Source organism: Corvus hawaiiensis, chromosome 4, assembly GCF_020740725.1.
Source record: "Corvus hawaiiensis isolate bCorHaw1 chromosome 4, bCorHaw1.pri.cur, whole genome shotgun sequence".
In the NCBI taxonomy this organism is placed as follows: domain Eukaryota; kingdom Metazoa; phylum Chordata; class Aves; order Passeriformes; family Corvidae; genus Corvus; species Corvus hawaiiensis.
Genome location: NC_063216.1, coordinates 36,920,745 through 37,064,923, shown reverse-complemented (window position 1 = coordinate 37,064,923; position 144,179 = coordinate 36,920,745). Strand labels below are relative to the sequence as shown.

General features: G+C 38.3%; 1 protein-coding gene across 2 annotated transcripts; it reads right to left on the bottom strand.

Moving 5' to 3' along the window:
* Positions 1-79,952: 79,952 nt before the first annotated feature.
* KITLG (KIT ligand) lies at positions 79,953-136,637 on the bottom strand. Of its 2 annotated transcripts, XM_048301540.1 has the most exons (10): positions 136,328-136,634; positions 110,667-110,780; positions 101,275-101,337; positions 96,887-97,066; positions 94,820-94,982; positions 93,850-93,945; positions 87,238-87,347; positions 86,667-86,743; positions 85,118-85,201; positions 79,953-83,924 (listed from the first exon to the last, which is right to left on the bottom strand). In XM_048301540.1, exons 1-9 carry the CDS (start codon positions 136,340-136,342, stop codon positions 85,162-85,164), a joined length of 858 nt encoding a protein of 285 aa, XP_048157497.1. In that variant the 5' UTR covers positions 136,343-136,634; the 3' UTR covers positions 79,953-83,924; positions 85,118-85,161. The 2 variants fall into 2 exon arrangements, with proteins under 2 accessions (XP_048157497.1, XP_048157498.1); XM_048301541.1 differs by lacking the exon at positions 93,850-93,945 and having other exon boundaries at positions 136,328-136,637.
* Between the last annotated feature and the right edge of the window lie 7,542 nt (positions 136,638-144,179).

Below are 144,179 nucleotides of genomic sequence, written 5' to 3'. Positions count from 1 at the left end.
ATGCAAGATATGGCTTTGATTAAGTGGAACTTTGTATAATGAATGTGGATTTTTCACTGTATTCCCCATTCAAATAGTATTTCCAAAAAGATTTCTTAAGTCGTGATCACAGCTATTCTCACAGATTTTTTTTACTTTGTAAACACATCGAAAACATTCAAAACGGAAATTGTGCTTCTACTTACACTTTGGTTGCTCTTTTATTCCTCTTGAGTAATTACAGTTAGAAATAATGCTATTCAAATAGAAGAACTCCTTTAATAATAGAAATTTTTACTTACATTTTCAGGTAACCTGTGTAAGTATATCACACAGAGAGATAAGTGAAATCAGATGAGGAAGAAAACTGTGTGGGATCTAGAGCAAGAAGACTTGAAAGGAAAGGAGGTCCTGGGGTTAAATCTCTTTCATACCTCTCATGTGCATATAAACTGCTCTTAAATCATAGTGTTTGGATTTTTTAATCTCTAAGGAATTATAAACTTGAAAAAACACATTAACTCCAAAGAAATTAATGTGGGTTTATTACACTCTGACTGTGCAGGTACCTGAGAGTTAGAGTCAACAATGAATTCATTTAACTTTGATCTAAAATCATGCTTAAAGATTAAATTTGTCATGAGATTTTAAAAACATAGGTAATGTGATGGAGGGAATATAATTTTGATAAGGCTAATCACAAATTCTATAGACCTGTACTTCAGGGTGTGGGATCTTGATGACAGCAATATTTTAAAAGGAGAATATTTGTAAAGCCTTTAATAATAATATATATACTTTTCTGTGTATTGGAAGGTACATATCAGAAATCAAAAATAACAGACTGAGAATCTGAGGAATAGTTTCCAAAGCGACCTGAAAGATGAATCCTGAAAATCTGTTGGTTCATAATTTTTTGCAGTTAGACTGTTAATAATTAATGCTGCTAATAGTAGATATTTAACAGTATGCAAAATGTTAAACTTCTTAGAGTATCTTGATAATCCCCATGTTTATTTGACCTTACTGGAGATTCAGCTTTTATTTTGCATTTGTTGAGGTCAGCACTTCTGATTGTGTAACAGACCATTTTTCTTGTAGGTCTGTAAGAACTCAAGTTGTTAGAATAAGCTCTAGAATTTTTTGTAATGATCAGAAGAAAACACTGAAGATATGACCTTTGGTTTTCTTTCTTTTTGCATTTTATATGACTAAAAATTCTTACCTTTCAAGGTCAAATATGTTAAAAAATTATTATGAAATACTGCCTTCCATGAAAGCTTTGGGGGAATTTTTGCAGCAGACCTCTCCTTGAAATGCTGGCTAGTGAACTGAATGAAGTCCAAATTGTCTTTATATTCTGAGCAGAACTGAATTCCATGTGCATATTGTGTCTGTAACTTGCATTGAACACTTTAAAACTTATACAAAAAATGATGTTGTTGTGACTTTTCTTCAATGAATTTTCAGAGACAGAATTTTTCTACTCACAATGGAACTAAGGACCAAAGAATGAAATTCCAAAGGAATTTCTGCTTTGTCTCTATTGGTGTCAATAACCACTGGTCTTTCTTTCTTGGTGGTAGTGTTGCATGTTTCTATCTCAGAGAACAGGCACTATGCGTGTATTCTAACGGCAGGTTGTAAAATACTGTTTCGAACCCAAGACACCAACACCGTTACTGGACTACTGCCACCATACAAGAAGTGGCAGATAATCTTAGGAGAGAATCATTTAGGAAAATCAGTGAATAAAAATAAATAATCTCAATTGTAACAAATATTCCCATTTAAAAGATGTATTTGTATATAGATTGTTCAAAAATTACTCCCGTGCTTCAGGAAATTCATGATTAAAATGAGAGTTAATTATATCAAGGATCATAGGAAAATCATTTATGGTATTCCTAAGAGTCATATTTGTGTGATTTCACAGTAGAATGGATAATAAATATTCTTAAGTAAAGCATTGTTTAAAAAGCCAATTTATAGAGCTTTATTGTGTATTGTTCAAATGAACTTTTGAAGGTTCAATTAATTCTGGCCAATGTCAACACAGCAGTCTCTTGGGTAGGGAAAATCTGCCAGGATGTTTGGTGGGTGAGCAGCAGGTTGAGAAAAGCTGCATTGCTGGAAGCAGTGTGGCCACTTGTCTTGTGATGACCTGGTAATTGACCTTGTGAATAATCTTGTAAATGACCTTGTAAATCAGATCTTCTTAGGAGATTTGCTAATTCTCTTAGCAGTGAAGTAGCCAAGAACATAGGAGGAGAGCCAGGGCCAAAATCTTCCAGTTTACTGGAAAGTACTTTCAAAAAGTAAACAAATTCTGTCAAAGCAGAATCCTAGTTTTCAGGGGCGTTGTATGTTTATTAGCAATACCATGTGTGAATATTTTTTGCCTTCACTGAAGGATAGCCTTTAGTTATAAATCTGAATTCTAAAGGTACTTTGACTTGAAGTGTAGTTTGAAGGCACAGGTGCTTCTCAGTGCACACAGGTTCTCACAGGTTCTCAGTGAAGGCACACAGGTTCTCAGTGCTGTTCAGTAAAACATTTATGATTGAAGTATTTTATATGATATCTTGGTAAGGTCCAGCCCACCTTCTGCTTGCAGATGAAAATACTTATTGTCTTTGTAATAGGTTCATTAGTTTGGGTTACATTCTCCTTCCTTATTCTAAAGCCAATTAGTCTGAAAAAGCCCAAAAGCAGTAAATTGGAGTTTTGAAGTTACACTGAATTGGGCCATTTGCAAGATTCACCTAGTATTCAATGTTAAGTATGCTATTAATACATATATTTTCATAAAAATACAGTGATTCATTGTGACCCAAATCTGGAAAAAAAAATAACAAATAAAAGAAGAAGAAAAAAAGCATAAATTGTGTAGCCGTAAGGGTTAAGAAATATTTGGGAACTATTTCCATTTCAGCAACTAGGGTTAAATGAATAAACAAGTCTGTGAATATAGGTAACAGACTGATGCATCACTTCTCTTGTTCTGTTCATGTTATTTTGATTTTGGTAGTCACAAGAAATCATGGCCCAGTTTCTTCTCAAATAAACCCATAGTATCCTGCAATACTAACTACTGAGTCAGAGACAAAGATCATGGCATTTACCAGTATTTGATTATCCCTCTCTTCAAAATGGTGTTATTATGTTCATTTACAAATATTTAAATGTAAAACTTTGTGTAATCGAAGACTGATACGTTTTTTACATAAAAATTAGTGGTTGATGTGCAAATATAGGAAGATACTAAGGTACTCTCATTAATTACCACTAAGAAAAAGATAAAGAAAGACTTTTAAATATTTTTACTTTAAAATACATTTATTTTTTGGTCCAAAGAAAGTTTTAATTAGTATTACCTCCCAAAAGAATTACAAGAACACCAATGAAACAAAAATATCTACAACATTACATTAAGGATAATTTATTAAATCCCACTGCAAAACAAAATGAAACCAAAAAAAAAGTAGTGTTTTCCAAAGTAGAGGATTTTTTATTAAGAAAACTGAAGTCAAGAATACACTAAAGCTAATTCTGATTACAGTTTTGAAAACTGAAAAACATTGAAGGCTATACAACTAAGTTGAGAAACCTCTTCCATCTTTAGTGAGACCTTGGAGAAAGATGAATAACAAATCTGGTTTTGCTTCCTGATTTCCAGTTTTCTGTACTGCACAATTTTTGCTCATGCACTTTCCACACTGAGATCAGTCTTTTCTAGCAAGCTATAAGCAGTAGCAAACAACAGAATGGAAGAAAGAAGCCATGGTACCGTACCAAAACCCAATGTTTAGTTTAATGGAGCATCTGGAACATACTAAATTTAGTGGGTCTTACTTACTAGTGATACAAAGTTCAAATTAGTGCTGTTAAGGAGGTACTAACTTTAATTTTTCTATCAATAATTGTTAAACAAGACCGAGGCTGGCTTTTATTGCTCCAACATTTTAATTGCTGCACTTAGGCATGACCTGCTGTAAGTTCTGGAGAAATAAACTTTGGTCTTCTCTTTTTTTGTAGGAGATTAGATTAATTCTTGTTCTAACATCCTGAAACTTTAATGTCTGTAGGAAGACCTCTGTGAGTTGGAACATAGAAGTGATAACTAAGATTTTGGGAGGTTTTTTCCCTATGTTCCAATTTTATTGCATTTATTTATATTGTTTCATTTTTAAATTATTTTTATTAGTAAGGTAGCTATGTTTAAGAGGTATGTGTAGCTTACTTGTCTTTGTGCTGCATCTCTTAAAGCTGTGTAGGTGAGGAGTGAAAACTCCCTGATCTGCTCCCAGTAGTTCCACTTCCCAAACTATTTTCAGGAGATACTTTTAGTAGACCAGCTGGCACTGCCTTTTTTTTTTTTTTTTTTTTTTTTTTTTCTCTAGGCTGTGTATTAGTATTGATTTGGGGGACAAAATTACCTGGTGCTTATCAGCAAGATGTCTCTTTCTACAGCACTTTCTGATAAGTGACAGCAGACCTGAGAGGAAGCTGTAGTCATACAAAGCACATATAGATGATATTTGTAAGAGAAAACCCAGCTCATACTGCGCTTTTACAGGAAACACTCACTGCAAGACAGGATTTGTTTTGATTCGTCTCCCAACAGATGTGGAATTCCAAGTTTTGCAGATGAGGCTCTTCTCTTTTCTGATAAATATTTATCTTTAAAGTCACTTTAGGCCATGTTTTTCTATCCTCTCTCAGTAGAAATTCAGAAATTATAGAACTTCTGTTTCATTCTTCAAAAGATTTTGTTACATGAATTTGAAAAATGTCCATTTCTTCAGCTGTTCTTCTCCTATCTCAGCTTCTGGATGGAGCAACCTTTCTTTTAAATTAACCATAATTTAATACATTTTTTGTGAGTGAATCCTATGCCTTAGTTGAGCAAATACATGATTTTGTTTTCAAACCTTGCTTTTTCTAAAAATTCTGCGTGGGGTATATTTAACTTAATTCTGCTTCTGTCTTAAATGCTCTGGTCTGTTTTAATTTCCAGAAGTACTTTTCAGTATCTTTGAACTTTTATTTATTTTAATGTATTTGGTTGTTCGGCACCAAACAAACTGAGTATACCAAACATTAGAAGTCATCCATCTGGATTTCTACTCTGTTCTCTATATTCTGTATGGTTTTAATTCTGTGCAGTTTTAAAAATTTTGCATCATATCCAAGGCCTTTTGATTATTATTGACTGAAGCTAATAATTTCTATTTCAAATAGACGGTGAGTTTGAGAGATTTTTGAGATAAGGTGACCTTCCTGCACAGGCCATTAAATCAACCAATGTAATTGATATTGATGCTAAACAGAATCAGAATACAGTATTTACATTTATTACAAAGCGTTTCCTAATATTCTGTTAATGGAGTCTGTGCTCTGACTGAAATATTGATCAGAAGTTCTAACTGAAAACCCTTAAGTTAATACCAAAAGCAGTAATTATGTATTTCAACCACTTATTTTTTTGTGGTTTGTACATATGTCAGATCTGTCTTACTGATCTAAAAAGTTCAGATAGAGTTTAGACAACTTTCTCAATGCCATGTCCTATATACCTAACCTTGCTAGAAATCTAAATTGCCTGATTTGTCCTGGCAGTGTTTCATTGTGCTTTTAACCATGACAAGTATTTTTTGAAAGACGATTATATTTTTAGGGAAACAAAATACTTTCTCTGTAAAATCTAAATTAATGATGTGAGTCCAGCAGGCGTAATTTTCTGATATCAGGACATAATGTTCAAAACAAAAAAAATGTTGAAATAAGTTGACGAATTCAGTGTTCCAGTCATCTAGTATGAAGGATACAATAAAAAATTCTCATTCAAGTACCAAACAATATTAAATATTGTGCAGATACTAGTTCAAGATCCTTTGAGGTCATGTTCCAAGGATTGTGTCTGTGTACAAGGAATAAAGAGGAGCAAATATCTAATTTTCTCCAGTCTCAGAGGCAGTACAGAGCCACGTTCTTTTGATGGCTTGCTCTGCTCCAGTGCCATGGCCAACATGTGAACGTCCTCACTCCAGCTAGACTTTAACCTGTCATGGCCTCTTCCCCTTTCACCAGCAAACTTAAATTTCAGCCCGGGAATATTTAAAACATTCGGGCCTTCAAACTGAGGGAACAGGAGGAATATGAAAAAAAGTCTTTCTTTCTTGCATTGCTTGTCCTGTGTGAAAGTATTAGTTGAATCATGGTGATTCAACTGGTCAGGACATTCTCTCACCATGAACTAGACCAATGCTTGTTTCTAAGGATTGCTTCAATTTCATAGTAAACAATTAGTGGAACCGGGATTAGAAATCACATTTCACTATCAGCTGTCAATAAGGAGCCCATTAATGCAGCACATTATTACCAAATTGTGTTAAGAATGTTAAGTTAGTTTCTAGGAAATTTTAAAGAAAAGCAGTATTACAAAACTAACCAATTTCTCTGAATTTTATACTCTAAAGAAATCAGAAATTTATCTGATTCTTAGAAAGGTCATTGAAGAGTGCTTATTTTAATGAATGATTAATTAGGCCTGCAAAAAAAAAAAAAAAAAATCTGCTATGTAGGTCTAATGAGAGCTACTTCCTGTAGGCCACAATTTCAGAAGGTGTATAAAAACCCTCATTAACTACGAGTAAACTGGGCCAAAGGCTGGCACTGTGACTGCATAACGAACAATACTTCGGATTTATAATTTTTTTACTACGAAAATGCGGGGATTTCAGTACTTCCAGTATGTTGAGACTAAATTCTTACAGCAGACTGTAGTGGGTTTGCACACAACAACCTTCCAGAGATGAGCAGATTGACAACAGAGCTGAGACTGTTTTGTATTACATGTTAATTATGCAGTTGATGGTCATTTCTTATTTTTAGAAAATGAAAGATAAATTTTGTATTTCCATGCTTTGAAATAAAAATGGGATTTTTATTTCTGGTCTTAAACACTGTACTTTAATAAATACAGGTACAAAATTTCTTATTTTAGGGTCCCAGGATTTTATTTTTCTTTTTATTTTGTATGTATTTTACCTTATTCTTACCTGCTGCTCCTCTGCAAACATTGAGAATTGGATGTGTTGGAAAAAGAAGTAATCATGTGAAATATAATGGATTTAATCAGAATTTGTATCTGATGATCTCATTAAAAAATCCTGCGCTGTAAATTAGTAATACATTTTAAAAACAGAATGTTTTTCTGAACTGTATTTTAAATTCATTTAAAATGCTAGGACTGCTTATCACATAAGCTCCATTCTCTTGAACACAGATAAGATATATGATGTTTTTCAGAGAAAGCTGCACTCTGACATAGTTATTTATTGGCACAAAAAAAAATCATAGATAGCTGTGCAGATGAGAGGAAGCACAAGACTTTGAATTATCTTTTCACATTCAAATGCTGGCTTAATGAATGTTAGGAGAACAGAAAAAATGGAAATAAGATGGAAGAGATGAGAAAAAAAAATCTTTTCAGGATTTTCACTAATTATTACCAAAAGGAAATCACTTAAAAATGCTTTAAAGACCCATACCCACTTTGCTTACTATTGGTTAATTTTGTAAGGAAGGACAATGATGACAATAATTAGTGTTATTGACACTGCTAGATTCTTATCTCTTGCACTCAGAGGACTTTATTAAGCTTTTTAACAAAACATGCACTGTACTTTATAATAATAAATGTTTCTGCAGGAAGACACATTACAGTTCTTTTGTTTGTTTGTATGTTTTCCAGGAAAAGAAAAATTAATTAGGAATTTAAAAAAAAAAAAACAAGACTTGAGGGTAATTGAAGGCCAAAAGCAATATGATTGTACGAAATTAAGAATTTGTAAACTTAGAGATTCATCACTGTTTTTCATGTAGATATTACTGTGAAAGATTTTACAGAGGATTAGATGAATGAACATAGACAGCCATGACTGAGTCAAAGGCAGTGTATTAGCTCTGCTAATGAAAGCTTTATCTTTTCTCCTTCAAAATATTTGATTTTCAAATTACCTTTGCCTAAGAATTACAATTTGAGCCTCTTCTTAGAAAACCTTAATTAAATTAAATTAATATTTAATAAATGACAATTTCATACTTCTATTAACCTGTAGTTATTTGTTGTACTGGTTTACAATTTGGTTACTGGGTCAGAGTTTAAATGAAAGTAAGGCTCTGTTCACTCAGAAAAAGAACCCCAACAAACAAAACAAAACTTAATGTGGCAGCCATGTTTTTAGTATAGTGTTAGCAGTAAGTAGTAGAACTAGTACTAGTGATCAGTAGGTCGAGGGAGGTAATTTTCCCCCTCTTCTCTGCTATTATGAGTCCCTACCTGGAATACTGTGTCCAGGTCATTGGCCTCCAGCATAAGGAAGACATGGACCTGTTCGAGCAAGTACAGAGGGCCATGAAGATGATCAGAGGGCTGGAGCACCTCTCCCATGAAGACAGGCTGAGAGAGTTGGTGTTCTTCAGTCTGGAGAAGCCATGGATGCCCCATCCTTGGCAGTGTTCATGTCCGATTGGATGGGGCTTTGAGTAACCTTGTCTAGTGGAAGATGTCCTTACCCATGGCAGAGGGGTTGGAAGTAGATGATATTTAAGGTCTTTTTCAACCCAAGCCATTCTAGGATTCTGTGAACCTCTGCATGTTACTGATGTTCTGGATTTTTTTAAATGGCATGCTGGTATGACAAGTGGATGGTAGATCTGATATGTTCTGAGCATGAGAAGCAATGTGCAGGTGAGGTATGTCAAAGCAATTAAATCTTCTAGTCTAAGTGTATCAGACAGGTGTCATTTGAGAAGTGATCAAAGCCTGCAGTTCATCTGAATGAGGCAAAATTTGGTGGCTAAACATTATTGTCCAGCGTCTCTGAGTTTTAGAGCCAGCAGTTGTCTAAACTCCATTTCAAGGAAAGTATTTTTTCCCCTCAACGTTCTGTGCTAAGAACATACATCTACAAATATAGCTGCCACGCTTGTAACCTGTCAAGCAATCAAGGTCCCTTCAACACAGACCATTCTATGATTCTATCATTCTTTGATTATGTCAAATATAACACTAACTTTCTTTCACAAAGTTGTCTAGAAGCTGTGTTAGCATGACCCCATTACTGTCAACATGAAAGGACATATTTTTAGGGAATGGAGAATAGAGTAATTGCAGAAATTGAATCATTTCTAATGGTTTCCCCTTTAAAGAACAAATTTCTGCTTACGGGACAACTGAAATGCAAGTATAGCTCTCATGTGAAAATTAATCCAAGTAATTGAGATGGTAGGACTTACATTTTGAAAACACATGCAGATATGCCATGGCTACATTACTTATGCAGAAGAACTTACACAGGCAAGTGTATATATGTGAATATATTTGTTAGGTGTAATATCAGACCAAAAGGCAAAATAAAAATATCTAAATTAAATGCAGGCTTCATTATTTGCAGAAGTTAATTAAAAACTTGGCAAGATTTTTTTCTTTGATGTTCTATATATAATCATTCTTTAAAAATAGGTACTTTTGATAAACTTCCTAGAATTGTGTCTGGCAGTTTTAAAGATGCAATTATTGTAGTCAGTACCTTGTTCTCTGTTCTAAAAGTTAACATTGCCTTTGTTCTTTAAACACAAAACATGTCCCTATTGTCACTTCCAATTTAAATTTTAGCCAGTCTGAGAATTGAAACAGTTTGAATTCTTGGACAAGTAGGTCTTTCATGTCTAACTCCATCAAAGGATCATCTTTACCTCATATTTTGTCCACCTATTAGCAGCTCTGCTCATATGTCATTATTAGGTTGCAAAGGGATGCTCTTAAAATTTAGGAAACACCAGATATAAAATTGCTTTTGTAATATTATGTCAGCACCCTTTTGTACCTTTCAGTTTTAAGTATATTTTTAGCCTTTAATCCAAAGATGTGCTTATGACTAACTTTGCAATACTTCTTTACATTTTTCATAATCATTCACTCAGATATAAAAAGATGGAGCTGAAACAGAAGGTGCAATACAAGGTAATTGACTGAGTCAGAATTCGTCTGGGATATTCAACTTAACTCACACTTATTTCACACTTTAAACAAATACTTAACTATTCTTTTGAAATATGTTCAATTTCTAAAGAGCTTAAGGCTAAGAAACAACTAATTCGGGAAAGAAAACTTTAGCATATATATATCTAACTCTCTTGAATAAAAGCTTTTCTCCTAGTGAAGCATAATGTGGTCATATAAAAATATATATGTGTATATATTTATGTGTGTATATAAGTGTGAACTGTGAAAACAGATACAGAAACTTTTTTTAAGAAAGAAGAAGGGAGTAATTTATACGCATCGTGGCATACTAAGACTTAAACATCAACACTGATTTTTTTGGAAGTTGTAAGGGATGTCCAACAGATCATAGCTGGCCAAGTGTAAGAGGCAGGTTTATTTTTGACTGTCATGTAACACTGACTGAGTTCACAAAGTTTCAGTTAACGCAGTCGAAGACACTAATGATTTGAGTATGATAGATTTGGCAAAGCCAAGGAGTACTTGCCAAGGCTTATGGAAGACAAAATTATGACTTGGATCTGACCAAGTACAAATACTTTCTAGGTAGGATCCTCTGTGAATTAACAGGGCGTACACCAGCTGAAGTCTGAAGTGACTAGACGTTCAGGCTCTGGATTGTGCCAAAATGTATTGGGTTTATGTGACAAGGTTTTGAATGTGGGGGAGCTGCAAAGGGTGGCATCTGTCAGAAGATATCAGAAGCTGCTCCCATATTGGACAGAGCCAGATGCAGCCATCTGTCCAAAGCTGATCCAGTCAGTCATGTTGGGAACATCTTTGTGATAGCAATTCAAAGAGGGGGTTAAAACACGCTGCATGACAGCAGATGAAAGAAATAAGTGAAAATATTTGAAAGAAACAGCCCTGCAGACAGCAAGGTCACTGAGGATGGAGGAAGAGGAGGTGCTCCAGGCACTGGAGCAGAAATTCCCCTGCAGCCCATGGTGAAGGCCATGGTGAGGCAGGTTGTTCCCCCACAGCCCATGGAGGTCCACTGTGGAGTAGGTATTCACCCACCTTTATATAGACAATCTCTCCCAGAGAGGCTTAGTTTCTCCTTAGTTTTGTTTTTCTTGGCATCTGGCACTGTAGACAAATTTAGAGAGGGGAGGGTTGCCACAAGACTTGGAATTAATCCCTAAAATAAAAAAAAGTTTTCAAACCCTGAAAATCATGATGAGTGAATGAATACAGCAGCTTAAGTTATTGGTATATTCAAAGATTAAAACAATAGAAGCTGAAATAAGCACATTCCTCCCAAAGGAGCATGTGAAATATGTACATTGGTGAATAACACATTTGAAGAGATATATTGAAGTGCAAAGGAAAAGAGCTGCTGTTACTGGATTGGCCATGCACCAAGGTTTGTGCTATTGTCGGAAGGATATGCTCGCTGAGAGTTCAGAGGTCCAGGACAATTAAGTAGCTTAAAACTGTCTCCCAGAGAATAGAGAAACCCTTAATAAAGACAAAAGGGATCTGAAAGTAATTAACACAGAACATGTATACATAGATCACAGCACAGCTGAGATCACCACCAATGTGTCTGCCCTTACTGGTAAGGAGAGTGTCCATGAGACAGATTATTCTCGAAAATTTTTATTCCGTTTTGTTACTTAACCCAGTATCTTACAAATACTGTTGGACAATGTTTCTCCACAGACATGTAGTGAAGATAAAGACTGAGAAAATGAAAACTTACAAAGGTTCCAATTCCCAGTCAGACAGAAGTACAAAATTTAGTTCTCCATAGGTACTTCCATGGAAAGATATAGTTCTCTTTTAAAGAATTAGGAGCAAATTTAGAGATTTAGGGATTTAGGTCTAATGAAAAATTAATGTATAATTCATCCAAAGGTATTTATTATTGTGCTTTGAAACCTCCACTGAAAATGTTTCTATCTGTGTTGAACAACATGGCCTTTGAGAAAACGGAAAAGAACAGGCTGGATTCATCTTCCTTATTTTTTGTTTATTAGGATTTGGTCATATTATTCCTACTTTGAGTACCTCCAAATACATATAGATATATATAGAGATATATATATATATATATAAAATTGGTTTGAACAGATAACTCAAAGCATATGAGAAAGTTTCATGTCTTTAGCTAAGTCTGCATGAATCAGATTATAAACCAATGCTTCTCTCATTTAAAACTGGGGAGAAAATAAATGAGCGTTGCAGGCACAATCTCTAAAAAACTTGAAAAAATGCAATTAAGCAAGTACAAAGGTAATTTTCACAGCAGCATGTTTTAAAATGGAGGTGGACACTCCACAACCTGTGGGAATGGTGCCTACAGCCATGTGATATGCAGTGAGCTTTGTGGTGATAGGATTCCCACGGACATGGTGGCATGCTGAGGGGCTGAGAGGTTATCAGGGGGAGAATGGACAGCCCTTGTGATGCAATCAGCCAGCAGGGAGAGGCAGTGACACTAAGATGTCAGTTCTGTTCCTCCCTTGCACAAGACCCACAGCCTTTGTAATTGTTCTTTTTCTAATCTTTCCACCGTTTATGATGGCTGTAACAGAATATTTGACTACAGTCTCACCTTCACTCTCCCAAAAGTATAAATAGGCATTTGAAACCCTCAGTGGCAGACGATGAGAATATGACCCCCTCACAGGCAAACTGATGGGCTTTCTCCTCTCTCCTCTCTAAATCAAGGACACATCTTTGGTAAGATTTACACCTCCAACCACACCAGAGTACACTCAGGAACACTTGTACGCAGTGCTGCACATTTATATTTTGCAGGTCTAGTGAATTTCTCCCCAGCAATCTAAAAGAATCTATAATCTGTTGCTCCAATAAACCTAGTATTTGTGCATCTGTGTTCATGAAAGTTTCTGTTAAACTCAATCAGACTTAAAGTGTTGAATTGGTAAACCACACTACATGTGAATCTGTGATCATGAATGGGAACAGACTTATATGTAGTATAACCCACACCACTGGGTACATCTGGGATCTTATTGAATGTGATAGGATTTATAGTGTTGAATGGGTTATAATATGATCTCTAAGGACAAACTGGAAAGCAAGGAGGATTTACTTCCATCATGCTTCTAGACAGGGATTGAGGTGAGACTGACCAGCCTACAGATCTGAGTCCCCGTTGTTGCCCTTCCTGAAGAAACATTTGGTTTTTTCTAGTCTTCAGGAATCTCTCCCAGTTGCCATGACCTTTCAAAGATAATGCAGAATAGCCTCGCAGTGACATCTGCCAGTTCTCACAGGATTCATGTGTGCATCCCATCAGGCTCCATGGACTTCAGTATGTGCTGTTTATTTAAGTGCCCCCTAAAACTGTTGTTACTCCACCAAGGGTAAGTGGTCTTTGCTCCTGATTTTCTCGCTTGTCTCAGGAAATTGGGATTGCTGAAGGTTGGTCTAACTAGTAAAGACCAAGCCAAAGAGAACATTGCATACCTCAGCCTTCAGCCTTCTCCTGGTGTTCTTTGTCACCACGTGTCACACCTATGTCAGCTGTAGGTCTGTTTTCCCTTGTCTTACTTTACTGCTCATCTATCTGTAGAAGCCTTTCATGTTACCCTTCATGGCCCTTACCAGATTCAGCTCTGGCTGGGCACTTCCTAACACCATTCCCGCACAACTGGACAGTGCTTTTTCTGTGATGTGTTCCTGCTTCCATTTCTTGTGAGTCTGCTTTTCAAGTTCGGATTTTTAAAGGTTACTTGGGTATATATGAAGGCCTCCTGCCACCCTTGCCTGATTTTTTACACATCAGGATTGATCTTTCTTGGTCTTGTAGGAGGTGATCCCTGAAAATCACCAGCTCTTCTGGAACCCTCTTCTCTACAGGACAGTTTTCCAGAAGAGCCTTTCAAACAGACCCCTGTGCAGGCCAGAAGAAGGCAAATGTTCACTGGAGTTGTTTGCTTGACAGCTTCAAGATAACAAGTCCTTAGTAATTTTTAGAAAATCTGGCCTTCCCTGCACCCCAGTTAATATACAGCACTAAGCATTCTTGGTTGGTGGTGAAGAGAGGTTGCAAACTTGTATAGTCTCTCTGCATGCCAAGTTCCTTTTTTTGTTCCTTTTGTTATCCCATCCTTCATTACTGTATTCATCCCTAAAACCAGAAATGTTAAGGGAGCTTTGCCCTTTATATATACACCTAACTGTGAGTAAATAAAGCAAATATGTGTAAACAGGTTTGAATTAACCAGACAAATTATTCATTTATTTTAGATTATTTTCCTTCTATCAGATAAGCAGTAGGTAATGTTTTTCAGTTTCTGGGTTTTTCCAGCCATGCTATATTCACAGGGGTCTATTTGTTGAGAGATGTGGACATGATTTAGGCAGTTTACAATGAAATATGGATTTAGATTTGTAACTGTTAGTTCTTATAAGCCAGTGTCAAAGGTTGGTAGAAAGGAAATATTGAAACTAATAAAATACATACTGAAAAAGAATGCAGTCAGACACTGATCCATATTTAGCATGGTTGCTATGGAATAGCACAGATTAACATGCTATTAGCCACTGACATAATACGCAAGAAGAACTGGAAATTAAAAAAATATAAGAAATGGACAGATAAGACTTCAAAATAACTTACATAATATTGTGCTTCAGAAGAAAAGTGCAGGTGGTAGAGGTGGTAGGAGTCAATGATTGCCAGACATAGAAACATTAAGGGTGATGTTATACGTCCACCCTAGTTAGACTTATAATGGAAAGGAGTTACTGATATGTTTTCTATGTTCAGTTGGTGAGGATAAAGAACATTTATTCTGCACTTTTTCCTGGAAAGAAACATCAATTTAAGACACATAAATAGGAGGACATGGTACTGTTATAAGAAATTACTTTTTCCATCTCTCAGCAATACTTAGAACAAGGAGTTTTTCAAGTCCAAAAGGCAGAATAAGGTATGGCAGAGACTAACTGAACAATTTCAGAAGCCCTTGAAGTTCTGTATTACATAAGAGCTATTGTTGCTGCTATGCTGGTATGGCAAGTGAAGATTTGCTGTTACAAACAATCTTTACAGCAACTTAACATTGAAGACAGGATGTCTGGGACAGAGAGTATTGCAGACATTGGTGTTTTATTAAAACAGCTCTCAGGAGATAAATGAAATGGAACTGTGTCAAACAATTAAGCCATATGCTAGACCTTTGGTTACAGGTGTGCTACAGTGGGCCAGCCCTGCTTTCAAGCAGCATTTGCTGGTACAAGTACTGAGAAAGTTTCTCAGCAATATGTTTTTTTTGATAAATATGCACTTCTGTATTGTCTGTGTTAAACTGAGTTCCTGGTACAGAAGAAATAAGGGCATAAATTGTATTATTCATTAGGAAAAAGATTTTCCTGACAATTGGTTCTTTTTAAGTAGATGATCCATAATGTAAAGAAAATATCATAAGAATATAGTGACTGCATAATCTGAGCCTATAATGTTGGTCACTTGGTCCTGTTGGTTGTTTTTTGTTCATATATTGTCTATTTCTTGCAAAATTCAAATAACTATGTTTCAGTTCATTACTTGGAGAGAAGAGGCCAGCTTTTATACTGTTAGATCTTTGTATGATATTCTTTTCTCTTTTGCCTTAAATTATGGATGTATATAATGCATAAACCAGAAACACTGAAACTCCTTGGACATCTCAGCCACCTCACTAGACATTACACATTAGAAACGTCATGTGTCATCCCTCCCCCCTCCCCCCCAACTGTTACATGGTCGCCTGAATTTGTCACTCATTAATTTGTAGGGAAAAAATCATTGTAGAAAAAAAGACTGTAATTACATAATTTTTCAAAGGAGAGTAAAGAGGAATGATTTTATAAGTGCTTATTCAAGCTGGTTTTGGTATGATGCTGCTCCTCTTACATCTTCACTTAACAGAGAAGCAGGAAAAGACTCCTGTTGCCTTCATGTCAGGAAACAATGAATAGAGGAAGTCTTCAATGACAGAGGTTTATTTTAGCTCAGAAGAAAAGTCAGCCATAACAGCAAGATATGCACAAATATGACACTCCGGAAGATATTTCTTACTACATAATACTTTTCTTTCAGTGTATACCCTCAGGGATCATATGTCAGAGTGACCACTCACTTTGGCTAACTTTCTAGTCAGAATTAGCTATTTTCAATTCCCATAATAACATCTTCTGTCCACATGAGATTTTCTCCTGCTTTGTTAGGGGTCTTAGGGATAAATTGTAGCCTGTGAACCTGAAATCATCAATATGACCAGGTAGCTACTTTGAAGCAATGGATGCTGAAATTTAGTTAACAAGATTTGCAGAAAAGATTTTAAAGTAGTTAATAGAGAAAAACATTCCAAAGACAGAGGACATAGTAATCATGATAGCCAAAATAGTTCATTGCTTCTATTTAAGTTTATGGGCTTGTTATTCCCTTTGAATTTGTTTGGATTTCTTTGAAATATTTGTAATTTTTGTTGGGTAAACAAACACTCTTGTTGACAGATTATGTAAGGATAAATGTTGTATTGACAACACAGTTTTCAGTCAATCTAGATTTCTGAGTGGTACCTAGGTGACCTCTTGTCAAAGCTGGAATCTCATAGTGGTTTCAAAGGACTTTAATAGTGTAAGGTTTAGACAACATTAGCAGTAATGAGCTTTTCCATACTAATTCTAGTTTACGCAAGGAGTTTACTGCCTTCCCAAGTTGTTTTGGAATTAAACTAACAAATCCAAAAGTTATAAACATTTATTTCTGGCAGGAAAACACTTCAGTGCTAAATAAATGCTTCTAGTCTTTTATTTAGCTTCAATTTTGGAGACAAGCTAGATCTTCAGATAGAAATTGTAGTACTTTTCAATAAATCAGGGGAACCCCATGGCAGAAAGTTTTGATTATTTTATTTGCAAGATTCCTGGCAAAGTGCAAAAGGAAAAAGTCAACACACTATAGACTATGTATATAAAATATATATTTATCTAATATGTACATAGTACTATTACGCACACAAATATATATATGCTCACATAAATATATTTATGTGCAACACCCATAATGTATTGACTGTATTGACTATGTATTTGCACATATATATTTAAAAATATTATATATTATACATATATACCTATATACCTACATACCTATATACATATATATATACACATATATATAATGTGTAATGGTTTTTTATGAAAATAAATAAATGAAAGGCATGAACTGCAATCTTGCTTTAATTAAACTTGTTAATTTCTCCTTTTGACTAAAAATGAAGATGTAATTTAAAACAATTGGATGTGTGCAGAGCCCCAGATATTCAGTAAGCTGCAGTTCATTAGGAGGCCTGGCTGGTAGGGGAAATGAAAGCAATGGGTGCTTCGCCAGTGCAGCAGTTCCACAATTAATGCCAGATTATGGGCTTCCTTCCCCTCTCGGTCTTAGGTCATTTATTTCTGCGCCTGCAGGACAGTTCCATTCCTCTATCACCTCCTGAGACACTAATCTGCTTTGTACTCAACTGAGAGAAAGCCGTAGTACAAGATATGAGCCAAACATATCAATGTGCTACTTGTGCCTGGTTGCCTTCTTGTGTGTCTTAGGGAGATCTACTGTCTCCAGAAATCCCATAGTTCCGTATTACCACAGAGCCCAGGCCATTCTTGCTTAATACAAGCAAGAATAAAGATTAATGAAAGCAGAGCTATTGTCTGTCTTTCAGACTACTGGAAAAGTGCGCTGTTATTTGCAGTAATATTTATTGTACTCTTGTAATCTGCAGCCCAACACTGTATTTCAGCATATCCCTCCGAGTGTAAATGGCAGGAGCTGAGTGCCTTGTACAGCCTGTGGCAGTATGTTTGGATCTGTACCGTGCTGGCACCTACCTGACAGAATACTCTGCTTGCTTTTTCTGCAAATCTTTTCTCTCCTGTCCATATTACGGAAAGGAGTGTCTTTGGAAAGGAGTAACTGAAGCATCTCTAACTGTCCCAACATACTGAATGTTTCTTGACCCTGGAGAGTGGAAATAAGAGAAAGGCAAGATAATATATTTAGAGGGGTACCAGATTACTTCATAGACCTGACTGAAGAGTAGGAAAATATACTGGCAAACTGTTTTAACTGCCAAGGTTTCTGTCTTGTGAGCGATCCTGAAAGGAAGAAGTCAGATCCCTTGGAGATTCCAAAACAATAAACAAAAGTGACAAACTGCTTCAAAAACTTTCTATGTCTGCATGTAATTAGTGGTTATGGATAGTCATTATTTTGTTTCATCAAAGCCCTGAACCATGGCAGCACAGCAGATGTAGAAAGAACTTAAATCCAGAGTTCTCATTAGGCAGGTACAACATCTGTGCTCCCACCAAATGCAATTGGTGATGTGCTCAAAACTGGATCATGAAGGACGAGAGATGAGGTAGAGCACATGAAGTTGAAAGGCTGATGTGCTACAGGGCTTTATAGTAGGTGGGTTGGAAGCTAAGGATCAGTGTCTTTGGAGCCAGTAATAGATTTTAGGGAAGAGAAACTGAGGGTCAGAACTGGCAGTGCATATGTACTTTTTTACAGTACACATGGTACTTTCTATTTGTTATTTGAGAAACAGTGCCTTTGATTATGAGACACATTGCATTCACATTCAAAACTTGGACACACCAAGATACCATAACTCAAGTGAAACTAAGAAAAGGCCTGATTGCAGCACTTAGATATGGTAACTGATAACTATTGTTTTCTGATATGTTTGATTTTAGATTGTCACACTTTCTTCCACTGAATTTTCACATTTTTCCAGTATATCTGATTAATCAAGTAAACTACTGACAGGAGATAGGAATTTTAGATTATAATACTCATAGGCCTACATATTTGTTAAGGAATTAAAAATTTCCACATAGTAGATGTAAATGTTCACAGTTGCACTTGAATGTATGTATACTTTAGAAAAGTTTGGTGAGGGTAAACAGTGAAAAAGCACTGGAAAATAACAACCTTTTCCCTCTCTCTGCCCTTGGCTGCATGCTCCCACTTCCCGTCTTGCATTGGCTCAAGTTGCTGTGCAGCCGCGTGGTATTCCCCTTCCATGGTGATTGGTGATGGAGCTTACTGGTGCGGAAGTTTTCTGAGTGAATAGAGAAGAGAGAGCTATTATTAATGCATGAACTTGGAAAGTGCATGCACGTTGCAATGCCCCAAATCTTATTGCCAGAATGAAACTCATTACATATTTATATGGAGGTATGAGTTTTTGGTAGGTCTCGTTTGATAGTCCAATCAAAATAAAGCAAAGAGTTATAATACTAACACAGTGCTACCATTCACAGTCCAAACTGATATGGGAAAGTCTCTGTAGCACAGCTACTTACACACACACACACACACACACACAAAAATCATAGTCTCCCTCAAGGTTCTTAAGGTTGTGGGACAGTCTTTCTCAGGCAGAGGAGATAAGAAAGAGTGCTAGCACGTTGTCTATGTCCCCACTTTGACACCTGCTAGAGATTGATGCTTCTGGGACAAGTAGCAGGAGTTCTTTCTTCCTTCTTTTGGGGGTCCACTTGTATTTTTGTGTATTCATTTTCTCAGTGTGTTTGCAAGCATTCCCTTAACTTGTTCTGTTATTTTCATGATTCCACATGCTTATTTTTCTGTACTCTTTTTATGTCTAAACTGGTTTAACAAGATTTTATGTCTGTGGTGACCAATGACTGACCATTGCAATTTCTGTTTAGTTCAGTGTCCCTGGTACCATGTGTTTACACTCCTGTATGCCATATCTTATTTTATGATTCTAGACAGCTCAATCTACAAATAATATTTACTTTTTGTCGCTATAAATCAAAGCTAATGTACCCAACCTGTCTGCTAGGTAATAGACATTGCAGCTAAAATAAGCTAAAATCAGCTTATGCCATAGGCTTGTCCAGGCAGGTTTGGAGCTCCTACACTGCCAGGTTAAACCAAGCCAAAGTGGACTTTTGATCACAGTGGTGAAATGCCATATGTATTGGACTAAAACAGCTCTACCTCACTCACAGCTTCTCCACCCAGGCCTGTCCAAGTCAGGAAACTCCTGATGATTCTGGACTGTGCACAGCGTAGCATGTTGTCTTCCCCCATCCATGAGAAAACATTGTTCTTGACCTCATGGGAACTTGAAGATAAGACCCTGGGACTTATCTCCCAAAGCACCAGTAGCAATTGGCTGTGTCAGTGCTCTGAGAGCATCAACAGAAGCCATGTCAGGACTCTGATGAGTACGGCAGGGCTGAAATATCCATAACCAAGTGCCATACCGACAAGTTATTTTCTGCCTGAAACCTCTTGAGCTTAATCTCTGCCAGAGCAACCTGTCAGGTGCTTTTGCAATTAGAGATGTCCATGTTCTCCCACAGTAGTGGGTGTTACTGATCCTTTTAACCAGGTGTTGGAACCTGAATTCTTCATTCATGGGGATAAATAGGGTTGCGAATTCTGCTATGGATATAGGAAACAGAAACTCCTTTCTAATGCTTTTTTAACACTTTTTCTTTCCCAAGGTACTTCTTTTTTTTCTGTAAAAAGTTAGTCATCTGAGAGGTCTTGGCCCAGTGCTTTCTTGCTTCTTTCCCTCTTCTTTGTAGATACATATCAGCACAACTCCATCCAGCCATACCTTATGTCCACAGCAGTCACATTCCCATGATTCTACAGCTCCTTTGTTTGGAAGAACATGTGACAGGGATTTCTATTCAAGTTAGGAATGATCAACCTAGAGAGTACTCATAAAACACAGCAAAAACTTGAACACTTCTGTTTCTCCTGTGGTACTTACCCAACACAGAAAGAAATATCTTTTCAAATATGTTTTAAAATGGTGTTTTGCACCCACAGCTTGTAGTCAGCTCTGTTAGGGACAGCAACCCATGTAAAAATCTAGTGATTTCAAGGGATTGACATATGGCTTCTGCACATCAAAAATAAACTCATTTTCATTGACTATTCAATATTGTAACTGTTTGCATTTCAGTTTAGGAAAATTAAGAAGAAAAACAGAGAAAATCCTGTTGAGCTTTGAGGACACACTAAGTTCACATAAAGCTCAGAACCTGCCATTGCTGAGAACTTAGAATGGCCTCTCTATTTCATCTTGGGTAGTTAAAAATACATTTTATGAGGAAAGAAAATGACTAATAGAGGAAGCAGCAGTTTGAGTGATAAGTGGAAAGTGATTATTTACAATGCAGTAATTTGATACATCTTGTTCAGGTTGTAGGTGAAAGGTACTTTATTGTGAGCAAGGTAAGACAATATTTGCCAGCAGTTACTCATATGACTACTCCTCCCTTTACTGGAAGACTGAAAGTGCAAGTTACAATGAATCTTCTCTATACTTCCTTTCTTGCTGGATCTGCAAAAAACCCCTGTGAAAATCAGTATAATGCATGACTTGTAGACATGGCCCATGACATTTAAGGTAGTAATTCGATTTTGAGAAACATGTCAAGAAATAAAACTCAAAGAAAGTTTTGCCTTTTCTCTCTGTAATGTCACCAGTATTCAGAATTTCTCAGAGGAATTCAGATAGCCAGAGAGCGGAAAAGGATACTATCATTTCTATCAGGGTGGCATCTTGGGGACATCCAAGAACAGAGCTCCATTGTGCTAAGTGGTATAGAAATGCAGTAGCTGACATCATGTGCCCTGACAAGATGCCAGGAATTACTGATCAGACCTAAATGTTGCTCAACAACATTTGTTGAGGTGTGTCCTCCTCATAAAGGGAGGCAGTAGGCAGAACTACTAGCTCAAGTCCCAGAAGTGACAGTGCATCTATGGAAAGCAGGATTATGCATGGGAAAACTCTGCACTTTGAGCTATGTCTCATTAAATATTTCAATATTGTTAGAGCAGGGTTAAGGGCCAAAAATGGTACCAAGCTGTATGGTTTTGAGAACAGAACATGAAGTAGGCAATCTTGGTTCATGAAATAACTAAGTATTTAAAAGGAGATGCAGGAAAAACTACTATAAACACTACTAAAAGTTTTTTCATAAGAAAGTGAGAGAACAAAGTCAATCCATGACAATAGACTTCCCTGAGCTAAGGAGACAATTCCATTTTCTCAGGAGCCTTTCTGTGATGTCCAATTTTTCTGAATTACAATACCATGTTTTTGTCAAGTTTTGCCCCTTGTGCTCTTCATTTCTAGGATATAGTTAAGAGCCATTTCAGCTATGTTAGAGTAAGAAACATCTGCTGTAAGTGTGTGCCAGCATTACCAGGATTGGCTCTCCAACTGAATTTTTATTAGACATTATCTTAGCAAACATACTGTGCTTGTCAGCATTATGTAAAAAGGGAATCATCTCAGGTCTTTCTGTAAGAGATCAATCCTTAGGCTTGAGAAAAATTTAAAAAAAATTCCTAAGTGAATATTCTTGCAAAAGCGACCATATGCTTTCTATAAACATTTTTAATAATGGGTAATAAATAGAAAAAGGTGTGCTGCCTGTTACTTATTCTATGAGAAGCCTACTTGATCTTTCATCTCTCTTTTAAAATCTTGCTAATATTGATTAATCAATTATGTTTCCTGCTACAAATTTTTAAAAACTGATTTATTGATTTTTTTCCTAACATAGCATTTTTTTTCCCAGTGCATTTGACTTGGCAGATATAATTTCAGTTATATGATGGAGATGGCATATTTATCTCTTGCTAATAGTTTCTCAATAGCTTTTGAACTTACTGTCTAATTGCAACCAAATTTATTAGAGCAGTAGAGATATCAAAATTACCAGACTCCTATATGCTTTGTAAAAAAAATTGAAGTTGGGTAGAGGAGAGATTTATTTTTCTTTCCTTTTTAGGAAAGGTTTCTAAAGGAGAGCCAAGCAGGGGTTTTACTGTGCTCTGATTTTCTCTGGCATACAAGGCAAAAAGAAATCAGTGCAGCACACCAGTGTTCTTACAGCAACAGTCTAATGGGATGTGTGTGGACAGTGGTCACATCCCATAATCCACAGCTAAGAGGGAGACATAGTGGAGGAGTTGGGGGTCCTGCAGAGTGGCTCATGTGCAGAGCTGGTTACTTGTACATGCCATAAATCATAAAGGAATAAGGCTTTGTAGGTCATTGATAGACCCACTGGAGCAGGGTTCAGTTTACAAATCCTTGTCTCCTACTTCAGCCCCTCATTTCTATATTTGTTAATGTATGATATTTACTGCAATTGCTACTACTGCTACTGTAAAAATAAGTGAGTAAATAAATAAAACCCATAGACTTTCCACTGGAAGCAGTATGAGCAATCTATCAGCACTTTATTTCTGACTGGTAATACCAGTTAACTGCAATATGATCTAAAGCTCTGCTGTTGCTCTAACAGGTAGATCCCACTCATTGAATTGTAGCATTCACTATGCTGCTATGCACTTAAAAGTGCAGGATCAATCCATATTGGAACTAACAGTGAGTTATCATCTGTAACTGCCAAATCCTTATGTTTAAAGTAGAAATCTTATGTATCAATGATATCCACTTTACTTTTTTAAATTTAAGTCAAAATCAGTAACTTTTAACAATGACAGCAAGCAAAAAAATCTAGTAATCTTGACTCAGGATAAGAATTGACCCCTAACTTTTATATTTTAATTGGCTTTGGTTTTGGCTGCACAGGACTGAACCAAAAATGTTATGATCTCAGTTGTTTTTAACAAAGGGGATTTATGCAGAACTTGATATAAATCATTTATTTTTACTAGCAAGCAATTTTGAGTAAATTTCTTCTCTGAAAATTTCTCACTATGTGTTTCATAGCATATATGTCTTTCTCTGTAATTAACTTCCATTTTTATTTCTGACTTGTAATCTGTTTCAATAAATCCAGAGATGCACCACTTGGTTCTGTGATTTTTGGATGCATTATTTTCAGTAAAGGTTCTACATATTGATCCTAATTTTTTTCTTGTGCAGTAAAAATATGTTGTCTGTACTGTACAAATATTTGCTTCAAGTTAAAAGATGCAGTTTTCTCAGATGATCACTGTTGTTTCCATGCAGTTTTAAAACTAACTCACCCCATGAAAGACCAGAAAGTTTTAACCAAGCAAACTCTTTTTTATTTAGATAAATAAAACAAAATACTCTTGAAGTCTCTGGGAAAAAAAAAAAAAAAGACTGAATTTAGAGCAGGGTCAGAAGTCAGTACAGCTCTTTTTCTGTTTTCAAGATCAGGTAGGAGAAATCCTATTCTTTAGTTTAAAGTCATCCTCTATAAACATTGATAACAAGGTTTTCAAAAATAATTTGTTTGCATAGCCTATTTCATAAAAAATCTCTGCTGATCTCAGCCACAATAAGATTGCACAAAGTAAATGGAAATTGTACCCCAGATTTTTCTTTTTCTTACAATGGCTGTGGTTTATCTTTGTGCATTTTTAGTTGCTACTTTATATAGGGCTTTCCTTATGATATTATAGGGTTTGCATTATTAGTTGTAGCCAGCATTTCTCAACAGCCGCTTTTTACAAACAGGCTTTTATATATATATCACAGGCACTTCTCTTTCTAATTAGAGCATCTACTAGTTCTCCAAACTCAAAGATAACATTTAGATTTAATTTCTATTATATAATGATCTATTGTATCCACCTGGAGCATAATGAAGAAGTGATGGCTTTCATAAATGTTGCATTTGGGACGGAACAATTTAACCACATGGAGTCTCCTTCTGTGACATTTGCATAAAATGATGGCATTAAGCTCCCAGTGGTGCTCTTCCCATCATACACAAGACCAAAGAGCTATTATGCTCTGAGCCTGTCTGCAGCTGTTAAATGCTTTCAAGGACTGTTTTCAGTCTCTCAATTTTTCAAGAGTATTTGCCATAGGGGACTATCAGCATTTCCACTGTACTCAAGCTGTAATTTTCCCAAAACAATATTATGTTCAGGCGACTGATGTTCAATTTCTTAGGATTCATCTATGGAGTCATGTAGCACATAGCATACCATGGAGGTGAAACATGTGGTCTCTTTTTCTCAGGAACCAGAGCTCTCTCGGGAGCTTCCTCCTGCTGACTCACTGAGAGAGCAGTAGCTGGTAACACCTTCCTCAATGTGCTGCATGTGGAAATAATGACTTAGGCAGCCACAATAGTGAGGAAACAGGATGCAAAGACGTGCATGAGTGCATGTGAATGTAAGGGAGGGGCACAAAGATGAAGAGGCACATGGATGAGACTTAAATTTAAATGTTTTTCGTTCTTTTTGTTATGGTACCAGAAACCTAACTCTCAGTGCAAGGATAGCTGTGCACTGAAATGTTGCATTTATGTTGTAATAAACAATGTTATATTTTTATCCCCCAGTTTTGTGTAAAGACAATTGTTCATCTTACAGGCACCAGACATTAAGTTCAGAATTTTCATAACTCATCTCACAATATTAGGCTGCTTAAATCCACATATTACAATCTTCCGTAAAATCCATCACTTTACAGATAGGTGATTATATGAGAGACAGATGAATTATCAAACAAGCAATTCACTTTTGAATGATGCAAGTAGTTACTAGAAGAAAGTACCTTGAGTGATGCAAAATCTTGCTTGGTATTTCAGGGTGTGTTTAGTACTGCAGCCTTTAGTGTAAATACCAAGAATTCTCAGAGGGCTTGTCATGGACCATTCTTGAAGCAGATGATTATTATACAAAGAAAAGCTTTGTCTGGGCAGATCTGCAAATGATACATGGTACAGTTATATAAGTTAGCACTGTTTGTTCATTCCCACACTTGGATTTTAAGCTTATTTTTTACCCAGCTCTCAGACAAACAAACTTATGCTTCTTTAGAGACCTGTAATAGAAACAATGAGCACAAAAATCACCTGTTAAAAGTTTTAGTCAAACATAGTGGCAGTGGCTGAGAACATATGCTCATATGCACGGCAAGCTCTAGATGATGCCTCTGCACTAGAGTATTTCTTCCCACTCTCCTCCTTGTGCTTATGCCATGGAAGTATTGTCTTAAATGTGACTATAGAAATACAGCAGGTGTACCAGCCCCTTGCAGCATTGAGAGTCAAAACCAGCCTGCTAGGGGAGGACTGGATGTCAAGACTTGACATTGGCCAGATCCATCAGAAATGTCATGAGCTCCTTTTTTAAATCAGAACAGATTGACAAAAGTCCTCACAAAACCTCTGTGTCAAAGAAAAACCCCAAACCCAAATCAAACCCAAGACACTGAACCCAGCTTTGAAAATTTCCTATGGAAACCTGTAAACTCTGGGTCCGTATCTGGTTTGATGGCACTGACAGAAGAACTGCCCAAGGGTCCCTCCTTGGCAAATGCTTCCTTGAGGAACTGCTCTGAGCACCAGCACTGGAACGGGGGTCTGACAGCATGTCAGCACAGGCACTGCATATCTAAATTCACACTGGCAAATAAAATATGCCTGGGCCATCAGGCCAGCTGCTCCCTCTGGGATGAGGGCTGGGAACAGCAAGGGTTCATGTGGAGCAGCAAGGGAACAGATCTGACTCATGAATGGCAGCCAGGACCAACCACCAATCCAGATCAGTAGCACAGTGAGGAAGTAGGTCTAAAGTCAAGCCTGGAATTCAATCTGTGAGTCAGGATCAGGTCCAGAAAACATCTGGTGGGCACACAGTGATGAGACAAGGCTCAGTAAAAACAGGGAGTCAGCCTTCAAGCTGGTACTGGATCAACACAATTCCCACCAGCCATACCTTGGCTAAACCACCCACCAGCACACAAGCTCAGGCCCAGGTCTGAGCTTAAAGAGAATTTCTGGGCCCATGGCTGTGGGTGCTGCCCCAGGTGAGGCAGCTTCATCACTCTGGATTGTTTGAGCACAACAGAGGCCAGAAAGAGAAAGCTCCAGAAAGAGAAAACCAGCTTTCTGGGAGTAGTGAGGAGAAGAACCATAGGACAGGCATCACTTTTCCTAAAACCTCATAAATTCAGGCTATTGAAAAGTTAGTTTGTTTTCTAACCAGCCATGCCTTCACTTATTGTTTTATTCTGGGGTTTTTTTGCTGGAGACTAATAAGTTTCCTTATGCCTTGGTACCAGCTGAACTCATGGCAAGTAAATAGAGATGTGAAGGCTGAGGTGTATTCGGTAGTTCTAGTCCTCCCCTGTGTCTGGCAGGGTGAGAGTCAAGTGTGATTACCAGGGCCCCCTCAAATCAGTACAAAGGGTGCACCAAGAGACACAGCAGCCCACAATGCAGGCAGTCTTCATAAACCTGAAGGCTGAGAACACTCTTTGTACTCTCTGGAACCTACCTCCACATAACACTCGTTGCCTTGTTGGTGTATAGCACATCTTACGACACTCTGTAAGATGGCAGATTAGTTAAAAATATCACCTGTCCTTCACAGTTAGGGTGACCAAGTGCAAATGGATCAGTCTGCCTGGACGCTGTAGTCAGTGTCTTTGCCTCATCTTGTAATTTCTCTGGGTGATGGTAAATAATTATGGTCATAGCATCCTGTACCTTACGGGCTGTTGCCCCGCAAAGATCAGTATGGGCTCTGAGAGAAGGAATGCTTCTGATCTGAATCATTCCTATATGGGGTGTTTGTGTTAAGCTGTCTGCTTTCCTTTAAAGGATACTAGAAATACAGTTTTCACACCTACACTTTTAGAATACATCTGTTGCACGAAGCAGTTTGTAGGGACTTCGGCTGTTGAAAGATTTAGTGCTTGTTCCCAGCTCCATCTCATCTAACTGCATTTCAGGACAAGAATTAGTCTTTTTATTTAGTTGTGTTATACTTAAACCCTGAAGCCCAGTGTACCTCTGTGTAGCCTATCTGTGGGCATGCCCAGAAAAAATTATTGCATTTACCAAACTAATAGTAATGAAGTTAATTTGATATAAACTGGACATTTTTTTTTTCTTCTTTTCTCGGTGTGGAGGAACTTCTGAAAGCTACTGTTAGATGGTAGTGTTAGATGCTAATGATGCGTCTGTTGGCAGCTAAGTACAACAAAAGGTACCCACAGATGGAGTTGGCAATGGATATTACGTGCCTGAGGACCCCTATAAAATCTACTAAATAGTTCTCTGCATTGAACACATGAAAATATTTCCACAAAATAGATTCTAAATTACTACTGGCATTGAAAATATATTTTTTTAATTCAGCAGAACAAGCTTAGTTCTACATGAATGCTCAGAAGTTACAAGTTTTAGGTTTACAGAGAGAATTTGCCCCAAGCTAGTCAAGTATAATGATAACTGCCTTATTCCTCTTTATTTTATAGTTGAAATATGAAAAATTAAAATTATTAACATTGTGAATTCTTGGTATATATTTCCCTTTTGTTCTGTCTTTATCAGAAGTAAAAATATTGGATAAGTCCAGTTTACTTTTCACATGAACTGAAGTAATTTTCTCCTAAAGCTTTAGTCTGGTCTTTTCATATTTCAGTACATTTTAATGGACTCCATCATTATTTGAGAAATTCAGTCTCTAGAGGGAAGTCTTGGTCACATGATGAATACTAAACTAGTTTTGATTCCTTGGCACGACAAAATCATTTGAACTCCTAGAATCCACCCAAAATTCTAGCCTTTCAATGTCAGTTCTGTAAAATATTGTATTTAATTCTCATGTAGATGACAGCTTCGCGCAATTTGCAGGTAGAGCTGGTAGATGAAAGCAAAACTGTTACAAATTATGGTATACATTGTGCTGTGCAGTTTCTACTTTTGAAGAACTGCTATAAAATATTTTTATCCCCTTCCCTTTAGAGTACACAATAATGCAGTATATTTTGGACTTTCAGTAGTGCCTTTCTACAACTGTTACTAAAAATGTTCTTCAAGAAAAACAAAATATCCTCTCCCTTCTCTGTTATTCTGCTGTGTCTGAATTCAGTCTTGTTCCTGGAGATATCTCAAGTCATGTGAACATTTTGTTTTGCAGTAATGGCTGCTCTTACACCCGGATCTTATCTTTCTCTGTTCTTAGAGCATTGAATTACTAACTATGAGAAAAAGAATAGTAAGCATTTGTTTCTTTGGATTGTAACTGAAAAGTATAAAATTGTAGACCAAAACTAGATTATCTAAAATAAAAATAGAAGTCTGGTATTTCAGTGTACTTCCTTATCATATCTCAAACAATTTAAGTTATGTTGCCAAAGTTTAAGAATTACAGATAAGGGGAAAAGTCATCCCAAGTTTTTATAAGATTTAAAAAAATTTCTTTTGATATTAAATTTAAAAACTAGAACTTTGATAGATAAAATTATAGAGTAATTAATTGGATGTGTTGTATTAACTAATATCTTATTAAGATGATGTGCAGTTGACTTAGAACTTCTATGGAGCAATAATAATACACTGATATTCCTAAATCGGTTTAGGAACAAAATAATTTCTACAAAATCATAGGTGAGTTCAGGTTGGAAGGGACCTCAAGAGGTCCTTCTTAAAGCAGGATCAGACCGCATTGTTGAGGGCTTTATTCAGTCTAGGTTGAAAATCTCGAAGAATGAGACTACACAAGCTTCTCTGGGAAACCTGCTTGACTGTCCTGTGGTGAAAAAATTTGCCCTTATACCTATTTGGAGCCTTTTTTTGTTTCAAGAATTGATAGAAAACTGATTTTAGCCTTTGGATGGATGGCAGCATTACACATAAACTATCTGTTATTTAACACACTCTTATTTATTCATATGAAAGGACTTAAGTTACTACCTCAACATAAGTAATCAAGATGTGACAGATGTCATCAAGTTTTATTATAAAATGTGGGTTTCCACTTCTAAACTGAATAACTTAGCAGAAACAGCAGTTTCCAAAAATCTGTAAGTAGCTATAAGCATACCCTACAGTTCTACTGAGCACATCTGCCATAACAAACCTGCCAAAAAAATTTTAAAAATCAATGGATCTGTCAAGAATGGAGACCTGCTTTTTCAATCCTTTATTTATAACCATTTGACTGTAGCCTCCTCCCTGCTGAGTTCTTCTTCTGTCACTATAAAAAATCTGCAGCAGACCTTTAAGCCTCTGTCTGATGAAAAGACTGTATTATGCCTTACTGATATACTAACAGAGCAGGCCAGTGAAAAACACTTGAGCTGAAGGACATCTATGCTTTTTGAGAGCTATCACAGAGCAGAATGAGGAATTTTCATCTGAGATACAGATTTCTTATGCCATTCAATCAAACACTCCTTTCCCACTTAACAATATGGATAGATAAAGTCAAATACAGAATATTTTGCAGAACTATTGAATACAACTTCCCTAAATCATTATGCAGCCTGATTGAAACACAAAAACAGAAACTTGAAGACTGAGAAGTTTTCCCATATTCTGAAATACAGCATTTTGGAATATGTACAATTAAAGGACAAACTATTGTATTTGATCCAAGTACAAATGTTACTTGCAGCAAAGATCAGCATTGCTAATCCCTACTTATTTTTGTCAATTCATTTAGCCTGAGAAAAGCTGTGGAAGCATCTGTGAAAACTTGCTCTTTTTATTCTATCAAAGTAAGGATAGGGTACAGAGCACCCTTCAGCTATCCATAAAGAAAGATGAAATCTCTTAGTAATAGCAATTTTAATTTTTTTTAAATAAAGTAATCATAAGAGATCTAGCTGAAGATGAAGTGAGGACATAGTCAAATAGTAAGTCTAAATGAATAACATAAAAATAAAATAAAATGAAAGGGCAGTCATCCAGATGTTTCACAAGTTTCTTATGTGACTAGGAAGTTTGGGAAAAAAAACAAAGACATGTTCATATTCCCTGTTGGTTGTTTTGTTCTCTGTAAAAATTACTGTATAAACACATTATCGACATCCTTGCAAAATATTTTTGTGTGTTGTTTTCTGAAGCTTGCGTCCAAAGCAGAAAATGTCTGGCTTATGAAGCAGCATTTAGATCCAGAAAAGTTTGTAAAAACAAGTATTTATTATTCATGCCTTGTATAAGAACTCCAAATCATATAAGGCTAAAATAAGTTTAACTGGCTTCACCTGAAGACAGGGCTTAGATAGAATTGCATAGTAGGAACAAATCTTTTTTATTTGTAGCCTACAGACCCTACAAGAAGCAGTATATATATATATACATTTTGAGGTAATGAATGCTTTGCGCTATTGCAACAACACGTGGAGAACTTGAAGAACAGCAGGTAAAACAAACAAGTTACACCTAAAGCCATGCAATGGCAAAAGTTGTTTCTGACATCTAAAATACTGGAGCATTTTCTTGCCATTTTTTTCCTAGCTCAAAGGACAAATTCTGAGAATTCAAATCAGTCAGTAAAATACTACATAGAAGAATAATTTAATCTAGCAATCTTAGCAAAAAAACTTAGGAATAATCAGTTAAACTTCTGAATAGTGTAAAAAAATGAATCTGTTTTAGTTTGATGTGAAATGTTTGCTTTTGAAATTTGCATATTGAAAAAAAAAAAACTATTAAGAAGCCCATTGTTTTCACATTGAAATATTTTGAAAGGCTACTACATGTTATCCATATATTAGGTATGACTAATGAGAAGAAAATATTCCACATTTACCATAACAGGACGTAAGGTGAATTAAATCAGAGCAGAAAAAGAAAACTTCAGTTTCAGAACTCATGAGTCAGATGGGGCAGATTTTGAAGTGAAGACATGCAGGGAATAATACCTAATATGCCAGAGGTTAGGGAACATGTGGTAGCTGTGGTTTGATGATGGCTGATGGATGTGGTAGCACATATTTTACCAGTCAGTGCAACTCCTACTAAATATGCAGTAAGGTTTGCAGCATGAGGTTTCCTTGACTTGTATTTACTGTCAGTTGGCATGTTATTCCAGAGTAGTTTTGCAGTACAATGCAAACGTTTAGTAGTTTAGACAGTTTAAGTAATGCAATGTAAGTATCTTTTGGTTTATACATATATCTGTATCTATATTTATATGCACACTGCTTTGTAATGAGATGCTATGTGTTCAGCAGCATTTTCATTTGTTTTCTGTGACAGGTCATGTGTCTTTTCCACAAACTTGAAATATGACCAACCTCTTAAGAAATTCATCATAAATCTGCCTTTTGTTTTTGTTCAGGCAGATGGAACTTTCCTAAAACCATATTAGAAAAAGTAACATTAGTTATACTGTTGCCTGTGTAACTGGTCCAGCTTCAGGTTGGTCAGCTTAGGTGGACAAACTTGTTTAAATGTTGTCTGCATGAGTTAAACACCACAGACATTGTTGGGGTCCCTCCCCTGCCATGTAGCCCTGGGAGAGGGGCCCTGAGGGCACAGACACGGGGCTTCCCTGTCCCTGCTCAGCCTCGTTCCCATTGGTTGGTTTGTGTTCCCTGCGCGGGCAGAAGGACCCTTGGGCCCGTGACTGGAACAGTTCCTCAGCAGAGCTCCGGCCATGCGGCTGGAGAAATAAACATCTCTGAAACAGCTATCAAGAATCTGTCTGTCCATATATATTTCCTTTCCACGGGACTCCTGGTTTGATATATGCGTGTTGCAGGATCCCCACCGCAACAAATGGTGGAGATTTGAGAGCAGAACGATCCCCGATCCCTAAGCGACTGATTTGTGTGAGTAAACCCTGGAAACTTTGGATTCCTCTTCTTGGTTTTGCTTTGCTATTCCATATCTAAACTATGGAGGAACCGTGGGAAGACTCTTGGCTCTCAGAGCCGCATATGGACATTTATCTTAAACTTAAAATGATTCTTGAACAACGATTTGTAAATTTTAGCTTGATTCAAGCTCAAAAAGAACTGAAACACTTCCTGGCATGGTTGTTTAAGAACTTTTTCTATGTTTCTTGGGATTTAATTCTTACCAAGGGCTTTTGGAAAACCGTTTGGACACAGTTAATACTGGAGTCAAAATATATGCCGATGGAAGAATATTTTCGTGAATATTATTTAGTTACCGAGACTGTTGAGCAATGTCAGCTGTGTCCTGGCGAAGGGAAGCCTGGCGCAGGGACCGTGCGGCCCAGGCCACGTGCACCGAGCGCCCTGCGAGCAGCAGCGAGGCAGTTCCCGCGCGCGGGCGGAGCCACGCGAGCCGCAGTGTCGGTGGCGGAGCGGGGAGCGGCGGGACCCGGCGGTGCCCGCCCGGTCCTGTGCAGCGCGTGGTGGAGCGAGCCCCGGGAACGCCCGGCCGAGAGGGGCGGCGCGCGGGCGGCGGCTGGCGGCGGTGGCGATGGAACGGAGCCGTGCCCAGCCGAGACGCGCGCTGGAGCGGGGCGCGGGGGGGTCGTCGCTCGGGGGCCCGGCCGAGACGTGGGTGCAGCGTCCGGCAGCGGCAGCAAAGCTGCGACCAGAGGAGGCGACGCACGGAGAACTGAGCGGCACGGCCCGGCCCGGCCCGCACAGCCCCGAACGCGACCCCGGGAAGAGCGCGCAGGCACGAGCAGCCCCGACAATTCCAACACGGGAGCGACCGAAAGAGAGAGCAAAGACGCAGCGAGACAGAAAACAGCAGCCACTCGGAAAAAGGAAAAGATCATAGCAACTAAGACCTTAGGGATAGTAAAATGGTATAATGTTAAGCAAAATTATGGTTTTATAACAAGGTGTGACAACCAGCAAGACATATTCGTGCATAGAACTGCTATTAAAAAGAATAACCCTGAAAAATGCATCCCAAGCTTGGGAGATGGAGAGGTGGTGGAATTTAATATTGTACTAGGGAGAAAAGGGTTACAAGCATCGCAGGTCACTGGGCCTGATGGTGTTCCTGTAAAAGGCAGTATATATGCAAAAAATCGTAGTCATGTTAGACAGTATCTCCATTGTAAGCCCCCCCTACAGTTTCCCTTTCCTAATCCCACCTTTCCCTTTTACCCTATGTCCTATTACCCCCAGTGTATTCCCAATCCGTTTTTTCACCCATGGTTTCCCTCACAAAACCATGCTTTTGCCAATTGTGTCCCCAAAAATCCCTTTCCAATGCCGAGTGGGGGATGAAAAGGGGGAGGGAAGAAGTTAAACCCTCTCCTGCCTCAGTTTCCCCACAAAGCATGCTCAGAGTTCTGTCTCCCTTCTGTCAGCCCTAAGATGTTCCAGAGAATCTGTTTGGACATTTAAAGACTCAGGAGGGTGGCTTGTTTTGTTTTGAAACTGTTCTTGTTATGTTTATCCAGTTGTTTTCATTCTCCTTTTATTAAAATAAAACGGGTGAGGTGTTGGGGTCCCTCCCCTGCCGTGTAGCCCTGGGAGAGGGGCCCTGAGGGCACAGACACGGGGCTTCCCTGTCCCTGCTCAGCCTCGTTCCCATTGGTTGGTTTGTGTTCCCTGCGCGGGCAGAAGGACCCTTGGGCTCGTGACTGGAACAGTTCCTCAGCAGAGCTCCGGCCATGCGGCTGGAGAAATAAACATCTCTGAAACAGCTAGCAAGAATCTGTCTGTCCGTATATATTTCCTTTCCACGGGACTCCTGGTTTGATATATGCATGTTGCAGGATCCCCACTGCAACAAGACATGGCATGCATTTGATTAAATGGGCTTTATACACTAATACACTCCACAGTTTGAAAAACTTGTGATTTTATTTTGCTAGAATTGCCAGCAAGACCAGGACACATGTCTTTTACCTCAGCCCTTTTCAGAATTATGGAAGAGATTAATTCATTGTTATCTAGTCCCCCAATAGGATTAATATTTCGGACCCTGATTTCAGCTGTCAGGACTAAAGGAAATGCTCTTATTTTAGGGATTACAAAGTCCTCCTGAGGATTGGATTTTAAGTTGGCAATAGAAGTTGTCACACCTCCATCACTTCACATCTGAGAAAATTTTTGATGTCTCAAAGCCTTAAAAAAACTTCTGCTGAAATAGTAGCTGAAATAAAATTTGCCTAATCTGGGGAAGAAGGAGCTGGTGTTTTGCTTAAAGTGATACTACGCTGCATTTTTCATTCTGTGCATTTGAATGTGGTTGCAGACACGTGTTTGTTTTCAGGTATGGAAAGTAGTTTCACAGTCCTTTAAAGAAATCATAGATCTGTTGCAAAACCAGTAAATTTGAACCACGTCAGAGTTGTGTTTACATTCAGACAAGCAACATTCAAATCAACATATCTCAGAGTTAGGACCACCCTGCATCCTCCAATAGAAGCCAGTGACATGTCACTTCATTCAGTTTTAAAGATTTATGACTAAAATAGCCTTCTGGAAACAAATTTTGAATTTTCTTCAAATTCTGAAGGACTGCACTGATTCAGGCTGGGTGGAGTTACTTTTCCCTGTGGCAGCCTTCATTGTGCCATGCTGAGTATTGGTGCTGGAAAGGTGTTGATAACACACCAGCGTTTAGCTACTGCTGAGCAGTGTTGACACAGCGCCAAGGCTGTCTATCCAAACTGTCCCCCCTTCAAAGGACATAGGCTGAGGCATGGGCAAGAGTTTAGGAAGGAGCACAGCCAAAACAGCTGATCCAAGCTGAGCAAAGGGATATTCCATACCATATGGCACCTGTTCAGCAATAAAAGCTGCATGTGTCTTCTGGAGTACTAAAGCCCTACTTCCCAGGAAGTGGCTGGTCATCACCTGCTAATGGGAAGTAGTGACTAAAGTCACTGTTAACTTTTGTTTCCATGCATGACCTTTGCTGTTTCTTTATTAAACTGCTTTTATCTTGACCCACAAGGTCTTTTTTCATCTTATTTTCTCCCCCCCCCATGCTGCTGAGAACGGGAGTGATAAATCTGCTTGGTGAGTACCTGGTGGTCAGCCAAGGTCAACCACCACAAGGGATAAAGGGGGATCTAATATGTGGCAGCTGGAAAGATCTCGTCACAGTCAGGATATTAGGGAAAGTGAACTTTTTCTTTCTTTCTTTGCCCCCCCCAAATTCTCCTTTTGGAAATCACAGAAAGCAGAATCTTTTCATTTTCAAGTTACCTACTAGACAAAACTACTTCCCAAAACATAACCTCTTCCCCTCCCACCCCCACATCACAATCCCAGTTCAAAACACATTTTCTCTTTTAGCACCTCGGTTAGATAGGATAAACTAACTCCTCCCTAGTCCTAGATTTTCTTGGGGGATCCTCTTTATCCACACCTTCATGCAAGTCTGTGTCAAACCACCTGTGTAGTTAGGCAGGGATGATGTACTGACTAAAATTGTCTCTGTATTATAAAATATAGACACCTGTGGGGTTAGACATATGGAGAAAATGCTGTAGTAAGAATTTCACAAGGAGAAAAAGCCTGAACACTTTTCTTGATATTCTTGTGATTGTCAGTTATTTCTTTGGAAATAGTACCTTTAGTACTACCAGTACTAGTAATTTTGCTGAAAAGTAGAACCCTGAATTCACCCTGTCACTTTGAAAATACAGGAACTCTTGGCATCATGGACTGTATATTTAGGAAACAAGAAAAAAAGTACAGCTATCAGTATCAAAATGGTATGAAAGAAAACAAATTTTCTTCTACTTCATTGTATACTACATAAAGAAAGTTAAAACATCTTACTAGTTTTGTTTCTGACATGTCCTTTTCCTCTGAACTCTGAATACTGCTTCAGCTTTACATTTTCAGAGGGCTTGCTCTGAAGGTACAATTTTGTCATCAGCAGTGCTCTCTGCATTCATCCTAATAACAAAGAAATGCTTTGATCCACAGAGATGACAACAGGCTTTACTCTTCTAGGCCATAGATTCAGCAAGTTCCAAGTCTACAAGCAGTCATAAATTAGATACACATTTTAGTGTTTATATAGGGAAGCTGTTGTGTTTAGAGAATGAGATTAACCAGAGTGGTCACAGAAAACTGAATAGTAAATCCCATGCTCCCAGTAAAGTCCTAGATCTCTAAGACATAAAAGCAGTGATCTACCCAAAGTGGGGCTGTATTTAAGGTAAGGAAAATTACTGCATGTTTTTTTTCGTAAAATATCATGTGTATATAACATTAAATTACCCTAGTGACCTACTCAGTAGATTGTCCCTATAAGTTCATATTTTCATTTTTACACAGTACTCAAAATTTATAAATGCAAAAAGATAGTCCTAACTACTTTGTTGTAAACAGAAAAAATACGCCAATGCAGGGTTCAACTAATGGGACCTATTTAACAAAACAGATCTGTATTTATATGCAAAGACAACATTTAAAAAACAAGACTTTCCTATAGATGTGAGAATGCATTAAAAGGGTTAAATGTATAGTTTATATTGTCAGGATTTGATTCTTAAGAATTTGATATGAAATAAGATTTACAGGACCCCTACTCTGTTGGAAGAAAGAGAACGTATTGCAAATCTATTTATATAACAGATTTCAGGAGCACAGAAGAACAGATGTCCCTAATTGCTTAGTTACTGTTAGTTGTCAGCTTAGATATTCTGGCCAGAAAATTTTTATAATACAGCAAAAGTAATTGTTGTACTGATAGATCCAGTTTAAATGATTGTTCCTAGTTTTGAACATAACCTGATTACCTGCTAGTCACGTAGAAAGTTTTTATACAAAAGCACAGATAGATTGACTTGGATTGTTGAACTTAATTATAACTACATTATTTGACTAATGAATAGGAATCATTTTCAGAAAAATGGCAAAAAGTTACATGGCAAATAGTCAAGATGCTATTTAAGTATCTCCTACTCCTAGGAGGAACAGTGATGTTGGTTTTTTTCCTTGCCTAAAATTGTTTGTCTGCCAGGATATGATCATGTTCTGTCTGGGACAGGAGTGGAAAATATATCATAGAATCATAGAATATCCTGAGTTGGAAGGGACCCACAGAGATCATCAAAGCCCAACTCCTGCCCTGCACAGGACAGTCCAAGATTCACATCGTGTGCCTGAGGCTACTGTCCAAACCCTTCTTGAACTCTGTCAGGGCCAGTGCAGTGACCTCTTCCCTGGGGAGTCTGTTGCAGCAGCCGACCACCCTCTGGGGGAAGAACTTTTTCTTGCTATGTAACCTAAACTTCCCCTGACACAACTTCATGGTGTTCCTGTGGGTCCTGTCACTGTCACCACAGAGAAGAGATCAGTGCCTGCCCCTGCTCTTCCCCTCATGAGGAAACTGTAGACTGTAGTGAGGTGTTCCCTCAGTCTCCTCTTCTCCAGGCTGAACAGACCAAGTGACCTCAGTGACTGCTCATGTGGCTTCCCCTCAAAGCTCTTCATCACCCCCAAGTCCCTCCTTTGGACACTCTTTAGTAGCTTAATATCTTTTTTATATTTTGGTGCCCAAAACTTCACACAAGACTCGAGGTGAGGCTGCCCCAGTGCAGAGCAGAGCGGGACAATCCCCTCCCTTGCCTGGCTGGCAATGTTGTGCCTGATGCACCCAGGACAGGGTTGGCCCTCCTGGCTGCCAGGGCACTGATGATTCACGTTCAACTTGCTGTCAAACATAACCCCCAGGTCCCTTTCCATGGCTCTGTTTTCCAGCCTCCTGTTCTCCAGCCTGTTCATCCAGGGTTGCCCTGTCCCAGGTACAGAATCCAGCCATAGGAAAAGCCAAATGAAGGTGGTATTAAAATGTGTTTGTTTTCAGTTTTTCAAATAAATATGAACCACAGCAAAAGATATAATCTTGGATTATTTCTAGCATAAGTATTCTACATTTCTTAACAATTAGAAAAAAATAGCTGCTTGCAGCAACTTAGAGGGTCTGACCCTGGTTCCACAGTTAATTTTATCATGCTTCTGGCAACCTGACATGGTCAAGTGCAAACAGATGTTCCACAGCAGTGAGATGCAGTTCAAAACTTGGACACATCAGTGTGGGTTCTGCCCAAGCTAGTTATCTGTGGTGAGGAAAAAAAAAAAAAATCAGTATTTTATTAAAGACATATGTTTTTAATTCTCATATCAAGAATTTGAAAGAACAAACTGCTTGTCATAAGCAGTGAACAAGGTATAGTAAGAGCTTTATGAGAATCTGATCCATGACATTTCACTACCTGGAATGCCAAATGCTGTAGGCCATACATGCAGCCACAACTAAATACTTTTTGTGTTGTGTGCTTATCTGTGTTTAGGTTCTGAGCCCTCACTTAAGACAAAACCCATCTGGAACAAAACATGAGGATGTTCCCAGCAATCATTAGATCATAAATTAATCTGTAAAACAGTTGCTGTCATTTCTTTTTATTTACTTTTGTTTTCTAATAATTGAGGAATAAAATATTTCTAAGTGCATATGAAAGGGATACTTTGATTGCATGAACATGATTGTTTTCCTTTTTTGGTATATTTTAACTATAAGTAACTAAGACATTTGATGTTGATGGGACTAATTTTATGCAGCTTCACTTTGGGGTATAAATCTTGATACCGCTTGCCCCTTACTATCTTAGATAATCAGACTCATAAACAAAAGGCTAGAAGGAAATAGCTTTTTTGTAGCAATCTGATTGTCACCAACACTTTAGCTACATTTGCTGTTCCTTTCACTGGATACTATAATATATCATGTTCAGCTGCACACCATCTACCTGCTCAAAGCCTAAAATGCTGTCTCCAAACATCTGGAACTAGACTAACAAAGTTATCACTGATTACTTTAATAGCATATGGCTGATGAACACTACTGACAGAGCAGTACTGACTGATTAAATACTGTATAAACACAGAAAAAAATACTGGCAACTTCTTGTGTATTTTCTTGTTGTTCTTTTACTCTATACTGTGTTCTATTTCTATCTAGTCAAAAATAAATAAGGAGATAAAATTATATTCAAAGATACTTATATAACATTTGAATATAGTGAACTCTTTTAGATGCTTAAATGTTCTAATGCCTGGTTCTTAAGCAATTACTATGATGAGACTGTGTTAATGAGACTCATTTGACAGATTAATTTAAACATTTTTTTTCTTTGTTATATAATCACTATTTCATCAGAGCTTGAATGTTGGCAGAAACGTAACTCTACAAGGTACTACGAAGACTGAACACGAAAATGTTGATACTGATGATAATTTGGTTAAAGTCCTTGTGTAAATTTAAGTTCACATCTTTTCTTGTATAATGTTTTGAAATTTTTAACACATATCTCACACACCCTTGAAGCAAAAAGGATAACTCCCAGAAGAGTAGTTTAATGCAGACCTTAATTTAGCACTGTTGGCTGCCACTAAGACCAAATTTAAGTGCTTTTCCCAATACTTAAGTTTTCCCTAATGTTGATTTACAACTGAAAACAATGGCTAGAATGCTTTAAAAATCACTTAATCAGCAATTGGTCAACATTTGTTTCATATAGACTGTGTTGTTTCAACTTTTGGCTAAAAGGAAGAGAATGAAAATGTGATTTTGTAGAATTCATGATAAAAATAGCCAAATTTAACCAAATTCCAGCACACCATCATACAATCATAAAGGAGAAATTATGCCTGACCAATATGATAGACTTCTGTGATGAGATTACTGATTTGATAGATGAAGGGAGAGCACTTAATGTTGTTTATCTCAACTTTAGCAAGGTTTTTGACACTGTCCATGGAACAAGCTCATAGAAAGCTTTATAAAATACAGGCTGGGGAAAATGGTTGGTAGTGTGGGCTGAAAACTGACTGAACTGCTGGGATCATAGGATTGGGATCAACAACACAAAGTCCATGTGGAAGACAGTCACTAGTGGTGTGCCTTAGGGATGAAAACTGGCACACATTCTGTTTACCACCTTCATTCGTTACCTGGATGATGGAAGAGTGAACTGTCAGCAGATTTGCAGATGGCATAAATCTGGGAGCAGTAGCTAATAGACCAGTGGATCATGCTGCCATCCAGGTGGACTTGGGCAGGCTGGAGAAATGGGCAAGCAGGACTCCCATAAAGTTCAACAAGGGCAAGTGCAAAGTCCTGAACCTTGGGTGGAAGGTTCAAACCCAGGCACCAGTACAAACTGGGAACAATGAGGTAGAAGGCAGTTCTACAGAGAAGGTATTTGGTGTCCTTGTGGGCAACAAGCAAGCAAAGAACCAGAAGTTCTTGCAGAAAAGAATGTCAAAAGTATCCTGGACTGCATTAGAATAAGTGTTGTCATCAAGTCAAGGGAGGTGATCCTTCTACTTGGCACTGGTAAGGTTCAACCCACTACATAAGGCCCTGTTGGAAGAGCAGGGTCCAGCACCGGGTTCCCCAGTACAAGAAATATATGGACTTACTAGAATGAGTCTGGTGCATCTTGCATGAAGACGAGCGAGGAATTGCAGCACCTGACAGCCAAGACTGCTGGGAGTGGTCAGCCTGGGAAAGAGAAGGTTCAGGGAGATCTTATCCATGTGTACAAACTTGGGAGGAGGGAATGAAGAAGAGGCAGTGTCATGGGTTAGCAAGCATAGTCTCGAAGGGATGTTCTTGCAAAGGGGTGCTTACAGCTTTCTCTGTGACCTAATAGAACCTATCAGCTGGCCAGTTTGAATATGGACAATTCTTTAAGCCACTTAAAATTGTGACCGCCTCTGTGATCCACACTTAAGAATACACAAACTCCCCCCCCCAGCTCTGTCTCATTTCCGGTGCTGGGACAGGTGGCTGCGGGCCCCATGCGGGGGCCAGCGGGCCCGGCCCAGGTCCGGCTGGGCTGGGCCACAGCCATCCTGGAGCCAATGGGCCCTGTTCCACCTGCAGAACCCCTCCATCCCACAGTCCTGCTGTGGGCAGCTGGAGCAGCCCGGCTCCCCCTCTCCAGTGCGGCCAAGATTCAGCCAAAAGCTTCCCTGCTGTCCGGCAAAGATCATGTGACCGACAGCGATAAGCGACATTCCAGCTGCAAGGCCTGGGTGAGATTAACCCTTTTAGTGCTGTGAAGAGCAGAAAACCTGAGGGAGAAAAAAGAGGAGATGCTTAAAGCTGAAAATCTGTTCTAAAGCTATGAGGTATCAGAGTACCCGTTGTAATTTCATGAAGACATGGGGGGTGAAGTGTTCAACTTGTACTTGAGAGCAGAAGCATCTGTGCTGAGATAGGCAGATGCTAAAGCAGCTGTAATTTAATGCGAAATTTGAACAGGGAGAGATGGAAGCGATGAGGACTTTTGCTCCAAATGGAAAAGGAGAAAACCTCAGTTCCTAGAGATTCTCCCAGAGATAGTCCTAGAGATGAAGATGAGGAGGACCCTTTGCTCCCAGGGAAGGAGGAGGGCCTCTGTTCTTAGAGATGAAATGCTCCCAGAGATGGGTGAAGAGAACTTTTATTTCTGAATGGCTCAACCTTAAAATTTTACCCCAGTAATTTCAAGAGTGGACCCTCAAAAGCAGTTGTGGGAAAAGCTGCAAGTCGTGGGAAGGGACTCACATGCGAGCAGAGAACCAACCCGGGCGGCTGTCTTGTTGTGATAATGTGTTCATAGCATGAACAAGAGAGACTCCTCTTCCTAAATGGACTGAACAAGGTTATTATGGAAGTGATAAACAGACTGAACATCTCAAGGGTTGTCTTTATCAGGGGGAGAAGGGAGATAGTTGGGGGGGAGGGGAAGGAGAAGAGTTCTGAAGGTGTGGTATGATTTTTTTTTTTTTCTCTTCTTTTAGGTCTGTTAATAAAATTCTCTATATTCTTTCAAGTTTGGTGCCTGCTTTGCATTTCTCCTAATTCTTATCTCACAGAAGGTAAACAGTAATGAGTATTTTGGACCAAACCACTACAGGCAGTCACCAACTTTTCTCGGTGGTGTCCTCTGAAAAGGGCAATTGGCACAGATTGAAATACATGAAATTCTATCTGAAGAAAAGAAAACATTTTTTTTATTGTGCAGGTGGTCAGTTGCTGGATCCCGTAGGCCAGAGAGGTTACGGAGCCTCCATCCTTGGAGGTACTCAAAACTGGAGTGGACATGGTGCTGGGAAACCTGCTTTGGCTGCCCCTACTTGAACGGGGGATTGGACAAGACAAACTCCAGATGTCCTTTCCAATCTCAATCATTCTGTGATTCTCTGATTGTATATGTCAAAACATCTTAACACTTTGAGTTATTTTCAACATTGTTTCAAATTCTTTGAAAAATGACTTCTAGCATTATGACAGGCATGGGAGGAAGTTTAAAACAGGAAAAATGTTCTGGCAGCAACCTTAATTTTCTTGTTTATACTAACCAGTATTTTGTTGGATTTTTTTCCTTTTCTCAATAATTTCCAGCTTGTGAGAAAGAAAATGGAATTCAGTGTATTTAGATTGCAGACTTTTGCTATGATTTCCTTTGACTCTGGTATGCCTATAGAAATACTAGAAAACGTGATTAAAATGCACCTATTAGGACTAGACAGTTAGGGTTTAAATGTTAAAGATATAGATGTATTTTTAACTAAAGTTGCTTATGGTTTCTTGTTTTGTAGGAAGGAGTTGTTCAATCTGTGCTAGAAATATTTTGAATACATAAAACATTGATGCAAACCATGTAAGAGCTTATTTTGTGGATGTACGGTGAATTCATAGAGTTGAAAAATGAAGTATCTATGTGTATTCTTCACAACAAAAGCTAAGAAACTGAATAACACTTTTAATTTAATGCCTACAAATATTAGCAAATATTTAAGGTTACATTTTGCAGCACAACAGAAAGTTGCATCTAGGCTAGTGACAAGAAGTTCATCTTTTCTTTTAAAAGAACCACTGAGAAAGATAAAATATAACTCTTTTAGACATTAAAAAAGAAATAAGATACTGGAGAATATATGATTATAGCAGTAATTGAAATGTTACTTTATGATTTCAGCAAACTACAAATACCTGCAAAATACCAACAAGTAGATAACTTGTTACTGGTGGAATCATATAACATAAACAAATAATACAATTAGCAACATTTTTTGTTTTGTGCACACAAAGAAATTAGTCATTAATTATCTGTTACTAAATCTTGCAACCAATGACAGCAAACCTACAGTAATACCACTGTGAAATAATCAAAACAAGTTTCTGCCATAGATCAAAAGGATCTAATATGCATTCCTAACAAGCATTAAAATGGCAACTTCTTCATAGGAGCAGTAACGTATGTGCACTACAAATAAATTTAGTCTACTGATATAATTCTGAATTTCTTCCTTAGTAAAATGCTGGGGAACAAAAGAATCTAGAGGAGATGGAAAACCACTCAGAAGTGAAAGACAATCTTTCATTCTTTGGTTAAGTTTATTTATGTAGTTAAAATGTCACAATACTAATCATTGGTTTATCAGACACCTACCTTGATGGCTAAACAGCAGCTGAAGTTCCAACTGCTTCCAAAGGTAATCAAACTTTGAATAGAGATTTTCCAATGGGTCTTTTCTTCTATTATTATCTTCTATTTTCAAATATTTCTGTAAGAACATGCAAAATATAGAGAAGATACTCAGCTATAATATCTTTCGAGAAGTAATTTCTTTATAGTTCACTGACTTGAAAGAAAAGCATAATCCAACTAAAAGTCATATGCAAGTTAAAACACTATATATTATTTATATATATTTATATATTATTTATATAACATTTTACTTAGCTATCCCCTTTTAATACAGTAATTTTTATTTTACTCAGCCATACCAGTGTACAGTAAAACTTATTTTTCAGAAAGACATGCAATGTTTTTTAATAATTTTTTAATGACACTCAAATAAGTACAAACTAAAGCTAGAAAGAGTATCTCAGCACCTCAGTAAGTATATATACAGATGTAAAATACACTTTATTTATGCTATGGTGGCATGCATGATAAAGACATATTTTCCATGAAAGTGTACAGTAATTAGAGGGCAGTGTATAATTATTATAATCCCAAATACGCATTGGTATGTCCTGCTTCGTTACTGGTATCACATGAACTCCGTGATTTTTTTCTACCAAACTACATCTAAAGAATACACAAATTATTTAGTTTTCCTTCAAAACACTTTCATCTGCAAGTTAAATCTATGTACACCAACTAATGAAGAGTCAGACAACAAACGGGGGAATTTTCTAGATAGCCAATTCTTTTTCCTGCAGTTCTTTGTTCCAAGTTCATTGGTTTAGAAAGTTTTATGGTTGTAGATCATCTGTGGGAACGAAGGGCCTGACTCAGCAGCATTTCAATTACAGTGTTGTTTTGTGGTTGTCTGAATCCGAAGTTGTACCTGGAGGTTTCACAGTTTCCTTTTAGTTCAAAAAGAGCACCAAAACATGTCTCAAGACTTTGATGATTCCTCCCTTTCCTTCCCTCTTTGCTGCTTGTTTAGAAGAACTTACTATCTTGTGTCTTTACTTAGCTCTAGGAGCCTAAAAGAATTTAGATGATGAATAATTACATGGTGGGGTTTTTCGGATTTGGTCGCCTTATATACTATGAAAAAATCCTAAATTCATCAAAACCTTGAGGTAGAATTGTCTAGTCCTTTTCCTTATGCAAGGACAGAAAAAAAACAACCAGCGCCTGAAGTTTGGTACTACTACAATACAAAATATGAAGCTTCCACAAGGTTTTTATGCACAAAGAAAAACCTCACATCTCCTGGGCAAAGGAGACTGAAATTAGAAGTTTAAAACAAACCAGTACTCTGTCAGTTGTGCTCTTGCAAGAACACAATTTTCTTCAGCTTTGCTATTCTGTTCAACAACTACGAGTAGCTTTCTGGGTTTCCACAAACTCCACATAGTTCCTTCTGGGTATTCTCCTTTCTTTTCTTCTCAGTCTTAACTTTAGAAGTCTTCCTTCATAAAGGTCCCTTGCTCTTAACAGGAGCAAAACTTCTGTTTATCTTCATGCTCCATGCTCCCATTCTGTCTTTGGCTGCTTGCCCGGTGCTGCTGTTCAGGGCCTTCTCTGCACTTATGCTATGCTCAGCCTACCTCAGAAGAACAAACTCCACTACCCTGTTCCTTCCTAGAAGAGGTGGCACCAAAAGCACAGTGGCACCAAAAGCACAATCCCAGTCTCAGCTCTGGCAGCCTTTCTCTCGGCCACAACCTTGTTACAAAACACACAATTTGCATTTATGTGACACAGGGTTATGTCAGTTGTCACACACAGACCGGAAGATCGTTATGGTGGGATCTAGTTTCAGTCAGCCTGAAAATAACAAGGGAGAGCACAGAAAGTAGATTATAACTGAAATTGCTAAAGATTAATATAAAATGGTTGCACAGACAAAAAGAAATGCAGGAGAAAAAAAATCACAGTCAAAAAGTCCAAGTTGCAAAATGAACAAGAGACATAAGGACTAGTTTTGATTCAGAGGAGAAGCTTTGCTCCTGAGGCAGGACAGAGAGCTATTATCTTGATGCTGTTATTTTTTTTTTTTTATTTTTTTTTTTTTACTGAAGAAGTCAGCTGTAGTCATCCTATTGGTACAGTGGTACAGGTGCAGCAGCAGAGAAAAAAATATGTTTACACTACTTCAGTAAGGGAAGAATGGATTATAAAATAGCTGGATGAGTTGCAAATATTTTGAAGACCTAACAGAGTCATCCAAATATATCTAATAAAAGCAAGGAACTAGTCATTGCTAGGATAGTCTATTTAATTTCATTTCCAAAACAAACAAACAATATGCTCAAAAAAAAAAGGCAGATATTTTCTAAGCACATAGAACATAATAAGAAGTTAAGTAACAATCAAGATGGACTTCTCCAAATACGTTATTCTTAAAAAAATTGCTCTTCTATTTGGTGGGTATCCAATTATTTTTCTTTTTGCAAGAGGGGAATTGGCAGATATTTTGTGTCTTGTCCAGTTATTCTTAAAAGACAGTCTCATGACGAAGCTAGAGAAATGGCAACTGGATGAGGCAGCTGCACAGCTCATTGGAAACATACATCTAGAGGGACAGTCATTCATATTCCACTGTTGGACTAGAAGCTAAATAATGGAGGTTTCTGTGGGAATCTCTCCCCCACTATGGGTGTTCAACACTTCTGCTAATGACTTGAAGGAGTGGCTGCATGCATTTTTGAGGAAAATTTAGAATTCAAGTCCCTCTTGACAAATTAGAGAATTGGTCTGCTAAAAACATGCTGCAATTCAATAGGATAAATGAAAAATCTATCTTTACAGCAAAATGTTTGTCTTTACAAATATAGCTTGGGTGAGGATACACAAATACTTTAGAGCAGAATGTACAGTTATAGTAAATCAGAGGCTGAAAATTAAGTAAATCTCTCTTATTATTATTTAAAAGGACAAAAGCCACACATAAACAAATCAAAGCATCTCCTGTTAAATGAATTAAGTAGATCTGTTGCTATCTGGTGCTGTGTGATCAAAGTTTAAAACAAAGATATGCAAGAAAATTGTATATTTACTCCAGAGGAAAATAAGTTGAAGGAAGCAGTAAAAATAAAAAATCAAAAGTTGTTTGTTTGTTTTTAATAGAAACCAAAACAAAAATAGATTATCAAAAATAGCCTCCAATAATAAAAATAGAGTGAGGTGCAGGAAAGTTCACCTTGGGTTGTTCACCTTCCATGGCTGCAAGATATTAAAGAAATGTTGGACAAATGTTTGGCATAGCTGTTTTTATCTCTGGCTGTGGAAGAAGACTTGCATAAGGCGAGGAATAATTAGAGAACTACACTGCTTTCTTTTCCCAACCACTCCATCAATAAAAGTGTGGGTTGGAAAAAAAGTTTGTAAATATTGTGGCTTTTCACTAATTGAATCCATTTTGTGCAATATTTCAGATTTTTCACACACACACACCCTCTTCCCTGAGTGTATTTTGAATTAGTATGCAAACTTAATTTGAAGATTGAAAGGGGAAGCATTTCTCTAAGTACAGACTATCATCTACTATTTGTAAGGATTTATATACACATAGACTGTAATGTCTAATCACAAATTTGTGATAGTTGATTCTTGCTCTCAGAGCTCTGATTTGACCACTTAAAGGGCATCTCAAGATAAACATGGACTAAATGGGAAATCAATCTCAAAGACTTTTTTGAACTCCAGCTAAACCTTCCAGCAAACTGATGTTGAACAAGCAGGCAATTTAATATCATTTACTTCAATTAATTTTTTTAGCATCAGAATTTTTTTGGCTGTTATAATCCAAATTGGCTTTTACATAATTTATGTCCAATTTATTAAATTGATAAGCAGTTAACTGTTAAGTCAACTGCAACTGGTCAACCAAACAATGCAGATATTTTGGATTTGATTCAAAATCTCATGTCCTGTAAAATGAACATAAAATATCTAGCAATTAAAAGGGTATAACAACTTTACAGGGGAAAATTAATCAACATATATGAAAAAGACTGGATTTTGGAAAACAAGTTTTTCAACATCATAAGGAGAATCAGGGTTGTATTGTTATTTGTCACACATTCAGGCCAGGTTTTGCTGTCTTCCATTTACAAGTTTTAGCTATTCTAATAAATCCCTTTTAATAAAAAAAAGTTTTCTGTTCAACAGTGACTCATATTCCAAGAAGTTTCCTGTTTTATAATCTCACTTTGAAGCCCTTCACAGCCTTTTAATTTGTTATTATTATTTATTTTTTAAAAATAACTTTACTGGAGAATATCATTAATTAAGCCAATAGGGCATAAGTATCTTTCTTATTCCTAATTGTATCATACATGTCTCTAGTGAATATCTTTTTATCTCTTCCCTAAAAAGATTCAGTTTCATTCCAAAAATTCCCTCATGTATTAATGATTAAACTAACTTCTCTAGGGTGCAATAAGAATGGAAAAAGTGATATTTAGCATAAATTTTATAGAACAGTTTCTTGTAACATCAGGAAAGCAATAAAAGAACATTGATTATGAAATAATCTATGTGCCATTCTTCTACTTAAAAGCACACATGGGGATTGTTAAATAATAATATATTATTAGGTGTTCATCATACTGGATTCTCAGTAGAGACAATTACCCTTTTTTCCACCAGAAAGCAAATTATTCTTAGTGGTGATGAGTCTTGTGCCTTAGTTATATTCCCATGTCAGATAAAATTTTTAAATAATTCAGTTTGCAGCAGAAGTTAGGAAGAGTAGGAGTGGCTTTGGCACGACACTACAGTCACTGACTGGGAAGCAAAGATTTCCTGACCTGCTTCACTGACAGTAGACAAAAATGACTAACACAAACAGCTTTATAACACCTCGTGCCTTACATCTCTATTGTCTACTATCTCTTCACCTTGTTTTTTGTACTAATATTTTTGATCAATCTCTATGTTGTATTTCTTGAAAATGCAACTGCTTTGAGATTTGATTTGACAGTGTTCCTGAAAACCACAATCCTTCAATAAGGACAACTTGGAAACCAAAGGTAAGGTACAAATTCTCATGACCTGCTGTCTAAACCCTTAGCATCTGGAGTTATGTACAGTCTCCTTTACTGTTACATGGGTTTTGGCCTCCTCTAGCACATTCAGCGGCAGTCACAGAGGGGAACAAGAGTAGGACTGCAGAGTCAGAGAAACACAGAATCACAGAATGGGTCAGGTTGGAAGGGACCACAGTGGGTCAGATGATCCAACCTCCCTGCCCAAGCAGGGCCACCCTAGAGTGCATGGCACAGGATTGTGTCCAGATGGTTCTTGAATATCTCCAATGAGGGAGACTCCACAACATCTCTGGTTGTATATACTCAGCAACCACTCTCCATTTACCACATAAGAAATGACATGGCAAACCTTGGCTGAATGTTTGCTGAGAAGTACTCTTGGCTGTGATTTTCTCAAGAGAGATGTTTGGCTTTGCAGTGAAGTATTCACTGAACCAGAGAAAAAAAAAGAAAAAAACCCTTAAATATTAATTCAAACAGACTTTGGAGTCCAGTTCTTCTCCTTCCCAGGCAAATTCCCTTAGGATGTCACTCCTTCTTACACTCGTTTCATGAATGTTTAATTCTACTATCTAAAGCGGAGCAGCTTAAATGGGTGAAAATGAGAAACCTAATTCCTGAACATAAAATAACCATGTTTTTCACCCAAGATGGTAGACACAACCCAAACTTCTGAAAGCGTAGAAGATGAAAATGTAAATTTTAGTAGCTAAATCTACAGAGCAGTGAGGGAAAGGAGTAGGAAGCAGCCCTGATCAGGGCAGAGATAAAAAGCAGAGGTAAAAGCAGAGATAGCCACTTTGGGATGATAGTAGATGGAGCATAGAGCACCAGTTTCCTCATGTGATTTTTGGCTACAAAAGGCTTGAGAATTGCTTGTTTGGAGATCTCTCTGTGATACAGTAGATGACATTTAACAGTGAAAAGAGGAGACCTTTACTCTTCCATCCCAAACAATCCTGAAGTTACTTGCTGTACTTTCTGCCCTTGGATCTACTGGGTGCGGTGAGGCTGCCTATAGGAAGGACAAGGGAGAAGACATATGTCCTGTCTGAATTCTAACTAGTCTTAGACATGAGACAGATGTCTAGCAGAAGGTGAGATACACCACTCCTGGTCATATCCAGAGGCTGAATTTCAAGTTTCTTATTTGCAAAATCTAAGTGTCTTTAATATTTTAATGGCTTAGGAATAGGGAAATAACTGAAAAGTGATTTAGAGGGTTTTGAACGAGTGTTTACTTCCAAATTTTGCCATTTACATCTTTTGTGGATATAGTCTTGGGGCTACACTACAATGTGTTTTCCTTTGTTTCAGTTCACGAGAACCAACATCTCTGTCTATATGCCTGTAAAATATGTTCAAGAGGAGTACCAAATGTTGACTGCTTTGAAATGCCCTGCTCATGAGTTATTTTGATAAGTAGCATTTAATTAAATCATTTTTAAGGCAAAAGACTGATGAAAAATAGAAACATATCTGGCTTGCTATATAAATATTTTGTTACTATATTTATATGCTAGAAAACTCTGAAACTTGAAAATCTTTCTAAAAACACTTTTGGTATACCAAAAAGGGACATTTCACTTGCTTTGACACAGTTGTGTTCTGACATGTGCTGATCATACTGAATATCATTATCAACCATAATATTTTGCACAGCTTTGATAAGAGAGACATCATTACCTCAAAAAAAATTTCTTTTTTTTCCCCTCAAAATGCTTCTGTCATAAAGTTAAAGTGATACAAAAGTTTCTTATTAACTTGAGATCCTGTTGGCAACAATTTTCACTCACAACAAATTAGAAACAGAATGATGGGAAATAATTTGCTCAAATCTTTTTCTTTCTAGGCCTGCCTTTCATTGCCTACTTTGGGAAAAGGGCCAGTAAGGAACCGAAGCACATCTGATCCTTGTTTTGCATAAATGAAAAAGCAGTAGGTTTTGGAACATCAGAACATACAATTTTAAGTTGCTTGGTGAAAGTCAGGCTCTCTCATGTTTAAACGTGGCTTAAGGGAATTTGGTTGTACTCCGGACAGCTGAAACTGATGTTTCTGAAATTTCTCACACCTCCGCAAGAAGAGAAACCACTGAGTAAGGAAACCATTCATATAAACTGTGTTATGGCCTCTCTAATTTAGAGGTAGAACTTGAAGCTGGGTCTCCCACAGACTGAAGGAGTGGCCTTGCCACTAGTTAATTAAACTTTTTAATTTGCATGTATGAAACAACCAGTCACGAAACTGGAGAATCCAATTATCAGTTTTAATTTGTAGAAAATGCAGATAGAACAAATTACTAAATGTAGGAACTGTTGAGAGTCCAAACACTTTCACAGCTATGTGCTGAGCTGCTGCAGTCCCTATAGGGCTGCTACAGGCACGATGCATTCTACTTGGACTAGTTGTCATCAGCTATCTCATCATCTCATCCCAGAACTGAGTAACTTCAAAAAAATTTTGGCTTCAGTCAATCAGCATCTTTCAACAAGTGTTATTTCACAAGAAAATTCCTGGATCAATTTTAATTATGACAGGTCAAGACTGCTAATGTGTGATACTTGTTTTGTTGACTAAGTGAAAGAAGTCAGAATGTCTGGTAAATTCAAATTCTGTCCCAATTATCTGTAGGATAATAAGTTACAGGATGTGTATGCAAGTTTGGACAAAGTTACATGTCAGGCCAAGACAAAAAAGGAAGGGAGGAAAGGTGGGAGAGAGGGAGGGAGGAAGGAAGGGGTTTTTTTCCAGGGAGGAAGAGGACATGGCCAAAGACTAATATTTTTGTGCATTCTCCCTGCAGCAAAATAGGAGGGTCCTAGAAAGAGGGATAGAAAGAGGTTAATAGGAAGAAGTTATTTCAGATGACAATTCAGAAACTCTCAGATGTTCTGAATTGCCCCTCTGGAACAGCTCATCTCTTTCCATTAACTAAAGAAAGAATGTAGCATGACTTCTCTGGAACTGACCTCTGCGTACAGTCACTCAGCACTGCTGTGCAAAGCAGTAATGCATACATTTGTACACAGTGTCTCTGACTTCTGGAACCCATCATGTATTCAGAATGATCCAAGTTTCTATAGGAAAAGGATGGGATTTGCTTTATATTCAATTTCTAGGCAAAAAAATACCCCAGAAAAAACCCAAACAATTTTACACAAATATTAGACCCTTCTTCAGACTATACTGCCCTTCCAAAATATAATCAGTTTTGCTAGATTGCCAAAACTGCAAGTGTAGTCTTTACCTGCTATAGAATCCCATGTAGGAACCATGCACACCTTTTCAGCCTTTCTGTTGGAGTTTGGTAGGGCCAACTGACAAGAAGCTAGTGGGCTGATGTGGGAAGCTGGAAGACAAATGTCTTTCTCTCTGGCAACAGTTTTCCTTCTGGGGTGTGCTCATAGCTGGTAGTGAAGGTATGGATGCCTTGTTTCAATATATTCACCAACTGACCCAGCAAAAGGACACTTAGATTCATCAAAAAATGTGCTAATGGAAATACAGCATCCTTGATAGCATTGCAAAACGTAATCTCAGTCACATTGCAGAGATGAAGTCGATATCATTGATACACTGCTGTTCCTCTCAGCTCAGGAAGAATACTCATTTGGAAGCCTGGTGTGTCTATGTAGCAGAGTCTGAGAGGACTATATTGTATTCCGACAGAATACAACCCAGTTGACAAATCTCATCCAGTTGCTTAAGACTGAAGCCCAGCAGCACACCTGATGCACCAATACAGCAGCTTTGATGGCCCACAGGGCGGTCCATAGCACCATGGAGAGCTAGAAGTGCCAGTGCAAGCGCCTGTGCAGAACTGGACTCAGCTGAACGGTGGCACAACCCCTGCTCAGCTCACCTTGCTGAGCAGGTGAGCAGGTTAAACACCGGGGGGGGTGTTTAACACTGGTTTCCATTATTTTGGTCTGAGGTCAGGAAACATTAGCTGTGGGAGCTCCCCCACCATATTGGCTTTGTTCCCAAATACCATGTGGTGTGGCACATGGGAACAGTCACCATACTGCCCTTCTGTGGGGAAGTATGAGGATGCGACCAGCAGGGAGTGTCCGCCATCTTATTATTTTCCTGGTGGTGAATGCCTTTTTGTTGGTAAAATACCTTCTCTTTTTTGTATACTTCCACTATTAACATTGCTGTTGTTTTTATGCATGTCTTATTCCATTGCTTTGTGCTTTTAGTAAATTGTCATCTCAACCCATAGTCTCTCCTTTTTTGTCCCTGCCTTACCAGATGGGCGAGAGAAGGGAAGTGGCTTACTTGGAGTTTAATTTCCTGCTGGTGTTAAAACCAGCATAGGGAACTCTTGGGAACTACCCTTATCAGCACTCAAAATAGCAGGAAGCCTTCAGGCATTCTGAAGGCACTCTTTCAATATATTATGGAAGCCCTCAGTGCAGACATTTCTGAGAAATAAAGGGAATAATGGTTTTCTTAGTTGTAGACTCCAGGCTGTTTGGTTAAAATGTTCTTATATTTGTGGCATTGTTCATTGGGCCTCACTCTCATCACCTCTCATGTAGGTGAATAACAGCTACATGCCTTTAAAATCAGTGCAACTGTGAAAAGAAACACCTAGAAAGGATCAGGCCCATCCCTTTGTAATTACCTTCATGAAATTAATTTGTTTAAACAGTACATACGGATTCTGAGGATTCTCTGCCAGATTTCAAGAAATATAACCCACTTTTGTCTGGTATTAGTCTGATTCATAGTCTCATTCAGAGAGTGTGCCAAAGGAATACCTAAACATAAGGCTGTTTGGCTCTTCTCTCACAGATAAAGGTGTGTTCTTCCTTCCTGCTGCTTCTCACATTCATCTCTGTCCCATCAAGTTTATTTTCCATCTTGTAAAATGTGTAGTTTACTATTATATTTTTAAATTACCCACTATATTGACACACCATTTCAGGACTGTTATATTTCAAGAAGTATCGAAATAATGAGGCTGATCTACTAAAGGCCATAGATGTCCAAATCCCAAATTACCATCTAAAATACTCAGCAACAACCCAAACATGAAAGTAGATAAAGAGATGATCTTGCTCCCATTTTGACTTGACAATTTTCTGTGTGTATTTAAAGAATTGTTTTGTGAGCATACTGCATTGTCTTTATCAAGGCAACTGAGTGGATAACTCCTGGCACATGTTTTCAAAAATAGGTTAGAAGGAATACAGAGAGGGACAACCTAGTAGTGTTGCTAATGTGCTTTGCTAAAATTTGATTCTTCTCAAAATGAGTTTATTGATTATCTCACACCCCATCCCCCCTGCCCCAGATATATCATGATAGGAAAGAGTTTGCTTCTGATGTGATTAAAGTACTTAGAGAGGAAGCAAGAAGTCAAAATTTAATTATTTCTTCTACTTGAGAGAAATTTTTCTCTCAGTTTTCAGGAAAATAATTTTCCTCTACTCTGTGAGTAGCCACAGGTCTGTGCTTAAAAAGAAAATGTTTGCCAGGGAACTTAAATAAATATTTCTGGTTTTCGTCAGAGTTTTCTTTCTAGGTGATAGTATAAACTAGAACTAGATAATCATCAATATTTCTAGTCAAAGTTTTAACTCTTACATTTCTAACTAACTACAGAGTAATCAGACAAAGTTATTAACCAGATATTCACTCTAATCAGATTAAATCTTCTGCTATTATCTTCTTTACTCTAAGAAGCCCATTAAAAAAATGAAGTAACAGCATTATCATTGTCAGTTAAACACCTTTGACCCAAAATTTCCCTTACTTTTTACTTCAGTTTCTATATGATTCACAGGAAATTATTTTTAACTCTTCTGAACAATTTAATTGCCATGAATTTCACATGTATGCTGGTATGTGCTCCCTAATTACCATTGATAACTCTTTAGTTGGTACCTAACCTCACTGGAAATATAGGCAAATCCTTTGCCTTGTAGCTCAGCTAATCAGGTACTGTAAAGCCTCAAAAGACGACATTTTACCATATAGCGTGAATATTGTATTATTTTGGATAACTTTTGTAAATAATAGTTGCACAACTGCTACTTCCCATTATAACTAGTCTTTCTCAACAGAACATCTGATAGTTGCATTATGTATTGTTCTCGATATGACCTGAGAAACTCCAGCTGTAAGTTATCCATAAGATTATTTGCATACCCAGTCTACTGGGGAATAAAATACTATATGATATTTTAATGACTCAAATGCTCTATACAGAAGCAGAGTAGATGATCTTTTTCTCTAACACATTTTGTTAAAGACCATACTTTAATGGTGTTTTAGAAGATTAACCATATTCATTTGGAGCTAAGCTTATTACTAAGTCAGTCTTTTAAATCCTGGCTTCTATGCATGTGATAACAACATAGTGTAAACAGTACTCCTGTTTAAACATAATGATGTGCTGGAAGACATGTAGGTCTTTCGTCTTCTCTTCACAATGTCTTACCCTATTAAAAGTATATGGATTTACCTAATCTATAAATAATTTATATAACCTTCAAATTAAAACAACACAGTCATTCTTTTTACCTCAACTGACTTCAATACTTAGACATAAAACACTGGATTGCATACAGAATTTGTATGCAGCTTTTTGTAATGTATTATTCAAGAAGTCTGCCGTTAGCTACAGTATATATTGCAGTACCAGCTGCTGTTGCAACATAAACAGGGAACTGCCACTTCTCCACTCTGTGATCAGGAGTATACGCTGGATTAGTTTATGTAGCGAAGAAAGCATCTGGCAACTAGCTTTGTTCAGGTCTCTTCTAGTGTGGCTCTTTTAAACTCAGAATTTAACTATGTGATAGGCTCCTCAGCTGAAGTGCAAGGCCTTGATTTCTCCTGTGTATCACAGACCTGAAGACCCAACTGTCTGACTCATGTAAGTGGCAGAGTAGCTGTGAGCGAGAGAGAGAGACACACTACCAGACTGAGATTGGTGCCACAGTATGAAGGTTGTCACATTAATAAGCAGCAAAAGTAGGAAGGCAGCAGGCTTCTTAACTCTTGACATTAACATCAGATTTATACATCCCCTGTCACAAAATCAACCAGACACAAGAGGCTTGTGCTACACTGATTTGTACCATGGCAGCATGGTCATGCTAGAGTATAAACTCATTGATCATTTCCACTCCGTAGCCTTTTGCCATATGCTAGGGGCTAAAACATCACTAAGCGTTAAGTATTAGGACCACTTACCTATTTGGCCCTCCAAATTATTTTTAGGAACAGTTTGGAAGATGGATACACAGTTTTGAAAAATCCCACTTAAATCTAACATCACTCATCTTAAACGGACACATTGCTTGTTCTGAATCTTCAAGGAGGCATATGTGTTCCTTTCCCTGGAAGAGGAAATACCTATGGCTGAAAGATTCTTTACAGCTGTTTACATCTCTGATCAGATGGAGAGCAGTGTTACATGAGGGTAGGACATCAGTGGTGAATAAAGGTGAAAACACTTTTGCAGCAAGATCAAAGATGGGAACAACTACTTGGAGGTGAGAGAGAGCAGAGAGAGAGGAATAATAGAGAAGAAACTTCTGTCTCAAAGAGGACAAGGTCAAATAGACCTGAGGGTAAAGGTCCATAGAAGTCACATCTGTGGCAATGCATTTATACTCCACAGAAGTTTGTAATGATAAAGAAAGTCCATTCCATTGCAAAGAAGAGGGGAGGAGACAAGAGTGGAACATAAAAGTTTGATTTTGATGTGGAAAAGGGCAATGTGCATTGGCCTCATATTATTATGACACCAAACTGACTGGAACATCCACCAGCCTGAGTAAGACCATCATCTAATAACATATAGATGCCTGTTTTCAAAGACATATAACTTGGCATTTTCTTATGGTAGCAGCATTTCTTATGACCAAGGCAGGATAAAAACATGCCACAGACATGGTGAAAAAGTGACAGTCTTGTCTCACATTTTCAAAGGGCACCAGAGCTGGAAGTTAGAGGCATTTATGACTCCATAGCTTCCAAATATTTGGCAATCCATCCAGACCAGAGAAGTTCTTCTTCCTACTGATAACATGCAGGAGGCATTCTTACAGTTTCCCTAAAGGGGAACTCCATAGATGTCCATGGCCATGTTGGTCTTGGCATTCAGTCAGAACAGTAGTCATGCTGCCAGAGGCTTCCTGACCTAAAGAAATAGCTTTTGTGACAGGCAGGAAGAGACAAGGGAGTGTTTGGGAATTGTGCCTGGCAGGATACATCCATAGGACAGTAAAGATCCAACAGTTTTTTCTGTCCTTTCCCATGGACAATTTTTATTGATGGCTGCCATAGACATTCCAATTCCAACAGAGGAGAAACAGCTCCTATTTTTATTAACTGCTCTTTGGCCCTGAGTTACTGCTGTAGATGAGACTTTATTCCTTAGCTGCCTTGAAAGGCCAAGCAGTAGCATTGCCTTCACATGTGTTCTATGACTTCCTCTGAAAAATCTCCCTACACCATAGCCTGAAGAGGGCCTCTGGGAAGACAAATCTCAAAGGTTTTGAGGGAGTCCAGATGGCCCCGGTAGGAAAGGGTAGTTTTCACTGATGTATTCTCATTGCACTGTGACTAATGTGTGCTGGACAGTAGGAAGGACTGGCCAAGATGTAAATATTCTCTGTTGTTTTCTATTAGTTTTCCAAGAGGGCAGTCAGTCCTTGAAGTTGAAGTCAAGTATGGACTGGTTTTCAGGGCCAACGCAGTTTGTACTTGCCAAAAGAAAAATATTTTCATATTTGACAATAAAATATTTCTGCACGTCAAAACAGCGAGTCTGTTCTCTTGACTTCTAGAGAGAACTTTTAGCTGTCTGCCTTCCACCTCTCCTCCCCACTTTTGGTGGAGTGCAAAAGCCCTGCACCTTGATCTAGGCAAGGAGAATCTCTGCTTCAGCTGGGGAGCATTCCATATGACCCTCAAGTCGTGTACTTGAGAATAAATGCAGAGTAGAAATCATGTGAGGCTGGACAGTGAGCACCTGGGACAAGGGACAGAAGACAAGACAGCCCCACAAGCCTTGAGTACCCTGGCAACTAGATAGTAAAAATTCGGAGGAAAGTAGATGGGTGGCTATATTTTAGTCACTTACTTACAGATGAGAATTTTTTTTTTAATAGAAGAGACCTGCGTGAGCTGAGAGCACCCTTAAGAAATTGTAATGGCAACAGAGAGAAAGCCTCCATACGCAAATGAGACAGAGAAGGGAAAGGAAAAACTGTCAGAATGAGAAACCAGAGTTGTCTTGGAGGAGTATGGAGGATTATGGAGTGTGCATGGTGCACATGCAAACAGGAAGCTCTGGGATGAGTGTTGGATGCTACCATACTCATGGAAGCCCCAAGAAGTGTGGTGTGAACAAGTCCAGCAAAGGCTGGAGGGAGCTTGCAAGTCTGCTAAATTGCAAGGAAGGAGCAGTAGTAGATGATGGTGGTCAAACAGAGCAGCTCAGCTGTGGACATGCTGGGGGAGCACACAGGTAATTTTGCACTGTAGGTTAAGTGCAAAACCTTATTTCAATTTTCTTTTTCTTGGTATACTTTTGAATGTTCCAGAAAAAGTAACTAAATATGTCTCATGACCATTAAAGTGAAGGAGGGTAGATATTTGCTTCAGAGCTATCTAGTTATCTGTATCTAGGATCTTTTTATATTATATGGGATTAATAGCAAGGATATTATAAAAATTTTACATTGTATTTGGTAACCAAGTTTAAAATTGGAAGATGTTATTTTTTGCACATCTTTATTTAAATGTATTTATTTCATTGACTCTTAAAATAAGTACTTAACTTTCGTTACACTTGTGGCATCTGTTTTTTCAGCCACAACACTTTGCAAGTCTTTTTAAAAAAGTTATGTTTGGGACAAACTTCTTCAGATTAAGGATGGAGGTCTTTGGGGTATGATTATTTCATTGCTGGACAGCTGTTCTGTGCCAGTCTCTGCTTGTGTCTCCTGTTTCATCAAAACCAAATTTAAAAGAACCCAACCCAGATCCATACATGCAGGTATGTCCTATTTCTACTAGCTCTTTAAATAAATTTTGAAAGCACTGTTTTTATCTCAGAATCAAAGTGCATTATGTTTACTGGGCAGCAGGGATGATAACTAGGCCTATTGTCACTGAAGAGCATTCTCAGAGTGGCTCAGAAAGCAACTTCCTAAAATTATTATATTATCTTCTGCATATATCTGCAGAATTAGAAGCAATAAGTTATTTGTTATTATGATGATTCCAGTTACAATAACTGGAGCTTTCTTCAGCCACGTATAATGGTAGCAAAATGTATGGGGTTTATTTTATTAATTCTATTTATAGCAATAAAAATATGGGATAGGAAAATATGCAAGGATAAAGGGAAATTGAAATTAAATACAACGCAAGTACCATTAGTGGCACCTTTACTATATTGCATTGACAGACTAACTTGCATTGCTAGACTAATGCTGCATTCAATAATATTCATGTTCATCACAAAAAACCTGAGGTGTAATTCATGAAAGAAATTATCTTTTGGTAGAAATCAAATTATATTAGCACCTCGGTGAAAAATCTCTTTTGTTCTCAGACATCTGCATTAACATCCTTAAAATCAGATTGTTCAGCTTACAAGGCAGCATGCTCTTACTACTGCTCTTCAATCCTTTAGTGAAATGCACTGGGGAACTGAATGTTGTCAGCCTGGACCAGGACCTGCTTTTAAGCTCTCTGTGTAAGTAAGAATGGAATGCTCTGAGGTCAGGCAACACACTTAAATCAGCATTTATCTCAAACTGGGCTATGTAAGAACAAACAAAAGAAGTATTTATTTACCAAATATAAATACATGACACTGTATCTCAAACATTCAGAAATAAAAGGAAGTAATGTATATTTACATAGCATTTTAGCTTTCAAGGTGCATTTCACCCTTCAGAGGTCAGCTAGGAAGCTGAAAGATGCTTCACAGCCTTCATGTCTGAAGTCTGTTTAGCAAACAACCTGACTTTGTCTGACTACATGTGCGGAAGAAAATCCTTGATTTGCTGCTCCTACTTCTCAAATACCATAATTCTCCTAATGAGGTTTAACAGAATTAAAGTTCACTCTGCAAGACACAGGAATTTTGGGCAAAGTTTCAACTTTGCTGCCACCAGAGAAGTGTCTGCTTAATCTAACCTGGAAAAGTTAATGTTTCTTGGGTGTGATCCAGGGCTAGCCTTATTTTTCCATAGAGCAAATGAAAGATTATTTTCAAGGTGAGCTGAGCAAGTAGCTAAGTCATTCATTGTAGGGCAAAGGCATTTCCTCTTTCCTAAGTCAATGAATGGTATCCCTTCACATTGACCCTGTTATTTTCTAGAAATAGCATTTTCATAACATGGTTGCAAATAAAGTATGTTGATTACACCCCTAGCCTTTCACAGTAAACAGCATTAGCCTAATTTAGACTATGAAACGTGAAAAAGATGTGAAAAAGATGTGAAAAAGACGTGAAAAAGAAGGGATCATATCATACAGACAGGTAATATTTGTAAACATTCTGGTTAAGCAAAAAAAGATAACATAATTTGTTTAAATTAAAAGTATCAGCTTGGGTTAGAACCCTTTCTGCCTTCACAAACAATTGATCTCCACATTCATCACAGTATGTCTCAATACTTGGCTACAACCCTGAGTTTAGCAGCTTATGCATAAATATGTTCCACAGAAATGAGAAGTGGCAACCTATGCAAAACTTGCATCTTCTTTTCCATCTGCTTTTCTTCTATTTTGTGTCTTTTTCCCTTCCTTACAAGGGCCTAGCAGATTCTGCAGAACTTCAGGAAGAAAGCAATTTGCATACACAAGTGCAAATAAAATGACACTGGAGAGCAAGAGAGCGGCTCTCTTAGTTAAAAGCTGAGAAAATCTGTGATCTGAGGGGATTACTCAGAACATCTTAGGAGGCTGTAAAAACCTTACCCTGATAAAAGTTACTTTGAATATACCATCTAATCTTCTTGTGTGAAAAAATGTTTTCCTCTCCTGTTCTCCTGGTAAATTCTGGCAAGCTCCTTATAGCACCTAAAGCCACTAGGATTTCTGCAGCTTCAGGAGACAATCTACAGAATCCCAAGGAATCTACATTAGCATCTCTGGAGTTTGGCTAGGTTTTGTGTTCCTTGTAGACTGCTCTGGGGATTGTATACATTTCATGCCAGTATGTTGATGGATGTTTCGTGATGCTATATAAATATTTTCCTACTTTTCTGTTATATTAAACATTACAGGTGGAGAGTAGGTATTTAATGTCTCAGCTAGGGTGATTGTGACAGACTTTATCAGAAAGGCCAAGTTAAAAGGACTGCTTACATTTTAAAATTCACCAGAAAAATGCTGAGAATGCCACATCTACTTATTCTTTGTTTATATACTTTGTGGCTGTGCCACTTTCTCTAAATATTCCCTTATGAAAGCATATGGACGTATTCAGAGAAATATATATCACACTACAGGATACAGCTTTGTTTTAGTTCATTTGCTATAGGGTGCCCGGTATAGCAATTTTCAATATTAAAAAGGCACTGCATTCTATTTCTGTAGGACCACAAGAACGGGATTTTATAAAGAGCTATTCCCAAGGGCAGGCCTGTGGGAAAAGTTTTAATAAACTGCCTCCCACCATTGTGTTGTCCAGCAGACAAAAAATAAACAAATACGTCTTCCTTTCTTTTTAAAGAAACATGTATCATTGCAATACTTATTTTCAATCTCCATGTATTATGAGTAATGTACATGAATAAAAACTATCCAGATCTAATCACAGACAGTTGCAGGATCACCAAAAATGAGACTGGTCTCTCCAAAGAAAAATGATACAACACTGTCCCAATTCATTGTGAAAAGGTCAACAATCTTAATCCCTTTAAAAATATTTTTGAGTGGCCTTCTAGTACTTCTTTTACTATCACTCTTTTTTTTTAAAGCAGTTCTAATTCAAGATGACCACTTAACAGCACATCATTCAAAGCTAATGACATATTATCTCATTTTCTAGAAAATCATGCAGAAGAAGAAAGAGAAGAAACACTGAATTTTTTTCCACAGGCTACATTTTTTATATCTTTTTTTTATTCACATTTTTACATTATTGTATAAAAACACTACAAGAGCCTGAACAGCTACAAAACCTAGAAACACTTAAAGCTCCTTCCTGAGAAGGATTACCTGCATGAGGAAAATTGCCAAAAGGCATTAAACCCATAGTCTATGTTGGGGAAGACAACAACTGAAAACATGACTCAGAGAGGCACGGATGATCCCCTCAGACCAAACACCATTTCATTCTTGTGGGGAAAGCACAGATTGGGATATTTAGAGGATTTCAGGCACCTGGGCACGGCATCGCCCCTGCTTCAGGCAAGAATTGAGAAAGAAATCCAGGACTATGCCAAGGTTTTCCTGAAAACCAGCAGGCTTGGGAGCCCTTGGCTCACCCACAGAAGCCTTCTGGGAGTACTGAGCCAGGATGTGGTATCATACCCTTTTGGACCAAATTCTCGGGTAGCTTTTGCTCCCTTACTAGGTAATAAAAGCCATAGTTAATAAGACAAAACTAAGCCTACTCAATAAATATTCACTGAAAAGAATTTTCCTATTTAAAAGAAAAACTATTTTTTGTATTTTCTTGGGCAATGTCAGAAGACTACTAGTTATGAAAAGTTCCCTGAAGCAAAGCAAACAGCAAACAGCAGAAGCCTGTCTGCAAACTTTGTTTTTGATATAAAAATGTAATCCTAAAACTAGAAACATAAAGAGGAACTGTGACAGATGATGCAGACTGTGTTACATGCTGCCAGGTTTTGGTAGGTGAGCGACAGGTTCACAAATCCTCTTTGGAGTTTGGAAAAGACAAGTGTGCCTCCAGCTCAGAGCAAGCACTATCTGGGAAGACAAGCTGCCAGTGACTTCACTCTGCTTTTTCCTCAGGCCCCATCTTCTTTAGCACATAATAAACTTGGTAATTATTTCCTAAATTCTTGTTTGGAACAAACTTGTCAGCTCTCCCTCTGTGATGGAGCTCAGGAAGTGCTTTGGCCAAGTAATGATTTCTCAAAGTTTCTCTGGACAAGGTCTGAGTCTCCTTGTTGTGTCCTGCCTTTAACATTGCCTCAGTAGGTTCAGAGTCCTCGGCTAACTCTCCTCACCTTTACTCCATACCTCAATTAATGGAATGTCTATCATGACCATCCCACCATCCTGTTGGGCTCTTCAACAATCTCAGTTTGGTGCTTTCAACAGCACAATCACAACAAAATAATACAGCTTTCAGCTGGATACCACATGAGCATGCACATCCCCCATACTCAGCATGCATGCAGTTTGTGTTCTTCAAAGAGCATCACGATCTGCAGCCCGAATGTGACCCCTGCTCAGCGACTTGGCCTGGGCTTCAGGGAATGCTCCCAGGGGACATTGTCACTGGCAGTGCAGATGAGGCTACAGTCCAGTAAATATGTGCTTTCAGTGAAAACTACTGCTAAAAAGCTGGGTGCTGTTTCATGGGCAGCTTAGGAGTTCCAGTTGATGTGTTGGGGCTAAATAAAGGCAATTTTATTCAGTGAAAAGCATCGTGGAAGCTAAAGTGAATAGACACATTTAATACTTCCTTCCCAAGCATTAATGAAATGGATTTGGGCCAGCCTGTTCTCTCTCTTTTTCTCTCCTTTTCAGTACCACTGATGTGACATTTAATCATATAGAACTTCTAGGGATATCTATTTCTTAGATGTAGCTCAATGTGTATGTGAATACTTGATGAGAGTTCTGAGTTTTCACAAGATTATGAGGGAATTATTTCCATCTGGCATCCTCAAAATAATAGCCAACATACTTTAACAGGAAGTACATTTTGCTTTTGAAATGCAGAATTACTCAAGCAATGACTGAAATGCTGCTAACTTCATAGGCTGTGTTCATATCAGATGGTGCTTCTGTACGTTTCAATGCTGTTTCATGTAGTGAAAGCTGATGTCAGTTTTGATTAGTGTGATGTGGTGATTTTTTAAGGATTCAGGTAAGACCCTGCAAAAATTAAGAGCTTCAACACAACGCTTATACTCCTGATAAAAATGATCTGATCTGGCTTGTTAGCAGGTAATGCTTGAATAAAAAGAAAAAGCTGCTTCTATTTGAGGTCGAGTTATTTTTAGCCTGCCTTCCCTCAAATCTAAGTTTATGCAGCTTCATTCACACAAGATTTTTTATAGATTTTTCTGAGGGGGGATGGGAAAGGGAGGGTGGGAACAGTGTAGTAGTAACTCCCTAGTTATTTGTGGGCTTTCTGACTAAGATATTTATACTCCCTATCTGTAGTGATTCCTCCACTTCAGCCCATTATGGGTTCACATAACAATATTGTTCATTTAAAAATGATCCCATTATGAAAACTGGCAAAATTGCAGTTTTATAAATAAAAATACTGTTATTATGTTGATGTACCAAATCCTTGAGTTGAGCAAGGGAAAAAGGAGTTAACAAGCTAAACATATCTGAAGTGGCTACTGTTGGCTGCTCCTCACAGTATTTCAGAAATATTCCATATGGAAGGAAGCAGATTTGATAAGGCTCTTCGAGAGGGAATCAAAAAATAAGAGGATGAAAAAAGACAGAGAATCTTCTGTCATAATTAGAAGCATTTGGTCCCTCAGTTTTGACAAGTTTGCCAAGAGAAAAAGTAAGTTTCCTAGGAAGGGATGGTAGGGAGGAAAGAGAGATGACAGTAATACTATCAGTCTGAGATACTAGAATCAGAAAAATAAAAAATGTGAAATCAGTCTTTGACACTAAGATTTTTGAAGAATAAATACTACTGTGTGTATTTGAGGTCTTTTTGCCTTTGTCATGATTTTAGAGTTTCTTTTAAATTTATTTTGTAGTATTTCTCCAATGAGATGATATAGATTTAACATTTGTATGTGGAGTTTGTAAATAGTGGAGTAATTCCATATGTAAACAGTCTCCTACAGACAATTGTCATTATTGCATTAATGCCGTATCCTAATTAAATTTAAATTCCATTGTAAACCAGTTTGGTTTGATTTTGAACAGAAGGCTATGTGTCATGGTCTTGGTTAATGGTTCTGAGCACCCCTCTTTCACCTGGCCTGTCATGGTTCTTTATGTTTTTCCCTGCTGACCTGTTTCTGTCAGATACCTCTGGCAATCCACAGAAAGTATTGCAAAATCCTACACTCAGACTTTATATTTGCATCAGCCTAGGCTGAAGCTGCATGCCTGCAAGCATCTGAGTTGATCTTGCAGCCTGCCAGAGCAGATGGAAGTCAGGCAGGCCTCAGCAGGTCCTCCTCCTCACTCCCAGATCCTTGCACCCAGTCTTATCCGGGAAGGGCCCTTGTGCTGGGTCCTCCTCACGCCCTTCCTTACTGACCCAGCTGCTCCTCCATGAGAGGAGGCAAAGCTTTGTGGGAGCTAGAAAGAGTTAAGTGGAAGCACATAATAGAGACATGGTGTGTTGAATAGTTTGGTGGGGATGAGCAAAGGAGGAGAGGGCAAGGAGAGAATTGGACACATACAGGACATGTATGTTTAGGGGCAGTAGGAGGATAAAATGAGGGGTGGGCACACCAGCATGGAGGACAGGACAGAGTATGGTCATTGAAGGCCTGCCAGAAACTCTCTGAGAGTCTTCTGGTACTGTTTGTGGAAGGAGCAATGCTGGGAGCTTGGGGCACATTGTGATGCTGCCGGGTGTCCCCACAAGCCAAGAGTGGTGCTGGCTCTCTTCTACCCACCTCTATAACCTGCTTGCTGTGCAAAGCTTTCATTTGATCCCAGCTTTCACTGAGATAAGGGAAAGCCTGAACATTAGCTGAATGGATATTTCTCTCTTTCTGTTTGAAGTCTGCTAACTGCTAAGCTGCCCCGAAATGTACTTTTGATCCTGTAAGCTTAGTGAAGGCAGAAGATAGGGCAGGATTACAGAAAGGTCTTGATTTTCTCTTGATACTTGGGTGTTACACTAAGTAGATTGCCAATTTATAGATTCCCTGGTCTACAGCCTATCTCACTCATAAATGTACTGTTGTTTCAGAGTTTGACCTACCTCAGTGCTTGTTGTGACTTCTAGTGAGAGGTGATCATTACATATTTTTTATTTCAATCAAAAACCAGCTTTTTGCCTGAGAAATTTAAAACTTTAAGTGACAAATTACTTACATGGTTATAAATACATTAAAATGCGAATAGGAGTTAAGGTACGCAGCGTCAAGTCTCTAACCTGGGCTTTATGTCAGGGTCTGCTTTTAAGAAGTTATGGAGAAGAACACTACCTTCGGTCTTCAATAGTTGTTTTTGATGTTCAGTGGCTAAGTGAGGTTCTAAGTATCTAAAGATTGGGTCTTGTGATCAAGTTTGGCAGTTAATTTGTGGCAAACACCTTTTAACCCAGATATTGTAATTTCTGGTGTATCTACAGATAAATTGTATCTATAAATGTGCTCCTATTTCATTTCAGTACAAAATAAAATAGATTGATTAGATCTTTTGCACATGAAAATTTTGCCAAAATTTTGCGGTTAATGTTTTAAAAATATATTGACATTATTAGAGGCCTAAATAGAATCCTGCTATTTTTTTTTTCAATTAGGATGAAAAGCTTATTTTATGAAACAGCTATGTTTTTAGTAAAATTTTTATTCACAGTATAATCACAGTGTCTTTTTTGCATAATTAGAGAAATAAAAATACCAATAAGACAGTATTTTTCTTGCTCAGAAATACTCAGGTATGATACCTGAGCAAGCTTTTTGCTGAAAAAAGCTTTCTCTTCTTTCCTTCTTCCTAGCATCATGTTTTAAGTCCATCTGCCTTTGCCCTCTCAGAAACCCACAGCTGGTGTTGATACTGTCAATCCTACACTGAATCCTAGATTAGATTTGGAAAAAGCTCATGATGAAGTGCTTGAACAGTACCTCTTTTCATCTGCATCTTATTTTATTCTGGACTTGTTGTGCAGACATGATGGAATACGAAACTAAATGGAGACTTATGAAAATCCTCATTGAATGTTAGTATCTACCATCTCAGTACTCTGGCATTTCCTTCCAAATTAGTTGTTGTTTTAATATTCAAAAGAGATTAATTGTTCTTCTGTTGAGCCTGATGACATGTTGCTGGGAAAGTCACTGGCTGTATGAGTTGTTCCTTTTGGTTCAAGAACTCGAGTCATATTGCAGCTATTTGCCCCCTTCTGCAAAACAAGATGTTGTAAATAAACATAGACTTAGAAATACTACTCTGAATCTTGGTAAGATAATAAAATTGATCAGGGTATAAACTTTGGTAAGAGCTCTTCCATGGTGGTTGTCTTAGAATCTTTTTATACAAAAATGAACTTTATATAAAGTCTCTCTTTGAATATTGGTAACTCCAATGGTTTCCAATTAAGAGGCAGAACATTCACTTGTATATGAAATATATGGAATTGCTGGTATAGAAAAGATAATTTTCTAGTGATTATTCTAGGAAAAATACACATCTCATATGGTACATATTTTCTCATCTTTTCTTCATTAGGGATCACTCAGCCCAGGTAATTTTAGTCTTTCTTGCTATGTGAAATCAGTAAATAATTTCACTTAGCTCTTCCTTTTTCTTCCACATCACCCCCTTCATAGTATTTGTTTACAATTGTCATGTGTGTTTGTGGTTTGTAGTTTTGGTTTGGTTTTTTTTCACTGTCCAATAACTAATAAGGAATGGAACCCGAGTTTCAAAGAGATTAAACTCAATTAAAGCATAGTATATTGTTGTAGTGCTAGGTTTAGTTTAGCAAGCTGCAGCTTTTCCTGAGAGCTCAGCAGAGCTGCTTAGGGCAGTGCCTTGTTGCACTCCCATAGTCCTTTTCCGACTCCGCGGTTTTGCTCCAGTAGCTATCAGCCCTACAACACAGTGACAGTGAAGGAGGCCAGAAGGGTCTCCCCATGAGGGTTTGAGAGGACTTTTAACCACATCTTGTACCACCGACCCCCAGAGGCAGAGAGACCTCCTGATCCCGGTGCAGGGAGGTTTTCTCAGGGACTCAGGGGCAGTACATGGGTGGAGTTGGGGTACAGGAACCAATAGGGAGAGCCCAAGGGAGTGGCCAGGGCTAAGGGCAAGGAAGGGGGAGGGGGGAACAATGTGGGATAGGAAAAACAATGGGTAAACAAATCGCCACAGTATATGACCAGTTTTGAAGCAAGGCAGAATATATATTTTTTGCTGTAAGGATACAGAGTTAAATTTTTCTATGCTTTTTACACTGTCATGGGTCAGAAAGGAATGCTTTCTCCTTGGGAAAATCGAGGCAGTATCTGTAAAAAACTACAGTGTCCAGGCTTGGGTTTCTGATGCGTTCACTTGTCATACACACAACACAATGCAATGTTAACTCACTCTTTTGAAAGATTGAAAGCTTTTTCTCTTCTCAGTCTCCCTAGTTAAATGAAGAAAATTATTTTATGTCTTGGTGCATATGCAAAAAAAAACCAAACAACCCTCACAGATAACTTACTTGAGTGTAAAGCAGATTGTGCGCTGGGTCTAACAGCTCTTCGTCTGAAGGGTGAAGTGAAAGTATTTATGTAGTGCATTATATTCCAACAAATTTCCCATTAAACTGGAGAAATGTAATCACTGAGTGTATTTCATTACCCTGCATTTAATGAAGGGGACAGGGACACATAGTATGAGGCAGAGAGCAACAGGACCTAAAGAAAACACACAATGTGGGTATGGTACCCTTCTAAAAGTATGCTAAACATTGGCAAGCTTTGGACCAGACAATCTCCATGCAGCCCTTCCAACCTATGTTCTCATCCTATGGTTTTGGTCAGATACTGTGGTTTAAGCATAGACAAATAAACATGTACCTCTCAATTCTTCCACTTTGGAGACCGAACTGTCCCTTTTATGGCTCTATTACTGGCTCTGGGGTTTTTTATGTGTGATAACACATGCCCAAGAAAACAGATATTCACTTGCTTCCCTGCTAATCTTTAAGTTTTTCAATGTGTTATAGGAAAAAATTTAGAGCAAAACAATTTACATCCCCAAGCGCTCTCAGTATTTCGGCTAACAATGGAGAACTTGTCCTTTCAGCCTCGCCTAAAACCATTTACATGAGACAGCCCTGCCTTTGCTCGCCTTCAGTTGACACCAGCCATTGGAAGCTGGCATATGCACAAGAATGTTTCATGGGGCTGTGCATGTTCAGATGAAATATGTATGCTCCAGTGTGTTCTGCTGTGCTCATGTATCTGTCCTGCTCAGTCAGGAGGAGATGAGCAGCTTCCCAAACAATCTGTGCTGCAATAGCAGAAGGTCCATTTGGGGAGCTGCATTCCTGGAAATACAGTGAAAAATAAGGAATTCAGAAAAGCATGTTCTGAATCAGACTGCAATACTAAGCAACAGTCTCATTAATGGTGCTTTCTGCCAAACATTGTTTCACTTGCCTTCAGAACTGTCTGCATTAATGACTACTTCCACTTGCTAGTTATTTACATAAAGTATTGTTCTCATGTCACTGCTAGCAGCTAGATAGCAGCTTCTTGCTAGGTGAGATGAAAAAGCAACAGATAGACCAAGTCGCAGATGAATTCAGAGAAAGCTGTGTTTAATGTGTTGGTAGTGTCTCAGTTTTGGAGACAAAACTTCAGGAGGAAACACTCCGCAATGAGTGTCTCCTCTGAAGGAAAAAGGGCCTCCCCTTTTCCTCCACCAATAAGACAAGTGGGTCACAGCAAGTGAGAGTGGAAAAAAAACAAACTGTTTATTAACAACAAACAAAAACAGGGATAAACAGGGAAAAAAACCCCTCAAAATACAACAAATGCCTGGAGAGGGAACAGAGACATGGGTTCGGACCAGCCGGGGCCACTCCACGGGCCCGGCAGGGCCACCCACAGGCTCCCCAGACGGCAGAGGAGGGAAGTGAGACAGTGAGGCAAGGGGAGAAGGGAAGGGAAAAAGAACAAGACAAACCAACAGAACCTTTTTCCCGCTAGCTGGAACACAAAAGAACCCCAAAGAGCAGCACAGCGCTCCTGGCTCACTCCCTCCCGAGCCTGGCTGAGCCCGGCCGAGCCCGGCCAAGTCCCCGAGCCGCTGGGCCCAGCCGTTCAACTGCCCCACACTTGGGTCCATCCTAAAGAAACAGCGTCCTTGGGCATTGAGCGGATGGTTAAGGAATAAAGCGTCTTCCTAACATCACTCCAGGACAGGTAGGGAGGATGAAGTATTCCTCCCACAATGTCCCCACCATGCACAAGGTCAAATACATCACCTCTGGGGATGCCCTTACAAGAGACCCTCACAGACAGGTGAAGAGGATGAGCCAAGGTAGTCTGTGCTTCCCTGCATCTCATAATTTGATGTGTTTACTTGTTTCCAAACCTTTCCTGGCAAAAATGGGTGGACTTATAGGGACAAAAAAAAAAAAAAAAGAGAATATCAAGATTCTTGAGGAGAAGTCATAGGAAAAAAGAAATTGCAGACCTGCTCAGTGTCTGTGCTAGGTAGCACTTTTCCACAGTCTCTGGTGGGAATTCATGGTGTCTAACCCTCATGACCACCTGTGAAGATCTGAAGATCTTCACACAGCTAGAGAGGTCACCAGGCTGTCTGCCAAGTCTGGTGTTGCCGCATTGTTCCTACTTGTGTCTTAAATCAGCTTCAGGTTCCTGATGGTGGATAAGCAAATACAAATAAGTCTGAAACATTAAATTCCTCCCCTGAACTTAAGTGTCTTCCCAGAGAAAAGGAGACCATTCAAATACATTCATACAAATTCATACAAATACACTTCAGTGTGATTTAAATTCTGCTCAAAAGGAGCTTCTTTTGTGCTTCTGGCCTGTGACACAGAATTTGCTACAGATCCAGAGGTTTTATCTGAAAAGCAAACCTTATCATATGCATATCCATTGGTAACACAAGTCAGCTAAAGACAATTCTAATATGCGTTGAATAAATTAGAGATCCAAAGGGTGCTATACTGATACTGCAACTTGACAGTGAGTGACTCTTCATAAAAGAATGAGAAAGGCTGAATGTAAAGCCCATGTCTAAAACCATAGGTTTTACTGCACTTTGCTGCTGAAATGTCAGAGCCAACTGATCTCATTCCAGTATGACTCAGAGAGCTCTTCATTGTTTTGATTAATCTGCTCAAAAATATAAAACTTGATGACTTAGGATGGCTGTAATGATTGGAGCCCAAAAATCAGAGCATTTTTACTTAACTGAACAGGTATTTAGAGACATAATTACTATATAACTTATGCAATGTGCACTTACTGAAGGCAGTGAAATAAAATACATCAATATTTTGAAAAATTCCTGTAATAATCAAATTTATTAAAATCTTGGGTGAATAATTACTTTCTGGACTAACATGTGTTTTCCGGCTTTGTACAACACCTTGATCTAAGGGTTTTTAATACTTTTCCATTTTCGGCATTTTTATTGCACCAGAAATGTGGCTGCAATGGTGACTTAGCAGCAAAATTAATTTCTATCAAAGCACAGTTTAAATTAAAGCAAGAAAACCTTATTAACCCAATTTAATAGACTCTAAATGTATAGAAAGGTTTTGAAAAGAGAAAACTCTTCAAAATAGTTTGCTGTCCATTCGTTAGGAAAGCAAGTAACACAGTGCAGCAAGGGAGCAGTGAGACACTAAAGGACATTATTTTAGTGAACAAAGACTGCTGTTAGTTGAGTAGACCCAGAGAGATGATGAGCACATTAGCACTGGCAAGTAAAAATTACTTATTTCATAACTGATTAAGATAATACTGACTCTGTACTGGATAGAGGACAGGTTATTCTTCTAGCCTGTTTTCCTAACATACTGAAGTAAGAAACCGATCAATTTTGAAGCTTTACAACATAGGAGGAACTTTTGATAGAACATTTCATTTTATATTTCTAGACACAGGGGAGAGGGAAACTTAGTTATAAGCAGGGGGAAGAAAAGAAGGTGGTATCTCAAAACCTGAAATATCTTTTATTTCTTTGAGGCTTATTAATATTTGTATCTTTGTTATGCTACCTACTTAATATAATGAGGTTTATCTAGATCCACCTTATCATGCCAAACCTGAGTTAGAGCCACATAATATTAAATAGATCTTTCAAAAAATTGGTTAAGATTTTTTTAAACTGAAAATGCTTTAATATTTTTTAACGTTTTTATTTGATGAAATGCTCTAGTTTTTCGTTCCTAGAGGTAGGCAGAAAAGGTCAAACAGGAGTTGAAGAGACACACAACCAAAAGTGGGTTAAATTTAAGAGAAAACTGTTGCCAACAATCGTGAAGAAGGGGGGGAAAAAAGGAAAAAAAGTACAATAGTCCTTGGAATAAACAATGCAGATACTATACTTGGCTGAATTCTAAATGTAACATTTTTGTAGACAGTAATCAATTTCAGACATGGTAAAGTAAATATTCCCAGTGGATGGATAAAATGTAACTGATGTTATTTTCTAGGGCAAAAACTGAGTCTTTGTCCTCAAGGTTAATGCAGGAAGCAAAATCTGCACATCAGAGCTTGCAGCAAACAAACCAAGTGACTCAAAAGCTTTTCTTGAACCCAGAGATGTAATGTCTTAGAAAAATCACTTAAAAATTCATTACCATTCCATGTCTCTTTGTAGCTGCAAGGGCCAATAAGCTTGGTCATTTTTGCCCCACTGGTGCTCTGAAGTCCTGGCTGTCATTGAGGAACTGTCTGGAATGAGCAAAGCATGCCTCAAATAACGGGAAACTAGGCAAGAAGGGAGAGTTTAATCTTCTTGATTATTGTAAATCTAGTTTCTAGGGAATAACTTCAAAACTGGAGCTCATCCTTTGATATTTCTGAAGATCTTGTAGTATGACCAAGTGTCAGCTTCTGTGTTGCTATTCTCAGTTTGTTCTCAGGATGGCTGATTTGCCAGCCCACTCTGTCAGCATGTTTGTGTGTTTATTTTTAGTAGCAGACTGCAGACAGATGATTGCTATTGGCTGTGGTGTGATTTCTTCACATTTTCAGGTGTCCATTATCAGTCCTTTCCTGGATGTTGCCTCTCCCTCCAGAGCTGGCAGAATGTATGATGAGAGAGGTCCTCAACCCCTTGTAGTGCTCTATCGCCTACCTCAGCTTCATTTATTAAATAGGAGCAGTTTTTAAAGTGTTTCAAGTTTTCCTGGTTCATTTGGTATTGAAACAGTGAGAAAGGCATACCTGAGCTCTTCTGCCAGCTTTCCTTTGAAAGCAATAACCTCAGGCAGCGGAGCTGTGATAAATGGTGGTAAACTGTAACACACACAACCACTAGAGACTTCCCTGCAGATAAGCTTTCACTAGAGCTGTAGCTTTGGTTGATTTCCAGAAGTGCTAAGATCCAAAACATGTTGAAACAGAAAGAATCTTTTAATGAGATGGGAAACAATTCATAAATAGTTGCAATGGAGTTCAATTCAGAAATGTATTTGGTGGCTGTGAAGGCAAGTTGCTGACCTTACTGATAGAGCAGAGAAGTACTTAAGGTCATAAAAATGGTTTTGAACAGAAAAGATACCTTACACTCTTCAAAAAAACCACACTTGTGTTGTTTTGCTGCTTCCTCCTCAAACAGATTTTTACATTTCCATGAAAAGTAACATCTTATCAAGTAGATGGCATGTTCTGTTATTTCAAATGCTTTATTTAATTGCCAGAATCAGATGATGCTTGCCTCTGTGTCCTGCAGGTGAACTTTGCCCTTACTAGAGCACTGTTATAACTTCATAGAACCACACAGAAAAGTTTGAAGTGGAAATGATGTATTTTTTTTACATAATGACAGTTAATACTTTTCTGCATAGTAAAACTGCTTTCATATCACTTTCAATTCAGATTAAATAGTTATTTGCAATGTAAAATGTCCATTATAAATTGGCAGATTAAATTCAGGAATACCTGTGTGAAATTCCAAGGTTTATATGCAAGAGTTTCATATAACTATCTGGTAAGCAGGAATTAATAATTTGATATCATCTCCTCGTCTTTAATGCTTATTCTGCCCTCCAAAGAAGTCACAGAATTCCAGAACCTGGAAGTAATTTTCTCTAAAAAATAAATTACATGCAAACCTCCAAAACCTGATCTCTTGAGTGCATAGCTGCTGACTTGTTTATTGGATGTCAGCTTTTTTAAAGTTTTTGTGTTGCTTTCTGTCACTATTTACAGAGCTAGGCAGACTTAGCAGAATTTAAAACATTACTGTTTTTGTAAAGGCTATTTTATTTTTTTGCTGATGCACAGTTTCTCAGAGGTATTACATTTTCCTAATCTTAAAAATGTAGAAAAGTCAAAGTTTCTAGTTTATTTTCAAGCCACTGTCATGATATTTAGACATGGTATTTACAAAACCATTAGGGAATTTGACAATAATTTTGGACTGACTTCCTGCATTGTTGTTTATCTTTATATTTTCTTTAGAAATAGTGTTTTTATTTTGCTCCTTTTATTTTTAATATTGGCATGAGGGACTTGCCACCCCACACCCATCATTGCACACAAGGAGAATATATTCCTCCTATTACTCAATAGCTAAATCCCTAAAGCATTTGTCTGTGAAGGAGGGAAAATGAAATAAAGGGCTTCTAAATCTCCTGCTCACCAAGCTGAGTGCATGGCCATGCTTCTCTCTCCCTTTGAATCTGGGTTGCTGTGCAAAATAAAGTGCAGTACTCCTGAGACCAGGGCAGATAGAAGCCAAAGACTGGCACTGCATGGCTTCCCAGAGCCTGTGGAGCAGCACTGCTGTTGTGGCGTGAGGAGGCAGTGGACACTGTTTGCCTCCAAGGACATACACCGTTGTGTCTGACTGGTCAGCACAACCAAGCCTGGCCTGGATGGCCATAAGAAGATGCAGAAGGTGCTGGAATAGGTGCATTGCATGTGTTTGGTCTGGAAACATGTGTTGCTCCTCGGCCTTTGTCAACACAGCAAGGTTTGGGAATGAACATGGAGTTTAGGGTGGGAAGAGCACAGAGCTTGAGTTGATTCATGGTTGGATAGGCAAGGGCCAGAGGAGGTGGTGGGGATGTGACAGGATGAAACCCAGCAAAATGAGCTCAGGCTATAATCAGTCTGAGCAAGGTCAACAAGAGGGTCACGAGAATGAAAGATTAGACTTCAGTCCTGTTCAGGAAGTTTTATCAGCAGGAACCCTATGAAAGACAACTGCACGAAGAAGCATCTGATTAAATTGACCGGCTCTTGCTATCTTAAATCTGATGGGCAAATATTTTTAGAGGAAAACAGGGTTAGCATATTTATTCAGCATAAACTGTTTGTTCCTCTGGGGAAAAACTCTGTGGGAATTTTTGTACTCGCAGCTGGCATGCATACTGCTGTGCAGTGCAGTTTGCAGTCAGACCAGCAGTAGCCCGGTTATAGCTGACCCCAGAAGTCTGATCTTTTGCTAAACATTTTGAAGTGTTTTCTTCCTAAATACTTACTCAAATGTTTACTGTCTACATAAAAACTGCTAATGGTAGGGCTGCTAACTGCAACCAGGATACATGATGCTTTAATTTCAGAGTATGACTCAACAGAAGAGAACTGGGAGTCTGGGTGGGGGCTGAAGGAAGGACTGGATGACAGGAGACAAAGGTGTATGTATGCAAGAGAGAAGACCTGGGGCTTTGCTGAGTTTCCACTTATAGTCCAGGTTGAAATACAGAAGACCAGTTACGCAGCCCAGAGCCAGATTTTTGGCTCTCAATGAAATAATGTTGGTGGCCTATATGGAAATATAGATGGATTCATTACCCAAACCCCCAGGGACGTGGTAGGTGTGTGTGGTTCTGGCACATGTAGCCATGGAGCAGGAAGGGTGATGGTGCTGAGCTGCCAAGGGAGGAGGAGAACAGCACAGCGTGGGATGCCCAGCGAACCTTTTGATCAGTGCATGGAACTTGGCAATCCTGAGGCTCGCTCTCGCCAAGGGTTGGATTTGTGAAGAGATTCTGTAACATGCAGCCATTCCTTCAGGGTATATGACTGAAGTTCATGGCAGTTACCTGATTTGCTAAAAAATTTCCTAAATCCAAGCACTGCCTCCTCCTCCACCCTGACCTGCAGCCCTCATCCCACACACATGCACACTACATTACAGGTACATTAGGATGCCCACTTAAACTTTTCTATATAGCAGTGATTCTATTTGAAATGCAGTGAGTAGCCAATTATAGCACCTAATAGCATTCTTCATTCCCACAACTCTTTGTTTGATCCAAAGTTTAGAGCATTTAAATTAAAATCAAGAAAACACAGTGCTTACTGACTGAGGCAATTGGATTCCTCTGGAACAATATGAAACAAGACTTAACAACAAACTGCCAAGTGGTACCACCATGTCAATTAGATATTTTCTTCTCAACTTCTGGCAAAGGAGTAATTGCCTCTAAGAACTCATTGCTTTATTCTCAGGGATGATATTTAAAAGATTTAGATGCTATGTCTCTGCCTTCACTGATGCTATTAATTGGTTTTGAGACACATCCCCATTTTGTCATTTCTAAAGGTGAAGGCTGTTCTGTGTTTTGTTAATGATGACAGCATTGCTGAGAAAAAGGAAGGTCTAAAATATTTGACTTTAAGAACATGACAGATTAAATAACCTGGGGGGTCCTAATAATCATCATTCACAATGTAGGAGATGACAAGGTGAAATTTCTAAGATGACATTTTGTCACTTGTGGTAGTCACTTAAAATGACAAAAGCTATACATTCTGCTCTGCAGCTTCTTTACTCTAATTGGGCCAATTTTGCTATCATGCTATTATCCTGCAGAGCAGAACTGGTGACAAACAAAGAGGCTTTTGTGATCCCAGCTGAATATTTTTCCATGAGCTCAAGAAAATATCTTGCCAAAAAAGAATGAAAATTGTCCCCGCATTTTGTGACTGGCCAGAAGCCCAAGGCTCATGTCTGTCTGGAAAAAGTCTCATCTGTATTTTTAGTTCCTGGTTGCTTATGGTGGGATTTTGTAGAAGGAGCCACAAGTCAGAGGAACTATAATTGCATTAGGGATTTTTCCTGTTATGTGTTGAAATAACTTACCTTGGGATATGGCGGAGGAAAAAGAGAACTAAACTTCCATTCCCTCACTCTCTGCAATTTTGTCAGTCTGCTTTAATTTAACCATGTTTTCCACTATACACCAGCACATAATTCTCTTTAAGTATGTAATGACATAAAACTTGATTGTGTTAGCACATGCTTCTTTGTAGCTATTGGGAAACTTAATCCATTTTAGAAATGTTTGAACTTTGGGAGAAAATTTATCATCAACAGCTACATGAAGAGTAGTAAGGAAGTGGTTCTATAAGCTGTTAATGTAGTGTGAAATCCTGAAACAACCCATCTTGTTAAGACAAAAACACATTATTCATTATCATTCAGAAACTTTGGGCAAAAATATGTTTCGTAACACACATTTGTTAACATGGACTAAAATTACACTAGAATGTAACATGGAGTGTATGTAGTGTGGGCATATATCCAACTCATCTAAAACACAGTTATTTCATGGAACTGTTAAGCTGTTAAAATGTATTGCTATCAAGAAACAGTTGTTTATTATAATAAGCATTGTTTTTCTGCATGACGGAATTAGGAAAATGTTATTATTAATGCTGTCCATGACTTGGAGAAAGATAGGCTTTGTTTCCTTCTACTGAACGAGATATTTATATTCATTGTTTTGGAGAACTAAAATTAGAAAACTGAAGGTAAATATTTCTCTCAATCCTCTAGCACATTTAAGTCTGCAGGGTTCAGATACGGCAGTGGTGGTGGTGGTGTAGGTGTATAGTTAGTCAGCGTTATGTAAGGCACCAAACATTGTAAGACAAACCACCAAAAATATTACGGTGGTGTCTCTTTGGCTGAAGAGGTACACATTTTCCCATACTTTCCCTCTTGCCCTTTAGTCCATCTACATATGTTACATTTCATAGAATCATACATTAGTTTGGGTTGCAGAAGTCCTTTAAAGACTATCTAGAACAGCTCCCCTGAAATGAGCAGGAACATCTTCAACTAGATCAGGTTGTTTTGAGCTCTATTCAACCTGACCTTCAATGTTTCCAGGGAACTCTCTGGACAACTTGTTCCAATATTTTACTTTTCTCACTGTAGAAAATTCCTTCTTTATATCTAGTCTGAATCTGTCCTCGTTTGGTTTAAAACCACTGTCCTTTGTTCTGTTGCAACAGTTCTACTAAAAAGTCAGTCTCTATCTTTCGTATAAGCCCCCTCTAAGTACTAGAAGGCTGCAATAAGGTCTCCCCAGAGCCTTCTCTTCTCCAAGCTAAATAGCCCCAGCTCTCTCACCCTTTCTTCATAGGAACATGTTTCATCCCCTTAAACATTTTTGTGTCCCTCTTCTGGACCCTCTCCAACAGGTCCATGACTCTTCTGTGTGGGGACCCCAGAGCTGGACGCAATACTTCAAGTGGAGTCTCACCAGAGTGGAGCACAGCAGAGGGCCAGAGTCACCTCCCTCAACCTGCTGGCCACGCTGCCTATTTATGCAGCTTGAGATACATTTGGGACCACTCAGCTTGGCGTTGTCTGTAAACATGGTAAGGGAGCACTTGCTCCCATTGTCTGTGACAATGATGAAGACATTAAACATGACCCTTCCCAGTATGGACCACTGAGGGACACCCCTCACCGCCAATCTCCATTTGGACATTGAACCAGATTATCAGTTACCAGCTCCTGACTTCAGCAAGAGTTGTTTTGTTAGCTAAGAGTGCTCACATCTAATTTCTAGGTACCCTGCTGTTACTTCTGCCTTCCTGAAATTCCAAGTCAAATTGGACTTTTTGTTGCATTAATGCAGCTTCCACATGAAATACGTTCATTTCCAACTCTGCAGCTAAATGTTGCTCATGCAGCCTCAGCTGAACTGAGTGCCATCATACTGCCAACCCACCTGAGCCTCCAGAGCTGCTCCTCAGGGCATGACTCCTGCTACACCATCAGTGCAGGTTGCTCCATGGCCTTCTTCAAGCCATCAGCTCTACGCTTCTGGCTGTGTCCAGATCAGCAGCCACAGCTTTATGTCCATACCCCAAATTCTGGCATCTCCAAATTATGTTCCCTTGTGTCCCAGTCCATTAATCCTGCTCTACTCTTCCTCATCAGTCCTGTCTGTACCTCACGCTTATTTTCAAATCCCTCTGTATCTGCCGACTGCAACTTCCCCTCTCATTATTCCAAAGCTCCTTAATGCTCTCTGAGGCAGGCTGAAAGTCTCAGCAGGTTTACCTCTTAAGCTGTCATCTTTCCATTCTCTCTCAGGAATGGAGAAGTGCCAAACTTCCCTGAGCAGCGCAGTTTTTTCCATCCCATCCTAGACTTCTGAAAGCTGAAACCTTAAAGGAAGGATGCCATCCTTACAGGATAAGCTCTGGTTTCTATTGAAAGACCCTGGTAAATGCCATTCACTGGAAAAAAGTGCATCAACATGGAATGTCTGCATCAAGTGAAGGAGTCTGCATCAAGTAGCATATGTTCTGACAGAGAATTCTTCCAGATGATGATAGGACTTAAAAAGGTCTTAAATGGGACTGACGCAATGCAATATACTAATTATTTGACAGTGCATAATATCTTTATTTAGAACAATAAAGTATATGTATATAATGTAAATTCCAAATATGAACTGGTATAAAAAGGGATCTGGTAAAACATCTACCTTTAAGAGGACACATATGTACATACACATCACATTTTATAAACTTCGTTGATTACCTTCAGTCAGAATGTAACTATGCAAAACTGTGCTGACATTTACATTGAAATAAATGAATTCGCCCATGATGCAACCAGCAAATGTCTGTGTCTCTATCACTAAAGAGTCTGAAGATTCTGCGTTCCATCAATTTGATAACAAAATAGCAACATGCCACCATTACTGTAAATCTGCATTTAAGACAGTTGAATCATATTCCTGAATTGAAGAATGTTGGATAATTCTTAAATGTAAATCTAACTCAAAATATCAGTATTTTATATGTACAGTCAGATTTTCAATTTAATAATTCTATTTTGTGTACTGAACAGTTTCAGCGTATTACGTAGAGAACAGAGAAAACAGAGCTGCTGCAGATGAGAATCTAAAAAATGTGCAGGTTGTACACATACTCCATAGTAAAGCACATTTTATAAGCTTGCTTATAAAATGACCTCGTGATGAAATAAGTACCATTAATTCATTCAAGTAAACACATGTCTAAAGTAGAACAGTTAGTATAAGACTATCTGCTTTTTTATTCTCACAAGGCCACTATTAATTGCATGCAAATTCAACTATTTCAAGGGAAACCTAAAAATGTTACATTTCTCACCAAACCACAGACATCCAAAAGCCAAATTTGGTTGACTTATATATAAAAAAAAAATAAACCACCCATTTTTTCCCCAATTTTATTTTAAGAGGAAGGGTGTTAATTTTCCGACTGTGTTAATGCATGGGCCCTGTCTACCCAAAAAGAAGACTGAAAAACCTGATTACTCTCTAGAAGTTAAACAGCTTACAATGGAATACAGAAGCAATTAAAGGACTATTTCTGCCACCCCATCTCCAACTGAAGAGTAACTTGATCTATTTCCATTGATTTCAAAGATGTCTCACAAGTCTGTAGTCTTTCAAAATTTCACTATGCCCAAAGTAAAGATCTCCTCAGCGGGCACAGAAAGTTTTCAGTAAATTCACGATCCCACTTCCAAGTGCCATGCCATCTAGTGTATCCATGCATGTCTAGAAGTCTCCTTCTGCTTTGCAAGAGGATTGAGAATGCCCAATGTTGTGTTCAGATCTCTTAAAAGGGGGGAAAAGAATGGGAAAACCATGTGGTCCAACAAGAGTTCTGCTATTCCAGGTGTCATATGACTTTCATGCACATTCAAAGAACAGTGTTTGTGATGTGAAGGTCAAAAGTTTATACATGAATTTTCTTTCTGTTCTCATATAACCTTAAATTTACCTTGCTCCACAGAAGAGATTAAAGTGTCTGACATTATTTGAAAGCGACTTACTTCAAGATGTTGCTCCTGGAAGGTGAACATTTTGTCATGGTCAAAGTGTGTTTATTATATGTTTCAATTCATAACTGTTATTTTCTATAGTACTGAAGATTAAGAAGCCTAAAATATCATGCTTTTGAATATTAAAGTATTTGGGTATTTGATTTTCCGTAAAGAATGCATTTAGGAAAATGAATATTTTTTATCAACAAAGAGCATTAATAAATACCAGATTTTTGTTTTACTGAATATAAGAAAAAACCCAAACCCTCAAATATATAAGCTAGCCTCAAGAGCACATTGTATGAAGTATTCAAAGTTTTTATACAATGTGTAAGGATTGTATAAACACACTTCCACTTACTGTGGATACTTTTCCATTCAATCAAAACCAATACACAATTATTCTCTGCATTACCAATAAGGTGCAAATTTCCATCAATTAGGTCATGCTGACATTTCTTTTAGAGTAACTCTTCAATAAATTTGAAACTCAGTATCTGAGAGCCTTGTGGGTAAAGAACTACACAGTGTCAAAGGAGACTAAGCTTCAGATGGGGAATTCCAATGTTTGAGCAATGCACTTACTTTTTAGAAGTGGTGAGCAACCCTGATTATTAACTGGTGAGTGCTCCAGCATCTTCAGAATAAACATGAAAGCCTAATCCCCACACTAAACTTCTTTTGATCTTGTCTAAGAAAAGTTCCTCAGGTGATGCAAACCCCAAAGTTATGCTTAATGGAACTATGCTGATTTATACCAGCTGAGTAGGACTTGAGGGCCCTTTTCTGACAAACAGAAAGTGCAAAAAGGGCCTGAGTATAAATAAAAATTCCACATGATCAAATCCTTGTATCAGTGAATTCATGAGAAATTTCAGCATTGATTACGGTAGGGTCAAAATTCCACATGATGTGGCTACATGCACACATCAGCTCTGTCATCAAGTACGGTAAGGTTCTGAGATTTTTCCTTTTTTCTAAGTATGAAAGACAGTTTTACCAATAATACACACACACACATGCACGCACACACACATATATATTATATGTCTGACATATTCTTTTTATGCATGGTTCTCAGAAAATTCAGCAGAAGATTAAAATTTCCACAAGAACTCTTAAAAAATTCAGTAACTATACATTTTAAAGAGAACTCAAACTTTATGCAAAACTTTAAAAGGGTTGTTTGGGGTTTTTTTTAAGTTTTCAAGTTACTTAAACTAAAACTTGCTGACCTGGTCAATATCACAACAGATGACAGTGTGTCACCTGATGTGAGTTGCAACCCTTTACCTTTCTGAATTACAACCCTAATACAGATAAATAACTCATTATCTGGCAAGAGACAAGATGAAAGTTACTACACTTGTAACTTCTACTATGGTATTTTTAGGATTTACTTGAAAACGCACATCTGTACATCAGTCCTGTTCATATTCCATGGATGCTATAACAGTCATAGATGCAGAAGACAGGTGGGAAACAAAGCCTTTCTCTTTTGTTTCAAAAGAATTAACTTTCAAGAGTGGAGAATGCCAGGATATTAAAGCTTACTAATCACTTAAAACACAATGCAAACATTTATTACAGCTGATGTAAGTAAAAGCTAAATACACTCTCAGGATCTTTCAGATTTGCTATGCTATACATTTAAAGACAAGGTATCAATGGCATGCATCTTCAGAATTTAAAATGCAATTCCTGGGTTTGTCTTTATTCTGATGTTTGAACGCAATTCAGACTCTTTACTTTCCTTTAGCATGACTGGAAATTTCACCAGTGTTCACATAACCAGCAGTTACTCTTAATTCTTCGAAGCTCCATGAGGTACATTCACCTCCTCTTTACTTTGTCTTCATCCACTATTTGCTTCTTCTGAACAGAGACCACCAACGCTGATGAATTCTTGAGGCTTTCTGGGGTGGGCAACCAGCCACCTGGCACGCGACAGAGACCACATGTTGCTGTACACACAGCCCTTGACAGACATAAACACAGATCCTTACAAGTCTAAGTCTAGAACACGAGCTCATGGCATGACTTTGCTTTCAAATTTTATATACAATATTGAAGTGTAGGTTATCTGTATCCATTTCTGCACTTTCTGTCTGTGCTTTATCTGAAGATATCAATGTAAGGTAGAGGACACAGAATTTAAATTAAGGATGCAAAGGTATTTATGACTTGCAATGATTACACACAGTTGGAGGCATTTGAAGGATGCTTTTTTGTTCAGGACATACTTTGTTTGCCAGAGTCAGCTGAAAGTACTAATGCAATTAAAAAACATCAAATGTCACACAAGGTAGATATTCACATAAGATACAGTCCTGCTAAGTGCACACTCTTCTTGTCATTGTTCAATTCAGTGTTGGTTTCACAGTAACAAACACAAATTGTCCTCATTTCTGTATCATGTCTATGGAGTCATGGGCGGCAACAACAGATGCAGACTCAGTCTGTCACTCCAGAAGGAATACGAATGTGGTTAAAGCTGCTTCATTTATGAAGCGAACATGGAACTGTTACCTGCCTGAAGAGAAAAACAGAAATTCTGATTTTGCTGATTAGTTTCCCTCTCTGTATTACTAAACACTAGAGCTTTTCACAGACATTCAACATAGACATTTTTTCCTTATACTTTTGGAAATAAATTTAATGACACTTGCATAGAGATTTCTTTACTCAGAAAGAAAAATCTTACAAGATGTACTTCCCTGGTCCAACAACATACTTGCCTGCAAAAGCTCATTGATTTCATCTAAGCTAATGAAACAACTCTCATGGTTTTACAGAACTGTTATGTTTGTGCATTTTGGTACTGGCAATCTCTGGCAGCAAACTTCCCTTTGAAGTCATCTGGACAAACCAAACTGAGCTTAAATCTTTGGAAAAATGGAATGAATTGTCCAATGTAGTCACAACTTTCCTTCTCAATGGACAGATGGTAGAACAAAGCAATTAAGGAGACTGAAAAAGCTCTCAAGTTGTAGCTAACTCAATCATAACGAACACCTGAGAGTAACTGCTACAGGATGAACTGCAAAACTGAGATTGTCTGTTATACTCTTACGTTGCTCTTTCCACTCATGATAAAACATGAAGAGAGTTCAGCACTGCCTGAGTTTTCCAGACCCTTACATTGATTCCCATGGGTTAAATACAGCAGTTTCTATGGTAAGAAGCCTCTTGCCAGAGAAGTGCACTGTTCTGCAGAGGACAGCTGGGACTGAGAAATCTCACTCACCTTTGCTCTTCCCTCTTACATACTAAAGCAAGAGTGATGCATCTGATAAGGCTACAGAGACTACAAAATGTGCTGACTAAGCTACAATTAATAAAAGCTCAGCTCTACTCAGCCTGTTCTCCTACAGTCACCTGCTAATTTTACCAGATTGTGTTTTTTAGTTCACATTGCCTTGAAACAGCTGCAGTATAACAGCTGAAGGCTTCTCTGTATCAGCTCTAACACCAAAAAGGAGAAGCAGTAGCTGTCCTTCATTCTGGAATTCTTGTAGATTTCATTTTTAAGCATTCAAGTTAAAAATCAAAGGTTTAAATTAATGATAAAGGATTAATTAAATTAGCTGCTAAAGATCTTATGCACAAATGAAGCCTACTGGTAGCAAGGTTTATTTTTTCCCCAAAATGGACTCTGAATCACTTTATATTGCAGCAGCTGAAAGTAGTTAAGTCTATGGTAAGACTCTCACCATAAGAACTTACCAGTACACAAAACAGTAACAGTGTTGAGGGAGAAAAAGCAACAGCTACACCTGTAGATGCTCCTTTTCTTTTTGCTGCAACATACTGGAATAAAAAGGTTCTTTATTACTACAGTACTAGTCTTTCAAGGAAATAGAATAGAAGGGTTTATAAGTTAGTTAAAATAAAAGGGAGCCCAAAGAATTATAATTTATGTTTGATATTAGGTCTTCCTACTTACAGATGAATAGTCCTAATTTCTCAGGGAGGAGAAATTTGTAATACTCATCTATGCCATATATGCCATAACACATGCCATATATTTAAGAAGACATCTGATGGAGAATGCAGTCTGTTTCAAGTTCCTGCTAAGGCCCTCTCCTGCATTCAACTGTTTAATCTTTCCTTCATATAAAACAATGTTTTATATTTTCTGTGACGTTAAAAGGAAGATGTATTTTCCATTCCACAGGTTTTAACATTTATGAGGATGAGGTGCAGAATGAGCTATTTGTAGCAACTAATATACTTGGTGAAATGAATACACAGTCTTCCATTCTACATACTGTATATGAAGAAAATTTGTTTAAAGAATTTATTACTTTAGCAAGCTTAAAGACTGAAAATTTCAGCTCCTGTGACCAAACTGCTAGATCAGAACCTTGCCTATTTCTGCCTTCAACAATGGGCAGCAGCAGGCATTTCACACACTGTGAGAAAACTACAGGATGTGTCCTTCTGCCACCTGCATCAGATCTTTCCCTAAATCATTCATAGTTAAAATCTGACCAAACATCATGCAATATGAAGTTAAACAATACTCTCAAAATGCTTTAGCATGGACTATTCTAACTTAAAATGTCCCTAAGTACTTTCCTGGATTTCACAGAATTCCTTGCCCAAGTCATATCCAAGGAGCTTCAAACCCTTGAACTGTTATTTCTAAGGTATATTTGATTGGCTGAGAACTTTTTCTCTTTAAAAATCAGATAAAGCAGTGTATAAGTAGGAAGAGAGCCATGAATCATTTCAGGATGACCTTAGGAAGTTATTAGCATTTGAATGAGTTCTCATTAACTTTCTACAAACTTTAAAAAGAAAACAAAACAGAAAACATAGTACCCTGGGGAATGTAAAAAAAGTGAAAGAACATAAAAATGTTATTGTAAAGGGTATTTAAAAGGATTTAGGAGCACAACCAAAAAGACATTGCTTTCTATTTATTTCCATAGTTTTGACCTAGCTTTACACCCCACAGCAAATAACAACATTTACTTTATTTTGTTGCTTTCCCTATAGGTCTCAGCAATCCTTTCTCACAGTGGAAATAAAGACAGACGAAGTAATGTCCCTGTAATAAAATGCTATATGCAGAACTATCATCCACATCAATTTCTACATTTAAACCAGAAAGTCCTTTAAAGGGCACACTCTAAGCACATATTTTACCTCTGCAGCAAGAGTTTGTGTTTGGTTTTTTTTTTTTGTGTTTGTCACAGACCTAAATAGGAAGTAGTTCTCAGAGATAAAATTAAATATGTAAATACAAATATTAAGTGAAACAATATACCTTATCTCATTTTCCTCTTGATAGTCATGACACTGTGTAGTTTCATCACTTTCTGGTCTGGATTTGGGATGTATTTTCTAGGAAGAAAATGTACTAAACATAAATATTCTAAAGCTTTAGTAACTCCCTAAACAATTGTATGTTACAATTTGCTTCAGATTTTCAATATCAAAGTCATCTTGCAAAACGTAGGCCAAATCTTGTCCTCTAACATACATCTACTACTGATATAAATTTTACTATTGAAGTTTTTGTATTGTTGGCAGGGGCATAGGGGGCAAAAGCAAAAAAAATCCTTTCTCAATATAAAATAGGAGAAATGGCAAATTGGGTGAATCCCACAATTTTTGTTTCCAATTAGAGAGTGATCATGCTGATAAGATAGGATTTGCACTTTGATGGTGGAATTCAAGAATTTGACACACAGATTTACATCTGCAAGTCATAGTTAAGTGAAGATCAAAAGAGGTAGCTCTTGCTTTCAAATACAGAATGGTTCTATTATTCCCATCTCCCCACAGCTAAGAAATGTAGCATCACAATGTAAACAATTATATGTAGTATGTCTTACCTTCCAGTATATGGCTCCCAAAATAAAGCCAATAACGAGAGACAGCAATGATGTCAGTGCTATGCTGATCCCTTGCAGGCTGGAGCTGCTAATGAAGCCAAGTGCTTCTTCTGTAATTAAAGATACTCTCATTAGTGAAGACAGATTTACAGCAGAAAACTATCTTCAGGGCAACGCTATTAGCAAGAGCACTTTCATGCACCACCTACATAACAGCATCTTAAATAGCAGAACAGATACTTCGAAATGCAATGTACATGAGAATCCCTTCATACAAAATCTTACAGGAAATTTTTGACCACAAGGATGCTCCACCCACTTCTGAAACAACCGTGTTGCTAAAGTACCAACACCAATTCTCTTTTTGTCATTTGTAGAGAATTATCTCTTATGCACACTTCAAAGTTTTGGATTTAATAATTTTTGAAGGTCTTACTTTGAAACACAAAGAAATTCTGTGGAAAGTAATATATGTGAATTTGTGAATTTGCATTAGTTCCATCAGACAGCTCCCATAGACTACAGACACTTTGCCTTGCCACTAATGAATGACATGAGGCCTCTTGAGGGAGGTTGATTTAACAGAATAAGACTGACCGCTTCTAATATCTTCCTGGAAAGGTACCACTGACTTCAGCAAGATCAAACTCTTGTACCTTGAGGTTTACTGTGTGTTATTTGGTTATAACCATTTCTTCATAGCTTTTAACATTTTATCTGGAAGAGCACCAATGCTATTCTTTTACGTACACAAACAATTCCACTCCCCTCACTGGGAGCTGCATGCATGCTGAGACTAAAATCTGGCCCTTCAGTTATTTCATCAAGAGCAGGACGTGGAAAGTCCTACAGAGTCACCTGGAGACCTTCCTTCTGAAATGCAAAGTGAACCACAGGAGACTGGTAGCTTAGATGTTGTCCACCCAGGTTCGGTTCATTTCAAGTTGGGTGTCTGCAGCTCAAACAGTGGGTGTATTGACAGATTACAGGAAAAGAACCAAACTGTAGGCACTGGAAAAGTGTAAGTGATTGGATACATAGAAATGAAAATGAACTGACAGCACTCAAAATTTGTGTGACTCATGCAAACAGCAAATGTCTAAGCACATACAATATGACACACTGGGTCAAACAACATGTGTTTAGTACATTACTAAACAGCCTCCAAGAAAATACTTTAGTTTAGAAAGGAGTGTTCTTATAATTAACTAGCAATTAATTTTCAACTCTCAGATTTTCTTGTTGACATTTTTCAAGTTTTAGACTTGAAATATTCTTTTTATCTCTGAAATTCAGCTGTGTTTTCTAGGTTCAATGTAGACAGAAATAAAAAGACAACATAAAGCCTGTATCTTATATATTCATATACTACATATATGTCTGTGTCCCATACACTGTTTACAAAGATTGGTTCTGACTGTAGAGGCTTGAGTTTCACTTATGTTTGCTAGATTCGGCACATTAGAAGGAAACATCAGTCAAGCAGAACCGATGCTAGCTTACCATGAAAGAAATCTGTCTACAAAGGGAAAGATAGCAGACAAAGTTCTACAAAGTTCTACAGAGGTGAACATCAGCTGAGAAAGAGGGATTAGTCTTCCTCTGTCTGCTCAGACATTAAACCAAGAGCAGAAATTAACTGGGGAGACATAACTTTGCTAACTTTCTGTCCCAGACTAGGCACAGAGGGTGTTTGCTTGCAGAACTGATCTTCAAGAAAACTGGGCAAACTCCAGTGGAAGGAGCCAGCCTGAACAACTCAAAAAATGCTCTCCTGTTGTTACTTTACCTGAATTGTAATCTCAGAAGAAAATTCTGATATTGCTCTTGTACTCTAGGCAAGTAAAAAGCAATATTCATTTGCCTAATGCCATTCTTGTCAGTGAGAGATTGCTGAGTTTTACAACTAAATTATGTAAATCATATGGGGATGGCCATGTTTTCTGGATTCCACCCCACAAACTTCAGAAAAAAATTAAAAAGTGAAATAAAAATCAAAGCAAAGACTCTTCAGGTCATGCATTTGATAACATGCTATGGTAGAGTGTATAATCTCAAAAACTCTGCCTACCTGTACTGCTGAGCAGCGTGTCATGGCAAGCATGCTGGTTTTTATATGAACTACTAGAGAAATGTTCTCTATGTAGATTAATCAGTGATAATCTTGTACCTTTGTTTTTAACAGTATTTTTCACAAACTTAATGCAATTTAAGAAGAGACCCCTTTGCAATGAGGTATCTAAAACTGGAAAAATCTGATTTCTGAGAAGATATTCCCAATGCAGATGATTTCTTCATCATCTATAGAAAACCAAAAAGAATTTATAATTAGCTTTCCATGTGGGGACCTGCAACCCAGGGATCGAGCCTAAATGCAGTCCCATTGTGACACTCGCCTCAGCCTACCTTTTAAAATTGACAACAGATTTTTTTTTTTTTTTGCAAAACCTGAGAGTGTATGAATTAATTTGAAAGTTAAGTAACTCATAGCTACCTTAAAAAGCAAGGAACAATGGATTATTTAATTTCACTTTCAAGTCCAGAAAAAATTCTCTTGAAAGATCTGGGGAGAATGAAATGAGTCATGGCAGGTTTCTTCATGTGCCTTTTGTTTATATTAAAATTTAAAACAGAACAGGCTGAAAAATTTTCAGTCTAGAGAACCTCCCAGTGACTTGTGTCCTAATGAAGAAAAGGGAGAGAAGGAAAGAAAGCTGGCTACCACAGGGACTTTTTCCTCTGTTAGAAACTTCGGAGCTCTACACAGAAGGAATAGCAGGAACCAGGTGTACCAATAACTTTATGAACTCTTTGGGCAATTCCAGAGGAACTACTGATTCCATCCAACAAAGTGGAAAAGGGGAGAGGATGCAGGCCAGCATCTCTCAGAGTTCTTACTCTGCCTCTTGTGGAAGATTCCCTAAGGAAGTGAGCTCATTTGATGCTGATTTACATACATGGACATTGGGATGTTAAGCTATCAACAAAATATATTTACATTAAAAGCCACTCAGCTACACAATGAAGTTATTGAGCTGCTTCCTACCTTGGGACATGTGTGATTATGATTGAAAGCACTGGCTCAATTATTTTTTGCCATATATGTCTCAAAGGAATTTTCAGTTTACCTCTGCTCAGTTCCAACACAATTACCACAAGATCTTATCTGCAAAAGTGCAGAGCAGCTCTCACCTGTTCATTAGGGTTTTCCATTAACTATGGAGTTGGAACAAAGAAACAAAGGCACAAAAGGCTGCACCAATTGCATTAAGCCATGGGTGAATATTTTCAAATTGTTGTGCAATTACTGAATTAAACTATGGTATTTTTTCTTAATTAAAAAAGGAGAGCTTCTTCCTAAAAACAGTTACAGACATCTCTGTGTTTACATGTTCTTTGAGCAGCTCATTACTAAATAATAGAGCTAAATTATTGTGAGGAAATTACAGACAAAAATGGAAGGAGGCAACACTGAACTTTTAATGAAATTATAAAGAACATTATGGCATTCAGTTGAAGGAGAAGTTTTAGTCACAGCTGGTAAGTTCAAGCTTTGATCAGAGCGATATGAAATTCATCTGATGGGTTCGACCACTGAGATAAGAGATTAGGACTCAAAACTTATCCTGACACATGTTCTTTACATATGAACCATCACATCTACATTCTCTAGACCATGTGTGATATAATGATCCAGAGAAATATGAGCAAGACTGGGACTTAAACAGTTAATTGGAACTTCAATGGACTACAGTCATGTAACACAAAGAAGAAAAAACAAACCAGCCTAAATAAATTTGGGATGGTGGTGGTGGTGTTTTGAGAATTTTATGGGGGAAAAGATGGAGTGGGAAAATGCCACAAATCTACATTCAATATTTAAAGAATGAAAACAGCACTATTACCATTCAAAAAAAAATTAGAATAGCATGATTGTTCTATTTTCCATTTAGCTCAGCTAAGACTTTTTGTGTAGATTTAGTTAAGATTCAACTCTATTATCATAGTTTAATTTTATTGTTGTGTAAGAACAATGGAGTCATGAAACATGACTCTTTCAACAACAGTAGTAACAATAAAAATCCATAACTTAGCTAATTTATATACAATTTCTGTGATAAATATTTCACAAATTATTTTATTAGATGATGCACTTCAGGTTTGTCTAAGTTAAATTTAAAATTGGGGCAGTTCAAGTCATCTGACTACACAGACTTTATTAATAGATTCAAAATATATTAATCTGGAGGGGTCCTTTTGCAAACACTGAATGCTTCTAAATGCTCTAGAAACGATTAAAATGAAAAATAGCTCAATTTAAAACTGTTTAAAATTAAAAGGTTAATTTAAAAAAAATATTGTAGTTTGTGTCTGAAGATGCTTTTTTTCAGGCTTCCCCTCTTCTCAATGTTTTCCTTTTTGAAATTTCAATCTAGTGGAGCTGTTCTGAGAACAGTACTGAAGCCAAGGGAATGCTGTGCTTGGAAGTCTTCACAGGGGAAATACTAAGCTTTATTCATTGTTGCTCCTTCCAAGAAGGTAAGGATTAACTAAACCAAAATTTCGTCAGCAATAAAGGCAAGACAAAACTAAAACTGGCACTGAAGGCCATTTCAGGGAGTAAAACAGTGACTCCAATAAAGATTCCCCAGCTCCCTCCCTGCAAAAAACCTCCAAACAAATAACTACAATGTAACCAGTCAGCATTCAAGTTAATGTAATTTAATCTGATTATGCGTTCAGACTGTCCCCAGCCAGACATGCAGTCCTCATGTCATTTCTACATAAGGCTGTTAACTGATATCCAATTTTCCAATAAATTGCTTAAGAGAATGATAATCAGTTAAAACACACCTGTACAGCATATGGTAGCCAAGCAATTTCTTTGACTTACTGCATTATTTTAATTAGGCTTTTTTCCTACTTGTTTATCAGTTCCAATTATAAAACAAGATTAATAATCCTGCTTCTGCACTCTCCTCCACAGTACAGACACAAGTGCCACACTCCACTGCACTGCCCGGAATCCCTTCTGTTACTGTACTGGGTCAAACTCCTTTCATCTGAACAGCTCCTGCAATCTGTCTGTCTTTTGGCTTCTTGATCCATTCCCATTGCTTCTGGCTGTGGCTGAATATTTTTCCTCTAGCAGTGACAGAAAAAATTATCACATGTTCAGACCTGAGAGAGAGACAGGTCTTTAACCCCTTCCTAGTGCCTCAGAGTTGGCCCTGGGCTCATCAGGTTATTTGCAGACAGCTCTGTGACCTCCTGGCAAGGAGTCTATGGCAAGGAGTCTTCTCTTTTCCGAAGAGTCAGGCTGGCAGCCAGGAGAGGAGGGGGTTTTTTAATTCCTTCTGCTCTGAGGGTTCTGGGCTATGATGACTTAAGACCTACTCTTAATTAGAAAGCAATCAAGAAGGCCCTCAAATCTGATAGCAGCTGTGAGCCAACTACGAGGTAGCATGCATGCTGCTAAAACCTCGGAGGGTAACTAGATTACACATTCCAAACAGAAAGAGCATGAGAAAAAACTCAGGCTTAGTAGCAACAGTGTCACCATCAGGAGCTACCATTGTGCCCACTAGACTACATCAGGCTGCCCCTCTGCATGTGTTTCTTTAAGCACAGGGAGTACCAGCCACACACTTCATCACCACACATTCCGATAACATAGATGTTTGTGAAGTGAAAAGGGGAAATTGTAAAGAGAGCTAGATACACATTGTCATCCTGACATGTCTGGGAAACAGGAACAAGAAAACAACAAGGTTAAGCTTTGATCACCATTTCAGGAACCTCTAAGGAAAATCCCCTTTTTTCACGTGAGAAACTCCAGATAGTGCTCACCTTGTTGTACGTGATGTCACTAAAAGCCCCTGAAACGTCACTGTTTCCTTCTACCTCAGATGCCTATACCCTTTCTGACCTCGTGACAGGTAATGTTGAGGCTCTTACAGTAACATTTCTGGACTCTAATCAGGTCATGGAACGCAGTGACCGAGACAGATAAGAAAGGTGGAGATGAGTATGCCAGAGAGAAGATTACAGCCTGCCAGAAGGGTAGTGACTTTGTCATTGACCCTAAAGGAAAGCATGCTGACCATGGAGGTGGCCCTACTGTGACTACAGCAAACAAACACAGGGACTGTCCTCAGGGCTGGTGTAAAGCTTGGGATTGACAGTACTCTCAAAATGCAATGTACAGGTATCCTCTTTGTCCATGTGAGTACTCTTGTCTGATTTAGGATAGCTATTCTGTTCATTTGGAGCAACTTCCTTTTCTGAGAGTTAAAATGAGGTGGCTGGGACAGCCAAATTTGCTGAGGCCATATGACTAGTGAGACCTCATGACAGCCAAAACGAAGAGCCCTGCCCTTTCCAAGTTGTAGAGATCTGTCACATAATTGTAACTTGATAGCATCTCTACATTTTGATTAGATAAGTTCATTGCATTTCAGTATGACAGCTGAGAAACACATGGTACACCATCAGGAACATGTAACTTCCCATTAATTTGCACAATTAATGACATTCTTTTCCTCTGAGCTCTCATAACAACCAGCTACCAGAACAAAATGAAGACACATATATTCAATCACTTGTACTTACTGTTACTGCTAGTGCTACTGCCAATGCTGTCATTCCTAAGAGAGCTGGCAGCAACAGGAGGAAACAAAAATGTTTTTGTGACAGCGACTCTGGAATCTAAATAGAAAATGAATTTGTCAGCATTATGAAACTTAAAATACAGTTCCCTCTATATAAGATGATGGGCTACAGGACTACTCTGAGTTGGCTATAGGGCTGTCTTAAAAGCTGGCTGTAGGGCTGTTTATAAAACAGATTAAGCCACAAAATGCAGTTTTATCAAGAGGCAGAAGTGTCTACACGCTAAGCTGCTGCTGAATAGCTAATTGGGAAAATCAGTTGCTGCTAACAAGTTCTTAGGTTATGGCACTGATCTGCTTCTAGTTACTACAGAGGTAACTATACAACTGGACACATTGCCCTAATTAAAAAGCATCTGTCACTAGAGAGAGTAAAAGAAAAGGTAATACAAACCCTCCATTTACTGGAAGAATAAGAAAGAGCTACAGGAGCCTGACTTGAGCTTGTTAAAAATTTTAAATGAAGTAAACATCGCCCTGTTCAGGAAACATAGGATGAAATTGAAGGTGACTTGAGGCTGCTGCGATTTACAGCTTGTCCTAACTTCCTCTCCTTTCAGTTGTACAATCTTAGGCTCTTTTACGGCCTTATAAAACTAAATAGAGCATTAAGAGAAGATAAGAAGAACAGTGTAAAAAGACAATCTAGGATATATTTTGGATTAATAGAAACAGAGCAGCATAATGCAAGGTTATTTTGATTATACTGAGAAATTATGTATCTAGGAATGATGGCACAAGAACTTGACTTTGAACAGAAATACAAACTTCAGTGTCAGTAGTTACTTTAATTTGCAGTAAAAAGGTGACATGGAGGCATGGTATGAGATCCTTAGCATCTCTGAAATCCAAGGAAAACCACACATTTATATCTACTTAGATTCTGCCCCCCAAAAGGAGACTCCTCTTACCATTCACTGATGTTTCTACTGTTGAAGGCAAAATGCAGTCATTCCTATCCAATCTGTCTGCAGACTCTTTGTAGACCTCAATGGTACTATTAAAGTGCCTAAAAAAATCCTCAGGAATGAAGTGACCTTCTTCATAAAGGTGACCATTTTCTTTTACAAAATCCTACAGTAAAACAGAGAATTCAGCTGAAAGAAGGTCAAGGGAGATGCTCATTTCAACACCTCAACAAATGATAAAAATATCCAAAGATGATACAAAACAGTTTAAATTTTTAACCTGCAGACAACCAGACTGGCTGTATACAATCTTCATAAAACATACAAGCCTTCTGATCTGAGGATTTCAAATTAGCTTTGCAAATAGAAATGAATTATTAATACAGTGTTGCAAAATTGCTAAGGAATGAGAGATGGTCTCCCATCCTATACTGAAAACCAAGAGACTTTTTAAAATACCCCTCATTAAAAAAACCCCCTTGATTTCACATTACTTTGTAAAGTTTTACACGATCCTTTTAATCTGAACACATGAACACAAGACAACCATTGGTATTGTCATTAAGAGAATGGGGAACAGAATACAATAGCTGGGATACACCACTGCACAGAAACAGGTTGAGATGCCTGATAATGTACCTAAAAATAAGAGTGACTATAAACAAGGAAGACAAATCACTCTGAGATCTAACAGACAAGTTTGTTATGCCAGACTAAACAACATGATTGAGATCCATGTAAAGACAATTGATGGGTTTCTTTTCTTTTTTTTTTTCTTCTTTTTTTTTTTTTTTTTTTTTTGTCAGCAAGTCAAATTTGGCCTGGGGGTACTCTGTACTCCCAAGAAGGAGGACAGTGATAAGAACATGGTCTAAGTATGTCCTAAGGAAAACCTCCTGGTTTTGGCTCCAAAGTTATTTTATGCTTGATGCTGAAAGTACTAGACTTAACATCATTATTCTCTAAGGAAATCAATAGCTAGTTGTTTTGCTGAATTACAGAATAATTACTTTTCCATTCTAAAAAATAAAATTCCTCTTCCCCAGCCACATCCTAGCTGAGTGCTTTGAATCATCAGGACAAAAATAGAAAAGAAAAAAACTATATATACACTGAAGATTGGAGATAATTCAGTTTGAAATGGAAAAGTAGGGAATGTCTAAATACTCACAGCATTGTAACCCAAATACATGATAACCGTACAAGGTTATTCCACTCTAAAGGCACCTGAGTGTTTTAGTTCATTTGACTCATTCTGGGTGTTAAAAAGGTGCAATTACAACTAAGGACTTAGCTGACCAAAATAACTGTATATGGAAGACTAAATACTTGCTCTGAAGAACATGATGGATTTTACCTGTTTTATTCAGTGGGACAAAACCTTCAACTACAGAACTTATTTTTAATTACTGATATTCTGGTCAGATCTGGATAAGGGACTAGTAAATTAATTTCTTCCCCCCTTCCCTGCCTGTAGAGAGAATCAGACATCTCTTGAATAAGACTCTTGGAATCTGTCCAGCTGCTGTCAGAATCCAGAAACCCATTGAAATGGACCTATATCCTTTGCTGTGCCTTTGTATAAAAAAGTTCAGTAAACCATGGAGAAGCTTTCAGAGCTTCACACACTGTGATACATACTAAGAGTATATTAATAAATTCAACCACATCATCTTTAAATTTACATTTAGATCACTAGCAAAATATATAATTTAAGCTGGATACACAAGGAAGATTTCTGCTAGTTTCAAAAAGACTGGAATGAATTAGTTATCTTAAAGAAGATTGCTGCATTTCTGACTATTTAAACAACTGTATACAGGTCATTGTATATACTGTAATTCCTTGTAAGCCATTTTTCTTTGAAAAAGGAGATAACCATTAGCTAGTGTCAGCACAGTGTACTCAGTGCATTTCTAAACAAAGCATCTAAATTTTAGATGAACAGGAATAGAAATGAAAACAAATCTAATAAAGCCCTGGATATTTCTAAACTATTAGTGAATATTGCACAACAGAAAGTAAGAAATAAATATCCAGTATAAAAGCTGAAACTCTGTATAAGATTACCTTGTTTTTATCAAAAGCAAGGCATGCCATAAGATCATTAATTATCCTTGTGAGATTATTGATGATTAAATAGTTGCTTAAAACATCTGACATATCTGAAATATCTGAGAATTTCTGGAGAAGATTATGTAGACTCCTTGAAAATTCAGGCACCATCAAATGCAACCAACAGTGATTAGGCTGTCGGGGGATAAAAAGAGAAAGAGATGTAAATTAAATAACAGACATCTGTAAAAGCTGGTTAAACATCTCAATATGCAAAAGTAAATTAGACTGTTCTTTCCAATTTAAACTATCTCAAAAGTATAAATGACAATTCTTCTTCTTTACTGTGGCCAATTTTCTCTTCAGTCCTTTTGGTAGTATTTCCATTCTTACAGATACTGACATATTTATGGTTGTCTGTTAAATGCCATCCCTTCATTAAATCCTCAATGAATGCCAAGTGTCAGTGTGTTGAGAGTTTGAGCCTTGGAACATGCTACTATGAACCCTAGTCCATGCTTTCATTAACTTATTTATTTTCTTTCCAACTCCTACTGCTTTAACAATTCTTTCAGTATCAGTTTTCATTCATTATTGTTACTTTACATGACTCAGTTAACCCCAAAGATCCTTGATTTAAATTTCTTATCAGGAAGGTTTCCATAAACATTTTGCATGGAAACCCTGTGTGCTTTTATCCACCTTTAAACTAGTTAGCTGAGTTAACTCCTTCTCTTCAGCTTTTTCACTAAATGCCATTACTGGGAACAGTTTCTAGATCTAGAAGCCTTTCTTCTCCCTGAGTCTTCGACATCAAAAGTGTTCTGCACAGCCTGTCACTGTACACTAACACCTATGCAATTAGTTTGCAGACAAAGTTTGTACAGCTGTTCACATGACTGAAACCTGGTAATTCACTTTGCTGTCTTAAAGGGAGTCATTAACTTCTTTTACTTAGATATACATAACAGTAGTCAAATAGACAAAAAAGTCACCCAGCTCAGGATAATCTCTAACTCGGTATGATCAGCAAGAATACAGGTAATGTATTAGCCAGACTGCAATTTGTACCTGGAAACACCTTCCCAATAAAAGCTAAATTTTTATTGGCAAATGTTATGAGAATTTATTCCATATATGAAGTTATTTTTTCCAATATTGAAAATGTCTCATTAAAGCCTTCCAGATACAAAGATCTTGGCCCAACAAACCCTAAGTACTCTCAGTATCACTAAACCAATTTCCAATTGCTGCCCAGCAGATAGGCAGCACCCACTGAATCCACCTTCTGCAACACACAGCAAATGTTTGGCAAAGTACACACTTCTAGGCTTAATCTCATTTTACTCGATTTCTTCAATAAACCCGCATGCAGTTTCTTTATTAAAAAAAAAAAAAAAATCCACAGGTGTTGTTCTGCTTTGATGTGTGAATGTTTCTCACAAGAAAAAATGCACTTCACCTTTTTGAAGACTAATCAGACTATTAGGCTTCCAGACTGAGAGAACCAAATGTAAATACATTGTCCAGCTCCACCTGAATTTCCACTTCTGTGTACAACTTTCTCACACAATGATAACTTGTGGCAAGTCAGTGATATCACCTTATGTAATTATCTCAACAATGACTTAAAAAAGAAAGAAATGGAAAATGAAATGGATTGCATTTGGCCTGAGTCTGCTTCCCTTTTTTCCTTCAAGGACAACAAGATGAGGAGGGAGGCCGAAGGAAATAAATCAGAGAAAGCTTGTTGAAACATACTCTGTTCAAGCAGTGTATCTTGTACCATGTCCCACTACCCCCACGACACAGACAATGAATTTACTTTCCTCTGCTTGGTGTAGGAACACTGACACAGAACTATTGTGCTTCCCTGAACTGGAAACCTGGAAAACCTTTTCCTTTGAGGTTTTGTGGGTGAACATTCTCCTCTGGCAGGGACTAGCATAAGCTTGCTGCTTCTCCTAGTGAGCATTTGGCAATTCCAGCAGGGAGTCTATTTTGTTGCTCCCGCAGTTTAGCATGTGTGTGGGAGTCTCCTCTAACTGAACTGTTCTGACCTACAAAGCTGCATTTCACAAAAGCTCTAAGTTCTCTTTTCAGTAATGTCAAGCTGTGCGATCACTTGCTATGTCAATACCTATCAAACACAGGGATGAAACTGCTCAAATTGAAAAATGTGATATTGTTTGAAAGGAGAAATGGAGGTTTAACTCTGATATTTTGTGTAAACTTTGACCAAGATTTACATTTTAGGGTGACTGCAAACCTGATTTCCTTTGTACTTCGGGGTAGCCCTCATTTGGCTTTTGCTTTCTACACCTACATAAAAGTTTGAATGTTATTTCCTCTTCTGAATTCAGCCCTTTGCTGTCATCTTTGCCTTTTAACCTTCAGGTTTGACTACACAGTTCACTCTATACAAGACTACTTTTAAAGCCACTCAGTTGCCTTGAGCTAGTGCATAATGCAACAACCCTCCTGTTTAATGGATGGGTCAGTCTGTTCCTGTTACATGCACTACACTGGCTTCCCATCTGCTTTGCCTTCACCCTGCCTTCCTACCTTTAGTCATCTACATTTGGGACTTGCTACCTTGGGTACACTTCCCACTTCATGCATGCACCGAAGACTGAAATCTATTGAAAAAAATTGCAGAGCACCATTTCAATCCCTTCAGAGTTGAGCAAAGGGCATATACTTTAGGCAAAGTCATGGGTTTCCCAGCTTGCAGGGACCTTGCAGAACCCAGAACAAAGCCTACTTATTCAGCCAGCCTTGCTGTGGTATGCATAACACAACCTGAAATTCCCAGAGAGGAATTTGGCAAAGTGGGATCCGAATACTACTGAATACTTCCTCCTGTGAAGGCATGTGGCCAAGAGCTGCACCTTACATTATCATGACTGAAAGTGGTGTACAAAGGGAACATGGAAATCTCAGCTCTGAACTTCTCTTCTTCCTTTTTATTTCTTGGCTGCTTGTCGTCAATGTAAACTGGATCTAAATTTCTGGATATGATGCATCAAGATGACACCTTGATCTTGGCACTGAAACTATGGAAAAGAATCTGCGTACTGGCAGTCAAAACTGAACCACAGAGAGAGGCAAGAGTGAGAACAACCAGGACTCATTGCTCAAGCAGGCTCCCTGACCTTCTTCATCTGCCAACGCCGCCAGGAACGCAGTGGAGGGAACAGCCTTGATCCAGCCCAACAGCTAATGGGCTCATCCTGGAAGCTGGGGAAACAGCATCTGACACAACCCTTCATAACCTCACAGCTGAGGGCCCTTCACTGTCCCGCAGCCTCCGTTTCCTCCTCCCATATTCTTGTTATTCAGGACTGAATGTTGCTCCCGGCATCATTTTCCAATATCAATAGGGAATACTGCTAGGTTTGCCACATTGCTGTAGGGTAGGATGCATTTTTATATGTGTATCACATACAAATTGGATTTTTATAATGAAAACTTCGTAGAGACACAAAACCAGCTTCTTACACCTAGGAGATGATTTTCAGCTACTGATGTATGTGTACAATGATTCATTCTTAAGACAGGCACAGTATCGTTCAGTTTAACTGACAAAATCATAATTTTCTTACTTTTTTCCTTGCCATAAAACAATATAGCATTCAGCATAATTTGTACTTTTCTTTGTTTCCTTATCTCCCTTTTATTGCAATGTATGCAACAACCAAGAGAGCATTTTCAATACATCATTCCGAAATTGGTTTTGTTAAATCAAGGAAAACACAAAATTATTTAGTAGATTAAGCAATAAAATAATATGACTTTTTAATAAAAAGTGTTATAAAATTTCAAAGTGTGTAGATAATGCTTATTTGAAAGTATCACTATGTATTAAATACAGGATTATATAGAAAGAATAACACAAAGCATGTTTGAAATCCTACTGTTTGTTTAGTTACTGAGGATACCATTCGCTGAATTTGGGATTCTCTTTACTGGGTACTAATTATTTGTTGTGCTCTAATGGCATTTCCACTGGCTGAAACAAGAAGGACTTCTACAGTGTGTTCGAAAGCACAATTAGAGAGAACCTGTTTCTTTAAGAAAGCAATATTTTTCAATTAGCACAATGAAATAATACTGATGAAATAATAACATGATGAAAATTTGACTTTTCTGGAAAAAAAATGTTAAAAAATTTAATATGAAGAAACATTTTCCTAGAATTCCTGTAGTTAAAAAGGTTTTAAGGGACTGCAGGAATCTCTCTACATTTCTTTTAAGTAAATACTTGGGAACCATATGAAAAGTGAAATAAACATTATTTAACTGTAACTTGGTAAGACATAGGACTAGGTACAAAATGTTACAGCCATCACTGGTTCCAGTGGGCTGTTTTATTGGGATTAACTTGAAGTGGTTGTACATACCAGACTATCCATCTTCGGGACATATTTAAGGGTTATCATATAATCATTTGGGAGATTTCCAACCTACAATAAACAGATAATAAAAATGTAATTACTTACTACACAAAGTAAGATTTCATTTCCATTACTGCATTCAACAAAATCTACCAGACATTCAACACAAATTTTCAGTAATTTACCAGGTACAGGCAAAAGAGGTTACATACATACTTATTTTCCTGTGGAACTGCTATTGACCCTTATTTGCTCACAAGTGAACCATCTTTCCACAGCTCTGTAATATGCCCAGATTTGATCTGATCATGTTCAATGCTACTGCTTCCCAGCAGAATTAAAGTCAACAATGGGTTGAGAAGAAGTGATCTGAGGTTATTCATTACTGCAGGAACTCCACTGCCCTTCCACCTTTTAATGCCTTGAAGTGTTTACATGACAATTTGTACTGTAGGCAGTAGAGGACACAGAAGTATCCAGCTCTTTTTCCTTCAAATAATGTTGAACATGCATCTGAGCCTAAATAGGTGTCTGCCTTGTGCTTAGTAATGTACCAGGTCAGAAAAACACTTGAGCACAACTTTAACTTTGAAGTTGTGCCTCTTACTAATGATGAGCAATATAATTATATCATAGAAATGTCCTGGGGCAAAGGAGAGCTTCCACACATGTAAGCTTGAGTGCACCTTTGCAGATGTGGGTGAGCATGAAGTGTGCTGCAGCAAAGATAAGGAGTGGAAGAAGGGTTTCCACTGAATTATACAATACAATCTGCCACAGATGGGATCCAACACTATTGTGAAACATGGTTGAACATCTGGGGAATGTGCTGGGTTGGGAGATGAAAAGTCCAACAGCCACTGGACTGCCACAAATCCACAGTCTTTTGAAGTATTTATTCAAAAGGTTTAACCATAATATAATGCTTAATGATACAGTAAACCTATTTTCTGTCAATGAAAAAGCCAACTGATATTTCTCATGCTGGTTTGAAATCCATGTAGTCAAAACCAATATGCACAGATGTAGCTCCTTTGGTGCAAAAGCAGTTCTCCTTCAGGTTAAAGATCATTCTGTTATGGCTGCTTTTGATTCTGCTGCTATAGCAACCAGCACAGGGATTTCTTTTCCCCCTGTGCAGTTTTTAGGTAGTATTTTGTTTGACAAAATATAATATTTTATTTCTTAAATTAAAATTTTGTTTCAATTAAAAATTAAAACAGTTATTTCAAAATGTTATGGTTCTAGAAATGATCAAGGGCAACACTTATACACAGCTAAACACAACTGAATCCACTGAACACTTCTTTTTAATTTACGTGGACTAAGCCACTATCTTCCCACTCAATGACATATATCCTTCTCCTACAGCTTTAAAACAGTTACTATACAAATGATCCTTCTAAATTCCCTCACATAAATCAGTTTTTTTTAATCTTCGTTTCTTCTTTTCTTCTTCTTTTATTTTTATACCTACACACTCCCAAAGCAGAAGCATCACTAAAATTCTCAATATTAATTTCAATTTACCTGGCATTTTGGAGAGCTGATTCAAGATGCTATAAATACTGAAAAATATGCCAATATATTTGTTCTTTGTTTAGAGCATCAGATTTATTCTAAATCCTCTTTCAATTTTTTTGTCTTTTATTCCTTTCTTTAAATATCACTGCATCATGACATACTAATACTTATTCCATTTTTTTTCTAGCTTCCTTTGCGTGCCTAGAGAGGTAGGACTAGCAGCACTTCAAGCACCATAGATAGTGAAGATGCTACTCTATGTGTAAAGTTTCCCATGCTCACTCTAGAGGGATTTCACACTTAGCAATGCCAGCAAAACCACTGTCCTTTAAGAAAGGTCACTGGAAGATTAAATTTGTTCCACATCAATGAACACTACAAGAATTGATATGCATTATGTATACAATCTACTCTCCTGGCATCAGAGCCTCTCAAGCACTTTTCATGCACAGTTAAAAAAATTTAACTGCCCAAGAGCTCTTACACCTTCTCAATCAGAGCTGGAGCATACAGCTCAGCCTCAGATATTCTTCTCCTTGACAGACTGTGAATCAGATAAGATATTTTTGAATTTACTACTAAAAATGAAGATCACTGGGAGGAGGGTGTCAAAGACAAAATATATGCCCTGCCTCAAGATGAAACTTGTTAAAAGTTTTGTTGACTGAACTCCACATGTCAGATGCTGTGCTGGTAAACGAGGGATCTCAGTCAAAGCGAGGGAGTTACATTTGTGTCTCACTTGGACTTCCCAACTCACGCAACTCAGAAAATAGGGTAAAGCCCCTGATGTAAGAGTGAAGGATACGTCTCTACTAGATCTGCACGCTGTACTCTCTTACTTTGCTGAAATGTGTCTTGAAATTCTGTTGAACACTAACCACCAAGATTTTAATCTTGATTTTCATCTGCTGAAATGATCCTGAAAGTAATGAATGGACTCTGCACACCCACTCTGTGCAGGGTGCCTGACTGCTGTGGCTTCCAACAAGGAGCAGATGACAAGGCAACTCTGACCTTCCTAAGCAAAGGTATTTGGAAAAGAATTGTCCCTTGAAACCATCTGATTCCTGGAATGGCTTTTTTACTAGTTCCTCTACTCAACTCCTTAAGTACAGTGACAAATTTGGGGGGCCACAAAACACCTGCCTGCATGACTTACCTTGGTTTAAACAGAAGTAACAGTTTTGATGATTATAGAGAATGTCAAATGATAATCTTAGAAAGGAATGTATAGAACTAAAAGAACCCTGAGTTGCAATTAAAATGTCACAAAAATTTTCTCTGATTTAGTGGGTGTGTGTGATTGTAGAAGTCCTAACAGGCTCTGAGAAAAGGCGAAGAGCAGGGAAATCTAGACTTATGTCTACAAATCCATAGTACTATATTCCCAGTTGTAACAAAAACTCAAACTGGGGAATGTAAGATTACTTTTGACATAGAGAGGTCTGAATATTTAATACAGCACTGTTAACATTGCATAACCCAAATATGTTTTAAAAAATGCTCACGGTCACATAGATGGGAGATGAAAAAAGGATGTAGAAGTGATTTGGGTTCCATAAACTACTCTTTCATCGCAACAGCAGACATGAGAGATGACTTATCTGCAGTCACATGCTTTGAAATGAGGGCTACCGCTCTTGAAAATTCCCTTTATTGTGCTTGTTATGAAAATTATAAGGAGACAAGCATAGATACAATTTTTTTATACACATATCAAAGATAAAGTATGTTAATAAAGTAAAAATTACCATTTTCCATTGTAAGTGTTTTCTTTTTTACTCTGAAGCATATGATGGGAAAAAAACATACTTTCCTTTTGGATACCATTTCTACCTTGAATTTCTCTCTATTTGTTTCCCTTTTCCTGTGCTTTTCATAGAATCATAGAGTGGTTTGGGTTGGAAGGGACCTTACAGATCATCTGGTTCCAACCCCCCTGCCATGGACAGGGACACCTTCCACTACACCAGGTGGCACAGAGCCCCATCCAACTTGGCCCTGACACTTTTCCAAGGAAGGGCCATCCACCACTTCTCTGGGCAACCTGCTCCAGTGCCTCATCACCCTCACAGGATTCTTCCTTATATCTACTCTAAACTTCCCCTCTTTCAGTTTAAAGCCATTCCCCCTTGTCCTATCACTACATGCCTTTGTCAAAAGTCCCTCTCCAGCTCTTCATCTTTCTCACTGCTTCCCTGGCTTTTCTTTTCCTGCAGGAGCTTGTCTGTACATCATCTCTGCAATCTACTCTTATCTCATCTGCTAATGAAGCAGTTAATAAAATCTTCATCATTTGGCTTAAGACAACATGCTAACGATTTCCGTTCACACTTTTTACAGTCATAGTGGCAGATTATTTGCAGCATAACAACTCTGGATAATTTTTTATAACCCCTTCACTCAGGAGAGTTAGCTCCATTTAAAAATAAAAATCAAATGTGGCAGAGAGTGTAAAGTACACATTTCCAGCAAAGATGTAATGTGAAAGCAAAGTATTTGACAGCATGTCTCAAACAAGGAACTGGTCAGTAAATCCTGACTATTGTTTGGGCTTCCAAAACTGAAAAGAAGAAAATTGCTTTAGAGAAGTAATTAAGAAGAGGTATCTTAGATTTTGTTAATGGACAAAACAAAAATATGTAGGTATATTCTGGACATACTGCACAGCTCAGGGAAAATTCTATTTATAATTAGGTTTTGATGTTCATATTAAACAAACATATATACAACTGATTCCTAATTCTTATGCAAAATCAAATGCACAATTACAGCAGCTTTCTGCTGACTTACTGTGCTGAAAAGAACAATGGGGACAGACTTTATTGACAGGTGCTGCAATTACAGTTTCATAATACGGAACATTTGTTCATCAAGTAATGTGCTTTCCTCCAGACATCTTCATTACAAATGAAGCAGGAGTTCATGTGATGAGTAGGGCAGAATGAATGCTCTCTAAATACTTTCATTCTCTATAGGTATGAGATTATGCTCTTTTAAAGTTCTCACCATGAAAAAACAAAAATGATTGTTCAATTGTTCTTTGCTTCTTAATATAATTTCATTTAGGACATATTCTTCATATGACAAAATTATATTACCTAGATATGAATAAATTTAATCTTACAGAAAATAAAAGTAATTTTTTTATTAACAGATACCAATCTGGTTTGGTCTTACATTGATTAATGCTCAGAAACCTTGTGGTTATTGAATTTCTTTCTTTCCAATTCCATCTTCTGATGTGAGTCTAGCATGATGCTAGTGAAAATCCAGATTAAGACCATTGAAAACAAGTTACGCCACACATCTGTCCTCAATTTATTACTCAACACAAAGTTGATTAGGCAAATGACCCACATTTTCGGGCACTGCACAGAATGCCTTACTTATTCTCCAGAAGCTTAGGCTTAGTAGACATCCCATGTCTATATTCACAGAGGGTCTTGACTGAGGCATGTTCTCATATCCCTGTAGTACAATAAAGTTGAGCAGAACACAGCCACAGTCATGCTCAGGAGTTTTCTACAAGTAATGGAGGGGGTTTACAGTACTTGGAGCAAGCCCAGTACCAAATAAACAAAGACTAGGTTGTAGGGAATTGTGGCACTGTTTTGCAAGCTGTAGGTGCACTGCAGTAGAAGTGTGTGTGTGGGGAAAACCTAGTGGGGAAAAAGCAAAATGAGGGATATGGATTCATGCTGCAAAGAATTTTAGCATGAGATAGGAAGAGGATGAGAATCTGCCTGGACTTCGTCAAGGAGCATCTTTCCTGTGGCTACAAACAGTGTAACAGATACCATGGAAATAACGAGGAGAAGCTGAGGGCAAACTCAGCATGTGTTACAACAACACAGGCAGTGTTAATAGTACCTTTGAAGATAAACCCAAGAAGCTTGCCATTGATAGTGAAAAAAAAAAGGAGGAACAGCTTGAAGGAAATAAGTAGAAGATAAAGGGTCAGAGCAGCATGTGAACAGACAGAAGAGCAAAACTACACAAGCTGAAGCTAGAAAAAGATTTTTCATAGACCGAATTTTTGTCCACCAAGACTTTGGAAGAAAAATGTACTTGTATGTCCAGAGAATTAAAAAAAAAAAAATTTCTACTATTATGACAAGAAAAACAATGAAGCTTTTAAAAGTGAATTTGAAGGGTCTGTGAAGCATCGAGAGCCAAATCAGACACCTTTGTTGAAGACCTGAATGGCTGGGGAGAGATGGTGATGTAACTTTACAGTGAGGAGAAATGGCCCAGGAAAGGCTAACATTTTGGGGAGATGAAAGAGATTATAGTCTGCCTCCGAGGAAGATTCAGGCCAAACTGAATCTAGGCTGATGTCTAAGAATTTGTGATGAGACAGGAAGAAGAGAGGCCAATATCCTAAGGCAAGTGATGGGATTTGCGTACTACCACTGAACAGATAGCTTAGTGCCCACAGAGATGGGACTGTACTCACAACTGTGGACAAAAAGGGTTAAAGAACATGACAGTCTGGCTGAGAATAAAGCATTTAGGAACAACTATTATATCACTGTTGCCAAGTGTGACAGCTTGTGGATAACATCATAATAACTATGGGCAATAACTGTACACGCAACACTTCTGTGAAATCTTACAGGCTTCAATTTGTTCTCAGTGTGAAAGGGGAGGATATTTATTAAAGACCCTATGTTCTACAGGCACAGATTCTTTGGATCAGTTTAGAAATAAAACTTGTACTTAAAGGCCAACAGGATCTCCAGTCAGAGGGAAAGGCTCTGGATGTTTTCTATCTGGATTTCAGTAAAGCCTTTGATACTGTCTCCCACAGCATCCTCCTGGGGAAGCTGGCAGCTCATGCTTTGGACAGGTACACATTTCACTGGGTAAAAACTGGATGGCCAGGCCCAGAGACTGATGGTGAATGGTGCCACATCCATGGAGTGAATTAGTGTTCCCCAGGGCTCACTATTGAGGTCAGCCAGTATCAGTTTATTATCTTTATTGATGATCTCGACAAGGCAATCAAGAACATCTTCAGTCACTAAGTTGGGTGGCAGAGTTGGTGCTGGAAGGCTCTGCCAGAGGAGCTGGACAGGCTGGAGCAATTGACTGGGACCAGTTGTCTGAGGATCAATAAAGCAAACTGCCAGGTCCTGCACTTCTCACAGGAACTCTACACTGTGCTACAGGCTAGGGGAACAGTAGCTGCCTGGGGGCAAAAGACCTGGAGGTGCTAGTTGACAGCTGGCTGAACATGATACAACATGTGCCCAGGTGGCCAAGAAGGCCAATCGTATCCTGGCCTGTATCAGCAAGAGTATGGCCAGCAGGACCAGGGAAGTGATTGTCCCCCTGCACTTGGCACTTGTGAGGCCACAGCTTGAGTCCTGTGTCCAGTTCTGGGCCCCTAACTACAAGAAGAACAACAGAGAAGCAAAGCTGGGGAGGGGTCTAGAGAGTGAGTCATATGAGGAGGGGCTGAGGGATTGTGTAGCCTGGAGAAAAGGAGACTCAGGAGACACTTTATCACTCTCTAGAACTACCTGGAATAAAGGTTGTAACACGATGGGAGACAGCCTCTCCTCCCAGGACAAGAAAAAATGGCTGCCCAGGGAGGTGGTGGACTTACCATTCCTGAAGGTGTTCAAGAAATCTCTGGATGCTGTACTTAGTGCTATGCTTTAGTTGGCATGGTGGTGTTTGGTCAAAGGCTGGGCTCTACCTTAGAGGCCTTAATGATTCTATGATTCTAATAAAGAACCCAACCACCCATGTGTGCAATGTCTAATTCTGAAGATACACATCATAAGAATATCATTCCTTAATTCAAGGAGTATATTGTGTTTCAAAAAGCAGAAATGGTACAAAACTTTTACTATAATTTGCAAGAGTTTTAGGGTCTCCTGAACCATATTTTTAAGAAATTTCACACTGGAGTCCTTTTTATATGTACTAAGGATATATTTCATAGAACATAAAAAACTTGTACTTGCTACAAAGTAGTATGATCAGTCAGTATTCTCTGTAGGCTTCTCCCTTCTCATATTCACAATGTCAGCTAACAAAGTTTTGCTTTAAAAGTACTTTAAAACTTATTATGTATTTTTTCATTTTGTTCTCAATGTCAAGTTGTCACACTGTAGAATTTCAAAAGAGAATGACCAACATGCAATATAGTCACATTAATTGAAACCAAGGGTTCTTACACTAAATTGAAGTACTAAACTCATTTTCACCATATCCTTTTAATTCTCAAGTGACTTTATTGAAATTCTTTCTGCAAATATTAACACAGACAAAACAGGGAGACAGACATTCCTCAAAACATTCTCAGAACAACTCAAGAATCTCAAAACAGAGAGAATCTATGTGTCTGGGGATTTGTACTTTCTGCATCTTTCTTATTTCTGCAACCCAAAGTATCTTTGAACTTGCTAGTTAACTTCACCCGAATTTTGCATTTGTAGGGAGATCTGAAAGACATGGACCTAAGTCAGGAGAATGACCATACAGCATCCTCATGGAGGAGTTTCTGAAGAAGCTCAGCCCAACCCCACTCTGCTCAGGCTTGGCAGTAGCAGAACAGTATAACCTGGACAGTGTGATTATTCAAGCTGCTTGCACTTTTTTTGTAATCTGTATTTATACAGTCTTGAAATTTAAATTGTACTAAAGGGAAAGTTAAAGCATTTGTTCTCAGGACACATAATTGATGAAAAGTTATTGCTATCCCTGAACTACACAATTTCACCAGCCCTCACAGGAATTCTGTTGTTCTTTCATGCTTTCAACAGGTTTACACCAAAGCTTAATACTCTTCCAAGAGATGAAATATTATCTGGAATAGATATGCCAATACTTCAAAATTCTGCCTAAAGGGACTAATTTGAAGCACTAAACATTTAATAAGACTACAGAGTACGCCTAGAGAGGTGCACTATGTGCCAATGTATATAAAAAGGACCAAAGAAAACAAGTTAAGAACACTGCACAGGCAGCAAATACTAGGGGCTCCAATTAAGTGTTTGATAATAATAACAGTGATGTTGCAACTGTTTTTCCATAACTAAGCCACAATTTTTAGTTAGATTAAATATGTAGATGAAAATACGCTTGTTAAGTGTTCAGTATATATTGTTTCTTAAAAACTTCGGTGTTATATCCTGCACTGCTGCAAAATAGCATAATTATTAACTCCAGTGGAGTTAAACAGCAATTGAATTCACAAGCAGATACAGTTTTTCAGGTTAATGCAGTGGTCAATTAAGTAACAGTTAAAATTTCCTTAAATGAATTTAGTTTTTATATGAAGCCGTGAGTCCTTCAGACTTAAACTTCTGGGTACAGCAAGTAGAAAAACACATAATGAGTGTAACCCACTCACACCTAAAGAATGTGAAACCTGTTCAGTTGTTATTGCCTTGATTGCTACAACAATGTCTAATATCATACTATTTTTATATATGGCACTTTCATATTCCCTAGGTAAAGACTTCTGCTTCAATTCAGCTGTGTTTGCCACCAGTCTGCTCCAAGCAAGTCAGTAACACGAAGACAATACTCTTTCATCTGCATGGGGAACAATCTGCTCCGAAATAATGTTTGAGGAAATAAAGATTTTTGGCAATTTTTACTGAAGTTTGGAGTGAGAAAACTGCATATGTACATACACTCTATCTTGGTCAAAGTAATCTCTTCAATTAATGCTGAAACTACTCTCACTGCAAAAAAAGGTTTTGTTCAAGTGACAGATACTGATGGATTTTTTTTTTTTAATATTCCCCTGGTTCTAATGCAGATTTACTAACTTCACGTAGAAATGTAAGTGCCTTTAGACACTGACTGTTGTTTAACATATAGAATAATGTAAAATAAAAGGTACTTACCAATTTTGCAATGTCATTCACATCATCAGTGACTGGATTCCCGCAGGAACTCTGGGCTTTGACAAGAGGATTAAGTAGGAGTAGTTGAAGACAAAAGCAAGTGATAATCCAAGTCTGTTCAGTAAAAAAGAAAACAGAAACAAGAAACAAGAAACCTCAACTAAGCAATCGCCAAACATGAAGTAACAAGAGATTGTAGTAATGTTTCTCATATGTGAAGTCTAGAGGCAACAATACTCTTTATCCTTCATGAGGGTATACTTGTACCATTATAGTATCATCTTCATGGCAGGAATCCACAAAAATGCACTTAACTGATCTTTTCTGGAAGCAAATATTAATGGGAAACCTAGTATTGAGCCATCAGGTTACTTGCACAGGATCATGCTTACCTGGGTTTTCGCAAAGTTAACGGATAACAAGAAAAAGAGAGAAACTTTGCAATATTCTCTATCATCAGAATAAAGCTGACTACATATTTGTCATTCATCTGATAGATCTGCATCCCTAATGTGATAAATGACAAGGAACAAAATTATACCAGACTACATCAAGACAAAAGGAGAAAGTTCATAATCACAGCCATTTCATCTGAGTACTTAAACTGCAAGCAAACCCACAACTGGACTCTGCCCAAATACTGACATCTCAAGCAGCAATGCAGTACATTTTCTCCAAGTGACGCGCTCTGGCCTCTCAGAAGTGCCAGCTTGGCTTTGGCACTACATTCCCCTCCTAAATCCTATTGGAAACAGCAATGCAATGTACTTACACAGGCTTGTGAGACTCACACAGAAAAGCAGCAGATAACTAGCTGCGATGCACCTGGGTGTCTCCTTGGCTACACTGCCTGAACTTCCTTGCCTTCTGTTGTTCCTTGTGCTTCACTGGTTTCCCACAGAGCCCTATGCCAACTTTAAGCTGCAGATCTTTATTTCCAGAATGTTAAAGCATTTAAGTTATGGATAATCAAAAGTTGCCTCGGGTTGTGAAGCTTCTTGTGCCAACTGACTGGAGCTGTCAGCAAAAGCCGATGATGGGTGTACATCCACAGCAAGTATGGAATTTGCCTGTGCAGGCTCCTCAGCCTCCATAAGGGCAGGACTGAGATCAGAATTTGCTTTTGCACAAACCAAGATACAGTTCAGCTCCGTCTGTTCTGTGTGACAGGTAGAGAACTCCTGCCTCCACCCTTGCATTCATATGCTCTCCAACATTTCAATTTAAGACCAAAGCAAATGAAACAACAGAGACAAAATTCTCTACGAGAACAAGAGAAAAATCACAGATTAAAAAGATGAGGTATCATTATAGTAATCTAGAGGGTCTGAGAAAGAATGATAATCAAGATTGCTCAGGAGCTACATAAACTTGACAGAACAGTGCCAGGCACTTTACCTAAAAGAGTTGTTAAATGACAAGAGTAATCTCTTTCTTGTATCTTGTAGCTCTTAAATCTTTTATCTATCCTACATGTAAAACTAGTTATTTGTTTTCTTAGAATATAGCTTCCTGACTCATTTACGTAAAATCAGTGTGGGCTGTTGGTGGAAAAGACAATCCAGCCTCCTCTCTCTACCTCTTGCACTGGCGCTGATGGTTTAGCCAGTTGCACCAGGCAGACAACTTCCATTTTTGTTTTCATGTAGTATTTGTCAGCTTTCTGATCCAAGTAACTGAGACAGATGAAATGCTCTGTCAAAGATGGGACAGGCCAGGACTGCTGATTTCAGTGGAGTCTACGCTTGCCTTTCCCTTAATTGTACCCTCAGATGCCACAGGACACACAGAAAGAAACCAAAAAAATTCTGAGCAAAGTGCATTTTCAATATGCATTTTCGATATTGAGAATGTCCCTTGCTTCAACAAAACTAGCATTTAGAAATACATTAATTTAGTATTTCTACAAGTAATTACTGAGCGTAATTACCAGTGTGAAGGATTGATAATAATTAATAGCTCATCTTACAAAATCTCTGTATTTTATGCTGTACAAAGCTTTGTAGTTATGTACAACGAACAATTTGAGCTCTGGGGAGATGCAAAGAAGATGCTGCTAGCCTCAGAAAGGACCTTTGAAAGCTCCTTTCAGTGTATAAGAGCTCAAAGCTGTTTAAGAACTTGTTTTAGGTGATCAAGAGAAACATCTCCCTTTCCTACATAAGCTCCAGAATCACAAAGGAAACCAAAGGTGACCAAGTTAACAGGCTACCTCCTCATTCACAATTTTTGGAAATAAATTGTTGTAAAAAAGGCAAGGAATTAATGACAACTAGCTCCAAAATGAAATAACTATTCTGCTTTCAAGAATAAAAACTGAGTAATTGAACCTCTGGAGTAAAACAGTGCATTAGCAGTTACACTGGCAGGGACTTTTCCCTGACATGTTTGTTGGAGATGGAGTTCACACCAGGAACTGGTGATTTCTTTATTGGATTCCTCAGTATTGATTAGTTGGTAAAGATGGGATTTTTTTCACTAAACTGTGTCATAGTCATAGGATGATGTTCAACATAACAGTCTAATAATCAAAAAAGTAACAAAATTCTTTAACTGGAAATAGTTTTTCAGCAGATCAACTAAGTAATATTAATAAACACAGTAGCATGCTCCAAATAAAACCAGAACTTTGATGCACCTTGTCAATTTTCATTCTTCTGAATATAAAGACAGCCCATACATGAAGCTTAAAATCACTGTACATTTTATAATTACGTAAACCAATAAGAACACTTTTTCTATGTAAATAATGGGATTTAAAAGCATAGTAATTTTATAACTGCTATTAAAATCAATGATTTGTAAATTCTGAGATTATTTGAGATTTTTCTTGCTTATTTGCTCCCTGTGTCATCCAACAGGAACTTCAAAATACTGCTAGTTTCAACATGTCTGTTATCCAAAATCTTTTAATTATTTGCACTTACAAAATATTTATATTACACATGCCTTCAGGCACATTGTATGTAAGGACTGTACAGATCAAAGAGCTGAGCTATTTTTGTGTTATTTACTAATGAGCAAACCTGCTGTTTGAGCAAAACTTGAATAGACTGAATTAAATCAAGGACAGAACAAAAGGGAACCTTAAACAATAGCTTTATAGAGATGCCCATTTTATACATTACTAAGCATAAATAAAAGTTACCTACACAGCACTCATAACAGATTTCCATATTTAATTACCCCTAAGTTAACATGGGATTTTTCAAAGCTGGTCTCAGAATTTAGTCACACATCATCTTAATAGATTATTAAATTGAAGATATATGGCACACAGGAAGCAGACCTGTAAACTAAAGCACCTCTTCCTATTTTTGGCTCAAAAAATATTCAGTTGTCTTTAGATTCTGAAATTTCTTAAATACTGAGTATTTATGTTTGTGCAAGGGGAAAAAAATAATGATTAGACTCAAAAGGATAATTTTTTAATTTCATGTATACATGTTTGATTATTATGCACTATTGCTTGCAAGCCATAATCTAGAATTTCAGTAAAGACCATTTTAGAAGCTTAGCTAGCTGTCCAGTGTGTTGAAGACCACCCTTTCAGTTGTAAATCAACATCCTTTTAATTTATGTTCTTCATTTACAATCTGAAGTGTTGACAAAGGCTGCTGAGTGAGTGGTTTAGCATCTCTTTCACAGTATGCTATGAAAGATAATCATGTCAATGTTCAGTTAATTCCTTAAGTGGAAAGCAGCAAGGGGAATCCCACATTGCTAAATAAACCAAGCTTTGGAAAGTCTGGACATTTCCAAATACCTAGTTTGTCCTGGTAACACTTTTAATCACAAGTAGGGAGAAGTCATTAATAAAAAGGCAAATAATAAACCCACAAAAAAAACATTAAGCACAGGGAGAGGTAGTTACTACCCAGACAAATGGGTTCTCCATTCTAAAATTTCTTGCATTCAAATCATATCAGCCATGGAATTTTTCAGCCCAGTTTCCTGAGCAAATCATCCAATTAACCAGAACCAAGCCACAGCTGAAGTAAGTTAGCTAACAATGTGGAACAATATTCACCCTGGGCCAGGCTTCCCAAATTTATTTTTCACTTCTGTTAATGTTGGAGTAGGAACATCTCTCAATATCGGCCCCTCAGACAGTGCTTACATGCTGCTTTGCTGAGACACAGCTTGTGAACTTCTGCCACAGACAACACTGGTTGGTCAGTCATGGATAGCTAACTTACTGTTCATACTTATGCCTCAAAAAGCCTTTTGTAAGAAGTTTCAGAGAAAATGAATATAGCAAGGAAAGATATTTCTTGTCTTATTTTTTTTAAGCCACAAAACATGAAGATGTATAAAAACACAGTAATTCTTTCCTATGTCTATTTCGTTATTTAGCTATGACAGAGATTAAATAATTAAACTCATGGAAGAACTGTTTTTAACCAATTAAGAAACTAACTGACAGCATAGAAAAAATTTTAAATGAAGAGCATTTATACAGAATGTAATCCAATTACCATTTTCATGGTATTCAGTGATACCTTCACACCAGCAAATGGCAGTGCTAACTTTAATACCCCACATGGCTGTGCCTAAATACTGCTTAAGTGCTAAATATTGTTCAAGCCTCTCAAAAAGTGAGTTAAGTGTGGAAAAAGAAGTAACCCACCCATGACCACCTAGTTCTGGAAACAAGTAATTTGGCAAGTACATTTGGAACTGGCAATGTCCCCCGCGCACTCTCAAGCACCCAGGAAATGACTTCAAAGTAGTAGAAGGAAGCACTGTGTTAACTCTGAACAAAGCACAGTTAAGTATTAAGTCTAGTGTGTACACCCACTGTCCATCAAAACTGGCACTAGTCTCACCAAATACAATAGCCTACCAACTAGGGTGCTCTCTAAGCGACAGACCTGGATTACATTTCCTGTAATTCCAACTCACATGAGTTGGGCTACGCTCCTCTGATATATCTACCTTGTGACTACCATGGAACCATAGAATCATTTAGGTTGGAAAAGACCTCTAAGATCATCAAGTCCAACCATAAACCCAGCACTGCCAAGTCTACCAGTACACCATGTCCCTAAGTGCCACATCTACACATCTACCACTGGAGGTGCTTTCCTATCTGCGATGGTTTCCTGGCTAAAAGGGGCAAATGAGGGGTACAGCTGGTATTCCTGACCCTTATTTTTCACAACATTTATGCATTTTGCATTGTCAAACCAATATGTAGAAATATAGACATGTTCACTGAGCAGGCATCAGAATGTCTATGTGTATCCTTGTCTCACACATGCTCTTCCATCTGGGCACCCTAAGTTCTGGGAAGCTCCCCAGTCAACATGTGAGTCTTCCTGAACAACCTTTTGGCAGTCCAATGAAAAAACCACATAACTCCAGCTCAATGAGTCACTCTGCAGGGGTGAGACACCTAAAAATCTCTGGATCATGCCCTACATGCTTTGTTATGACTACAAAATCCAGATGTATACTTTTCTAGTGACTGATAACCACTCTTCATTTTTTTAACCTTGATGTGTAGTAAGAAGTATGATGATAAAAGTAAGAAACAGAGAGTAACAGAGTGATTTTTCTGGGTTTTGATTTAAACACAGACTATAGAAATACTACTCACTCTTTTCCAGAGTAAGTTTTAGAGTGCTTTGGACACAAAATATTTGAACATATAGTTAGTCATTTACAAAACACAGAATATATTCTACCCAGTTCTGCATGTAATATCTAAAATACATAGTATGAGGGTACTTCAAGGGGTTAAGGGTAAGGAAATTAACAAGTTTGAGCTACAATTATAAGCAGGGAAAGGTGGCATTGCTACCTGCATTCAAATGAGTTCAACAGGCAACCTGCTTTCACAGCTGTTTGATCTTTTTGTGACCATTCTGTATTAGTCCTTCTGTGATCTTCCCAACCACAGAACCTCCTACACCCACACCTTTGCACTCACTTGCTTCCCATAGGCAACTCCCAGAATGCCAAATGATAACTGACAAGAACAGGAGTTTTCATCTAAATGTCCATTTGGTGGCAGAATGTTAAAGCGGCACTTGCCACATGTGCAAAAGCAAAGCCAATTGCAATTCAGATGCTTATAGGCCAGTTCCCTGCTAAGGTACACTGTTAATGAACTGGAAATAATTCTATTCAGGTCAAGGGATAAAAGGTAGTCCCCAACCTCTTCAGTGCTAATGCAGAACCACTTTTTTTTCCAATATTTTTCTTTTTCAGTTGGAAGGAGAAACCATTCTCTAGTTCTGCCAAGTTATACACATCTATTTTCTGAATTAGACAAATTTAAGATACATAGTCTTACAGTGCTGAGAAAATGATGAGTCACACCATTTTTTCCCACCATCCAGATCTTGGGAAAACAGAGAAGCTGCTAAGACTATATGCCAACTTCATTTCATACGACCTCAGGCCAATTGCTATTATCTTCTACCCCTTGCAGCTCTTCTCAACAGAAGCATCTGGCTGCTCCAGCCCATGTGCTACTGCTGTACTTGGTAAAGAGCACCCAAACTCCTGCTGAGTTTGGTTTGTGTGTTTCAGTTGAAACCAAGATGAATGTGATAAGCAAGAAGTGTAAATTGATACAGAGTTTGCCTTGCAAATCAGTGCAATCCAGGTATTTTGCAATTGCATTCAGTTAACTACAAAGAAAGTCTTTTTAATGTGCAAATTAAAATATTTCTTTTCAATCTCTATAAAGATACCATTGCAAAAATATTTGGCTATGACAAAAATATAAGCTCTGGCTCTTTAAAAATGTTAGCTGATCCATAATAAATTTTGTCCACTCTTTAATCTCACTTGACTATCAGGGATTCAGGCAGTTTCCATGCAGCCTAAATCTGTCCTGGATGACAGCCAGTTTGTTTAGTTCCCAAGTACTGGGAAGTGAAGTTACCAAGAGACAGGTAATTATACACCAATGTTGCCTCTGGAACTCGTGTTAAAAGCGTCTGAATAAATATTTACTAATCATAATCCATCAGGTGGCATTCTAGTTCTGTAAAAGAGACAGGAGATTTAAAGGACAAAAGTGTTTCAGTTGGAAGGATAAAAAATTTAAAAACTTATATATTTTGAAAGAAATCTTCCTATTTAATCAGAATCAGAGAGTATGAGGATCTCCAGAGGTCCTGCACTTAGCAGCCTTTTTAGGACATGTGTACTGGCAAGAAAGATTTTTCTTTTCCACTTCTTGTGGAAGCATACATAGCTTGTATATCCTTGTATTGCTTGTATTGCTTTCCATAGCAAACATCCAGGATTGATACTGGAATTTTTCATTTTTCTATCTACAGAGTGATAAAGGCCAATACTTTCTTGTTCTGTTAACGAAGACACTGAGATCCAAATCCGTGCACGATCAAAATAGAAATAAGCAGAACACCAGACTTCAGTTGACTCAACAAAACCTCCCACGAACTCCAAAGAGGAAGTTGTCTCTTTATTTTTCCCTGCTGGGAACTTACTGAAAGAATTTTCTAGCATAGATCCAAAGGCATGTTTAAGTAATTTAAAGGGGAAGGCAACGTAAGATACAAGATTATCTTTGCAGGGAGGACAAGCTCCTCACACTGTATGAAGGTGGATGATCTGACTTCCTCAGGGAATGAAAAGACATTCTCTTAGATGAAATACTTAATTAAAGATTTTTTTTCTAAAGATCTCTTTCAGAGGTCCTGCTTGCTTGCCAAGTTCATGCAAAAAATAGTCCACTATATTGAATATTCTTTTGAATTATAATGAAAATATAGACAGAGCAATCTTCTTTAATCTTGGACTTTCAAGCCCCAGTAATGGAAATTAAATAAGACTTGTTACAGAAATTCTTTACTGGATCTCTAATTCTTACCATCTGCTACAAATTATATGGTATTTGAGTTGGAGGAACTATTACTCTGACAAAATAAATTAAAATAAATAAAATCATCTAGAAAAGTGAAAACAGCAGCTATTTTGATACTTGGCATACAGTAAAACCCATGTACATGATGAAAATGACCTCCCTTGTATATCATTCTTAGTATGAAGCAAAACATGTTAGGTGGACTTTCAGTCTTTCATGCACAGAAACTTTGCTAGAAAATAAATTGCATGATAAATCTGAAGACTTTTCAGCTCATGCTTGAGCCTGTGGAAAGCAAACATCAGGAAAAAAATATATTCTTATACAAAATGAAAAGGAATTTAGGTGCTTTTCTTCTTTGTTTTTTTTTTTTTTCAATCCTTTTATACTTTTTGTATAAGCAGAGGAAGATTTTTGAAATATAAATCTCAGAATCACCAACCTGGTTTTAAACCAAAGACATGTTCTCAGAAAGACCCTGTTCTGTTTCTGAACTCTGATTTTTTTTTTATAACATCCCTGATAGGCACTGTATCTTTATAGGAATATAAATCCAGAACTAATTTCTCTCACATGCTTGATATGAGACCTCATAATTAATTGCTGAACACAGACTGAAACTAGATGCCAGTGCAGTCGAGACTGTGTTTCATCTACCTCCCTTAACTTACATTTTTAGAATTACAAGCTTAGCTGTGATTAAAGAACACTGTTTGAAGCTCCTGGATATGCCAACACCAGTATAAGCTTTGACAGTGCCGATGGATGACAACTTTGCACATCAGTATTGTACTATATATTGTAAGACTATTCATTTCCTGACTTTTTATAGCTGCTGTCTACATTAGCGGTCTACAAGAACACTCAGGATAAGGTGAGGAAATAGAGGTTGCATTAATGATATGGTTTGCATCATGATAAAGATCATGGGATCCAGCACCAGCAGTTTTCCTCAATCCCTCTCTCATTGTGAAGGTCTCATGACCAACATTAGGCAAATTTGGTCCTCTGCAGTCCATCCAGAAAGGCTTTGGCATCATCTGCCACTAAAGGCAAATGATATCAGTAACCTGAATTCCAACATACAGGGATAGGTCTAACCAGTCCTCCTTGACAGGCATTCAGAAGCTTAGTATTCCTGGAGCATAAATCTCTTCAGTAACTTTATCTGTCCCACGCCACAGCAGGTATCAGTTTTCAAAGTCACTGTGGGCTTCAGGTACCTGGGACAGGTAGGCTGAGGATAACATTTTGTTATACACCACTCCTTTGATAAGATAGCTTATATTTTAATAGGACTGGGTAAAACCAAACAGAAAGTGTGGAGTAAAGTGGGAGTGGAGGGAAAAATCACAAAACCATTTAGGTTGGAAAAGACCTCCAAGATCAAGTCCAACTGTAAACTGAGCATTGCCACTACTAAAACATGTCTCTAAGCATCACATCTATACATCTTTAAAATACCTCCAGAGCTGATGACTCAACCACTTCCCTGGGCAGCCTGTGCCAGTGCTTGGCCACCATTTTGGTGAAGAAATTTTTCCTAATGTCCAATCTAAACTTTCCATGGCACAACTTGAGGCCATTTCCTCTTATTCTATTGTTTGTTACTTGGGAGAAGAGATCAATTCTCGCCTGGCTACAAACTCCTTTCAGGTGACTGTAGAGAGTGATAAGGTCTCTCCTGAGCTTCTTTTTCTCCAGGCTAAAGAGCTCCCCAGCTCCCTTAGCTGTTTCTGTAAAGACTTGTGCTCTAGACCCTTCACCAGCTCTGTTGCCCTTCTCTGGACATGCTCCAGCACCTCAGCGTCTTTCTTGTAGTGAGGTGTTCAGAACTGAACAGAGGATCTGAGGTGAATCTTGGGAAATTATTCCAGATCTTCACTGTTCTGATGGTTAAAACCTTGGGCTGTCCACTGTAAGTGTACTGACAGTGGTTTATATCAATGCATTCTCATGGCAATGCTGCTCCTTTGCTTGTGTATTTATACTCCCATCTTTCTGGTGTGTTGCTTTCATGTACTTATGAAGATCAACCCTACCATTTGAGTCTTTGCTATGCCTGATTAAAACGTCCATTTGACTTTTATGGCTTGCCAAACCTCATGGAAAATAAAGAAAATTTTTTCTCTTACCTCTTCTCAGATTACAAATTTTATTTATTTGCTTTCTACTATATCTTAGCTTCACAGACTCTCCAGAAAATGTAAATAAAGGATTGCCCTAACTCTTACTAAGTATTGTTACAACCGTCACAATGGGTGCAGTATCCAACCAGGCGGCTGCTTCTGAAGCAAAGACAAGCAAACCAGCACTAAGTCACGCAACCTTTAAATGGGATCCCTCATAATTACTCAGAGCAGTTTCTCCTATTGATAAGTAACTGCTGACATAAAAAGTATTCCACATTTACTTTTCACAAAAGCTGGCTTCTTTGGATATATTCCAGACAGCAGCACCTGCATCAACTTAAAAAGGTTTGAAACAGGAAATAATAAGTTTTCACTTTGATCGCTCAAAACCTCAGCTGAGAACTTTTCAAATTATGATGTAACATGTATGTTGGTGAGGAAAGTGATTTTGTATTTTGAAGAGTGTTGTGGTTTAACCCCAGATGGCAACTAAGCACCAGCACTAACATAGCTGCTCATTCACTTTTCCTCCCCAGTGGGATGTGGGAATGAATCGGAAGAGTAAAAGTGAGAAAACACATAGGTTGAGATCAAGACAGTTTAATGGGACATAAAAAGAAGAAAATAAAAAGGGTAACAATAGCAACAAAATAATTAGAATATACAAAACTAGCGACGCACAATGCAATTGCTCGCCACCTACTGACTGGCCAGCTCCCAAGCAGCAGCGGCCCTCAGCCAGATTTCCCCCCAGTTTACATGGTGAGCATGATGCCATATGGTATGTAATATCCCTTTGGCCAGTTTGGGTCACCTGTCCTGGCCATGTCCCCTCCCAGCTTCTTGTGCCCCTCCAGCTTCTCAGTGGCATTGCCATGAGAAGTCCATGACTTAGGGCAAGCTCTACTTAGCAACATCTAAAAACATCAGCATGTCATCAGCATTATTCTCATACTAAATCCAAAACACAACACTATACCAGCCATTAGGAAGAAAATTAACTCTATCCCCACTGAAACCAGGACAAAGAAATTTAAAAAAATAAAACAAACCTATCAGATAGTTAGCCAGGCCTGTGGTGAAAGTTTTCAACACCAACTACAACACTGATGAAAGAAGGTCATTCTGCTCTACAGCTGCATTAAGTCTTGGATCTTTTGGAAAATAAAGAAGAGCTATTTTAGCTTTCCTTCTATCATCAGTAAGGACACCTAAAATTTTGAACATAAGTAATAAAAACTGTTACTCATTCTTCAGAATTCAAAAGATACTTTTATAAACATTATTCTAAACCTAAATTATTACCTTGTGGCATGTATCAAGGATGAAAAGTATTTTGAACACATTGATCTCCTGTAGGATGAGGGAGTGCCATTACACAACTCAGCTGCAGAAATGGGGCAAGGTTATGGTCTTCCATAGTGAAGCCTGAGTTTCTGCTCCTCACTATTTTTCAATTCAGCGCAAAATTTACTATATCCCACATAATGTCTATTAATGACATGCCATTCATGATTTAGAAACATGGTTTTACAGATTATATATTTTTACGAATTTATTTTGAATACTGTATTTTACAGCCATCTTGTACACTGTGCTAAGTCAATAGAAGACCAAGTATGTGCCATAAGAGAATGAATGAGGAAAATTCAACAAAACAGTGCCTTGTTTGTTAGAAACAGTTTGAAATTTAAAATAAATACATAACCCTTTCCACATCACATTCTGTCTGTTTTGAACAAAACATGTTGTTAGGCAATGAAGTCAGCTTCTGGCCCCATAAACAGCTCCTGCAGACATTTTAACAATTATTTATAGTCAATTTTTACAAAAACTGCAAAAGGTTTTGCTAAGATACTTTGTCAGGGGAAAAGATTGAAAGCAGCTATGGGCAAGCTCTTTAAGAGTCAGCATACTGAAAAACCAAAAATGTGAAAAATGAAACCTGCATCACCTGGCCTTGGTGCTAAGTTTTCATCTCCCTTCATCAAGACATATAAGAAAACCCCTGAGGACTTTCAACATGTTGAACATATTTGTCACAACAAAAATCCTGTTCTTCTTTGTACACAGCGTTTATTGCTACAGTAGTTACCTGACCATTAGCTAGCATAATGTTTGTCAAGGTATTTCCCTGGGAAATGTGTAAGTTTAAAACTTACCATTCAAAAACTTGGAGCCCATGATTCCATATTTGTCAATAACAAATGAAGTTTCAATGAGCCTATCATAAAAACACTGCTAGGTTTCCAATCCCCCTAAAACTATTTAAAACTATACATTTCCAAGGTTTCACTAATCTTGATTTTGCACTTCTTATCAGTCAGTGTACATGAGAAGCTGTACATACTAGCAGTGCTTCAAGAAATGTTTCTGAGAATCATGCAAGCTTATCTCAGCTGTTTCCAAGTAACACAGAGTAAAACCAAATCAGATTTAGAATACTTTCTGACTGGGAAAAAAGCCCCACAAAACGCCACAACTTTTTCCAGATCCTGATTTCAACTCAGTTCTCTCATAACTCTCCGACAACATTTTATTTCCTACGTAATTTGAATTGCATGTCTTCTTATATATACTCAAAACCAAAGTGAACCATTTAGCTTTAAGGTAATGATCTGTAAAAGGATACATTACATTGACACCGTTATTAGAATATAAGTACATTAAGAATAGATCTATATTTTTTGTGAAAGGAGTATTTATCCAAAGTGATAGACCAATGAATGAGATTATTCTCGAATGTATTGAAGCTTGTGAGACTGCAGACAAATCAGGTAAGAGGCACATCAAATTAGAAACTAATCTTCAAAACATTTAAGTACGCTTGCAGGACAATGTAAGCACTGAGCAGCCAATAAGCCATTTACCTCAGCAAGCTGGAATTACAAACACATTATGCCTTGTCTTAAAGCAATTACATTAGTATGTTAGTAAAAAAAATCAACGATACTTTTTTCAGGTTTTTGATCTAAACTGAAAATATTTTCATATGTCAAAAATACTTTAGTTGTTATTATTACTCTAACTGCAAATTTTTACCATAGAAAATGAGCATCAATTCCTTTTTTCAAGATGTACTAAAATGCATCACGCCATTGTTAATTTTAAGAATTCTTTCTGAAATTATTTTACTGAGACATATGTTTGGTGTTTTTTTTAAGAAAGCAAATTGTCAGAATGGCCATTTTAGGAATTTCAACCCATGTGTAAGGTTTTTCCAGGAAAATGTAAGTTTAAGATGGCAAAAATGGGATGGGACTGATCAAAATGCTTCCTTAATGCAAAAAAATCCAGCAACTGTATTACTGCATCAGAACTCAAGCATATTTTTAATTCCTATGCACCCCTACAAGGGGACACACACTTTTAAGTGCTTTGTCCTGCTAATACTGAAGTGCTGTACAAGAGTATCTTTCAGGGATGGTGCATGGAAACTCCACTGGTTTTCAATGGCTAGAGCTATGTAACAACTTCAAATAAAATTTTGAGTTCTCACAATTGATAGTCACATGCTAAAGGAACGATCTTTCAGTATAAACATCTCAGCTGTCATTATTTTCACATGTAATTGAAGTTCAGCTACAATATATCTTAGTGTTTTCCTTTCCTCTAAGCTAAAGGCTGAATTGTTACAGATGGTAATTTTGGCAGATGGTTGTATATGAAACTGAGTTTATAATTAGGCCAAATCTGACTTGTACAATTAAGGCAATGAAGATTTGGAAAATAAGAAGTGTACATGATTGGTCTGGTGCCCAGCAAAGACTGAAGAAACCTGATCATTCACATTTATAGAATATATTGCCTATATGAAAATTTCTTCTGAATTGCATGAATTAGAAGATAAGAAATCTTTCATGCATATAGTGTAAACTAAAGTAACCATGGCATTTTACCTACTTAAGTGTATAATCCCTTTTTCTTCAGTTGAGGCTAATGAGATGGTCTGAAGCCATCTAACAGCTCCCTGCTGCTGAGAGAGGGCTCTCAGCATCTCCTTCTCTGCAGCTTCCCTCCCTCTGACATTCACCTGACCCCTAAGCAAGCCAGTAAATTCAAAGATAGTGACTAGCCAATTCAGCTCCGAGACAAAAAGTAATCCCTGAGGAACGAGCAGAGGAGGAGATGAGATGTGCAAGGATGGGAAGACTAGGACTACCCCTTTCTGGATGTGACCTCTTGGGCTCACTCTAACATATATCAAGCTGCATTTCAAGCAATATTCTATCTAGTGTCAAAAACCTTTCCAGACTCGTAATTTTGTGTTAAGGTAGCATTGCCTGTTTTAGCCTCTTCTGTTAAATATTTGTTTGTTCTTGTACCAAGAAAGGATCAGTAATGTCCAGCAACTATTCTCTCTTTCTACTTCCTGCATATCATTCAGTAGTTTCTTGCAATCAACTTTCAGTCCCTCTTTATTGTTCCCTTATAATGCTTTTGCCTAGTTTAGGATCCCTATTTATGCTATGCTCTTTTTTTCAATGAGAAAACCAGAACTTTATTCAGGATGGCTGATGATCACTATCATAAATGCACTCCCCTTTCAAATTTCTTTCTGCTCCTACTGCATCCCAATATGCTGGCTGATTTGTTCTACTATGAGCACAATATAGCACATTCATTTTCCTGACCAAGCATTGCTACAGGAACATAAATAAGAGTTTGTGAGAAGCTTTGAGAAGCAATTGAAACTGACTTTATTAATGCAGCTACAATTAGTTCAAAACATTTCTTCCAAAATGCATCCCCCTTGCTCTTCAACACAAACTCCACTTGCCATCATGCCATCTGTTCTCCCATCTCCTCTAAACCTTTACAAAGTTCCTCAGAATCTCTTTTAGTTTCAATTAACCTGAGTAATTTATGTAGCTTGCACATGTTGTCATCAATCTGTGAACCCTATTACCAGATTGAACTATATGAGGTTACTGACAATTAGAGAACATTACCTTTTAGGTTTTTTCCATGTTACAAATTAATGACTTGTTCCCACACTTTGCTTTCTGTCACAAATAATTTTTTCCCCAAACTGTTATGATAAGGGAGATACACTATGAGGCTACTTAGGTTTTTTCTTAGATCATTATTTTTTAAGAATCTAAATAAATAAATTCCATTCTTTCTCCTTATTCATCCATTTTGAAACACAAATATTTTTAGTGCATTGAATGCATTTCTTTTACAGGAACTGGGCTTTTCTATTCCTTTCATTGAACTCTATTAATACAGAGTTCCCATCTGCCTTCTACCAAGCAAATTAAATACAGCAAGATGTGCTAGCAATGCAACAATAGAGGCAAGCTGGTAAGAAGAATTCTTTTCAACTCTGGACATATTAATTAATTCAAAGGACAAGAATTAAGAGTTAATGTGTTAAGAGTGACTATATATTTAAGAAAATGAAAAAACTGCCATGTTGACCTATTTCTATGAAGGTATAATCACCTTGTCTTTACTGTAAAATTAACCCAACTTGCAATTTATATCCTGCCCCAAACTTTACATTTGTTCACACGAACTGTATTTTTAATATCCTAGTGGTCTGTGGGTGGCTTTAGAGGGTTTTCTGGTGGGTTTTGTTTGGTTGGTTTTGGTTTTGACTGGGATTTGCACAGACTAACAACTACAAACTCCCTCCAAGTGTTTCTGGTATTCCAGTGTTTCCCCACAATTCTCCTATGTGTCTAGGAAGAACAAGCACATTACTATGATATATACCAACATGCAAGTGCTCTCAGCTTATAGCAAAGAGACATAGGCTATATCCCAGCTAACTTCATCATCACAGAACTGTGACCACAGAATTAATATGAGTGTCATTCACATGCTGTCTCAATGTTTTTATTTGAGTTATGCTAACTAGAGAGAGCTGTAAATATCTAATCTTAAACCTGAAGATCCACTTGTGGCTTTCCTTAGAAAAAACACAGAAATTGTGGGGTAAACATTCTAAAAATAACTTAAGTCACTCACTTTACAGTTTGGTATGACTAGGGAAATGCACATATAACTGGACAAAACAAATGCACATATAATGGACCAAAAAAAAAAAGTCTGAGGAGATAAAGCTCCCTATGTCTGTACAATTTTGAAGAAATATAAATGCCTATTAGATACAGATGCCTACAAAACATACTCTTACACCAGTAACACAGTATTATGAATTTAGTTAAATAACTAGTACAAAATATTAGGTATCCTCACATCTTCTGCAACAATACCACAGAACACAACACTGAAAAAACAGCTATTTTACCCTACTTTTACTGATAATTTTCACAGGGGTTACTCATTAAAAAATGTGATTTTAAATTGCATGTAGTGTGATACAGAGCTTTACATTTGGTCAAAAGTATTCATGTGAATTAGAAAGAACAGCAACTGTCAGTAGTGAAATTATTCTGGTACATGTTCAACAGCATCCTTGTTACAGATGTGCTGATAGAAAAACTCATACAAATATTAACATAATATAATATGATTTATTGGATTATTTTTACATCTAGTTCTCAAGTGTTTCCTAGGATCATTCTTATTAAAGAAGACACATTAATTTTCCTGGCGTATTATGAAATTTCTTTGGCTTCCAGAATTAATCTCACAGAAAATATAACCCACTGTTGAGAAGATTAGTGTAAATCTCCACAGAGCATATAATTTTCAATGTCTACACTCTAAAATTCCAGTTATGCATTTTCATAATGGATACAATTTTTGAGCAAGTTTACTTGAGTGACACCTGTCAATTTTTACAGGAAAAAAAATCTTCCCAGTTTTATAGGAATTGCGCCATTTACTTTGAAATAAGTAATGCAATATGTATGTTAAGGAGATGACTCTGTCCTAGTGAATAAAGCCAAAAAGACCATAATTGTTTGACAAATAGCACTTTGAACAGGTACTAATTCAACAGTAACTGAAATAATGTTCTTGGATGCAATGGACTTGTTTCAATAGAAATAAACCAGATTTTAGTAGGCTAAAAGCAGATTAACTTCACATATGTCTCAGGCCATTTGTAAATGTCAACAACATTCTGTTACACTGGGAAATGACCAAGAGTACTGTAGAGAACCTGACCATTACTGGCAAATGTTTATCTGATCCCTAAAACCTGCATATGAGAAGAGATTTATTTTTTTAATGCGCTGAGAAGAAAGAGAAGATAGAAATTCACTTCAGTTATTTAAAAAATTTATTAGGCCAGAACTTTTTAAAGGTAAAATGAAAGCACCAAATCACGTATTTCTGACTTGGTTAGGTAAAAAAGCTGAGAGGTATGGGGGAAAGCAATAATAATTACTTCTAAAAGGATTTCTTAGGTCTCAATAAGTACCTGACCATTAAAATTAAAAAAAAAAAAATTAAAAAAAAAAAAAGCAAGCATTTTCTTAATATATGAAGAAATTACTGACTTTACAGAGAAAAAAGGTATTGTCACTTCTAGAAATGGTAGACCAGTATTTCAGAGGGCTCTTCCTAACTGTAATAATAGCTTGCAAGTGTCATAATGCAAAAAACCCAATATATTCCAGGGAACAATGTATTCATTCTAATCCTGTCCAAAGAGACACTTTGTTTCTACAGATGATACAAAATACAGCCACAACAGGTTATTCAGAAGACTAATATTTGAAGCGAGCCCCAAAAGGTAACAGGAAGTAAAAATGCCATAAAAAATGTAGAGAACATTCACTGGAGATGAAGCTTAAGCTGTAGGGGAGCAAACAAGACGCTGACAGACACACCTTTAGGATTGTAGATTCCAGAAGTGCTGAAGTTCTATTGTCATGGGTGAGAACACTGACTTAAACACAGCAGAAGCCAGGAAAGGTGCACAAAGAAATGCAGGCAGTTTTCTGTCTTAAGGGGAAGAGGAGAGAAACTTGCAGGATAACCAGTCATTTTCAGATGTGGCCTTGAAATATGATGATAGGGGGGAAAAAAAGCCAAAAGAAAATGGAGTATTATGAACACCATCTGACTTGAGATTAGAGTCAATTTTTTAAAATAGCAAGATTTTAACTGATTTTAGTGGCCTGAAACACTGCCTAGCATTACACTATTAATGGAACAAACACTAAAGAAATATATCTAAACAGTTTGGAACAGACTACAATTATGGGCAGAATTTTTAGAGAGTGCATGGCAAATCTAGGGCACATTCTTTGCCAGGGATTATAATACAGCAGATCAAAGTACCTTCAGTGACAGTATTTAAATTTACAGTTTATAAGAGGTTTGCATTTCCTAGCAAATAAAGCAATGCCCATCAGAATCATTTAAACTGGTGTCAAACACAGCACTGGTAGTTTTTGCTGTTAGAATAGAAATGCAATCCACACATTGCTGAACCACAGTAACTTGAAAAAGACACCCGTTATGAATACTGGAGATATATTTTTCCCTCCTTTTTAAAATAGCCACCAAAAATCTCTGTTTATTCAGGAACATGTTTTTTAATCCAAACGAAAGAGGGTGCCAAGCAGTGTTATACAAGCTTCCTAAATTCATTTGGATGACTAATGTTCCTATTCCTGCATGCTTCAAAGTAGTAAAAGAAAAACAAATCTCAGGAAGAACTGACATTCAGATCTGTATCAGTTTAAAGACATGATGCATAATGTTGTCTGCTTGTTATTTAATGCAAAAGACAAATTTTGCTGAGTTCACTTAATAATGAGCAAATGGAGGGTGGAAATTAGAGGGTTGGAACTTAGGACTTTTTTACAATAGACTATTAGCATGTTTAAATTTCAACCTCCCTAAATTTCTAAGCACTTCTTTTCATTTAGTGAATTATTTTGCATATATACAGCATATTATTAATTTAAATGTATCATGCCTGACTCCTTAGTGTCTTACTTCAGATAGACCACAAAAGCCAGCACCTTGATATCGTACTCCTATTTTATACAATTACGAAATCTCCATAAAGACACAGGAATTTTTTTGGACCAACATGAAATGGAGGAAGAAACTTTCCTACATGCTTTTAACCCTCCACATTTACAGGCACTTTACAACATTAAATATTATATATTATTTTATATTAATATTATATATTAATAAAATATTTAAAGTTTAAATATATTAACTTTTTTAAAATTACACCACATTTTCAGTATGTGCTGTATACACATCATCAAGTTCATTCTTTTGTCCTGGAACAACTCTTATAAAAAGAGTTGCTGTATGCTTTGCAAAGAGTTAATTTTCTGTTTTAAACAGAGATAGATTGCCAGAACATGCACAACTTAGTTTTACAGTCTGACTTATACTGCCAGAACAACTTTTTTCCAAAAGTAATTAAAGTTCATGTGCTACTAAACAGACCAAAGAATCCATCCAGCAATGATGTATCATGCTGCAAATGTAAAAAGGAAGACATACCTTGGTTTGTTGCTACCAAGCAAGCACAAGCTAATGAGGAAAGTTACAAAACAGTCTGATTCATTTAGGAGGAAAGACACTGGAAGGTTATCAGTAAAAGTCATCCTGACTACAGTGAGTAGAGAGATTCCAGCCATAGCAAATGCAGCATCTAGGTCCACAATAAACACACCACATACACTTAACATATCTCTAAAATTGTATTTTAGGATGCTTCCTAAAACTTCTCAAAGTGTATCTAAAGAAGAGATGACACAGCTAATTGGACTAAATCTATCCTTGGCCTTAACTGTCAAGTGAACTGATGTTCCTGGAGCTGATGGTAACAGCTCATGGTAACAGCTGATGGTAACAGAACAAATGAAAGGCAGAAGGCCTGCTAAATAAGACACTGGATTTGACACTTAGTTTCTTGTCACTAAGACAGTTAAGGTGATTGAAGCCAGGTTCAGTCACATGGGACTGGCCAAGCTACAAGAACAGATACAACAAACTGATATTTTCAGACTCTGACTTGAAAATGCTTAAATCTTTCTGAATGAAGGTTCAGAGGGTGGCACGATTCACAATCTGTGAATTTGGACTTGTCTGAAATACAGTCTCCCCTACATTCTTAGCTCATGTGTAAGCTACCCTCAAGATTGAACAAATAAACCTTCAAAAGAACAGCTTCAACAAGATAAACAAGATATTCAGAACCTTCCCAGAGACATGCTACCCAAGAAAATAAGTGAATGTGTGTTTCTCTCACTCCAGTGATTATGCTCACGTAAATTTTTCTAGATTAGCTTTTCAGTCTGGATTGAACCAAGGTTGTTCACAAAGCCAGAGATAACCTCTGTAGACCATACATGTATCCTTTTGTGACAGCCCAGACTAAACCTGCAGACTTTGCAGAGCATCAGTCTAAGCTGAAGTGTGTAGCCCATCGCCTGGCCCTACTCCAAGGCTGCCAGGATACAATACCCCTCTCTGACTTCCCAGCTCTGCTGCCTAAAACCAGCGAGAAGCCAGTGAAGGTAGAAGAGGACTGAGATACCCAGCTGGACTCCAAGAAATGCTTCACTGGAACGTTAGCAAATACATGTGAATGATTGTTATACAGGTGCCAAATCACAGGTAGGAGAAAGGGTGGCTCTTGTGTCTCGGGCTAAATATGATCTTGAGGGTCCTGAACTTGATCTCCATTAAGTAGGTTTTGCAGCAAAAGTGAAGAAAAGTAACCAAGTACTGCTGTCCCTGACTGCTTTAAGTGTTCTTTAGCAGCAGTGAAAGTTTAGGGCTGGGAGGTAAGTGAAAGGTGACCTTTCAGAAGACCTGCTTGAGAGATCCTTCCAGGAGCATTGACCACTGTGAATCAGCAGTCAGCTCTTGGCCCTGCAACAGAGGAGCCTGCACTTGGTCCCCCAAGCCTGCACCACATGGTCTCACCTTTACTGTTGCTTCAAGAGGTGCTGAAATAGCTGGAAGCTAAGGATTTACCTCCCCATGTTGCAACAGTGTGCTCCAAAGTATGGCTGCAAAGCAGTGAGAACAACAAGGGACGTCTTCAGGTAATACCTGCAATGATATCTGAGACCTGATGCTATTTTCACCTTGCACCCAAAATTAGGTCTGCTCCACACAGCAACAATAATGGCAAAATACATATAGAGCAGAAAATTCCTAATGAGATTTAAAAGCATTACTGGATCCATCTACCTTGTATAATTTAAACATGGTTTAAACAGAAACAGCAACCAATCATTCACCCAGTGGTTATTAGATAACTGTAGGAAATTAGATGACAATTTATTTCCTATACTAATATGATCCAAAGTGTTCATTAATCTGAGCTCCTAAACAGCCTTTTATTCAGACATACAGTAGAATTAATGTATTCATTAGCATACTATCAATGACCTCTGATATTATACATGCTACTAGCTTTAATAAAATAAAATACTTAACACCGTTTTTGTTTTCTCATATTTTCACTCACATACTAATAGATGTCTGATACTATTTACCTTTGTTACTAGGTAAACCATCCAGCAAAGAAATCTGTATTTCATGGGCTCCCTGCAGCCAGTTATTTCAGCACGGGTAATATTTACGAAAAGTCAGTTTTGCAGGTTTACATATGACTGGGTAGGCAGTGCAAACACGAGCCAAGCAACAAAATTAAAGAGAAGCGCTACTCCTTGCCACTCACCTTACATTTGTCCATCTCCTTTTCCCACAAACACATGGAGAAAAACACAATCAACAAAAAACAAGCGGTTTTACAGCGTGTTTAAAAGGCTGACTGATCTCAGGTTTGGCACACCGAAGACCAGGGCGAGAACAAGCACTTTCATTTTCATGTCAGCTCCCACAACACTCAAATGGAATTGCGTAGGGAGATTTTTCCTTCCTTACTTCTAATAAATGGGTGTTGTGTTTACATACTGCATACTGAGCATTGCCCATCTGAAGCCAAGGGCTGCATCTTGCCAACTCTTAACTTTCATACAATATGGCAATTACATGAGCCAGCATACCATTAAATCACATAACAAAACTTGGAGAATGGCACTGTCAGCTTGGAGAACCGTACCTGAAGGACTGACATGCACTGCATAAAGGGAAAAACTAGATTTCAGTGCAATGGCAGAACTGGGTCAGGAGAAGACTGGGTTACTGGCCTCACTTTAAACTACAAAGCCAAGTGCCAAATAGTTCAGAGATAAAAACTTGCCCCCACCCTTGAATCTTTCAGGTCATCCGCTGTTTATTCTCCATACAACTCTTTACTCCAGGATGTTCTTTCCAGCTGCAGTACTTGCAAACTGGCTTCCCTTGAGCGGAGTCAAAACCAGGGGAACAGAGACCATTGCTGAACATGAATAGCACAGCATCTTTCTGGCTCCAGCAAATTCTCTTTTTCTATTTAATGAGCAGCAGATCTATACCTGCCATGAGCTCTAAATGTCTTCTAATACCTAATGTTCATGTTTTGCAGAATGAGCAAGAAAGATTGATGATCAGAAGTCACTATTTCCTAAAAGGAAGCTCACACCAAAGTATCAGGTATCTGATTTGCATTTTTGATTTAGCCTGCTGATATGAGACTGGAACTGCCAATTTGAGTACTAATTCTTACTCCAGGTACCAGCCCACAATAATTTCTACAGAGGCTTCCATTTCAGTGACACAAACATACAGATAGGACAACCTGAGATGGCAATTTAACTGCCAACAATAATGCACACGTTCAGAGGTAGAAAGCTGCGCTGAGATCTAATACTCAGATTTTACTCTCTACTAGAGATTTTAATAGCTAATACTGAGATTTTAATACTGAGGTTTCTAAGAGGATGTGCATCTAACTCGCTGCAGGAGATCAAGTGCCTGAACCATGTATCTGTGATACCTTATCAGCCTTCAGAGCTACCCTACAGATGACCCCTCTTTGCAAAATACTTCTTAGTAACTTAATCCTATTTAGATTGTCTTCAAATCACACAAAGAACAAGCAAATCAGAAAACTGCTACATGTTTTTGCAAGACCATATCACACTGGCATCACTGACCCTATTTTAGTCAAATTGTAAAAGGCTGTCCAGGCATCAGAGACATTTTATTTGTTGTAATATTAGCATGCAGAAGGACATAAACTCACTTCTGATAATAGTTTTAATTACTAAGCATATAAACCTACAAATCCTCTCATCCAAGTTATCCTTCGATAAGAATTCATGGAAATAGCCCCATTGAAGAAGGATTTGTATGACTGAACCCTAAATGCTTAATCACCTTTTTAAAGAAATCATGACTTTAAAAAAAAAAATAAAAATCCAGGTGTTGGTATGTTTAAAACAGGGGGTTTATATATCCATCAAACCACAGAGTTTCATAAACATCACTTCTAGGAGTGACACTGTTGGGGAATGTGCTTCTGCAGTTCCTGTGGTTTCTCAGGTTAAGACTGATTTAAATAAACAGACCAACTTGCTCACGTTGCGTCCAGTGCTCAGCACGACTCTTTTCTTTCAGCACTTTCGTTGTACTGATCTATGACTCAGCTACTCCTTCAGCTGTACTAGTTATATATTATCACTGTGCAATATTACCTCAAAGATCCAAGTCCCTGATTTATTTTAAGCAGTATCCAGGCATTACCAAGTGTTTGCAAGGTTCAGTGAGTTTGCAGGTCTTGCTTTCTGTACTATGCCTATTGCAGAATATTTTATTATAAGAAATATTCATGTCTTCCCTGGGTTTCCAATCTTGTTCTTTTCACTATGACAGTTACCAGTCTAGACAATGACAGAAGTACCCACAGGAGAGCACATAGATTAAGATTTACTTTAATGTGTCGAGTGCCCCCATATGCTTAAGTCCTCCTTCTTGCACCCACTTCACTTGATCTCGCTCTTTGCACAGGGTCTTCATGGTTTTAACGGCAATTCTTCTTGAAATATCTCCTGCTCTGATCCCTTTGGAATGATTAATGGTTTGGTATCACATTTGTTTGCTACTCCTTAAAATACAGGAAACAACCCTTTGGAGAACTAGGAGTCTGTCACTGCCTCCAAAAAGCAAGAAGCGTAACTGCTTGAAGGCTGACAGATGCTTCACCACCATGACAAGAAGCTGTTCCACAGGCTACAGCTTGTGAGCCCCTGAGTCAAGCCATATGGTCCTGAATGCCAAGACTGCCTGTCTTTCCCAGTTTATTGGGAGAGAGGGATTGTTCCTGCTTTGCTCTGAATTTGCGAGAGTACTCTGTTGATTTTTATAAGTTTACATTTCGGTGTAATAAAATGCTTGACTGCTTCCACTCATAAATCCTCATTCATTTGCTGAACATTTTTCCTTCACAAAAGAAACAGCCCTTCTTGTATGCTTCCATGGGTTAGGATAACATCTTGCGACTTTTTTGCTACCCATTCCAATATTAAATGAATGCATACAACCGAGCACACATAAACATGGCTCTCAGACTTTAAGAGACCATTAATAATCTATTCAGCACATATAAATAATTGTGTATACAGAGTCTGAAACAACATCTTTGAGGTATAAGGCATCTGTAGTAATCTAATGGGAATAACAGCAACGGATAAACATTGCTAGAATTCAGAGCTGATAATTTAAGATAAAACTCTGGTGTACTTCAGTATCACAAAAATTAAGCCTCCAAGTTTTAAGTTCTTAAACATGGGTATATTCTCCAGTGCTTTGGCCAGGTGAAATTTAAATATTTCAGAAAGTATTTCTAATTCCTGTCATCTCTCGAAAAATGATTTAACTACTCACAATACTTCAGTAAGGTCTTTTAAAAAAAATTTTAAAGTATGTTTTATGTCTTTTCCATTGACTATATCCTGAAGTGTCTTCAGGCTACTGGTGTGTAGGTGACCCAGCAATGGCCAAGAAACAGACGACGGCAAAAAGTGTCTTGCTTCTAACCCAGAAATGAAGGGGGAGGCAAAAGTCCCCAGCGCAGAGGCAGCGGTGTGCGTCTCTATGCATTTTTCTCTCCCAGAGCAGTCGTGGCTCTCGCTGAGGTCTGCCAGGATAGAGGGCATCGGCACCTTGCAAAGTCCAGCCTCAAACTTTCTCCCTTTAGAGTTTCCTCGAGCTGCTTCTTGTTACAATTTTTTACTCATGTCTGTCCCTTTGCTTCCTTCTAATCAACGCACAGCATAGCGACTGCAATCCCTACAGAACCTGCAGAAATAATGACGGGGTCCCCGCAGCGGCACTGAGCGGCACTTCCCGATGGGATGCGGGAGAACGAAGGGCGGAATGCCGGGGTTCCCACAGCACCCGCCCGGCGCCGCACGCTGGAGCGCCGTGCGGGGAGACACCGGGAACCGCAGCCACGGCACTGCTTTCCCCGATCATTTCATGTTCTCACACTAGTCAGGGTAACACAGACAACTGATTTATTACGGCAATTTTCCCCAGTGCCTTCAGAGATCCCCCAAGGCTCGGCCGCCGGTCCGGCCGCTTGCTGCAACTTTTCCACGGGCTGCGGAACGCCGAGGTCAAGACCGGACAGTAATCTTTTTTGTCCCACTCACCTCGCTCCCCCAAACCGCTCCCCGGCGGCATCGGCTCCCATCCCATCGCGTACCCCCCACCCCTCGGACAGCCCGGGAGAGCCGCCGCCCCTGCGGACGCGCACTCCCCGCCCGGCGGCTGCCCCAGCCCGTGCCCCCTCCGCGCCGGCGGCCCCGGCCCCGGCCCCGCTCCGCCGGGCAGCCCCTCCCGCGGGCAGGTGGGTGCCCCCGCCGCCGCCGCCCGGCCGCACTCACTTGTGCCTTCTTCATAAGGAACGGCAGCGCTGCAGTCCAGCCCAGCCGGCCGTGTGCAAACTCCCTTCAGCGGAACTGTAGCTCCAGCATAATGCAGCAGCCGATAGTCCACGCATTGGGGTTGCCCACGGCGAGCCCCGCGCTGCCTCCGCCTGTCCCGCCGCAGCTCCGCGCGCCCCGCTGCGCCGTCTCCCCACGGCCTGAGCGTCCGCGCTCGCTGAAGCCACCGCCGGCCCCCGGCCAGGTCTTTTATATCTCCGATCTGCCTCCAACAGCGGCGGCGGCGGCAGCCCAGGCAGGACACGCCTTTCCCCTCCCTCCCGCCCTCCCGGAGGACCGGGAGCCCAGGCAGACCCTGCGGGGCGGGGGAAACCCGAGTTAACTTGGGGGAAGTTGGAGGCAGGAACAAGCCGAGCCTGCCCCTCGCCAGCGCCGGAGGGGAGCGGGGCCGCGGGCGGGCTGCCGCGGGGAGCGGCGGGCGGGGATGCGGGGAAGGGTGTGGGCATGCGGGGCGGGGCGCCCTGGCTACCGGCCCCGGGGGGTGGGTGCAGGGGGCTCCTCCCGCCCGGGGCCGGGGCTGCGGCGGCTGCCCGGTGCTCCCAGCCGACCGCGGGGAGCGGAGCGGGGGTCTCCGGCCTTGCCCGCGTGGGTGCTGGCAGCGTGCAGGGAAGCGGCGCGCCGCCGCGGCATTCGGGGTCAGCCAGGCTGCGGGTGCCGAGCCAAGCCCTTGGGTTGGGTCCCCCCACCCAGGCTAGTGAAAAGGAGGTGCCTCCCGGCTGAACCCGCCGCCGGGCGCCGCCTCGGCCCGCGGCGGGGAGGGCAGCGGCCTCGGAGGCTGGCGGGGCTCCCAGCCGGTGCCCGGTGTTCCCAGCGCAGCAGCCGCTGCAGCGGCGCGCACATCCGAGGTGGCAGCTCCGGGTTTGCCATTGCCATTCCGGCGCTGCTTTCCCATACTCGGTTAGTGCAAGTTAAGTACCGGGATAAGCATTTCAGCTGGAGCTTAGAAACTCCTTTTACCTGCTCCAGACCCAGAAAAATTGTTGAGCAGTGCCTCCTAACGCTTCTGCAAAGGTGATCCTGCGGGTCTTTCCACATGCTATTACAATTTACATCCCGTGTAAATAATGCATTAGTGTTGGGTGTGGAAAAGCGGCTTGACTGTTACTGCTTGGAGTCTTCTGGCCAATCCATCACAGCAGTAGCCACAGAATTTGAGTCCTCTTTAGAGAAGGCAGCTCCCAAGGTTAATATTGATTAAGTTTTGAGTGTGAATGAATGGAATGTCGAGCAGTTTATGGAACTAGTATTTCCTGAAACAGTGATACTAGGTGAAAATTTAAAGAACATTAAAATGAAGAAAGAATAGTCTGCCCCTGTCAATGGTCATTTCCTAAAAGAGATTAGGTATGCTCAAAGTGTACAGTAAGATATTTCATTAGAAAATTCTGTCTAGTTTTCACCTAGAATTAATGATAAGTTTTTTAAGGACTATATTTCTGCCAAAGTAAAGGTCAGCTGTTCAGGTACAGAAAGGTTTTGAACTCATCCCCAACTCTGCTATATATTTGGAGTTAAGGGTAGAGCAGATAAACACCTAATATTTTACTTCTGCATCCAATCCAAAAAAAATGGGTCAATACTTTTCTTTTACAGCATGACAGTATTGATGGGTTAATTCCCTTTTTTTGTTGTTGGTTTTTTTTTTTTTTTGCATTTCATTATTATTACTGTGCTGAATTATCGTGGAGTTCCTATGTTTCCCTCTGAGCTTTGTCAGACTTTTATATGCATATAGTAATCTCTTCCTCTAAAGCAATAGACAAGCAGTGAAAGGGAGGAAGCCTGTAACAACAAAAGAAATCAAGGACCTCATTCACTGACAGGATAGTTTGTGCATTATCTGTAGTGATCAACCAAAGCTGCTTCCACTGTCTACACATTTAAAAAATCGGGCCAGAAAATTAAGATGTTGTGGCATATTTCCTCCTTAGAACAGATGACCAGTTTAGTCTCCTGGGGAGAAGCTCTGGAAAGTGTGAAAGAGCAGTCTGTTGCAGCAGTTACTTATCTTATGGAAAGCACTTCTGGTCTTTTTTCCATGTTGAGCCCTATCACAGTTCACCGTTAGTCATGACAGGAAAACTTTAGTGGATTCCCTGTATCCAGTTACCTTACTGATAGTTGTGCAGAGAGAATAACACTCTTGGGCATCATTAAGTTTCTTTACCACCCTGGCATCATGCACCTTTTCTCTGCATCCGTGATCTGACTTCTTGAATCTGCCCTTGTGTTTAACCAAGCCCAGCTACAGTGGAGTAGTGCCCTTTTCATCTCTTCCTTTTGTGTTGGCAATTTGAAAGTGTATTACTGCTGACATTGTCCTCAATTTGGTTTGGGAAGTTTTTTTCTATGAAATTCAGAGCTTAATAGTTTAAACTCATTAATATCTTGTGTCTGTATCCCATAAGAAAGCATGTTTTAATTAGTCTTACCCATTTCCAACACAGTACCAACTTTTGATTTCCCAGGTGAGAACTCATTAGCCATGGACTGTTAGTGCATTGACTACTGGCTTTCCAAAGCACAACTGCAAACCACATTCAGTCTTTTATGGCCTATCTGATTTGCATTTCTAAATGCTTTAGGGTGAACACAGGCCTCTGTCATACTTTTGTGAAAACCTGTTCCTTCACAGGGAAGATATGGAAAACAGTGTTAGTCATCCCAGCTCTTCACAGGATTTAGTTCCACCCGTTCAGCAGGATTGTCCTCACCAGGAATACTGTTCAGCTTGTATGGAAATACCAGGAACTAAAAATTAAGCCTTTGCATTCTAACATGAATGGAAAAGCCTCACCATCTTTACCAGCTGAGAAATGGGTTTTAAATGGCTCTTAAATGGCTGGTTTTTCTAGAATTTTATGGAATATCTGCTGTGCTTTCCATAGCTTCAGCTGTGTAAAGAATGTCTGCACTCTGTTGCTGGCTTGGCTGCTGGCTGGAGCAGCTGGAATTTGGGAACATGCAGGATCACATCCAGCCTCAGCCACTGAGATTGCTGGATTAAAAAGTGTTCTGTGTCAGCTTGGAAAATTGAAAAATTCCTCCTATGAAGCCATTTAAGCTGTGAAGGCAAACAACAGTGTGTGCATATTAGAAAGATAGCACACTAAACCTGTATAATCGGTCACAGACTGAGCATGTAGGGGCTTTGCTGTCACAGAGACCTGGCTTGTAGCATCAGCTCACTTAAATCCCCTCTCACTAGTCGTTTTTAAGGACACAGAGTACTAAGTACACACATTCCTAACCTACTTTAGGCACACAGAATTGAAGAAATTGGAGTCAAAATTGAGGTATGTAGAGCCAAGAAACTCAAAAGATGACCTCAAACTTCTTTAGGTTTTGTTTACAGAAGTACATGATTGTAGAGGAAAGACTTCTCTACAGAAAAGACAAACCTTGCAAGCTTGCAAGATCTACAGAAAATTATATGAATTACTTTGACTTTGAGGAAGTACATTGAGATAACTATCTCCTTAAGAGGTCTTTATCTTTGATACTACGAAATGTTCTAGGTGTTATTTTGTGGTTGTGAACTTGTGCATTCTCATCTGAGAGCACAACCACAACCAATATTTAATATTCAACCAAAGTACACATTTTGAACTTCTAATTGAGCCTTATGCTCAGCAGTTACGAAAGGGACTGTTGGTTTCTTCTAAGCATCATACATTTTTTGTGCTGTATACGAGTGACAGGGAGAACTTCAGTGGTTATTCAATATCACTGGTCAGTGAGTAAATGAATGACTCAATCAAGACTTAGTCCACGGGGACACGGACACCACTGCAGAGCCACTTTTTATTTCATTGAGCTCCATAGGCGCACAGGATTCAGGTCACCTGTCGGGACTTAAAAGCACAGTTGCCTGTCTCAAACATTGTTAAGGCCACAGAAGGACTTTGCCATGAGATAAGCACAGGACGGCATTAACTCCAGGCCTAGTGGAGGAGAGATCCTGGTTAACACGTCCGGACAAAAATTCGCACTGTGGCAAACTGTGTAAAGAGGCAACTGCTCATACGGATATCACCGGTCAAACAAAGATCACCCCAAGTTATGGGACAGATGGCATCTGTGACCACCACCAACCACTAAAGCCCCCCTGAATATGCCTCCATGGATGCCCGGAATTTAGACTGTAAATTAAGCCACCACAGGGAACCTGAGATTAGAAAAAGATGGTACTATTGTCCGGGTGTTATCTCAGACCTAGGAGGTTAACAAGCCCGGGGGAGAGGAATCTATCACTGATAATGGACATAAAGAATGCAGAATTTACAGCCACAAGGACAGCTGTGCTGAAATCAGCTCTGACTGGGTAAAAGTTAATTTTGGCAGAGGGAGATAGCGATCACTGACTTACAACCTATTGACCCAAGAAACCCACTGACTTGGAAGAAAAGACTGACTATGGGACTAACTAGCTTTAGAAGTGGGGGAATAATTTAACCAGTAGAATAAGAGGACTGTGCAGTGAATGAATATTAATTCCTTTGTTTGTTAAAACATACATAGTGAAGTTTTGAATGACCTCAGAACCCCCTCCACTGAGAAGCCCAGGGTAAAGGAGGATGAACAGAAACACTGTTGGATCCATGGGTGGTGATTGTCTTCTGCTTGAACTCTCTCTCTCTTCTCCCACCCCATGCCTCTTTTCTATTTGTTTCTATCTCTAATTCACATTCATTGATAAATAAAATCTGTGTTATTGACTTTGGCATAGGTTCTCATTTGCACCTTAACTCAGGCAGGGGCATCTCTCACTAACCAGATCTTAACACCAGCTGGGGGAAAATGCAATATTCTGGATGAACAGAGATATCTCCAAATGAAAAAGAATTGGATTGAAATTCAATTATTTATTGAAATGATGGAATTAGTAGCTCAGTATCTCATTATGATGCTTCTCTAAAACCCATCTAAATACAGGAAAAAGAAGAAGCAAGCAGTGCATCATAGGAGTGGAGCCGGGGGGCTTCAAACTGTTAGAAATCTGTTCAAGGAGTGCCAGTGAAAGAGACTGGAGTTACATGGTTGTGTGTGAGATTTATTTGCCCAGAGGCAGCTGTGGAGACAAGCAGGTAGGAAAAAGCTAGAATTTAGTCTTTGTTGTCAGTAGAAGGAAGGTGGGCTTTGTTTATTTCAGTACCATCCTGGCCTGAAATACTGATGGAGTGAAGGAATGATGGATTTTTATTGAAAGCTTAAAAGTGCTTCTGTCTATTGGTGTCTTTACTGGTTTACTTTCCATTAAAATGACAGCTTAATTAGCATGCAAGGGATACTCTGTTTTGATAAGAGAACTTTTTGGCAAAGAAGACAAGCCCAAAATAGGAAGTTGCACTGATGCTGTTAAAACTCAATCAGAGCCTGTAAAAATATAGTTGTAGATGCTAAAAAGTAAGTAACCATTATCTGACTTACACGAAAGCTTATTTCTACTATTCTTTCAATATGCTGCAGTTTTAGACCAGTCTAAAATGAGCCTCTGAAGATCTCAGTGGTACGGGTGAATTCTCAGCTTGAGAAGAAATGGTACTTGAGAACAGAACCTGGGAAAAGCTGATGCTGCTGAAATGTTGTGATCGTTGCCAATCCCCTTTTGGCTTCTGATGCCCCTCCTGATGTTCACAGGCGTTAGCAGAAATGTGAAGCTCCTTGAAGCTCTTGTAAAATTTTCAGCCACTAAGGTTCCAAGAAGATCAGAGGACAGCAGCATTTCAAAGATTTTTTTTAACTCACAGGGTTTTCTTCACATGTGTGCCAAGAGGAGTCTGAATCTGGGATTGCACTAAAAACCACTGTGTTTGCTTTTGAAGAATTATTTACATGTGTGCTCTTGAAAGATCAGGGAGACTCTGATGGCATGCCTCTGTTTCCTTCTATGGTGGGGGAGGTTGCAGGGGTAAATGGTGCCCATCCAACTCTGATCTTGGCATTCAGTCGAAAAGACACTGGAGTATACCTGGGCATGGACAGATCAGCTATTTTTCAAGCCTTGAGGTTGTGTACACCATGCTGTGGTAGTTTCTAGTGGTTATGTTCAACAGTGTTCAGTGTGACTCAGTTTGTCAGAGTACAATCAACACCTTTTTTCTGTTTCTGAAATGATGGAATACCCAGCCCACAAGGACAATTTGCTCTCACTTGCAGAGTTTTTTGTGTTGGGTTTGGTTGGAGTATTGGAGAGCAGTGCTCAAATCTTTGATCAGCAGATGCAGTTATTATCCCTAACTCTAAAGAATACTCTCTTGCTGAAGTCCACCAGCCATCTGCTGTGGAGTGTCCCCAGAGATGTGGAATGAAAAAAGAGCAGTTATTGTATTCTACAGATAGCAATTTCTTCGGAGTGCTGTAGTTAATATGACTACAACTCGTGCTTCCAAGGAGCATATCCAAGGAAACACACTGCCTACAGCAATTGCAAGGACTTATAGTTACTGCATTAAATAATCATTATTTCCCCAACATTCACATGATTTTTAACTTTCCTGCCATTTTGCCCATTTTCCAGTTTGGGAGAAAAAAAAGATAATTATGCACTACATTCACCAAGCCAGGCAACACTGGAGGTAGGCAGGTTCAAGCTGACATCCCCTTGAACAACTACGGTGTAACTAGATGTATATTACAGGACAAGATAATCACTGCTTATTATATCTAAAATTCATTTTTTCTGCCTCTCATGAGATCATGCATAATGCATTCATTATGGCTATACAAGCTCAAAAAAAAGTGTTGTTTTGCTTCTACAACTCTTTTTCCAAAGAAAATAACAGTTTATAATTTGTAACATAATTAAGTAGCTCTTTGTTATATTCCTATTTTGATTCCAGTAATTTGGAGGTGATAAATGTATGAGAAATAAACATCTCTGTTCCCAGATTTGTTGCCTACATCTCTTGATTTGCATTCATCTGTGTCATCCTAGTCACAGTAACTACAATCCTAGGGAGTTCCACAATAAAATGGGTTCATTTGGAAACAAAATGCTGTGAAGTGGTATTGGATATAAATATTCACTGTCTACAGGGAAAACTGAGACTTTACTCTTCAATGAAACATTGAGGTAGTTTTTTCATAAAATGCATTTAGTCTGAAGAAAGGGAGTGGTACAGTGTCAGGTACAGTGACTTCACAGCCATATTATGTCATCCCTTTTCTCTTTGTTTTATACAGTCTGGTTGTGCTAGGACTGTAGCAAGGATTAAAAGACAGGTAGGAGCAGAAGGACTTCCTAGTCTGAGATTCCTGCCATCAAGATGAACTGCATTGTTCAGTCCTTGATTTGAAGGTTTATCCATTTCCAGCATAAAATGATAACACCTTCTTGCTCTTGCTCTTCTATGGGAATGTTGCTTTAGAATTTGACTCACCTCGTGGTTGAAAACCGTCTTTTAATTTGAAGCCTAATATATTCATTGTTAAGTTATACCTGCTTGTTCTTGGGCTGAAGTTAACGCTTTACCGTAAATAGCTTTTTCCTTTCCCTACTGCTTTTTGATCCTCCTGCTCAGCCTACTGACAATATGTACACTAATAAATGAAACAGAGACCAAGCCTGAGCTCAAGTACTGGCATGCAATGGTCTCTGGAGCTTAACTTTTAGCACTCATTTTGGCATGTGTTCAGTCCAGCCAGCATTGTGATCTCCAGGCCTGAGCTCAGTCAGAGGAAGAGTACAAGCCAGGACCTGTTTCCAGCAGGCAGTTTCTGGGGAAGGAAGAGAGTTTTGCTATGTGGATGCAAACTATCCTCTGCCACTTACCCTGGGGCGGAGAATGAT

What these genes read in the sequence shown, in the direction of transcription:
- KITLG (XM_048301540.1), bottom strand. An exon ending in TTGCTTTTGATAAAAACAAG is followed by an intron (nt 94,983 to 96,886) that starts GTAATCTTATAC and finishes GTTTTACTGTAG; the next exon opens with GATTTTGTAAAAGAAAATGG. An exon ending in CAAGAGGAAAATGAGATAAG is followed by an intron (nt 85,202 to 86,666) that starts GTATATTGTTTC and finishes TTTTTATTCCAG; the next exon opens with TATGTTGCAGCAAAAAGAAA.